General features: G+C 26.1%; 10 protein-coding genes across 17 annotated transcripts; 6 read left to right on the top strand and 4 right to left on the bottom strand.

Moving 5' to 3' along the window:
- The first annotated feature begins 5255 nt into the window (after positions 1–5255).
- LOC113554099 lies at positions 5256–8415 on the top strand. Its single transcript, XM_026957791.1, has 4 exons — positions 5256–5313; positions 5424–5651; positions 5712–5816; positions 7717–8415. Exons 2-4 carry the CDS (start codon positions 5430–5432, stop codon positions 8320–8322), a joined length of 933 nt encoding a protein of 310 aa, XP_026813592.1. The 5' UTR covers positions 5256–5313; positions 5424–5429; the 3' UTR covers positions 8323–8415.
- A 12185-nt stretch (positions 8416–20600) lies between these two features.
- On the bottom strand, positions 20601–36871 carry LOC113554286. Its single transcript, XM_026958052.1, has 4 exons — positions 36313–36871; positions 31868–31970; positions 29566–30158; positions 20601–20963 (listed from the first exon to the last, which is right to left on the bottom strand). Exons 1-4 carry the CDS (start codon positions 36379–36381, stop codon positions 20886–20888), a joined length of 843 nt encoding a protein of 280 aa, XP_026813853.1. The 5' UTR covers positions 36382–36871; the 3' UTR covers positions 20601–20885.
- Positions 36872–47856: 10985 nt separating this feature from the next.
- Positions 47857–60714, top strand: LOC113554382 (breast cancer type 2 susceptibility protein homolog). 3 transcript variants are annotated; one of them, XM_026958202.1, is made up of 17 exons: positions 47857–47958; positions 48298–48429; positions 49338–49489; positions 49728–49827; positions 49908–51639; positions 51781–52466; positions 52808–52887; positions 52950–53138; positions 53890–54040; positions 55255–55431; positions 56089–56302; positions 57208–57443; positions 57512–57658; positions 58050–58201; positions 58288–58540; positions 58602–58796; positions 60338–60714. In XM_026958202.1, the coding sequence occupies exons 2-17, from the start codon at positions 48298–48300 to the stop codon at positions 60632–60634; spliced, it is 4893 nt and encodes a 1630-aa protein (XP_026814003.1). In that variant the 5' UTR covers positions 47857–47958; the 3' UTR covers positions 60635–60714. The 3 variants fall into 3 exon arrangements, with proteins under 3 accessions (XP_026814003.1, XP_026814002.1, XP_026814000.1); XM_026958201.1 differs by having other exon boundaries at positions 49338–49477; positions 49908–52466; XM_026958199.1 differs by having other exon boundaries at positions 49908–52466.
- Positions 60715–68109: 7395 nt separating this feature from the next.
- On the top strand, positions 68110–73051 carry LOC113551703 (histone chaperone asf1). The gene is made up of 6 exons (XM_026954104.1): positions 68110–68306; positions 68400–68440; positions 69854–69976; positions 70042–70157; positions 70225–70401; positions 72691–73051. Exons 3-6 carry the CDS (start codon positions 69868–69870, stop codon positions 72901–72903), a joined length of 615 nt encoding a protein of 204 aa, XP_026809905.1. The 5' UTR covers positions 68110–68306; positions 68400–68440; positions 69854–69867; the 3' UTR covers positions 72904–73051.
- LOC113551704 (mesencephalic astrocyte-derived neurotrophic factor homolog) lies at positions 73031–74874 on the bottom strand. Of its 3 annotated transcripts, none has more exons than XM_026954106.1 (5): positions 74718–74874; positions 74510–74648; positions 74308–74429; positions 73468–73609; positions 73031–73363 (listed from the first exon to the last, which is right to left on the bottom strand). In XM_026954106.1, the coding sequence occupies exons 2-5, from the start codon at positions 74598–74600 to the stop codon at positions 73197–73199; spliced, it is 522 nt and encodes a 173-aa protein (XP_026809907.1). In that variant the 5' UTR covers positions 74601–74648; positions 74718–74874; the 3' UTR covers positions 73031–73196. The 3 variants fall into 3 exon arrangements, with proteins under 3 accessions (XP_026809907.1, XP_026809908.1, XP_026809906.1); XM_026954107.1 differs by having other exon boundaries at positions 74510–74665; positions 74718–74866; XM_026954105.1 differs by having other exon boundaries at positions 74510–74815.
- Positions 74875–75287: 413 nt separating this feature from the next.
- LOC113551702 (S-adenosylmethionine sensor upstream of mTORC1) lies at positions 75288–77762 on the top strand. 2 transcript variants are annotated; one of them, XM_026954103.1, is made up of 3 exons: positions 75288–75437; positions 76559–76724; positions 76861–77762. In XM_026954103.1, the coding sequence occupies exons 2-3, from the start codon at positions 76665–76667 to the stop codon at positions 77695–77697; spliced, it is 897 nt and encodes a 298-aa protein (XP_026809904.1). In that variant the 5' UTR covers positions 75288–75437; positions 76559–76664; the 3' UTR covers positions 77698–77762. The 2 variants fall into 2 exon arrangements, with proteins under 2 accessions (XP_026809904.1, XP_026809903.1); XM_026954102.1 differs by having other exon boundaries at positions 75291–75737.
- A 14256-nt stretch (positions 77763–92018) lies between these two features.
- LOC113552715 (neural/ectodermal development factor IMP-L2) lies at positions 92019–102649 on the top strand. Of its 2 annotated transcripts, XM_026955581.1 has the most exons (7): positions 92019–92136; positions 99742–99869; positions 101030–101060; positions 101165–101337; positions 101450–101624; positions 101888–102069; positions 102140–102649. In XM_026955581.1, the coding sequence occupies exons 2-7, from the start codon at positions 99774–99776 to the stop codon at positions 102272–102274; spliced, it is 792 nt and encodes a 263-aa protein (XP_026811382.1). In that variant the 5' UTR covers positions 92019–92136; positions 99742–99773; the 3' UTR covers positions 102275–102649. The 2 variants fall into 2 exon arrangements, with proteins under 2 accessions (XP_026811382.1, XP_026811381.1); XM_026955580.1 differs by lacking the exon at positions 92019–92136 and having other exon boundaries at positions 99451–99869.
- Positions 102650–106913: 4264 nt separating this feature from the next.
- Positions 106914–112470, top strand: LOC113553041 (phosphorylated adapter RNA export protein). Of its 2 annotated transcripts, none has more exons than XM_026956160.1 (7): positions 106914–107044; positions 107167–107375; positions 107789–107863; positions 107927–108171; positions 109001–109092; positions 109165–109366; positions 112283–112470. In XM_026956160.1, the coding sequence occupies exons 1-7, from the start codon at positions 107006–107008 to the stop codon at positions 112360–112362; spliced, it is 942 nt and encodes a 313-aa protein (XP_026811961.1). In that variant the 5' UTR covers positions 106914–107005; the 3' UTR covers positions 112363–112470. The 2 variants fall into 2 exon arrangements, with proteins under 2 accessions (XP_026811961.1, XP_026811960.1); XM_026956159.1 differs by having other exon boundaries at positions 112280–112470.
- Positions 112471–114040: 1570 nt separating this feature from the next.
- LOC113553923 (6-pyruvoyl tetrahydrobiopterin synthase) lies at positions 114041–115378 on the bottom strand. The gene is made up of 3 exons (XM_026957516.1): positions 115146–115378; positions 114643–114722; positions 114041–114327 (listed from the first exon to the last, which is right to left on the bottom strand). The coding sequence occupies exons 1-3, from the start codon at positions 115202–115204 to the stop codon at positions 114050–114052; spliced, it is 417 nt and encodes a 138-aa protein (XP_026813317.1). The 5' UTR covers positions 115205–115378; the 3' UTR covers positions 114041–114049.
- A 3967-nt stretch (positions 115379–119345) lies between these two features.
- Positions 119346–124453, bottom strand: LOC113553177 (protein decapentaplegic-like). The gene is made up of 6 exons (XM_026956361.1): positions 124029–124453; positions 121977–122078; positions 121716–121880; positions 121276–121480; positions 120948–121177; positions 119346–120354 (listed from the first exon to the last, which is right to left on the bottom strand). Exons 1-6 carry the CDS (start codon positions 124084–124086, stop codon positions 119948–119950), a joined length of 1167 nt encoding a protein of 388 aa, XP_026812162.1. The 5' UTR covers positions 124087–124453; the 3' UTR covers positions 119346–119947.
- Between the last annotated feature and the right edge of the window lie 1683 nt (positions 124454–126136).

The raw sequence follows: 126136 nt of genomic DNA, 5'->3' as shown, positions 1-126136 counted from the left end.
AAAAAAAATTAAGAATTCGACAACGTTGATTTGTAGCATCATTTCTAGGGGAGAAGTTATGACCATTTTGGTATTATTTGTTATTTAGGCATTAGAAAATTTCTATCCACCCACCTACAGATTTTTTACTTAGCGCTAGTGGACATTCTCCTCCTAGAAAATATCAAAACATATACATAATATAATAAACAATTAAAAGACTGGGTATTTACATTTAAGATTTTAATATTGTTAAAGTTAAAAAGATTAATATATTTTTTGCATCAAGTCATTGTATAAAGCTTAAGTTTATTATTTATGATTCATCTTGTTTTGCCAAGTGTCCTATAAAGAATGATTCCCATGTATGAAATATTAATGTCATTAGGTTAGGATTGCTTTTTTAAAGACATTAATAGGTTACTAAATATTTAGTTTGTACATTTATAACTTATTAACATATAAGCATGAGAAATTTTGTTCTTTTTTAGTTTTTTTCTATAAATATTGATAAAAATCTATTGGGTGGGTCAACAAAATGTATTTCATATTTAATCGATGAATAACAATGTTGATTATTTTATTATAATTTAAAAATATTATTCATGGGGTCTTAAAACTTTTATGTAGGTATGCCATGAATTTTATTTTACGCAATGGTTTAAAAATATTTAGGTTCATTTTAAGGTAGGTACCTACCATAATACTAATAGCTAATAAAATAAATGGGTACTAACTAATAGCAATTATAAAAAATATATATCAAATATACTTAGTGATATAAGTATACAATCCATGACCATCTCCGATCATAATCATTTTTTATGTAGGTACCTACAGGCTACAAATCTACAATGATAATAATGATTAGGACCTGGATTTTTATGCAAATGCTATTCTTCTACATTTGACTTAAAATAATAAATTCTGATTAAATATCAAGACGTTTCGTAATAGGTACGTAGATTCTGCTATTATTTTTTTTTCATATTTGCATTAAAATACATAATAATTGTATATTTCTGGATAATTACATAAAATCTGTATATTTTATAAATACTAAATAAAATATTTTAAATTTTACTCAAAGTTTGATATATTCCTACATGTCAATATTTCTGACAAATATAATACGACCGGATAAAACAAATAAGTATTTTATTATAGAGCTGATTTAAAATTTTGAAAATAAATTGAAGGAGAAGGGTAAGATATTGAATTTGCTTAAGTTAAACTACCAGCAATTAAGAAGTATTATCAAGAAATCACGGATTTTTCAATAAAAAAAAATATTTCTTTGAATAAACGGATTAATAAGTAACGACAATAAAGACCTTATTGTAGAGTTGTCACCAAAAGATATCTCTTGTTTTAAATACGCGCCCATTGTGTTAACAGAAGGAAGTTTTTCGAAGTACAGTAAGGCGATGCTACGTGACAATCATAGAAGTTTTCAATTTGATAATTTAAAAGCACATTCTGTTACATCATGTTATTGATACTCATTTAATAAATATAAATTTGTATGCTATGCGCACATTTTAAATATTGATATTTAAATTGTATTTTTTTTTCTTAATACCTATATTTTTTAATTTTTTTTAAATATGGTTTTTTAACACAATAAATTTTTTTTATATTTTTGAATTTTAGAGTGCATAAAAATGTGCATATTTAACATAATTTTTGCATACAAATCCAGGCCCTAATAATGATATATAATTTAATTCAAATTTAATATATACACTGTATATTATACAGCAATCCACTCAACATATCTAATATTCAACAAAGCAGTAAGTTTCCAGTTACTCAAATTTTTTTTAAATTTTAGATTCAATGAAGCAATGAATGTATTAATTTTATAGCTATGTGTGGTTTTTTTTTTAAACGTACTTTTTATTAACTAGGAATTACAAAAATCGGCAAAAAACGAGAATTTCAGTGTAAAACTAATTTTCGATTTTCTTATTTTATTGTAATTCAAAAACGAATAACTAATCGTAAATGTTATGTTGTAAACATTTTTACCAAATATAAGTACTTGTATTTTCTATGCATAATATAATTTTTTAAATATAAAGACTCCTTTTAAGCTATTTATTGATATGTGAAATTTTCAACTTATTTTTCGATTGTTGTCGATAAAAACATTGATTGAACATTTAATACAGAATACTTCATACGGTGTTGTAACTAAAATTAAACGAAAACAATTGAGCATGTAAATTTACAATGATTCTTTGTACGCGATTGAAGTTAGAACATTTTTAAATTACGTTATGGTTAAAGTAATTGGTTTTAAATTTTTAATACATGAATTACTCGTACAACTTCCTTTTTAAAGGTGTTTTTGGCATTATTTATGTACCTATTATTCTTATAGCAGTTTTGCGCAACTTATTATTTAAATAATTACTCCAGTATACCTAGTACCTGCCTACTCTTTATTAATTTACCAAATTTTATTATTTTGTATAATAATGATAAATGGATATGTACCTATTGTACCTATACATTAAGTAATTCATAATGTTTTAAAATCTTGTATAGTTTGTTTAAAATTAAATTTTAATTTATTATGATATAAATATTTATATTTATTAAGTGTCCCATACGGTCCCTCCTCCAATGGGAGCATATCTAGGGTGTATCCAAAAATTTTTCAAAATGGGATCCAAATTTTTCAACTTGTAAAAGTATTTTACAACCAGTGGTTTGCACCTTAAAAATTTTAAATTCTGTCAATCAATGGGAGAGGTCTAAACTCATACCCCTCCCTAGGTACGTTTTGATGCCCATGTATGAAATTACTATATGTAATTTACTATATTACACCTCTCCGTCTTCTTTATATAACAATATTTTCGTTTCCTATTCGGCTGTACTATTTAAATCACAGCGAACGAATTGGCCATAATAAATACAGTTTATATTTTTGTGCATTTTCTTTTAGTAAGATTAAAACTTAATCATTCACATGAATATCTATAGAAATATAAAAATAATATTAAATAATAATATTTTAAAAAAGACCCCTTTGTCCAATATACTAACTGTTTACATAAGACATGTTTACAATATTATGTATAATAATAATCATATAAATATATAATCGATCAAGTCCGGCGTAATAACGCCCCAGGCCAAAATGCCAACTGGCGCCTTTTCATACAAAAATCAAAAATACCATAATACTCAAAAAAAAATTTGTTCATGGACAGAATACCTAACCTTATATATTATGCTCAACATGTACATTATTTGTTATCGTTTAATATACATAAAAAAATATATATGTGTTATGACAAAATATAATATGTAATATAATAGCACATAATATAAATACATACTTATACTATAAATAATAAAAATAAAGATTAGAGAAATGGCAGTGGTGTATAAAGAAAATAATTTCAAGGAGGGGTTAAAAAAAATTTCCATCCTTAAATTCCAATTAATTATACAATCAAAATCAATGCCCGTACCAACCATACATTTTGGGAGGGGTTTGAACCCCTAAAACTCCCCAATATACGCTACTGAGAAATGGTATAAGTAAATATACTTAAAATATACTTATATTACTTTAATCTAGGGCTAAACGATATAACTATATAATTTATCAATATTTCAGTAATAAGTTATAGATATTATAGATAATAAATATTTTCAAAAAAATAATATTACTGTAAAAATATGTAACATTTTAAAAAACAATTTAAATTCCCACCCCTCCCCTCCCCATGAAAATGGCGCCCTAGGCGATTGATTTAATTTAAAGACTACACAATTTTTTCTGATTTATAAAAAAATAAAAATTTCTTCAGAAGTTTGTTAATTTTTATATTTTTAGTTGAGTTAATAGTTTCAATAAGGAAATTCGTTGTAAAAGGATTGGTGATGATGTCTATAATTAATTTCCATTTTGGTTTAAAATCATCATGAGCTCTATCTATTTCTTATTTATAATATATGTGTAGGTACAATTAATTTTTGTCGTTTTTTTATCATGTTAAATAATATTATATTTCTATTCCTATTTTAAGCAACGTATAGTTTAAGATTTTCATTTAATAGGCGTTTCTTTACTACCTTTACTGATAGTCGATAGGTATAAATTATTTCAATAATGAATTAATAAAATAATTGCAGCTGTAGGTATCTTTCCAAAATTTAATTTTTGATATTTTTTTCCTAAAGAATAAGTTTTTACTTCTTCTTCTTCTTATTTTTTTTTTTTTGTGAATAAATAACCTAACCTAACCTTTGTAGCATAACTTAAGTTAAAAATCATTCATTATTAATGAAACAAATTACATTATAAATGTATATATAATATAGTGTATACTGGGTAAATATTTAATTATTTAAAATCATTTGGTGACAAAAGTATATTATTTTTTTTTAATTCTAATGTAAATATTTATTTTAATGCCTATTATTTATTGTAAATAAAACATTATGAACGATTTTAACGAGGGCTTGTGTTTAATAATTTCAAAACAAAAATTGTAAAAGATACTACTCATCATTGATATAATTTTGTAAGTACTGCATATGAATAATGGAAAAGTGAAAAGCTTAAAACTTATAAGATTTATTAAGATACTGATAAATGATTATATTATATTATATAACTCCAATGTGGAAATTTGAGAGTGGGAGTTGTTGACTAAAAAGCTTTAATTTAAATTTCAGCAACATTTTTTAGATTTATTTTACACATTAATATTAAATGTTTTTCAAACTTTTATCAAATGAAAAATGACTTATTTATTTTATATTATACAAGCTAAGTATCAATAATTTATTTTTCATACATTTATTTTAACTTTTCATAATATATAAAATATAAATATATATTTACATTTAAGGAATATTGTATTATTAATTTGAAAAACAATTTTCAGGTAGTATATCACTATACGACTGTGTGTCTGTGTCTATTCGACACCTATACCTATGTCATTATAATAATCTACTTAATAGATATTATGTTGTAGTGTTGTAGATGCAAGTACATTTGCAGTCTTCGTAAAGAATAAACAATACAGTGAAATTGGAAATTGACGTGCTTTAAACTAATTAAAATATATTATATTCTTTACAATTTTAAAAATATATCATACCTTACGGTACTTATAAAAAATAATAATTGAACACCTGTCTAATTGTATCAATTATATTTATAGTCATTTAATGCTATGTTTAAATTAATAATATTACACTTAACTAATAAAACATCTGTATATAAATCAATATAATATGCCCGTCCTATAATTTAATTTCCAGTCGAATTGAATAATATAAATTTCACGCATCAAATTGAACGTAAGTCTATGATACTGAAAAATTAATATATTTATTATATACAACAGTTGGATCAATTTTTTTATGTTATTATATACTAAAATCACGGTACTTTCATGTATTTTTTCCAGTTCATAATGGAAAAATCACTATCCATAATCTTTGTGAGCTTTATATTTTCAACGAGTGTCTCACTCGGTGAAGACGCGTGCAGTCACTACGAAGATAAGGATTGCGTTCATCCAAATATACTTAAAAATGGTCACTTCATTAACCAATGGACAGTTTATTTACCTGGAATGACCAAGAGCGAAGCTAAACAACTATTAGAAGAAAATGGCTTTGACTATTTAGGACAGGTTACAATTTTCTAAGTTAATTGAGCATGAAAATATTCTTTAATATATTTTGTTGTTTAGATAATGGATGGGGTTGATTTACATCTTGTGACAAAAAAAGGTACACAAGAAAAACATGCCTTGCCCAACGAAAGAATCATAGAATTACTTAAGAAACACGAAAAAGTTGAGTAAAAATACTTATACAAACTATATTATATGTATTTTAAAGTCATTATTTTCACATTTAAAACTTTTAAAAGATAAAAAAATAACTATACAAAGAATTGAAATATTTCAATAATTTAAATAATTTAATAATTTATATTTTATAAATCCCCAAAAACTATAAAGAATATAATTTTGTCAAAAGATAACATTTTGGAGAAAAAGATGAAAATAATAAAATTATATGTTATATTTTTTTGGAGGATTTACTGTTCGCTTTTCTTTGATTCAATAAATTGTAATTTGAAATATATGAATCTCTTGCAAAGTTAATTAAACCATTGATTTGAAATTTATCTTTATGTCTTGCACATCAATATAATAGCAATTAATTCTGTACTTAAGACAGTAATATTAACCAATTAAATTTTTTTATTGATGTCTTTTTGTAAAGAAATGTGGCATTGTTTATTAATATCACTTTAGACTTTAATGGATGATATAATTTACTTTAAATGATCAAAAGAACTAAATTATTATTAAATTAAATGTATTCACAAAGTTATAATTGTATTAAAAAAAAAATAATATTCTCTAATGTTAATATTATATACTTATTATATTATAGCATATACCATTAGAAAGAATTTATGAAGAACATCTAATTATTTGACACGCATGAAAAAAATATCATTTAGATATAATATATTTTTCCTCTGTTCTTATCAGATTGAAATCAAGTATTAAATTAGTAATAATGATGTAAATTTCATTATTTCTGTTATCAAATTATATAACAAAGGGATTTTATCAACTCGTCATTATTTAGGGTAATTTCTGGTAGAATTTTTTACCTAGTTATTACTTTAAGATAAATAAAAAGATTTTCCAGTACCTAATTGTTTAATAAACTAACGAAAAACAGCAAACAGATGAGAATATTTAGTAAAAACTAGTTTTCAACATAATTATAGGTATTATAGGTTATTGTTGTATTTCAGATAGGAAAACAATAAAAAAATACTATTTGTCTAAAAAAAAATTTAGAATTTAAATTCAAATACTTACAAAGGAAGTTATGTTTTGAGCATAGAATTAATTTCAAAACATTTTTGTTAGAGAAATTTGAATTTTTGTTTTGTACATATCAATAAAATGTATTTTTCTTTGTTAAAAAGCTATTTAATGTAATTTTTATAATAATTAATGGATTCGCACTGCAAATAAAATAATAAGAAATTTTCAAGGAATAAATTGTACGGACATAATAATATTTTAACCATAAATCTCATTTTTATTTTAGTATCAAATGAATCGATATTGTCTTAGAATAAAATCAGAAAACAATAAAATAGCACAATATTTAGTACTTCCAACTTATATACCTATATTATAGATAGGTAAATGTACCTTAAAACATAAAAAAATGTTTTTATCAAAAGGTTAGGTCAGTTTAAGTTTATCTATAGAACAATATTTATATTTTTTTATTTGTTTACTCTTCTAAACAATAGTCCATACCAATCATATATGTTTTTCTGTTTTTGAAATACCTATACATTAACAAAATTGAATAAAACAGACCGTTAATAATTAATAAAAATGATAATTCTTATGTAACAAAATTTATTTTACAGAAATATATAAGTCAATAATTTGCTTTATGGATATTCTAAGTAGTACTACTATATTACAATACTACTATTCTATTTATATCTAGACTAAGTACTATATATTATGATGATTGATTGTCGATCAGTGAAAAAAATTAACTATACTATAGTGTTGATATCAATAATATTCAATTAGTAATCTTTTTTTTTTTTTATAACAAAAATATCCCTTAATACTTAATATTATTCTTATATACACAGTGCTGCTACTAAAAGTGAATAAACATTTTTGATTTTTCCTATAGGTGCATTCGGTCGCACAAAAGCACGTACTTGATAACTCGCAAGAACAGGTGATAAACATAATCAACGAGGATAGAGTCCATTTCGAATCTTTGGATCCCAATACGATCATATTGAACGACAGTTTGGATAACTTGGAAAGAATAACTGCTTTCGAGGCTGCAGAAGCCGAAGCAGAAGCCGCTGCAGTAGCGTCTGTTAGTGCAATAAAGTCTGCAGCTGATGGCGGAAATCGCAAAAAGAAACAACGCGGAAAAAACCACGCCATTGTTACGGATCCTGAGGGTTCAATGGAAATCGATTTGTCAAAAGAAAATTTGTTGATAGCGAATCTGTCAACAGAGAGATTAGCGGACGAGGAGCCATCAATTGAAGAGGTTTCGGACAAAGATGCCATCAACGAGGACGCCTTGGACGAGGATGACTTGGACGAGGATGCTTTGGACGAAGAGCCGTCGGTGGAAGAGGAGCCGTCAGTGGAAGACGAGCCATTGGTGGAAGAGGAGCCGTCGGTGGAAGAGGAGTCGTCGGCGGAAGAAGAGTCGTTGGATGAAACAAAAAAAAGAAGCCAACGGATAAGACACTACGAGGCCTACAGCTTGCAGTAAAGCTAAAGCAAAAGCTATTATAATTAATTAAAAATTGTATTATATTAATTATACTTATGATTTTTAATAAATATGGATTTTAAATGTTGATTAGTAGATTAAAAGTAATTTATTGCATAATATAATCACTGCAGGGATAGTTATGTTTCTTAGTAATGGTTTTTAATGTTTAATTCTGTCCAAACATTTAAATAATATATAGACGTCAGTTTTTTACTTTCGCGAATAATATTTATATTTTTTTGACTACTGTTCTAATTTATAATTTCTAAAACATCTCCAAAATTCTTTTTAATTTTCCTTGATTTTTTTACATGTAGAATTTTTTTTTTTCATTTTGAATTGATTTTTTCAATAAAAACCATTATTCTATATTAACTTTATAATTGCATACCCATTGACTATTATCAATATTATCATATTTAAGAAAAACATGAAAAAAAAGCCAATCAAATAGTGAACTCAATTTGAAGGTTAATAAAGGTTTTTATTTTTTAGAACATAGTTCTAAAATTGTTGTATGATCTCAATGTTTCACAATACTGTTAAAAGTTGTAAAATGTTATCGAATTCATAGATAATAAGATTTTATATTAATACAAGTCTTGGTCTGCACAACTAAATTTAACTAATTACCAAAACCAAGTAAGGTGGTTTTATGAATTGTGTTAATATATGTAACTAATAAGTGTATATATAGATTTATTACAGTAGTATAATAAATATGTCGTAGCCACTTTGTGAAATCGATCTTTTCACGAAAATATGACAAAAAAAGATAAATAAAAAATAATTATAATATTGTTAACAAATTAGTATATTATAATATAAATAAACTATTTTATTAAGCATAATAATTTAAGATAAATTTAGATGGGTAGAATAAGTTGTAGAAGTTATAAATCAGTACTCAATAAATACGAGTACTTGAAATCACTAATAATAAATCTAATTTTATTTGACGTTTGCGTTAAATGTTTGTATTTCACATTGTAAAAATAATTACACGATGTTATATTGAAGTGACCATTTAATGAAAAAGTATGAAAACCTTATGAGAAACATCCTATAGTATTTCTTTCATTGTAAAATTATGTATTCGTGATTATGTGTTTAGAGGGGAATTCATAAATAAATATGTTTTGCTTTGTAATTTTAATAATACATCAATATTACTATATGAATAGAACAATAAGTAACATAAAATTTGTCTTACTTATATTTTTGTCAATGATTTAGTTGCATTTGAGTCCGTATAACCTTGTAAAAGTTACTTCAGTGCATAGAATAAAAGCCAAACCAAAATAAATACTTTAACCAAATCCCTAATTCACAGTTCTTTATGTATTCATTTTGAAGACCTAAGCTTTGAAATTTCCAAAACCACGATTGCTCTAAATGAAATTTAAAATACAATTTTTGAATTTGGAAAATCAGCTAAAAATCCATCATGTGTTTTTTTTTTTTTTTAATCAACTATGAGTGTTGATGAAGAAAATTGTAAATTATATTTATATACTATTTCTGTATATATTTCCATATTGATTTGTAGTATTTTGAAGTTTTACTTGGTAATGAACAGTAGTCAGTAAATCATATATAAATAGCTTTAACAGCTATAAATGTGTGTCGTATATAGCTGGTAAAAAAATTTCAGACATACGTAAAATGTACTATCGGCAACTAAAAGTGAACTATTACGGCATAGGTATTGAAAATAACAACTGCAAACCGAGTAACAAATTACAACTAGATACCTGGTATCAATCACATACCTGGTAAAAACAATAAACATGGTTACAGGTTATAACCAGGTGGCAGGTAGCAACAACATACCTGGTCATAATTACAACCTCGGCTAATGGTCATAAACACAAACCTGGTAACAACTGCAAACCGAGTAACAAATTACAACCACATACCTGGTACCAACCAGTAACCACATAGCACTTCACAACTACAAACTGAGTAACAGGGTACAACCATATACCTGGTAACAACTGTAACATGGTTTTAAGGGTTACAACCAGATACACAATTATAGACCACAACCTGGTATCTGGTTACCACACAGTTATCCTATTAACTGATGAATAATATAAAATAAATATATATAATTACCAAAACAAAAAAATAAAAACCTACCTGCAAATCTGGATATGATTTTTTTTTTTTTTGTAATGAGATTTTTCTTAAAGTTGACCATAGCAATATCATGTTAATACATTTTTAGATTCTGAACGGAGTGATGGATGTATTGATTTCGCAATGATGTGTTTTTTTTATTTTTGTGTCTGTCATCACGTTTTGGAGTAATAATAATGCTTCGAATTCATCTAGTTGGTACTTTGGGTGGTCAAAAATAAAAAGTTTCCAGTAGTTTTCAAAAGCGTCGGGAAAAACCCTGAAAAATCAACGGAAAAACGGGAATTTTTACGCATAACCGCTTTTCGACAAAATCGATTTTTTTGATTTTGCTGTAACTCAAAAACGAATCATTGTAAATACTTGGAATTTTTACCAAATGTTTATATTATGGTTATCTATTTACGATTAAATTTTCAAAATATGTTGACCTTTTTTAAGCTACTTATAGATAATTGAAATTTTCGACTTTTCTAAGTTTTTTTTTCTTAAAATACCGATAAAAAATTTGGCTATCCAAAAAATCTTTTAGCTTTAATGCAAGGTTTATTATAAGTTGTACTTATCGTAGTAAAAAAAAATAAGAAACCGTTGGCCACAATTTTTGTTTATAAGCATTTAAAGTTCAAATGTTTACGAAATATATCAAAATCGCGAAAATTTGCAAGAAATTTTGAAATTGAAAATTCATAAAATTTTTGTGATTTATACTTAAGGTTCAAAAATCCAATACAAGGTTATCCATAAGTTTTCCTTCAAGTAACTGTAAAATAAAATTCCAGCGTCAATATAGAAAACATTTTATGAGCGTATGAAATTTAATTTCTTACGAAATCGCGTAAAATAACGATATATTACAATTTAAATATAGGTAATAATATAATATATCCAACTAATTATCATTGACTGACATATCATCTCCGTTCAGAATCGTTTTTCGTATACAATGATACCGGTCATTGCATTCAAATTTAACACATCCATTAAAGTGACCTACTCTCCATCTCTACTATACAGCAGAGTGATACCCACTTGCCCACTTTTTTTTTTTTAATTTTAAAATATCTGATTTATTTTTTCTGTGCAGAAATAAAAATATTAAGTTGAACGCAACGTTTATTTACATTATTTTTACTATATTCAATTCATTTTAAAGATATCTGTTAAGCTATTTCTATTGTGCATTTGAAATTTTTAAAAATGAAAAATAAACGTAATTTAAGCTAACTCTTAGATTTTAATGAATAGAACGATTTAAACTTAAACTAAGTAGGTAATAATAATTGTCCACTTTTATATTGTTTGAAATTTGAATATTTCATAAAATATTCTATATTATACAATTTAACTACAATTAAATAAGTAGCTACTTCGCTATTTTTAGATTTTAAGCGGAGCGATGAATGCATTGGTTTTAAAATAAAATGTTTAATTATGTGTATGAAGAAGTGAAAACATAATGAATTCAATTTATTTACACGACATGCTTCCGTGGCGTTTTGATTGTTGAACTGCATAAAACGTAAAAACGTAAAAAGATTTTCACTTACAACTATTATAGTCACATTTTTCTTTGCAAAAACACGTTTTATATTCTTGACCACTTCCGCTTGACATCTGTCTCGCAATTTCGCTCGATGATTTGGAGACGTGTGTCAGTGTGTGTCAGCTTATCCAGTGATATTAAAGACAACAAACAGGCATAAAACTAGATTCTAGTACCTATATACAATTGTGACAATGGAAAAGTACCATATTTATTATACCAAGTGTATAGAAACATACATATTTTCATCTTCAGACTTCACCATATTATATTTCTTGAATTCACTCGACTTCTGTCAACATAGAGTTGTTAGTCTCACACTGTCTTTAGCATTCGACGGAAGAAACTTATGGATTGGTTATTAAAACTCATTAGTTTTTGGTATTCGTAATTCATACTAACGCAATATGATACTATGTAGATTGTAGATAGTAACAAAGAGGTAAAAGAAACATGTACAATTTAAAAATTTAATACTACCCACGATACACTGACTACTGTTCCCGGACAATATTAAAATTACCTATGTAGCTATATAATGACATTAGCCAAAGTGCGTGGCGAATGTAAATATTATCCGCAGCTAATGTCAACGAATCCAATTTTGTATTGTTATTTTTAACCATAACATATGCAATATAGGTATACCAGGTGATCCATTTAACATAAGACACTCAATGAATCAAAAATTATTGACGTTCTTTAAAATCATTTTTACACAGTTTCAAGTCGTTAAAATTAGCATTTTTCTAAAATATATTTTCTGTATTTTTTTATCGTTTGAATCATTTTAATTTTTTTACTATATTCAATGGCAACGTGTGTTTTAAATTCCTTATTCTTAAGTCAGTGGCGTATTTTCAATTTTTCTGGAGGGAGGGGTCTAATAAATCCAACAAAAAATGTATTTGATTTATCAATATTGGGCGATAAAGAACATTTTTTTGTTGTATGTGGTTCAAGAATTTGTAATGTTGGAGATTCGACTGTCTGATCTGATGGACACGCAACTGGTGCAATAATAAATTATTTCAATGAACTTGAAGACATATTTATTTCAATTCCAAACAATAAATAGATATAAGTATACAACTATAAAAAAAAATAAAAAAATAAATTTGAAAGTATTTATTAAATAATTATTAAATGTTAGGTTTTGTTAAATATGTTTTTATAATATCACAAATCAGAAACCAATTTATTTAAAAATAAATATTCTATATTAACTCATTTTATATAAAAAGTTAGTTAAAAAAAAAATCATTGCATTTGACAATTTGCAAGACGATTCTATGCAATACCTATGCATTTTCTATCAGAGACATTTATGAACCGACACACATCACAGAGACATAGAGTACAGATAAAGCTACTGATAGATTTTTTAAGAATAAATAATATAATTTTGTATTTAAAAGTTACGCGCGGCGGCTAGTTTTTGAGTGTTTGACCGCGTCCATTGGCTAATTTTAAGTTATATTTTGTTAACGAGAAAAAACTGCATCGTCCGCGCTTGCCTTCATAAATTGGGGTTTGCAAATATGTAAGAATTTTTAGTTTTTTTGTTTTTTAGAGGTTCTGGAGGGGATCTAGTACCCCTGGACCCCCCTCCCCCGTAAATACGCCACTGTCCAAAGTAGAATATTTCTTGAAATATCTCGATATATAAAAATCGGATTTTAAACGAGTACTTGAATACTTGACTACCTACGAGTTGTATTATGATTTATGAGTTATAACTGTTATAAGTATTTCAAGTTTATATAAGCAGAGTGTAGTGTGGAACAGGAGTACCTACCTCAAAATGTTGGGTCACTACTACCCTTGCCTAATATTTAAATATCAATAACTAGTTACATCAAATTGTATTGTCCAAAATTCAACTTTCATAAAACGAATTACTTCAAAAAATATCTAACGTTAAATAATTCATCCCGTATAAACTGTTGCACTATGCTGTTGAATGTTACTATACAGCAATGCTGATACAGTGATACGTACTTTATATTTTTATAATGTAAACTCGATAGTTGATATAGGTTTATAGAAAATGCCACACCGTCTATCATCTATACATGGTTTGAGTATATATTATATGATATTATTACCCATAATATACAGTACAGTGTACACAGTGTAGGTACACATTATCGCGTATGACGAAATACCACCAAAGTGAATTATTCAATAACTTGTCGTTTATGTTAAAACAGAATAATAAATATATTATACGTCGTCGTGCTGGCGTGAATTTTTCGAAATCAAATACCGGTAAATAATGAATTATTGAAAGGCACCATCAGTATATATATATATATATAATACATATGTATAAATATATTCATCTATGTGCTATGTCTATACAATATTATGTATAATATGTATAATCGAAAGGAACCGTATTATTTTACTAAATACAAATAGTATATCGTGTGTAGGTTTTATAGGTATCTGATTACATAAATACATTAAGTTTATTATTTTAATACATAAACATAAAATATTCTGTTTATATTATACATTTATACATAAGTACATACTACATAGCTATACTGTTTTACATGCCGTTTAGATTTAGATTAGGATTTATTTTTATAGATACGTTTTGTCTGTACGAACACTTAAGTTGGTAGATATTACTAAAATATCAACAACAAGAAAAATCATTGATAAACCCCGCCTACGCCATACCCATACGTATTACATTTCAGTATGCAATACTATGATTCTCTTAAAAGTTAAAAACTATTATTTTATAACACCCGTATCACTTATTATGTTTTTATCGATATAATTTTTAAACTTCTTTATTTTATCAAATAAGAACATAATAGGTATACATTGTTAATTTCATATTCCAATTTTTGTTTGTATTTCAATATAATATAAAAATCGAATTTCAAACAAGTAGTTAGATGTTTTGAGTAGGTATTATTTAAAATGTTAACTACTTGTGAAAAACATTGTTTTTCAGAATACGAAATAAAAAAAAATTATGTCATTGTCATCCAAAAATATAAAAAAATCATTTTTCTTAAGAATTTCGTTTTGTAACGACTTCAAATTATATATGAAAAAAATATTTACAAAAATAATTAGTGCGAGTATTTAACATTAAAAATATTACCAGCTTATACTTATAAAATGTATAAAACATTTAAGAATATATCAATGCACGCAATGCCGCTCGTCGTACACACACAAAAATAATACATAATAATACACATAGATATGTACTTATTTATAACAATTATTATGATGTAAATAAAACATCTGCAGTTACAAGCCTAAAAAATTTTAAAACTAACATCCATTCCACAAATTATATTCCTTCAGACTTGTATATAGTTGTATATTAAATATATATGCAATAAACAGAACATTATGCAGGACAGTAAGTTGTTGTTGTTGACCTCTGTCGTTGGGGTTTTCTTTTTTTCTTTATTGCCGACAGACATGATTTCAATTTACTCAAGACAAAGCATTAATAAAATATAGTGCATCGTATATTCGTATATAATACAGTATAGGAATGTAGCTGCAGGTAGTCTCGGGGGTAGAGAAAAATCGGCAAGCACACGGAAAAAAAACGATAGGTAGATACAACGACGAAAAGGGTCAAAATAAGAAACGTATTATATTCATACGAGAAAAATAACGTATTTATTTCGAAAAGAAATTATTTGTGTGTACACAATACACATTTCATAATATAATCTTATAAGTTATAAATGTATAATGAATATAAAACTTTGAAATAAATGTATTAAATAAATTTAATAATTATAATATAGTAGGTATTTACAATGTATTAAATTATTTTATTATAAACAATAACACACATATATATATATATATATATATATTATACCTATTTATACGTATACTCTCGTTTGCGAATTGTTGTTAAGCCCATATTTATACGATGTATGATATTTTGTTGTTATAGGCATATTTATAATATAAGTAGGTACCGGTTAGGTTAGTAGCCGACTAATACACGTAGGTATTCATTATTTTAATTTACGGATAACGAAAACATTAAAGTTCATAGGTATTAAACGTGAGTTGACACGTCGTTCATATTATATATATTATATAATATAGAACAATCACTCTGCGTTACTGACTGTATCTACGTCATTCATGCTTACTGTACTTATACAATAATCTGTAATCATATTGCACATTGTGCATCATGATGTACAATAACATTATCATAATATAAATATCGTGTTTTAAACGAACTCCATAGCGTCAGAATAAAAATAAATACACTTATACCTACGTGTTACACTAACTACAAAATATTATAACAGGATATACTTTATAAGTAAATACTGTCAAAACTCGAAATATATATAATATATTATAATGTATAAGCAATGTTGGTGTGTATAATATAATATTCATAATTCATATACATTATACTATAATATATATCTATTTATACACAAGTGTATAATACATAGGGTTGGACGGGTAGGTACAATTCGGAAACACCAGTAACGTGAATAAAAGAGGTTTAAGTCTCCCACAGAAAAAAAAAAGAATATCCATTTTGTTAAAAATATTTATAGAGAAAATTTGGTAGTATTTAGACAAATATGAGTCCTACAGATGACTATACCGACCTGAAGAAAAATGTTCTACTAGCGCTACTGTAAGAAAACTCTTAAGATGCATAAATATGTACGATATAGATATATAATATAAATTATATATTTATATGTCTATGATATGTATCATGTATGTACTATGAATTATAATATACAATGTACATAATATGCGTGATCATATATAACAAGCACCCACGCACATACGAGGTAGGCAGGTATTGTTTTCTAAACTTTTTAATTAATATATACGATGTATTCAGACAACAAATTCAAATTTAAATGTATGTTCCTATAATACTTGGGTAAGCAAGGTATACACGGATACCTATATAAATGTTTTAGGATCCCGCGGGATATACGGCGCTCAAAGGCACGACACGATCAACAATATTACCTATGTATTATTATCGTTTATTATGTAATAAAACAATAATTTATTGAATCACTGCAACAATATTTTCGCGATCGACTACCATTTGGACTAACACGTAAATAGGTAACAACTACTTATAAAAAAAAAATATTTTATTAAGTCTTCGGCAAGATGGTGAAAACAATATTTTACATATTAATTAGTGCAGTAGTACTACTACATTATTTGTCTCTATCTCCCTTGAAGTATTATTAAAATCAATAGCGACACCAACACGTACCTAGAATACCCATAGGCTATCACAAAATATTTAATTTTCAAAAGGAACTATAAATACATATTTTAAGATTAGGTAGATGGGTTGACGTGATGCGGACAAACAGTTATACGTAATGGTAAGACGTAAGAGGTATAATTTTTCTTTTTGAAATCAAAAACATCTTTAGTACAATGACAATGAAGACGAAATGTATACAAATATATAATAATATAATAAAAATAACATATGTCTATATGACTATATATATATATTAAATATATATATATATATATTAAATATATTACACAAGTCGAATCAGTCAACCCGATCGGTGCCAAAACTACTACTGAAGCGAAAAAACCCTGTTTCAAAATCGTATAAATCTAAATCCGCCGTAAACAACGTGCACATATATATTATTATTATTATTATTATTATGTAAACAACGCGAAACTGCCAGTTTCAGAAATAATAATTACTCGAGAGCCGCAGCTATATATAGATACACAGTAAATGACCGATTCGACCTCACTCGTCCCCGCCAATAACCGCAATAAACGTTAATTTTTCCAATAACATAATAGGTGTGCATTGTGCACTTACAGAAACGATATTTCCGAACAAGCGGCAGCGGTGGTAGTAAACGGTACAGAATTAATTTCTATCCTTAATCAATAATATTAAACCCCTTTTACCGTTGCTTAACCAACCACATCTTATGCACAGGCAATTTTTAGTCATTGTTATTACATTTTTTTTTTTTTATTCAGCACTTAACAAGGTGTTCAAGTAGGTAATCAAGTACATCTATCATAAAGGCACTACAAATAAATCAGTACAAAAATCGATTCTTATATTATATCCCGATTGTAGAAGATTAGAAAAAATATATATTAAAGTCCGCTTTAAATTCTAGAGGCCAATTTATTTTTTGTTTGCGACTGCGCTTCCAGAAATCTGAAGAACAACGCGATAATTACACGAAAAAATTTGCCTTTAAATGTCTATCATAATCAGGGTCGACCTGGCCAAAGCCGGAGGGCCGGGATTCCTGCTTGGGCCCTTTCCGTATTATAGTTCCTGGGTCCTTGTACTGTGTTACCACAAAATACAGTATAAAATTATTGGGCCCTCAGGTACCCAGGCCGACCATGATCATAATATACCTATTATATTATATATAAATATATAATAATATAATATGGTACCATCGAAGACGTAAATTAAGGAATTAATGTTTATGACTAATCAATAACAATATTTCCAATTAAATTAAACTGTACCTATATACGATATTGACTAGAAAATTATTATAATTCTAGTCTTTTCATAACCATAATTAATAAAAAATGTTTATTGAATTAGAAACGGGTCTGCATTGTAAAATTGATTTGTCTAATCAGTAGGTACTAATAATAAAATGCTTTCGGGATCTGTAATACGTCGACGATCGTACAGTATAAAGTAAAAGATAACCGTCCATCGGATACATTTATATAGTAGCCAGTAGGTTATCCAATACATGTGTGATATAAATTGCAATAATGCGGTCAACTTATTTGTTATAATATTTGTACTAAAGCACGAATGTTACCACAATATATATAGTCAACCGATTTCTCTGTGCACTATACGGCATCATTTTTAATTTCTAAATAAATTTTAATATTTTATTTAACAAATTTATTAATATTTTAGTAGGTAGAAGAAAATATTTAAGTAATTTCTTATAATATAGTCAATAGTCATAGATATAGTTGTAAATGTATTAACAAAATATTTTATTTTTTCAATATTGTCTTATATTTTCTGTTCTTGCCTAGGCATAAACGATAGAATTTATTAATGTTAGCCGTTAGGCATTAGTAATATTGGCAAGACATTTACGTATTAGTACTTAGTTTAAATCATTGGCGATAACATATGTCATATAATATATATATATGGATCTAAATGAATGTGTAAAATAACGGAGATGATCGACCTTCACTATAGTCTTATTTATATGAAGTAAACCACGAACAACTGGGACGTCTAATTAAAGTTTACCTAGGATATGTTTAAATAATTTTTTATATAGTTATAATAAAATTAAAAAGACTTTGGCTAATACATTCAAAAAATTATGTATGGGTGAAGTATACGGGAAAAAAACGAAAAAAATACGAATTATACATAAAAACAACACAACGAAATCGCATTCTCCGCCAGAAACGATAATTACAATCTCAACAATATTGTATGTGCAATAAAAACCACATGCCAAACCGCTACACTAAAATTTTACCGCGGAGAAAGAGATAGTTTTTTATCTTTATTTCTGGCAAATTTTTGGCAACGAAGATCTGAGAAATAAAATAAAAACGTTTAATGAATTTTTTATATATATATATATATATACCTATAGCATTGTATGGTATTTAAGGTATCGTTGGTACTTGGCAACATCGTGCACGAGTTATTCTCATACATTTTAGTTATTAGTATAATAATGACCTATAACTACGGTCAACATTTAAACTCCAAACAACGATATATATTTTAAAAAAATCCCCATTGGTTGGTTATAACCATTCTATGTGTAATTTAATAGATATATAGATTATTAATTAATGATCTTTAGAGTAGCTGGTATACCTAGACTCGGTAGAAGACAAAATAAATGCATCATTATTAATCACCCTTCGCTGAAATCTGATACAGCAATCTGCAGTAATAAGACTTACATCAACAAAAGCAACATCTTTGCCATCGTATGAGATTAACACATTAAAACCAATACAATTTTACAAGTTGTAAATAAACAACAATAGGTACATAAATTATTAATGAAATCTAATTAAAGGATCGACTATATATGACTATTAAACTATTAACACAACATGATGCATCTTAAAAATGTATAACCACTAATCAATGGATGAAAATTTGAGACCAGACTTTAATTTTTAGATACACCGCTGAAATAGTTTTAAGTTTAAAAAATATACATATATAAAATATATAGTATATATAATATATAAAATATGTATATATATAATATATAGTAATATGTATAGTGAATTTCACCTAACTAAGTATCATTTAAATATTATTAATAATCGTACTTTTTAACATATTAATAATAATAATATATACATATACGTATATATGTGAATACTAAATAACAAAATAATGAATAATGATGATACAAAAATAGTTAATAAGAAATATGAGTGTATCATTTGAGGTATATACAAACACATTATAAGAATTGGTTTTCTGTTGTAGGTGAATGTTATAGACTATCAAAGCACAAAGATAAATAATAATAATAATAATAAAACATACATAAAATAATTCAATAAACTGGCTCAGTTTTATTAAAATTTTAAATTTTAATTTTAATTTCATGTTGCATAAGGCCGCCTAAAGAACCACGTACCACATTTTGAATGCTATGCAGTAAAGTATTGTTAAATTAACACGTGGCCCAGGACCGTAACACACAAATAAATTGGCCAAAAATAGTAAATTATGGCGAACTTAACGATTTAAACATTATTAATACAGCCTTTCTAGGTAAAAATAAAAATTGAAAAAGAAGGAAAAATATATAAACAACAGTTTTATCATATGGAATCACCAGCAGTACACTGACAATTCGCCACTGTGGTCTTTACTGGTATGCCTCCACGAAGTTGCTGACAACGATTTAAGCTGTAAAAAAATATAACAGTTTCAATTAAATTATATATTTAATAAACTAATAATTTTAATTTTAGATCATAAACACAAAATACATTATACAAATAAAAAATGTACACAGCTAAACTACTTTTTTTTATCGCATTCGAAAAAAATGTTCAGTAATCTCTATTCCAAACAATTGATAATTTTATCTCAATAAAATAAATATAGGTACGAAATTTTTTTTTGGATATTACAGTATTTTTAATTTTGGTCAATTAATTTTTTATGAAGTTCAAGACTATTTTAATTCTTATTTATTTAATCATCAAAAATATTCGTAAACGTTTATAATATGTACAAGTACAAGGTCAACAAGTATGAGTATTAAAATGAATTGTTTAAAAACGTATATTAAACACAATTCAAGTATACGAAATTATAGTACAATAGTATTTACCATATAATAAATATAAAATCATTTAAATGTTCATTTGTGTAAATAGTAATATTTTGAATCGTATGATTTTCTTAATCAAACAGAATAAACTAAATAAACTATACAATTATTCATTAACTACATAATACGTCATAATGTACTTTACGAAAAATTGAACCTAGATTATATAATCTCAAGTAGATAATTAACTTATTAAAAAAGTTTTATAAAAATATACAGTTATCTTCGCTTTAAGCCTTAAAGCTACAATTTATTTCTCAGTTGTATTTAAGTCCTAACCTTGGATATAAATAAAACAAAAATAAATTAACTGAAAAATGATTAAAATTATATTTAAATTGACAAAGTAAATAAAAAAGGGAAATTAATAAAAATATTATTTTACAAGATATTTTCATTAACATACCAAAGGTAAAAAAATATCATAATTCAACTACAGAATATTCTGTATTTTATTTATTTATTTTGTGATTCAACTTCAAAGTCCATAATTAATAACATTTACGTATAATATAATCACTCATTAGTATTCACAGCCATCGTTAAGACAATTCTTAATTAATAAGAACAAAAAAAATGAGTTTAGCTACAATAAAATCATACAAAATATTTTTAATATAATATTATGTAAGCTACGTAGATAAATGATAACTAATAAAAACTGAGATAGAAAGATAAATGTTTAAAAATTAATTTGTTGTATATATTAATTAAATGTTTATACAGACGATTATAAATTAATAGTGTGTACCTACCATAGGTAGTATATACTATATATGTTTATTGTTTATGTATTGTTTTAATAAAAATCAATCAAAAAGTTATTAACTCGATCAATAATAGATAGTCTACGCACAATTAGGCATATTAAATCAATTTTTTAAATGATAAAACAATGATAGGCACATAAGTTTATGTTGAATGTTGATATTTTATTTAAATTTATATTATCTACTACACAATTTAAACAGAAATCAATGATGAATAAAATTTTATATTAAAATTGCTGTAAAATGTAATATTATATTACATGGGTTTAAGGTATAAGTTATTAATATTCTTTCTACGGAAGTTATCACAGTAAAACATAACAATAAACTCTCAAAATATACCGTACATTTTTCCTGTGTATACAGTATACACACCTCATTTCACTTGTTAGATATTATATAATTCTACATTTTTCTAGCTAGTCACATTACTAGAATATTTACATGTGTTTTTATTGACTTTTGAATAATACCTATGTTAAATTAATTTATATAAATTAAAATAACACTCAATATGTATAAATAGGGCTTCAAATTTTAAGTATTTCACTTTTGATTTCAATTGAAATACATGTATTTCAAAATTGAAAATTTCACTCTTCTTGAAATATTTCAATGAAATATTGGATATTTTTTGTTCTTTTAAACATGTTCAGTTATAGATGATTAGAAAATAGAAATAATATATTTATTATGTACAGAAAATATTGATAATAAATTTGCGAAAATATGAACTACAATTGTTTGAAATTTTTTTCGTAGTGTCTGGGAAAAGATTTCTAGCTTACGCTTACTAAACAATAAATCTAATAGTCCAAAAACATGCAAACACAACAACTTCCGAGCCCTAGTACTTATCACTTATTAATTTGCTGTTATTATTATTATTACCATACATATTTTCTTTGTTTCATACAATAAACCAACTTTTAAAAATGTTCACTTGCAAGTTGACGCGACAGTAAACTTTTTTAGATCTAATAATTTCTTTTTTTATTGAAATGAAATATTTTATGAAATTTTAAAACCCTAGGTATAAACATGGTAATACACTAATACAAATATAAATTTAATGAATATCCAATAATATTTTACTTGTCATTTTTGTAAAAAATTAATTTTGCCATAAAAAATACAATTCGTTTAAGTATATATACTAAAAAGGGGTGTAAACCACGCGCGCGATAAACTTAAAAAATACTTAATGACAATAATTTTAATTAAGTATAAATATGATAATAAGTATCTAATATTAATACAAATACTTTCCTAATATATTCCTTATATATTTTATCTTATTTAACGATTCTTAAATTAATTGGTAGAAGTATAATAATAGTATCAACAAAAAATAAAATTAAACTGAATAAAAATGATTGATTTAAATTTTCACGTTCACAAACTGAAATCGATGATTAAATTAAATTTAACTGTCTATTTTCATAATTTAATATTAATTTATTTCGAATGAGAATTAATAATTATTCTTTTTAACAATATAATTGAAAACGATGTAATTACTCGTTTTTATTTTAATACATAATATAAGTGTTAAAATAATTTTATTCTTCAGTACAATACACCTACACATAATTTATGAATAGGTACATATTTACGTGTAATATAGCTTTAATAACACTAAGTGCAAACACATTTTTTATGTTAAAGACCCTATTATAAACAATATACCTAGTTAATTATTCTGCATTCCGTATAAAGTTCCACTAAAGTGTACTATCATATCAAATATCAAAAAGTATAAATACAACAAAGAATTGTTATGATAATTTAAATTACCGAAATATAAAATTATTTTTTTTAATTATGTACCATAAAAGTTATAAGTTATAATATATATATATATATGTTTAAAGTTTACTAAACCTATCATACCTAGTACAAAATATAGGTTTATAAAATGTTTAATTTACAATATTCTTAGGTAGGCACAGTGATAATATATATATATATGTGTGTGTTTATTATATAGTGACATCATAATATTTTACTTTTACCAAAAAAAGTTACTAGGGCGTATTTTATCTTTATATTTACCTAAAACATATTATTTATTACAATATATAGATTATTGTATAATATTGTATTCTATACAATCTATAACGTATGCACTGTGCATACTATATACTTGTCGTATTCTATCAACAACTCGTATAGAAATATCAAAAAGTACAATATGTAACAATATAGGCGTAAAAATAAATGCAACAGCACTCCTGAAGTACACTATACAAAACTACGCAATACATGATTGTAATGTTTTGAACTGATATTATATTATGTTTTACAAAAAATATTTAAAAAAAATCCCCCTTACTTTCCACCACTATGAAAAATATAATAATATAATATTACAATTCTACGTACAGCTATAGCTGTAGTAGTTTGAGATATTATTATATTGTTGAATGGGCGGTTGGCAATCGTGGCAGCTGCATTACAATAATGCAATAGATATATGGATAGTGTGCAGTATAATATAATAATATAGTAAGAATAACCGGGTCCTGGATCGTGGTAGTAAAATATAGTAAAGGAATGTGTGATCGTCGTCTGGCGGGTGTTAAGTAGGCGGGAAAGAGGGGGAAGAGAGGAGAAAGACGTCGACGCCGTTTGTCCGGCACCAAAAGATTCCAAGACTACTCGGACCACCGACGTAACGTTTCAAAACACAATACAAATAATTTGTGTGTGTGTGTGTGTGTGTGTGTGTGTGTGTGTGTGTGTGTGTGTGTGTGTGTGTGTGTGTGTGTGTGTGTGTGTGTGTGTATGGCTTGCAGGCGCGTGAGTATGAGTTCGGTCGAGTAAAAATAGCGGGAAAGGTGACCTTCAAAAACTTGTTTACTTCTAACACAGTCTAATTCACTTTACACAAAATACTCGGAGAGGAAATGAATAGAGTTGTAGTAACTAGTAGTATAGTAGTAGTATAGTATAGTAGTAGTATAGTATAGTAGTAATAGTAGTAGTAGTAGTAGTATCGTAGTAGCAATAATAGTAGTAGTAATAGTAGTTATACTGTTTTTAATAGCACGTAGCTAGGCGGAGGGGACAACCAAATAATAAAATACTTATACTGTTCTTTGGCTTGTAAACTAAAAAAAACAATGGTTTATACTTTTATAAAATACGCAAACACGCACTCACCCACATAATAACGATTAACAATCGATTTTCGAAGGAAAATGCAACATAAGAATGTACATAATATTCCAATATGTATATTATATATTAAATACATCTCGATTAAGCATTTGTATTTTCAAAACGCATGCAATTTTACATCTTTATTTTTTTTTTTTTTTAACAAATTTAATTAATGTTATATTATTTCAGTTGGTTTATCTTTATCGACTATCTATAAACATCCAATCTAGCAAGCGAAGTTAATAACAGAATAACTCAAGGGTGTTTCAAAAAGAAGAAGATAGTGGTAGCGAATCATTGGGAAAAATAGCCAACATTTGTATTTTTTTTTTTTATACAATTTTGTCTTGTAAAGTAGCCAGTATAAATTAAACACAACCTAACCTACATTATACTTTATTCTAAGGCAAGTTGTACACATCACAAAAAAACTATTGAGATCTTATCTAACACTCTAGCTTCAGTAATATATACCAAGTATACTGAATATTCTAAAATACTTAACCTATCATTAAAAGAAAAATTTATTTTAAAATATATCTTGCGTACTAGCTAAGATCAATATGTCTTTAACTACTATTTTTAATTACACTTAATTATAAATTAAGTAGGCTAATAAATAATAATAATAGCTAATACCTAATATAATAATTACTATAATAATAGCCAATAAATTATATAATAGTAATAAACACTAGTCACCACAAAATTGTAAAAAAAAATAAAAGACTTATTATTTTAGTATCTATAACTTAGTCATAAAAAATAGTAAATACGTGTCAACGTAATATTATGCATATGAGTCATATATTTATATAATATATCAACAATCTGGCATTTTAACTTAAACGTAACAAAATAATGACACTTGAAAAAATTTGCTATATGTATATCTATTTCAAGTCCTTTTCGAGTTCTTCGAAAATTCGTTCAAATATTAAATTATGGTATGATTGGTATGCACAACTTCTATCTACCTAGACATAAACCTACCATAATATACATATATACACAACATAATCACCAGGCCAGTAAATATTAATTTTAGTAAATTCCCGATAGTCATTTTACATTTGAAACTAGACTTAGTGGTAAATATAATATATACATCATACGAGTGGATTTTTAATATAATATTCCATAATTTGTTAATATGTACTTACATTTTTTCTTCGTCCCATTATAAACATTTCTACCTACGCTACCGTGTTACTTAATGTATGCGTGAGAGCGTGTGTAACATGATCATGAAATCATATTTATTTTTTTGTACAAACAAGTTTATATGTACAATTATTAAAATTACCAGAAAAGAAATATGTAATATTATGGCTTAAAAGAATATATATTACTACGAAGTACAATCCAATCAACTTTAATATTTTAGAGAATACAATTACTTTACACGCTAGAATTTAAATGTTCATATAAGTATGTCGTACTTGCGGTTATATAGTTAACACTAAACTCTACAAATAAAAATGGAACTCTCAGCACATTTGGTTTATTTGAATTGGGAATAATTTTTAAAATTTAAATATTATGTTAAGTTAATTTTTGCCAATTGCCAAAACATAAGGTTCTAAAATAAAAATATTATAATTGTACATTAATCAATAATGAAAAATCACGATAAGAATTTAAACATCCAGTGACCTTACATATATATATATATATTATATGCTTTATGATTATGTACTGCGTACATTTTGTAAACGTTGTAAACAACACAGGTATGAAGTATAGAAAAGTATAAAATTATAATAAATACAATTGATTAATAATATAGATATTCAAATAGGTAGTTATACTATGCTTAAAAAAATGCCTTAAATAAGAATGTAAAAATATTACATATTTCTATGGTAGTTTTAGTAGGTATACATTTATTTTTACAGACAAAAATATATTTATAGAAATACGTTTTTATTAAATACAATATATTACAAGATTAGGAATGTATAAATAACTAGTAAGAATAAACATAACTCTGGCTTCCGATCGTTCCGATCGATTTATTGTTAAAGTCCAATTCTGAGAATTTATAACAAAGTTATAAGTTATAACCTAAGCACCCTTCCATAATCTCTCTTAATTTTAAACCTAACCTATAATATATAAATGAAAACGAACACGACAAAAGTGCAATTTTATTCACACAGTCATCCATTTGTCAAATCGTCATACTTAGAGATATACCTACCTTAAGAAAAATAAATAAATGCACAATTATAACCAACAATATTATCTTATATAGTTATATCTCATTTCACTGAACTTAATAAAATAATTCCACGCGAGTTGTTCTGAAGATTTTAAGTGATAATGATAAAACTCAGAAATGACCACACAAAAATATATCACACAATTCCTTATTGTCAAAAGATGGATGACTCGATATGCACTATCTACGGGATTCGTATCAATATTAAATACATTTTAACTAAATGCAGAATACATATGGGATGATCCATTTAACGTAAGATATTTATTATATCAGAAAATACTCAAGTTTTTGATAATATTTCTTTAAAATAATTTTAAGTTATTCGTTGTGAACCCTTGGTAGTCTATACAAATGTAAGTTACACATCATGATCATGATAATATTATTATATATAGTTAGTCAAGTAAGTAAAAAAATTATGTGAACAAACACAGTCACGCGGTTCAAATGATTCGCTGAGTGGACAGTTTTAAGCCCGAGCATGCACATAGCCTGTCTCTGCACTATAGTACTGTCTAAGTACCGTGAAGAACCTCTGTTTTTAAGTCTATCAAATTCTGTTAAATTAAGTAAATATTAATTTATCTTTTAATTGATTATTTTAATAAAGTATAGTGATAACCGAAAAACACGTATAATTTAATTGCAAATAATCTGAGTTGTGGAAAAATGGAGAACACATTATTATGTATCACGTTACAAAACAACAACTTTGGAAAGAAATAATATTTTTATCGTAATAATTTATAAAAAATTATACTCTTTTTAGTTACAACATACATTTATAACTTCATATTATGAAGAAAAATATTATTTGGTATATTTTAATCAATAAAAATCAAATTTCGAACAAGTAGTAATAAAAGTATATTTAGTTACAAATATTTAAAGTTTAGATGAGCGGAGTAGTGAACCAGCATTTTGCATGGTACCTTTGAACCACTCCATTCCATTAATCATTTAAGTTTTTAAAGTTTAAAGATTAAATACTTAAAACTTAAAAACTATACATCCAAATTCGATTATTATAAATCGAAATACTTCAGAAAATTCTACTTTGGAAAATAAATTTAAAATTCGCCTTATTGTTAAAAAAAATTTAAAAATGATAACGATGGAAAATAAAAAAAAAATATCCACAAACGTTAATAGTTTTTTAAATAATGCATACGTATCTTACAATGAATGGATCAGCTGGTATACCCAGGAAAGAGAAAATTCTAAACTTTCGGGATCATTAACCGAATCGCTCAGTCGCCACCATCAAATTTAGCGGTAAGGGCAGGCCAAAGCGACCTAAATACGCCATTAATAATATGTTATCTTATCTCGATAGTCGCTATTTCCAAGGGGTATATTCGATAAAAAAAAAAAATTAAATATATTTAAATACAATGACTATCAAAATAACATAAAATAATTAACAATTTAATAAGGAAATCCAAACATAATATATCATATTTACAATATAGTACCTATTTATCATGATTCATGATGGTAATATACTTAGAAAAATAATTTTACTGACGCATAAGTGTTAATTTTTATTGCAAATTATTAAAATTGTATTTATGTACACTAGATAGTAAAAAAAAGATTTTTTTGTAGACACAACCATATGATATAACATAGTAAATGTTATTATTATAGTGAGAATTCTTCTGTTTAACAAAATATATACATCACTAATAATAATGGCTACATATTTTTTAAGACTAGCTGAATTTTCTTTGTAAATTGTAATACAAATATTTTTGATCAAAATACTTTTAATGTTTACCAATCTACCTATCTATCAAACAAAAAATAAAATTTAAAAATAATATTTTTGAAATGTTGACTTGATTATTATTTATTATAATGTTTATAAAAGTAATAAGTACCTACTTAGTTGTTTCTAAACTAAAACAAAATTGTTATTTAGTAGAAAATTAAATGTTAATACGTATTTTGTTTGTTTCAAACTCTTATAAATATACTTAGTAGCTAATAATAAATCCATATTTGTACCTGTTGCATTTTTTCGAAGTCTAAGCAAGGCCTCTGCACATTACGAGTAGGATGGTGCCTTTGTCTGTGTCGTTTACGTGGAGAAGAGTTTGGCAAAGATACAGATTGCCTAGGTGACAAATGTACTAGTTTTAAAGGTGGTGAAGAGGATATAGTACACTGTCCTGGTTTGTGCACATGAGATGGAGGTGATGCACAAAATTTTAATGGAGTTGGTCTGGTTGACATAAGTCCTTGTACTTCATCATCAGATGATCCTGACCAGCTTACAGCTATTGTGTTTCCACAACCAGCTTCACTAGCAGATCGACAACGTTTACGAGCTAATGGTGCTACAGAATTTTCAGGAACACCGCAGGAATTTGCTTCATCTGGATCAGGTGTAGGTAATTCAACTTGCAGTAATGCTTCAGGATTACTATTTATAACTTCTAATTCTTCTTCAGAACTATGTTGATCACAGTCACTAGGTAAAGCAGAATCTAAGAAATATGGGGAAGGACCAGGAGTTGCAACACTACTACGACCACTGCTTGAAGACCTTGTAGGTTCCATATCACCAACCATATCTTCACTCCCAATGTTCTCCATTACTATAATAAAAAATGTTCCTAATTTATTATAATAAAAGTAATTTCTATAAAATTGTATTTTCCCATGAAATAATTTTATTTAGTTAATAAATAACAAATTTATCAAGTTTGTTTTTTCAGTGAAATCTTTAATTGATAGCAACATAACTCCAGTTTTAAGTTTTCCAATTTACTATAATAATATGTATGTGCAATGAGTTCAATGCTTGAGCCTAATCACTTTATCTTTTATTTCTATTCAGCCTTTTTACACAAAATTAAAGGCATTTATTACAAACTAGTAAATAAGTACTCAAACTACACAAATTTTTCTTTGTTTAGTTTAAAAATGTATTTTAAAAATAAATTAATTGACATTGATCATTATTTATTATTAACAATAGTAATGCAAAATGAAAAATATAAATACACATTTAGCATAATACCTACATCCAACTATATAGTATTTTAATACATGGATAAAGCAATAGTACACTTTATGGTGTACATACATACACTTAGGTACTTGAGAGTTTAATTAAAAAAAAAGGAATAAAAAAAAATAATAATAACGGGTGTTAGCAGAGTGAATAGCGTTGAGTAGAAGTGAAATAATCATAGAGGGATGATTGAGAATGCAGAACAGTTCTTTTGTGTCAGTTAGGTCAAGTGTTGCAAAGAGTATAGGTATGGTACTCCTATGAGAGCATGGCAAATATGCAAACACACATTAAAAAAGAACCTTTCATGCTTCAACAATCTTCAAAATATGAAAGAAAAAATATATATAATATAGATATTATAGTTTATTATACATAAAAATATAAAAAATGAGGTTTTTAAAATATTATCTTCATTTAAAATTGTAACAGGTTTATTATTATTATTATAATTATATTTATTTAAAATAACTCAAATTGTGGTACCTAACTACTAGTTAACTATTTAAATAAAGTTTTAACCATTTTTAAAATATTTTAAATACGATTATTTTGTAAAATTAAAAAAAAAAATTATTTAAAATATTATTTTAATTATGTCTTAATTTAAACCATAATAGGCTTGAAACATTTATTTGAAATTACTCAATTCATTACCCCTACCTACTAACTAATTAAACATAAACTTAATGCAAATATTTTAAGAAAAAAATATTTTATGAAATATAATTATCTTGTAAAGAAAAATATCTCATTACTCATTATAAAGTTAATAATAAACGCATGTGCGCATTCATTATTTTAATTATATTTTTGCTTATTATACACTAAGTTAGATCAATAATTGAAATATTTTTATATTTTATTGTCTAGGTAATAGGTAGGATACAAAATGATAAATTTATAAAAAAAAATGTTATCAAGAATGTAAAAAAATTGCCAATAAATATATTTTTTCACTATGATGTTGGCAAATGATATATTAATAAAACAATATAGATACTAAAAATATATCAAACTGCCAGGCTACGATTTATTAGTAATTAAAATATAAAATACTGAGTGTATCACTAACATAATATTATAAGACAATATACAATTTAGTTTTTTTATAAACAATTTTTAAATCACATTCACGGTAAATAAAGTACTTAGTTACGTATTTTGTTTCATGAATTAATAGTAAATTATAAACATTATAACTAAATATAATATAATATAATATTCTAAAATAAAAGGTAAAAATAAATTATCAAATTTAATCAGTAATTTAAACTTTTTTAAACTTACATCGAGTAGATTCAGGTACTCCTTGTTTTGTACTTTTAGGTTCTCTGTCAGGACTGTGTTCGTCGTCAGACTCTGTGCCAGAATCGTGGTCAACAGTTTTTAACTAAAAAGAAGAAGTAAAATATTATAGTTATTAACAAAACATTAATATCTAAATATAAAATAATTTGTACAGATAAAAAAATTTTTTAAAAGGATTAAAATACAAATAATTTATTTTATTAAGCTATAAGCTGATAATATAGATGATATTAATAATAATAATAATGTTGTTTGATAAAGCCATAAAGGCATGTTATGAAGAATGAAAAAATATGGTAAAAACACTAAAAAAATAATATCATATCATATCACAGTAAATCATGACTTAATATGTGGCTATATAAATAATTTAAATTATCTAGTTAAAAATGTTGGTAAAAAGTAAAAAACATAATATTTACATTTTATGAATACAATAAAATAACAGCAATGCCAATTACTATATATAGTATTATATATTTATACACTACTATTAGATATAACACAATAAATAGTAATAAAATACAATGGACAATAAGAAAAAGTCAAATAGCTAATAATAGTTCCCATTTCATCAATAAGAAAAACTAATAATACTTATTACAGATCAATTATCTAAAAATAAGTATTTTATTATTTACATTTTACATTTATATAGCATTTATAGGAATAAAAAACTCATTTATTTCATTTGTTGGTTAACTAACACAAGTTTAATGACTACCTAGTACCTATGAGTAAACATTTATATATCTTAAAATCCCAAATAAATGTCATATTGTGAAAATTTATAATAATTAAATTTCAAAAATAATCAATTTACCAAGCAAATATTTAACAATTTGTTTGTATTAATAATAAGTTATTTTATTCTAAATATACTGAAATAAGCTACATAAAATAATATTTTTAGTAATAAATGTACCTAAATTGTTAACATAAGTTTTATGTTAAAACAAAGTATAAAATTACAATATAAATTATAGTAGATAATATGACAAAACTATTAACCTTTAAAGTAGTAGTAAACAAGTATTAAAAATAAAATGTTTAACTAAGTACTAAATCTTAAATATGTAATTATTAAGAACATTTTTTACGAGATACCTTGGTAATTACTAATTAGTATTATCAATTTATTTAAATATTAATAATTAGATAGGTACACAAAACAGTTAATTCTTGTTTTTTATAAATACCTTCCTAAAGAATAGTTCAATATATTATAAATGTATGGTTCATTAAAATATAAATACTTAACACTAATTTATGAATTACTATGCAAAGAAATTAATTACTGAAACATTAATTCAATGTATTGTTGATCAAAATGATAATAATATGTAATATTGTGAATAACTAATAGTAATCATTGAAACTCAAATGCATTTTTATTAGGTTCATGTCTAATATGGTATTAAAAATAATGATGACAGTAAATTATGGTTTACATTTTTCCAACTGATATTAAATTGGTTAGAAACATTATTATTTTTTATATTATTAATTATCATATAATTTGTTATGAATTTATGATATCACTACATCAGTATTATAAATAACAGTAACTATTTTGTTATATTTTTTAATACCTATTTAAATTGTAATACCTACATGTTTTGTTAATATTGTTCTGATAATAGCTGATAACTAGATTTTTTTAAGTTTGAGTATAATATCTGGTTTTTTAAAATTTCAGAATTGTGATGTTTTTAAACTTAGTTTTTAAAATAATAAATAATAATAAAATATGTAATATTAGAACACAGCACAAAACATTAAATCGTAAACCTCTAATAAGATCTAAGGATAAACTAAGAAGTACAGAAAAATAGTGTTTTAAAACAAGTTGGGCACTCAAATAGTGTACTTGAACAAAAGTGAATTATAATAAAATAAAAACATCTACAAAAATATTCTCCAATGATATCAAACAAATATAAGTAGCACTAAAGTATAGCATTAAAATATATTAACACAATGGTCACAATACTTACAGAATATTTCTGTAATAAAAAATCAGTATGTCCTAATATAATTATAATATCATACAGACTTTAATAATAACAAGAAGCCAAAGTATTTTATTTATTTTTAAATAAAAATACATAATTACTTGCCATAGAACAAAAAATTGAACATCAAAATTCGATAAGCACAAAAACAATACTATTCAATAACCTGGTCTAGATATAAGATAGGTAATAAAATCTTGGGACTTGAAGGAATAAATGTAAAATAATTTTAAAAAAACAACACATTTAGAACATAAAACTATAGATAAGATATTATGATGTACAGTAATTTAATAGTAGATATTATGATAGACATTATGTAAGTAATATTTTCATTTAGATAGGTAAAGTCTGTGATTAAAACAGCAATATCATTATCAAAAAAATATAGACGATAAGGCAACGAAATAAAATGGATTTAAAAATGAGATAAATTATTTAGTTAATCGTTCACGCGATTTCAATGCTCTGAAAACCGACTGCAAAAAACGTTGCAAACATACAGTTATCAATAAAACAATTCCTAGTATTTGCGAATTGATTGTCGATCGATGATCTACCATCGACGAAACTTGTGTACACAAACACGTAGGTAGGTACTCTGTAATATCACATCAAGAGCACGTCGTTGCACTATTTAATTTCTCTTTCGGGCCAACGCTCGACGATGCAAATTTGAGGTTTACCGTTTGCATGACGTCAGGACTCAATTTTGTGTTATTATAATTTTAATAACAAAGTGAATTGACCAAGTATTATAATATTATATTTAAAATAACAAGCAAGCCACGAGCATGTAAGACATAACAAATAACAAATACTCACTGAACAATTGAAATATCGTATAAAATCTAACTTAAAAACACAGATAATAGGCGAATTTATTCGAACACGAAAGCCATAACACAGATTTGTGATGTCACGACTGGGACAGAAAGCGAAAACAAATTGCTGCCGACGTCCTCTTGACCGTTATGTGTAATAGTCGCGGGAACAATTCAGACGGAAAAAAAAACCGTTGGTGGATCGATGTAACAGTGTAAGTATTGAAAGTCGTGAAGACTTAGACCAATTCTCGGTCTGTATGATGTAAGTTATGTTATAGGTACCGGTTGTGTCGCAGTACGAACGGCGTCCAATAAAAGGCTTTACGGACTTTCGACGAACGTATTGAAGGACCACCGCGGCGCGACGACAAAAAGCGCGCACTACGTCCGACGACGACGAAACCGAACGCGATTCGCGTAAGTGCTCAGCCGCTGGCCACCGGACGAATCGCGTATTCGCGTGTGCGACGGGACAACCGGCGGCGACGAGTACTTCGGTGATCGGTTGGAGGGGAAAAGGCGACAATAATATTATATTGTTAAATATTAATTATTGTCATAACACTCGACAGGGAAAAAAAAGTAATAACATTACGACAAGCGTAGGCGAGCGAAGCGATAACCGGATATGCCGCGTCGCCACGACCATATATCATGTATTGCGGTATTATTATTCTATATTTACCTATCGTACATTGTTTTTTCATGATTAAATGTGTTTATTATTACACATTTTTATGTATATCGGTGTCGTGTTATCACACAGAAGACCGAACGACGGCGATATCGTCGGGGAAGGACTGCGTGTGAAACGCGAGAGACGTCATGTGCACGACGGACGGAATCGAAATACGCCGCGTCCGTACGCCGTAAGCGGATAAAATCAAATACTGTACACAATATAATATCGTATAGAATATTTGATAAAATACGCTGCGGACCGGGCGGCTGTTATCGCGACGAGTACTCGGTTACCGGTTATCGTAACGTAACGTAGAGCACGCACGCAATAATAATAATAATATAGTATTTGATTAAAAATAGACAGTGCGCCGCCGCGGCAGCGGTCACATACTATCAGTGAGGTACCTACGCGCGCGATCAGCTGATGGATACGCGCAAACACACACAAGCGCGCGCGCGCGTACAATGAAAGAGAATCAACGGTGGCGGTGGCCGAGGTGGAGAGAAAATGTCACGCACACGAACGCGCGCGTTCCTTTGTTCACGGTGGGGATGACCGACCGAGTGGTAGGTGGGGGGCTGTCCGAAGGGGAAGGGATAACCTTTGTGCGAGCGTTATCAAAATAAAAAATAACAATATAGGTACTAATAACTCGATAATATTTAATATATTATTATCATTATTAGTGTTTACTACTACAACAACTACTACTACTAATACTATTACTACACTACTACAACTACTACTACTACTACTACTACTACTACTACTATTACTACTACTACTGCTAATAATAATAATAATAATAATAATAATAATACTACAACTACGGTCGACGGTCGTTGCTACTGGTGTGTCGTAAACGCAGACAGCCGATGCTGTCGGAATATTATTTACCTTGGAGGGTCTTCGGTGATCTTCGAGGCTGTGAGTCTTCAGTTTGTGCGTGACAAATTTGAGCATCATTCGCCTCCCGTCGTCGACCAACCCCTCCCGGGTCGCGCGCGCCCGCTACTTCCGGTTTCCGACAAAGTCGTGCTGCGCCACGGATATTAGCCGTCCGCCGGCGACGGGATCGTTGCGACGATGACAACCATAACAATATGATAACGCGACCGCCGACGACCGGCGCAGATATTCGTGTGATTATTGTGACGAAAACTTATTGCACCGGGACCGGTTGACACGATAATAATGGGTACGAAGCGGGAGAAACGCGTGACAACAAAATTATTATTATTATTATTATTAACGAGATAGTATTTAATAATTAAACCGCCGGCCCAATTAGAACACCACCAAATGCAGCAACAGAAGTTGCGCAGCGCAATCCTGTGCGATGCGGTTCGAACGCTGTGCTCGTACTGTGTCACGTCGGCCGTCATCCGCGCCGGGAAGATGTGTGAAAAACCAAGCAGCGGCGGCGGCGGCGGCAGATCGTGCGCCGTGAGCCAGTCGAGACCACCCGCCCGCCGACTTCGTTCCCCTGTCCTACACACCCGCCGACCATTAAGTCGCGCACAAAGGACTACTCGCGCACGCCCCGTGTACACCTTCCGCATAATAACACACACATGCACACGCGCGCGCGCACTATAATGATGATGATGATGATGATGATGATGATGATAATAATAATAGTATGTATAGAATATACACTTTGTAGTAAATCCCGTTGTTGTATACATTTTACTACGCCCGGCTCTCCCCGACCCCCGACGACCCGAGCCGAACCGTCATCACCACCGCCGCCACCGCCGCTTCGTTCGTCGGTCACGGCCTCGTCGCCGCCACCGTACGAACGCGCGTGTTTACGCGACGACTGCGTGCAGTGTGCACGCGTGCGCTGGCCGAGCCAGCTGACCGCGCGCGCGCCCCGGCCCCGGGGACCGATCACCAGACGACTAGACGAGCTACAGCCGACCCGTCGTACGCGTAAATATCTTCGTTTTATCGGAAAATTAAATTCTTCGAACGAATTTTTGAGATTTCTGAAACACCGCTGTACCTTAGGGGTTAGCATGAAAGGTTCAAAAAAATAATAATATGCTAGTCAAGCCATCGATTTACGGGGTTATTTGAGTGTGGGGTGTACACCTTAATCGCATTCGTGTCGGTCAACGACGACGGTACTCTTTGGCAATTTTTTCGTGGTCTGTGACACGTCCGATACGCATACCATCACCATCGTCGTACGAACATTGAAATATATTTAACAGCGACTAGCGGGCACTGAACAGTGAACAGTCAGTGCCACAGTGGTCGCCGCAGCCGCGCACAGCGCCTCCTCACAATACGCTCATCATGACTGGTAGGGAGGGGGGAAGCGGTAGAGTTGTTGTTGTTGTTTAGTGAATGAATGCGCGAGAATACGCGCGCATACAAAAAGGAGGATTGCCGTGAAAGGGCGCGTGGGCCAGCCCCCTGACACTGTATATTATACTAGACGGCGCTACAGACCGACGCGCGCATATAATATAGATTATAACATTACATTATTATTATTATTATACCGCGTTTTTAAATACCAATATATACGTCATCCGTAGTGCAATACATGAAACATTGAAACGTCTGCGTTAAGATACTTTTAATAATCATAATTACAATAATATTATGTTTTACCTAGTATACATTGTACACATCATCACAAAATCGTATAATTCGTAAGTGAAGTGCTGAAAGTGGGGGTCACTAGAGTCTCCCCACCTCTGAAACCGATTAAAACCCATCCTTTTAAACATAATCTACCCTAAAAAGTATGTTCATAGTGTATACGATCAAACATGACGACTTCTAATAATTATTACCATTATTGAAAATATCTATTTATTATTCTGCCAACATATTATATTATATTTTATTATTTCGAAAATTTTTAAGCACTGTCCATCGACGATATAATAATAGTTAAAATAAAAATGTACGTCCATAGAATTCATAACGTTGTTTAAACTTTGAACTCGTTAGTATATCATTTTATGTATGCTATAGGTCAATTTTATATTATAAGAATATAAATACCTACACAGACGACCCCCGTTTTCTGTTTGTACCTGTGAGACGCTGTCCTAAAACACTCGTGGTACTCATGGTAGATTATGTTTTGTAGCCTATACAGCTACACAGCTGGCCTGTCGGAATCGCGGACGAAAAGTCCGCTTTAAAAAAAGTTGGACAAAATGTCCGGATTCAATTTTTATAGTCGGACAAAAAATCCGAGCACATTTTTGGTGTCGGAAAAAAAGTCCAAAAATACAAAATATTTTATATATACCTAATTGATATTTATATAAAAAATTTAAAAATTTACAAATATTATTATATTTTTGTATAACTAACAAAAATATAACGGAAATCCACTAGATTATGATATATTATTATTTTTTTTTTAGTTTTAGTCATCGGCGTAACTAGGGTTAGCCCCCCTATAAGATTTTACATTTTAGCCTCAACTTGAGCCTGTAGCTAAAACCCAAATCAGAAAAAATAAGAAAAAGAATGTTTAAAATAACTCATAATTAATAAATATTTTATGTATATGATTGATATTGTTTTATTGTGAATGTACCAAAAACAAATTTATAAATAATTGGTTATAGTTATCGCAGAAGAAATTTTATTGTATTTAGTCAATCAATACTAATGACCAGGGCTCGGAAGTTCTAGCAAATGCATATTTTTCTTGGTTCGTCCTAGAACATCCAAAGTAAGATATAAATATGTTTCAAACTTTTAACTGATAAATCATAATAATAAGTCTCATACACTTGTCATACATTCATACCAATATACCATTTTATACTTATGTAAACCAATACCTAATAATTTATATATTGTGATATCATTACTGCAGGGCTCGGAAGTTATAGCACTAAAAAAATTAATTTTTAGCGCTTAAATATGCTTATAAAAAACATTAATATCAACTCTATAAATAGCACTAAAAATTGGAAAATATACAAAATAAAATTTTTAACAAATTTTTTTAATCATGAAATTTAAGATACACATTTAATTTTACAGATTTTTAATTTTTTTTCATAGAATATGATGGTATTACATAGTATCGACAGGAATTTATACGACTGCAAACACGTTTAATACAACGAAATCAATGATAGTGCGATAGTATTATGTGACTGGCACGCTTTTAAAAATAAACAATTATTGGAAATGAACGGAATTGTCCGGTTTAATTGACGATAACATCGGTCTAAGGCCGTTTATTACGGATGCGTTCCATCTTAAAATAAAACAATTTGTTTTCATTCACTTATTCGTTTGCGGCTGTTTGGTAGGTAATTTACTAAATTTAGTTTTTAAAAATATGCCCATCAACAGCATTTATAACTACAAATTAACAAAATAGCTCCTATAAAATGTATTTATGTGAAAATATACCTAAAAATATCACTAAAAACCTTAAATTAGCAAAATAGCAGTAAAAACCGTAAGTATGCAAAAAATAGCAAAATAAAATTTCGTGTATGACATCAGGGCAGTGTGAAACATATTTGTATCTCACTTTGGATGTTCTAGGACGAACCAAAAAAAATATGCATTTGTAGAACTTCCGAGCCCTGGTGATAAACGATGATGATATTTTAAAACTATTTTCATCAAAATATAGACATGTACAGTTATAAATTATAATGTAAATTAATTTTTATTGACTAGGTTATACTTTGATTCTATGGTTTATTTTTAATTTTGATTTTAGAGGACTTTTTTGATTACTAAATGCTAGTGATGCTTACATGGGGGGGACATTGCCCCCATGAGTTATTTTGAACTTTGGTTTTCTAGGACTCTAGCCCCTGTAACTATTAAATCCTAGTTACGCCCATGGTTTTAGTTTAGATTGATGTGTTTATAAATAAAAAAAAATTCATTGTTTGTTAAAATGTATTTAGTTACAAATAAATATTGATATTGTTGTTCTAATATGTTGTAATAAATTATATAACTATAAATGAAAATAAGAAAATAGAAAAAATATAATAATATAATGTATATAATATATAATGTCTACAAACATTTTTAAATTTTTAAAATAAATATTAATTATATAAAATATTTTGTATTTTTGGACTTTTTTCCGACATTAAAAATGTGCTCCGACCATAAAAACTGAATCCGGACATTTTGTCCAACTTTTTTTAAAACAAACTTTTTATCCCAAGACTTGACCGATTACCGGCCTGTCGCCTGTGTGCCTAAGAAGTAAGAAGTAATATTAAAAATGTATAAAATAGTTAGATATGTAATGTATAACTGTATAAGTATTATCTACAACCTACAACCCCTCTGTAGTCTGCAGTCAACAAAATGTATATATAAATGTATAAAACATAACTTTAGTCTTTATTGTTTAATACATAGGTTAATCTACTTTATGTCTACTCTATATTTTTATATCAAAATTCAATACGCCATCCTTGTCTGTGTAACATATACACTGTTTTACTACTTGAAGTTTTTCTGTTAAACCGGTATAGATGTAAAGTGCTTATTTACAAGATGCATTGGTTCAGACGAATCAGGAGTTCAGGTCGTTCGGGACAAACGGAATACGTGGTGGTTAACCATTTTAACATGTAGTTTATTACGTTGTTTCTTTACAGTTGAAAGCCTATTGAGTAAAAGTAATTTTTTTTTGACCTTGATTTGAATGCTCAAAAATGTTTTGAATAGTTGAATATTAGAATATATGTAGTCTACAGTCTACACATAACTTCGTTAACATTCACCTTATAAAAAATTGTTATTAACAATATATATTATTTATATTAAAAATAAATATTAAATAATTTTATATTATTCGTAAATTAGACCATTTTAGTATAGCAGCATAACTCAAATTCGGTGTTTGTATGGCGTTTAGATTTAGAAGTATAACATTTTTCTAATGAGTCCTATAACGTCTCAAAAACTTTATTATTTACAAATCATAATTAATTATTACATATTGTATAATATGTTATATCATTGATTATAAATAGTATTTATAATCAATGATTATATGTATACCTAATGTTATTTAATGATTAATAAATAGTTTGAGATTTGGTTAGCTTAAGTTTTAATAATTTTTTTGGGGATATAAGTTCTTCGAAATAAGTAATTAACAATTATTGATTATACTTGGTGGATTAAACACCCAACATAGGCGCAAATAGGATAGGGCCTGGGGGGCTAAGCCCCCTCTAGAATTGTTATAGCTCCCCCAAAAAAAACTAATGATTTAACTACTTATATTGGAAATTCAGTATAGCCCCCCCCCAAACTTCAAACATTATTTTCGCCTATGGGCTTTGGCACCCTGCAAGCTCTAATACATTGGTACGCGTTTTATACTCTATAATATGGTCAAATAACTAATGAGTGTATTATAACATTGGATTTGAAATTTTAGAGAAACGTAATTAATAAAATATTTATTTATATTTATCTATAGATATATCTTGACATATTATTATTACATTTATGTATACAAATAAAATATTTTTAATTTAAATTATTTAGTTTATAATAATATAAACATATTTAAATACATTATACAGTAAAAAGTAAAGTACACTATAAATATTAAAGTAATAATATATTTTTATTAAATAAAAAATAATTCCTTTATTTAACAAACGTTGAAGTATACCTGTGTCTAATAATGTAATAGTTTATTGTTGCTCAATACTTTATTTAAGATTTTGTTTTGCCTTGAAAAATTAATTTAAAATTTGAACTAATTTATATAAAAATTAACAATTATTATTCCTCAAATTTCCTCAATGATTCTACTAATATACTAATTTTCATATATTTTATCATGCTCGCATATAAGTAACCTATATAAGCTATTATTTTAGAATGATAAAACAATATTGTATTATACTATCAATAAGTATTAAAATTTGTGCCTATAGATAACTTATATGGTTCTTATTAGAATGGTCAATAATTGATCCTCATAAATAAAATAATAATACATTTATTTATTGTAACATTACAAGTTTTTACATCAAATTTTACAATTATAAATACAATATTGCAGCACCCCCGGTAAGCAAAATTTGTGCTGAGGAAGTAATTCTTAAAAATAAACAATACATTATAGAATTTCGTCTTGTACATGATACTTACCGATTTGTCATTTAAAAAATGAATAACAATTAATTTAGTGCTCAAATTGTTTACACTACCAGGGTCAAAAATTGTAGTAGGTTTTGCCTTCTTACACGGGTAATAACTATATCGAATATCCTTATTTCTCATCATATATATGTTTCAAAACTTAATGTCTGCATATTATATTGAAATAGATTATTACGGATATTCGTATTTAAAACTTTACTTTTATTTGTTATACCAGGTATCTAACTATACTATTTAAAAATTATAAAGTATAAGCCTTAATTTAATATCAACGTGAAATTGAAAAGTTAGTAGTTCAGTGGCGGCACCAGGGACGTGCAAGGTAGGGCCATGGCCCTACTTGAAAATGCCAGGCCCTACCAGTGGCCATACCACTGGCCTAACCTTAGACATTATAATATACTCATTTTTAAATTTTTGTGGCCTTACCTTATAATGTTGGCCTCCCATTGACCCTACCTAGAAAAAAATCCTGGCGCCCTTACCGTAGTAGTTACAATAGTTACATAATTCACTATTTCATATTTATTTTATCAGCTAATTGGCTAATAATACGAATAGCCAATAATGGGAAAGAACGCGTTCATGTTGTGTGCACTTGACCTGAACGAGTTCAATTTTATGTTTATATAACACTATAGTCGCTTATAAATAATACAAAAAATATAAGACAACCCGTGGATTGATAGATTATACATTTATACCATTGATTATAGAATAGTCTAGCCAGTCTAGGTATATTATATTATAATCAATACTTATATAGTAAAGTTAGAATGTCTATGAGTTTATGGACAAATCCAAGGGCGCACCCAGGAAATTTTTTTTTTTTGGGGGGGGGCTAAATTCAAATCATTCTTAAATATTAATAGTATTTATAATAATATAAACAGAGGGCCCGGGATGACAGGTATAAATATATAATATTATGTTATATCAAATGTTTCAATTTCGTTAGTTGATAATTTTTTTATATAATAATTTAAAGTCAATATACCTAATCAAATTATCAAAATGTTTGGATTTGGGGGTGGGGGGCTAAAGCCCGTTAGCCATCCCCTTGAGTGCGCCCTTGGCAGTGGCGGCTCTAGAGTTTGATTCTAGGGAGGGGGGCATAAACATCACACAACTTTTTTAAAAATATTTTATAATATATTTATTAAAATTAGTGCTATATATTACTCACGTTAATCATTAGTGCAAAATATTATACAAAATAAATATACATATAATAATTACATTTTATAAAACGAATTCTAATTTTCGATTTTTATTTTTAGCAAATCTATCTATAACTTTATCTATATCTATAGATTGTCTCGATGAATTTTTTACCTAAGCCTTAAGGTAGTTCAAATAACACTTTATTCTTATGTTTTTTTTTTAAATTTTCATATTCACTTATACGGGTATAAACATGTTTCCAATCGATAAACCCTTCGGAAAGTGGACCGGTTCACCATAACAGATACAAATACAACAAAATTAAGCTTTATGTTTGAAACTATAAGGTACCCATTTACGATTCTCATCATCATTTCGATTAAAAGCTTTTGTTGGTGCAAAAGGAACATTAATCTTCGATTGAATATGATGGAATGACAAAAATTTTGAATAATTTGCCAGTGTTGGTTTTTTAAAATAGTTTTCAGATAATGCTAAAAAAAAATAAGAAACTTAATAACATTTGTTACAATATTAATTATTATCATTAAGTTATTGTGTATAAAAAACTGTACCACTATTAAGTTTATTCAATTGATTTTCAGCTCATTTAAAATGTGAATCATCACCATCATTTTCTATGTCTATGGTTAATATATCTAAGAAAATAAAATAGGAAGATTGGATAACTGTTATTTGATTTAGCAAAAATCTAATTAAACGATGTTTACTACTTTGATTAATTATTATTTGAGATTCAAATATTGAATCATCATGAAATATATGCACCTGATTTTTAGATGCTTTTGAAAGTTAAAAATTGTCCAAGTATTATACATAATTTGTGTAGGTAAAAATGTTTTATATCTTACTGTTTATAATAGGGTGTTTAATTTCTACAATAATTGTTCCACTATTGAGTTCATTCAATTGATTTTCAGCTGATTTAAAATGTAATTGACCATTGTCATGTTCTTTGTATGTGATTAAAATTTCTATCATAAAACTTTTTATGAACAAAGTTGTAAAAAAGTAAATACACACTAAAATAGTAGTTACATTTAACAGTACCTAAAGGTTATATTTGTAATTTGCATAAAGTAGTATATCATGAGACTGAAGTCATGGAGGAGCCTCAACGTTAAACATAGGCGAGGCCCTACCGGAAAAATCCCGATTTCCCAGTGGGCCTATCTGCCCATGTAGAAAACCTGAGAGTCTCTATTGGAAAACCTTTTTCATACTACAATACTACATATTAGTTTATTACGCGAAAATATAATAAATAACGACTAACGAGAATTTACAATTAAATGATATCTAGTAAACTAATATAATATAATATTATAAACTGTAATAATATAAGCGTATCATATTATACATATTATATTATTATTAAATTCGCCTGGTTTTTTTTTGGATTTTGGGGGGGACATGGCTCCCTGGGCCCTGGGCCCCTCCTCTAGAGCCGCCACTGGCCCTTGGACAAATCATACATAAATTATAAGTACCTAATATTATGTATAACTATTATTAATAAAAAATAAAACTGACAAAATGATAATAACATCACAACGAAAAAAAGACCAATAAGTAATTTAATCAATTCATCAGCTTATTAGTTATTTTCATAGCTAAATAATTATTTACCCAAGGTCATTTTTATTTTCACATCTATAAATATTTAAATAATTCATTTTAAAAATTATGAACTAGAATTTAAACTAGTTTATATTTGATATCTTGAACTTGAACTAGCTCATTTTTAAAAAGAACTTTCCTATTACTGCTTATAGCGGAAGAAATCATCCAATGTAGATTGCAAATATGTAGCCAATAACGAGTCTTGGACATCCAAACTTTTCTTGTTAGTACCTACGATATATTTGTATTACGTTGGGAAATCTGTTTATCTGTTTTTGTTTCAAACCGTAAGTGATAAAACCATAAAATACATGTGACTACTCGACCGAGAAACTTTATTGATTACTCCGTTACTCATAGTTTATAAAAAAAAAGTAAATAAAAGCTGTGTATATACACCAGACCATAGTAGGTACCATAGACCATGGTCGGGACTTATAAAAGACATCTGACCAAGGTCAGATGCCTATATTATAATATTAATATGAAAAGTTTAACAAATGGGTACCCACTTGCCACTCTGCGTCTCTGCTGTAAATTAGATGACGAATGCGTTACTATTATGACTTATGGGTGTGCTAAATTTGAATTCAATGATACATCATTGTTTACTAAAACCTATTCTGGGCGGAGATGGTCTGTCATTCTGTATTAAAAATCTACTGTACCGCCTGTATTACAAAGTATATTTCTTAGTATGTTTTTTTATATAGTTATTAAAGTTATTTGTTTTACTTCAAGTATTACTTTTTTTCGGAAATTTATTATATCATTAGTATTTAACTATTAAAATAATATTTATTTATATACCACATACCACATTAATAAACATATGTAACTCGAATTGTATCTTTCTATAAATGCATTAAAACAGTAAAAATAAGTACATAGTGGGTATAAATAAATAATATTATCTTAATTTTTTTTAACATTTATTTTAAAATTATACAATCTGTAAAGGTATTTTTACAATAATCATATTATGTGATGCTGATATATATTTTGTACACGAATGAATTGATTTTAAGAAACTACCCAACTAGGGTAAGAATTAATTTTACACTTATGATGTGAATGCCTTTTCACGAAGAAAAAAAGAGTATCGCATAGGTATACCTACTAAAATTCATAAAAATATTATATACGTAATTAAATAAAACTTTTAAGATCCTATGAAATAATGTTTTTAAATTATAACAAAACAATGAATATACCTATAGTCATTTATCGTTTAAATAAGTAATTTTGTCCAAATTTGAAATTAATTTTGAATGAAAAATAATTTTATTTTAGATTTTATAGTTATCATATGAATTACTAATGGAGAATATTGTATTCAATTTTTAAAAAACTTAATTATAAAAATCAATATTTTTAGAATTTCTGACAACAAAATAATTTGTTAATTTCTGTGGGTCTTACAAAATAAATGTTGTCAACATTCGAAGTATAAACACTTATAAAAAAATATTTGTGACAATAGATTTTCGATATTTTTTATTTGAGAAATAAATAACTTATGAAGAGCTTTATTGTATATTTGTATTACATTTCCAAGCATTTTTATCTTGCGATTAATTGTTAATCGGTATTTATAGAAAAACAACTATTATATGTATCATATATTTATATATATTTTTATTAAATCAAACAATTAAATTTGACAAAAAGAATTACATGTAGGTATACATTATGATTTATCTGTCTCCAATAAGCATTGCTTGTGTCGCAGACAAAGAGTTATAGTAGACACTGTCTACTAGACAGTAGTTACTAGTTAAATTATATTATATTACATTTTACCTAGATATACCTTTAATATAACTATTATAACTACTTACATATATTATTATACTGCAATTATTGAATTAAATACAAATAATGAAATACACAATACAATATATAAAAAATAATATAGTAGGTATACACTTTCTTAACTAATAATAACATGTTTAAAATACAAACAGAATTATAATTTTTAAATATTGTTAATTTTAAGATAAAAATCTTAAATCTCATAATTTTCATCAAACTACAATTATGAAATAGCCAATAGGTATTACATATTAATAATTGTATTATGTATATTATTTATAGCCACATGTAAATATAAAGATTTCAGATTATAATATAAGATATAGTTGATAGTGCGTGAACAATATCAATGATATCTACTATCTATACTATACAATTTGTTATCATTGTTTAAAATAAGCAAATGCATATTGCATATTATAGTGTAGTTATTTAGATATTCTCTATTCGAGACATTCGAGTTAATACTTCTAAATAGTAAATACGAAATTCTAATATTAATAAAAATATAAAGACTAAAGTCAAATGTCAGTACTCAATTTTCATTTTTTATTAATCAGAAGTCTATCTAGTTCACAATATTTTATTGCAAAATTAATAAATGTTACATAAATATTTATTGTGAATAATGTTTGAGAGTAAAATGACAAATAATTTTTAAATGTTTTATTTATAGTCCCAAATACTTAAATAAATATATATTATAAAATTATAGCTGTTTTATAATTTGCTTATAAGTTATCATTCTTAAATAAGGACAATAAGGTAGGTTTTTGTTTTTAATAAAATTCTTTATAGGTAGGTACTACTATCTTATGTATATATTATATTTATAATTAGTTCCTATATAAATAAAAAATGTCCTTTAGAAATGTGTTTGGTACTTAGAGACAGAGACGTAAGTGATGGTCAAATTATTTGATTAATAATCAATTGTGAATGGTTACAAGTTACACCAAAATGATGTATCTAATGAACTCAATTTTCATTTCTTATTACCCAGAAGTCTATTTATATCTCAATGTTTCATTACAAAATTTGTAAATTTTATTTATATATAAATATTGTTATTTTTTTCATAAGTTTTAACATTTTATTTTACAGATGGAAAAGCAAAAAAAAAGTGATGAAATTAAACAAAATTTAAAAGCTAAAAGTCCTACAATTAAATCATCTTTACAGGATTGTAGTATACAAGATATTTCTAATCCTCATGGCTCAAATCCAATAAAAAAGGTATATAATAGTAATGATAATTATATTACATGTATCCATCATAATAATCATGTGTAATTGTTATAGTAGAGTATTCCAAAAAATATTGGTGCAATATCGTTAAGTTAGTTTATCATTATTTAAATTTTAAATGTTTGCTGTATTGGCTATGTAAAATATATTATATATTTAAACATCAAATAATCAAAAAAAAAAAAAAATATATTTATATGAAAAATTACTCTGATTAAGCAAATACATAAATGTAAACTTTATATTATAAAAAAAATTACTGTGGGAAAAAAGCCTAGAGTAAAAATGTTGTGGAAAATATACAAAAAATAAAAATACTCCGATAAAATAGCTTACAGAAAAAACTCACCGAAATAAAAGCGAGTTTCACCCAATATATTTATTACCCAATTATTAATAACAGTTTTAACATTATGACTAGTTCAAATAAATTACAGTTAACTACTTCATTTATATTGTTGGGTGCATACTGATTTGTATCTAAGCCATTATATATAATTAAACTTGAACAATTAAAAAGAAACTAATTTAGAATAGAAAAGAAACAAAAAGCTCTTATAATTTAAATTTTGAAGTCAATATTGAGGATGAAATGGAAAATTATCATTTTAATATTTTGTTACAGTTTGTTAAGTTTATCAGCGGTTTTTTCTAGGTACATTTCTTGTGAGGTTTTCCTTGGGATTTTTTTATGTGGGTGTTTTTAATTCAAAATAAAAAAATATGTAGCTTGAGTATTGAATAATGCACAAATAACCTTTGATTGTAAAAAAGAAATAATGACATTAAATACAGAAAAACACTGGGTGGAAGTCTCACATTTAGAAGACCTTTATGGGTCATTAATTAAAATTATTTATAATTATGTTTATATAATTGTATAATGTATAATTCAGGAAAATCATGGCATGGAAGTATTAAAAGTATCTACTCCAATTATTCACCAATCAAAAGCATTAAAAAAATTGAATTTATTAAGTAATTTACAATCAACACCAAATACTCGGAATTTTAACAAACCAGAAATGGATTCAAGGTTAATTATGAAGTAATATTTTTTATTTACAATTTTTTATAAAATTTCTATACTCCGTCTCATAAGAAAATTCTAATTCTACGTATCTTTGTGCAATACCCTGCCATCAATATCTGGCAGTACAAAGTACAAAGAAGAACCAATTTTTGTTGTGCTGCAGCATGTTTTCTCGTTGGACAGAGTATAGTTCTTAATTTTTTTCTAAATTAATTTTGTAAATGATGATCAACATTTAATAATTATTTTTCAGCCTCAGTCCAATTATGTCTACATCAACTTTAAAACAAAACTTATATAACCATAAAGATATTTATCAACATAAATTACATGCAGACATTGATTTTTCATTAGTAAATATACATTTATGCCTTTATTTATATTTTTACTTTGAAATATTAATAATAATCTATATTACATTTTTCTCCAATAGAATCCATTGAAATACCAGAATTCATCAAATCTTTGTAAAAACCATGAATTAAACAAATGGAAAAAAAATAAAACTTTGATTGAACAAACTCATAAAAGTAATATTAATGATTCAACAATTTTACCTGAAATTACAAGACAAACAAACGAAGATAATATTAATGAAAAAGCTAAAAGGTGCTTATTTGAAAAAGATACAAATAGTATGTCTAATTTGGATACAGATCAAGATTCACTTAATATTTCTTTAGATATATTAGAACAAGTGTGTCAAATGTCAGAAATTATAGATGATAGTTTAACTGAGGAAGTAAAAATAAGTGTTGATACTGATAAAAAGAATAAAAAATTAGCATTTTTTCTTTATGGCAATAGCACATCTAAACTTGATGATACGGAAGAAGAAAACAAATTATTACAATTGGCATTAAGTATGGAAGATAATGTATTAACTGAATCTAGATCGAAGAATAAATTATGCTTTGAAGGAGAATTTACCTCTCTAAATCAATTGAAAAATAAAGAAACTAACTTATCTAAAAATGGAAGTGAACAATCTATAAGTAATAAGTTTAACACATATATATGTGACTCCAAGTGTAACTTTTTAGATACTGAAGATATGAATGATATTGGAAATACACAGATGTGTGAAATAGCTGATATAACAGAACCATTAGAATCATTTGATGACCAATGGTCACAACAGTATTCTAGTAATGTATCTTATTTAAGCAATAATGTAAAAGAAAATAATTTTCAAAAAGATGTTAATCCAGTAATAAGTACATCAATAGATTTAATTGATCATAAAGTAAATATGAAAAAAAACAATTTATTAGATAATACAAATGAAAGGCTAAAAATATTTCCATCAATTGTTAGAGATGAACTTAATGAATTTCCAATTGTGACTAAGGACGATACCACAAGAAATGATAATATATATAAAGGTTTTTCAACTGCTGGAGGTAAATCTATTAAAATATCAGATACAGCCTTACAAAAAGTTCAAACCATGTTAAAAGATGAATTAAATGAATCATCAACAGTTATTAAAGATGTAGCCAATACAAAAACTAATGCCTGTAAAGGTTTCTCAACTGCTGGAGGTAAATCTATTAAAATATCAGACACAGCCTTACAAAAAGTTCAAACCATGTTAAAAGATGAATTAAATAAATCATCAACAGTTATTAAAGATGTAGCCAATACAAAAACTAATACCTGTAAAGGTTTCTCAACTGCTGGAGGTAAATCTATTAAAATATCAGACACAGCCTTACAAAAAGTTCAAACCATGTTAAAAGATGAATTAAATGAATCATCAACAGTTATTAAAGATGTAGCCAATACAAAAACTAATGCCTGTAAAGGTTTCTCAACTGCTGGAGGTAAATCTATTAAAATATCAGACACAGCCTTACAAAAAGTTCAAACCATGTTAAAAGATGAATTAAATGAATCATCAACAGTTATTAAAGATGTAGCCAATACAAAAACTAATACCTGTAAAGGTTTCTCAACTGCTGGAGGTAAATCTATTAAAATATCAGACACAGCCTTACAAAAAGTTCAAACCATGTTAAAAGATGAATTAAATGAATCATCAACAGTTATTAAAGATGTAGCCAATACAAAAACTAATGCCTGTAAAGGTTTCTCAACTGCTGGAGGTAAATCTATTAAAATATCAGACACAGCCTTACAAAAAGTTCAAACCATGTTAAAAGATGAATTAAATGAATCATCAACAGTTATTAAAGATGTAGCCAATACAAAAACTAATACCTGTAAAGGTTTCTCAACTGCTGGAGGTAAATCTATTAAAATATCAGACACAGCCTTACAAAAAGTTCAAACCATGTTAAAAGATGAATTAAATGAATCTTTATCTGTAACTCACAACAATATTGTTATAAATTCTAGTATGTCTAAAGGTTTTTCTACTGCTGGTGGTAAATATATTAAAGTATCAGACGAGGCTTTAACAAAAGTTCAAACAATATTAAAAGATGAATGTTTATTATCAGTTACAAAGGATAATACTAATACAAACTCTAACATTTATACACAATTATTGAATGCTGAAGATAAATCTATTAGAGAATTAGACAAATCATTACAAAAACATCAAGTAACATATAAAAATGATACACAATTATTTGATACTTCACTAAAAACAATGGCCATTTCAAGTGATTATAATAATTCTAACAAAGTTTTAAAATCAAATACTAAATCAAACTGTTGTGAAAATTTTAAACACGAAGAAGAAAGTATATTTGAAGATGATTTGTCTTTAATTAACACAGTTGAAAAGTTTGAAAGAGATCAAATTGTTAGTAAACCAATACTGAGAAATAAACGTCCAGGAAGTCCTATAAATAAATATGAAATTGGTAATAAGGTTAAAAAAATCGTACATAATGAACAATGGGAAATCGATGAGTTAAATACTTCATTTAGTGTTTACTTATCAAAAAAATTGAATGGACCCAAAGTATCATTACCAGAAGTTGTTGATTGGGTCTTACCAAAAATATTTACTACTAAAAAGGTATATATTAATGTATTAGTGTTTTAAGTAATATATATTTTATTACCTAAATATTTGTATATTTATATTTTATATAAGTATAATAGTTATGTATATCATATATTCATGAAACATCTTGTTGTTGTTATCATAGAATTAGCATATAATGTGAGGTATTTGATTAAATATAGGTTTATTATGTTACTACACAGGTTATATAATATTTATTAGGAACTTTGTTTGATATTATATTAAAACCATTAAGTCCATAGTTAAACCTATTTTGTTATTATAATTAAATATATAATTAAAAAAAAATATATTATTAAATATTATTATTTTATATTATATTATTATTTCAGTTTCCTGAAAATGGTATAGCAAAAGAACTAATCAGAATGAATATTGATAATGCTATAAATTTGAAGTTATATTGGGAAAAGTATATTTTGATTTTCCCTAGTTCTAAATTAATTATATTCTGATAACATATTTCTTTTACAGAAATTATAAATTATCTGATGGCCATAAGAATAAAATGTACAATTTTCAAGATATAAAATCCTTTTTTTTATCGCATAATTTTGTTGATGACAAACTCGTTCCTAATGGATGGATTGAAAACCATTTTCGTTTTATAGTGTGGAAATTAGCTGCTACTGAAATTTGTTTTCCTGGTCATTTTGGAAACAAGTAAATATGTACATATAGATATAACACATTATATTATGTTCAAATTTCTATTACCATAAATGTATAGTCTAATTCTCTCCTCATCTAAACTTTAAATACTTAAAATATTTTTTGTTGAATACTCAATATTTAAGTTTTAAAATTTTTAAGAAATTATTTAACTTCTGGTTATTAAATAATAAATTTAAAGTTTATAAAAAAACCTACTGTCTTTCCGAAAAAGCACTTAGTCCATAATTCTACCTTATTTTCTTATCTTCTTGTCTATTTCTTGAAAATATTAAGACTAAATATTATTTTATTCATAGCAAATTTGCATTTAGCATATTATTTTATTGCACTCAGTGACTTGTTTTGGGTTGTTTAAAATATCCGTTAATGATTCAGTAAATTTGAATATTTCTAAAAAAACTGTAAACTTCACTTGAATATATTTTGAAACATGTCATTGGATCTAATAAAAGTAAATATTAAAACATTTAATATAAACATTTCTGATTTTTTTTTTATTCTCATAACTTCAAGAGAATTTGTGTATCAGAATAATTAATTATGAATTATTGTAGTTGAAAGTATTGAAACTTTCAATACATATAAATTTATTGCCATATATATTTTTATCTCCATATTGATGTTCATTGTTCATTTGATAATTGTATAACTAGTATTACAACAATGTGTTATTATGATAACAGCTATTTTTATTACTTTATTATTTAAATAAAATATTTATTGGTTTGAATTTGTTTAGGTTATTAACTGCAAAAAACATAATACACCAACTATTATATAGATATTATAGAGAAATAGAAAAATGTCAAAGATCTGCATTAAAAAAGATATTAGAAAAAGATGAGACTACATCAAAAAGGATAGTTTTATGTGTTTCAAAAGTTAATAAAGTAAGGATTCTTAGTATTGTATAGTATTTCATTGAACATATTTTTATGGAAACAACAGAATTTTTAATATTGAATAGATCTTGATAGTTTTATCTTTTAAGACATTTTAGTAATATATATTATCCTACGATCAATATAATTAATTAAATATAATAGTTTCGTAAAACTCGAAAATTTTCAAATTATTCTTAAAAATATTTCTTTTTATATTAAAGATTTGAAAATCAAATAAAAGGTAGAAGGCTCCTTATAAGTTTTTAAACATTTATTAAAATATATTTCTACTAGAAAATAAATTTATTTTTTTACATTATTGCATATTTATAATAATTAATAAGTAATAAGTAATAACTATTTATCCTCAAACAATTTTTGTTATGAGTTATAATTCAAATAACCAAAGATACATCAAATGTTTATATAATAATTTTTATGTGTGATAAACTTTTCAAAATATTTTAATTTATTTTTTTTTTTTAAGTTACTCATAGATGTCTGAAATTTGAAAATTTTTTTGTTTTATAAAAAATTATATAAACATAAGATTTTTTTATAGATACATTAGACTAATTAAGTTCAAATTTGGACGAAATTACATATTTAAACTATGAATAATAATATTCATTAATTTGTAGTTTTAAAACATTATTCACAGGGAAAAACAACTTGTATGTTTATTATTATATTTTATACATATAATGCTATTTTCTAATGCCAAAAATTGACAAAAATTACTTATCTATCAACCGTATTTCTACTTGTTAATAGTAAAATAAATTACTTAACCTAATAGTAATATCAAAAAACATAATATAAAATTTACTTAGTGATATAGGCTTTTATTGATCACATTTATAGTGATCCCAGTCAATAACATCTGTATAGCAAAGTGACATCCACTTGCCCACTGTTTTAAATGTAATACTATTATGTGCAAGGCCATAACTGGGGGGAGGGTCTAGGAGTCTGGACCCTCCTCAAAAAAATTTTTTAAAAGTAGAAATATTTTAGTGGTGAATATTGTTTATTGACTATACATTTTCAACATTTATATTTTTAAAAAAACGTTGGAACCCCCTTCCCAAAATTTTTTTTCAGTTACGGCCTTGATTATGTGTAATTGGCTTTTTAAATAAATAAATACATTCTTTAACATTTTAAAATATATGTATTTCTTATAACTTAAACTTATTATGTATTTTTAAATATTTTAGACAAATTTAGCTGAAACGTATACTATTGAGCTAACTGATGGCTGGTATAGTGTTCAAGGACTTATTGATCATGAGATGAATATGCTTTTACATAAAGGCATTGTAAAAGTTGGTACTAAACTTATAATATACAATGCAGAACTTATTGGTGCTGGAGAAGGAATTGATCCATTAGATGTAAATATTTTATTTTTACAAATAAATAATAATACATATTTTTTTTCAATAAACTTATTAACAGTGAAATTATATTTTCTGTAATACTTAAATACAGTCCTTACTATTTTACCTATAATTTTTGTGGATAATACATTTTTTTTTGTGTTATACAATTGCATTTTATTAAAATGTAATTATTAATTTACCAGTATTTAATCAACAATTGCTTAAATAGTCAATAATTATAGTACTGTTTTAGTATTGCATCATGTTATATTGATAAACTGAAATATATTTAACTATAAGGATATTAAACTATTATCAAATTAGTACTGATAATATGTAGTATACTAGTATACATAGGCACAATTTGAGGGGCGCCTTAGATGCGTTTAACACCTTCAATCTTGAAATTAACACCCCCAAATTGTTTCATGTTAATTATGATTTTAATAGTAAAAAATATCCACAACCATAAGATAACATCATGAAAAAAATTGTACTGTTAGCAGTTAATTGGTATTACAAAATATTTATATTATGGTATATAATCTTGAATAATGACATGCTAATACATTTTATATAACAGTATTAAATAATAATTTTAATACTGTTATATTTTTAGCTCTTTAAATTAAAAAAAAAATTGTAATGTTTCATGTTTGTGTGTATTAGGTTCACAATGATGTAAAACTTAAGATATCAACAAACAGTACACGAAGAGTACGTTGGCATGTCAAGTTAGGGTTTTATAAAAATTCTACAGCACCCATACCTATTACATTGGAATCAGTTCTACCACACGGTGGAATAATTGGATCTCTTTCACTTGTAATACTGAGAAAGTACCCAAAAATGTTTCTTGAAAAAAAAACAAATTCAAAATCTAGTATGTATTCTATTTCTAAAATAAATATGTATAGTGATGCCAGTGGTGCCAATTTATTGTGCATTAAATGATTTTTGGATTTTTACAACCTCTTACCCTCAATTAATTAATATAATAAAGACAAAATTAATTATTTGGTTAATTAAAAAGTTTTATTGTTTATTTAAAATAATGACAAGCTAATAAAAATGCATAAATTATCATCTTTAAGACCACAACATAGTTTTAGAAGTTCAGCATTTAAACATTTTAAACATGATATTTTAAAAATTAGAGAAGTCAAAACAGGATTTTTTTTTTTATAAAAAGTGCATTCTAATGAAATAAAGTATACTGAATTTTTTAAATAATGATTTTATCCATGTTTCAACATAATTACATAAGTGTCTCATTCAATACAAATTTTACATTCCTTTAGTATGTTCAAATTTTGCTATATGGTTTCCTGTAATTCTTATTATGTCTCATGTTGATTTACTAAATGTTAATCCTATAATTTCTAATGATCATTATATGTTTAAAAAATCTATATCAATAATTTAATATTAATTTAGACTTATTATGTTAATATCATATTATTCCATGTCTTTAAACTTATCATCTTTATATCTTATATAAAATCATATTTTTACAGTATAATATAACTATTACTGTTATAAAATTAATTAAAATATTATGTAATTAGACATTTTCTTGATTATTTCAAAAAATAAATATATATTATACATTTATATTTAGAACAAATACAATTCCCTAGCAAATACTTGTATATAATTATGTGTATGTGAAATGTATGGGACAGAAGTTAGACTTGAGAGTGTGATGGATTGTCTTGGACTGCCACTGAATATATATATATTATATTAATAATTATAATTAAGAACTGTATTAATTAATATATTTAGTTTTTAGGAACGAGAAAATGGAAATTATTGAAGCAGAAAAATATAAAGCACACCAACAAAAGTCATTAGAAATAATTTCAAATAAGATAAAAACTGAGTTAATTGCTGAAATAGCCTCTAAAACTAGTATATCAAGAAAATACATTACGAGTATGAAAAAAGAAAATTTAGATAAATTAAATATAGATGAATTGAACAATATTTTAGAAAATTCCACTGATCCTTTGGAAATCCAAGTAATTTACTTAGCTTTAAATTATAATATTAAAATGTGTATAATATTATACTTAAAAATTATTTATAGTCATTGCTCAGTTATGAAAAATTGGAAGCTCTTAAAGATTTTAAAAAATCAGAGCAAGAAAGATTCTATAATGAACTTCAAAATAGGGTCAATAGAGTATTTAATGAACAATTTAAAGACGCTCGCAAAGTAATACCTATGATTAAGGCAAGTAACATTTATGTTTATTTTTTGTTTTATTGAATTTTAGAAACTAATGTGTTACTTATTACTAAATAAATTACTTACACTTAAAAATATAAATTGATTAGTGTTAGCCACTTTTAGGTAATAAATCTTTAAAATTTAATGAAGTTTATATATATATATAATGTAAATTTGAAATTTATGGTATTTTGAATTATAATTTTACCATTTTCTCAAAAATGTTTTTAAATGTAGTAAAAATGTACCGATATTACTTACAATTATGTGTTAAATGTTTGATTTATATCTTTACTTTTTATTCATGTTATATTTTGTACATATAATTATTGTCAGTTATAGAATACTTTATATCACTTTTAATATTTACATAATTTTATTTTTTAAATTATAGTTACGTGTCGTTGATAAAAAATATGTTTCTTCTGGCTTTAAAGCAGCTTTACTTACAATTTGGAGTCCGTCAGAGGATGTCACTGATATCTTAAACAAATCTACTGAAGGTCAATGTTGTACATTCCACCATATTTCTACTAATGGATTTATGTATGAAAACTTATAATTTTTAAATAAATCAATATTGTATGACAGTATTCATTGAACTTAAATAATTTTAATAATGCTTTGTTTAGAAATGGTGAACTACAATTATCAGCCAACAAAAATACTCGTTTTGATTTTCAAGGGTATAATAATGAATATGCAAAACGTGATGTTGTAAACTTTAAAAGTATTTTGTCTGGTACATTTTTACCACTATTTGGTGAATTAGATTTTGTTGGTATTGTAGTATCAAATGTTAATAAAAACAATGCTTATAATGAAATCTATGTATCAGACAAAGAAATGAATATAATCAGTATTTTGTTCCGAGGCAATATTAAGGTAAGCATATTAATACTAAAAATTATGTTTCTGAATTATAATTTATTTTAATATTATTTAGGAATATGGTTATGATGACATGATGTATCCAGGCAGTATAATATCGGGAGTTAATATTCAATTTAAAGGATTCAATAATTTATCTTCTATGCCTAAGTTATATAATACAGAGCAATCTTTATTTACAACAAATCCTAAGACTGATTATATTTTAAAAAAATTTGATGAATATAAAATGTTTATGAAAAAGCCTGAAGTAAGTAGTATAAGATATATAATTTTTTATTTCATTGAATTATAATATTATATAGCTATATAGAGGTATTTACATATGTTTAAATTGTTAAAAATTATTCCATGAACACTTTCTACAAAAACGATGAACTGTATATTTTTTCAAGCGTGATGCTGGGGGTAGAGTGTTTTGCGTGTGTCCAGCACAAAATAATTGGATAGGCCAGTTTTGTTGAATCTAGGAAAAAAAAGCCCCGTGCCACCTAAATATGTTATTTGTTATTTTATTATGATTTACATTATTAAATATAATCATTAGTAATTACATATTTACATTTATCTATGTAACACTTCTTTAACATATTTATAAGTTTATAGCTGCAATCTGCATTTTACATTGTCGATAATTATCATTTATAATTTGTATCATAAAACTAAATAAATTAAAAAATGATTATTAATAATAAATTATTTAAATTGTTATCCTTAAACATTTTTTAAATTATTTAGGTACAAATGACAAATGACAATTATCGATAATGTTAAATGCAGATTTCAGCTATATTTTTAGATATATTAAAGAAATGTTACATTGATAAATGTAATGATTATATTTAATTATGTAAATCATAATAAAATAACAAATAATATATTTAGTAGGTACGGGGCTTTTTTCCTAGTACCGTTTTGTTCTGTAGTGTGTGTGTGTGTTTATAACTATTTAGGAAGATTTGTCCTATCACACGGGATATGGGTATGATAACAATATTCAATAATAAATATTAATAATATTAATAGTAACATTTTTATTTTTGATAAAAAAAACCAAACAATCAAATAAAAATTGGGTAAGTCTGGACCTACCCTGAAAACATACCACTGGTATTTTGGGCGTTAAAACGATATAAATATATAGACCAAAAATATATTATAACACAATTATCATTCATCCCAGTTTTAATGGCATGTCCTGCCGTCCTGGTGTCCCAGCCCATAGGTTTTAAAAAAATGAATTACACTGCATGTATTCTATCTTACTCAATATTTCTATCTTTTATTTGTAAATAGCATGCAAACCGTTAAGAAATTGTTGAACACATTAGCTGCATATCATATTTGAGTATAGTTGTGACGCTGAATTAGGGTTTTAAAAAACAAAATTAAAATATCAATGAGCAACAAACATATTATGAAATAATACTTGTTAAAGACGCTAACATAAAACCAATAATTTAATAGTAATGCTGATCAAATTGTAGTGCATTTAATAACATAGTGGATGATGCAAATTAGCTTCATTTAGTGCATGCATACATTGTTAATTGATTCCATTTGGTGTCATCCGCAATAAATGTGTTAATAGCTTTCACTTCATAGCTGTTAATTCAATGACTTAAATAAAAATAAAAAATAAATAATAAATTTGTAAATTTTTAGCTATTTAATAAAAACTGGCTTTAAACTTTGAATTTATATATTGTCCAAAAATGCAGGATTATTTTATATATAATATGGATTAATATTGAGCATAAATATGTATTCATTAAAGTAATTAATTTACAGAATCAAGATTTTTTGGTAAGCTGCCAAACTAAACTTAATGAAATTTGTAATGGACATGGAGAAACAACAACAATAAATAATTTAAATAAATCAAAAAATGCATTGCATAGATCTTATGGTGAATTACCTGTTACCGTTGTGAGAACTTCTAATACATCTCAATCTGAATTTTCTCCTGCTCAAAAAAGAATAAAAAGGCTAAATTCTTATGGAAAAACACCACCATTAAATATTGTTCACACTAAACCACCAGATAAAAAACTGATGGGTCAATTTAAAACACCAACCCGATTATAAATGTATATATTTTATAAGTTCAACTATTAATTTAAGTTAAAATAGGTTGTTTGTATGATAAATCTGTTGTTTATTTTATTAAAAAGTAGAAATTAATTAAATTATTATTTGAAGTCATTATTATATTATATTATGTGTTGTACTAATTGAAATAGTTATTTAAAAATTAAATTCTTAATATAAATGAAACTTTATTTAAATTATTGTAAAAAAAATACCTATAATATAATACTTATAGATTTTTTTGAAATTCCATCCATTCAAAGATTTAAAAATGTTCTTCTGTAAATTATAAGAATATGTATGTTAAGAAAATGAAAGGGTAAAGTACTTTACTTGATTTGATTTCTAATTTCAAAAGTATCAATCACATAAATGGTTTTCTATTTTAGGTAGTCACCCTTTTGTACGGCATTCACATTTTCAGTGCCAGCTATTTTTTGTATAAAAAGTTTTTTTCTATTTAAAAAATTGACCAAGTTAGAGAAGTCACCATTTCAGTTAATAGATAGTTGGTGTTTAATGAAATTTTCACTTATAACCTAACCTAACCACCGGAAATAACAAAATAAATGTTCACTTAACCTTATCTGTATACAAATAATAATTTATTAATATCGTATGTCGTCTGGATAGATATCTTTAGTATGTGATAATTTTTGTTTTGTTAACTGCTATAATACAATTACAATTTTAACTATTTTTATAGTGAAATTCTATTTTATTTTTCAATAGTTTTAATAACGGTAAGATAATTAGGTACATAATGTAATTATTAGGGTATTTAGTTTGATGAAAAAGATCATTTTGCTTTTATTTTTTGACTCGACCCGTGTTAAAGTTTGTGCGTTATTAAGTGTTCCTATAATTTTTTAAATATGAATAACGCTGAAGAAGTTGAGTTGATTTTAATGTATAGCGAATGCCAATGTTCGCCTAGCTGCTAGGACGTGTGCCAAACGATACCCAGAAAGATACCACCCACCTCATAATTATGTTTTACGACTTTTACAAGGGTTAAGTCAAGAAGGAAGATTTCCTGGCAGACAAATCAACCAACAAAGGCGCAGAGCAAATATTTTTGATAAAGTCACAGAATTATAGGTACTAGCGTACACACGAGCTAACCCACGTTCGTCACTTAGGCATATTGCTCTCAAGATTTGAATTTCATATGGTTATGCCCAAAAAATTAAAAAAAAAAACACAAAATGCACCCGTATAAAATCGATTTAGTCCAACATTTGCGTGCAGGAGATTCTACTCGTAGGTTATAATTTATAGCTTGGTTCAATATTCAATTTCACAATAACCCTCTAATTGTCAATCACATTCTTTGGAGTGATGAATCAAAATCTACCAATAATGGCATTATGAATAAACAAAATCATCGATACTGGGATGATAAAAACCTACATTGGTCACATGAAACTAATTTTCAAACGGTCTAGGAAATTAATGTATGGTGTGGGTTAGTTGGTGGAAAGCTTATAGGACCGTACTTTTATGATGGAACACTTAATGGCAAACGATATTTACATTTTTTAACCAACGAACTACCAAGACTGTTGGAAGATCTTTCATTAGACACACGAGAACATATGTTTTTTCAACAAGATGGAGCACCACTGCACCAGTCCATAGTGAAATTATTGTTAGACAAAAATTAAATCAAATATTTCCGAACCACTAAATTGGTACTTATAGCGTCGTTCTTGGCCGGCACGGTCTCCAGATTTAACACCATTGGATTTTTTTTTATGGGGACATTTGAAGACTGTGATTTACGCAAATCCACCTGTTAATCTTCAAGAATTAAAAAATAAAATACAGGCAGCATGTTCACATTTAAGTGAAGACCAAATCAAGACGGCATCTACAACTGAATTTTTGAGGTAACTCGAATCATGTTAAGAACATTATGGTGAAAAATTTGAACAATTTATAAGATAAATTTATTTAATACATTTTATTTTATTTTGTATTATAATATTAATATTACTATTATTAATAGTTTTTTGTCATAAGTTTTTAATTGTTACAGTTTACAAAAAAAAAAGTATTGTACACTAAAAATCATATTTAATTACTTCAAACTTATTTTATTATTTCTTAATAATTACATTATCTGATTATCTTATCTTTATTAAATCTATTGAAAAACAAAATAGAATTCCACTATAAAAATAGTTAAAATTGTAATTGTATTATTATAGCAGTCAACTAAACAAAAAATATCACATACAAAGGATATCTATCCGGACGACATACGATATTATTAAACTACCTATTATTTCTAAACAGATTAAGTAAATTGAACATTTTGTAAAACACCAACTATTATGCATTAACTGAAATGGTGACTTCTCTAACTTGGTCAATTTTTTAAATAGAAAAAACTTTTTATACGAAAAATGTTTAAAAAAAAAAATAGTGTTTCCTTTAAAAAAACGTAAGTTGTATTGCGCATGCGCACACCAAAAGTATAAAAAAATTGAAAATCATAAATAAATGTTTATTTAAGTACCCCCTAGGGCCTAGGCCCTCTAAAATATTTATTTCGATACAAGGTCATCCAGCTGAGATATTTAGTGATACCTACCTTAAATCGTGATCAGTTATAAGTTATAATTTGGTCATGTAATATCATAGAATACTATTATTTATACTAGTATTCTATGGTAATATTAAGTAATATGATGAAGTAGAGGCTGAAAACACTTCTTCGGTCTCATTTATTGGTCTTAATCTCCAAGTATTATACGATCATAATTTTATTTTAACAGATATCGATTCTCTGAAAACCAATAAAATCTCTAAATAGTATACCTCTTTCAATCCAACTATAAAGATAAATTATAACAGTTTAAATTCACTTTTAAACAGCGAAGATTAGAACAAACATTTTAATAGTCGGTCTATTAATGATCGATGGATTAATGAATTCGTGTGGGATTTGCCTCAATAAGGCATTAAGGCATTCACTCGAAGAGAAAAACTCAGTACCTACCCACATTTTCATAGTAAGTTCATTAAATATTCGCTTTAACTCTGAGTTACTTATTATTTTTAAAATAGTGGTCGCTAAAAATACTGTGTGCGTCCACTATATATATTCGAATATTTCGAATTTGCACCCAGTATGCATTGAATATTTGAATGTATAATGTATAAAGTATAGCTGACGCCATCGTTCAAGTCACCGTGATCGTTTATTATTATTATTAGCGTCTTACTGGCAGTGGTGTGATTATTATAAATGATTTATGGGAGGGGATATGAATATTTTGTAACCATAGACCCGTGGGGGGGGGGCTTTAAATATTAAACAAATCATTTTCTTTGTTTCTTTTTTTTTAGTAATTTGTAATTTCTATCCCCATATCCTCCCCATAATTACGCCCCTGCTTACTGGATGGAGGTCGAATGCTAACTGATTAATACATTTGCAATTATTTTTTCACTAATAATTATTTCAACATTCGACTGCGGGCTAAGGCAGCTTTCAAATATTAAATATTTTAGTGTATAATCTCTATACAAGTTCTATATAGGCAGTGATTTTAATACTATTTTTTAAAAATGTATCAACTGCCGACGCAAAAGCTGATTTTAGATGCATTATTTTAATTTCATTCACTCGAGCCCGACATAAAGATACAAGATTTTTTTTATAATTTAACTCGATTAAATTAGTTTGAAAACTAAAAAACGTGAAAAGAGAACATGACGGCAGATGAGGCCCAGCAGATGAAACCACCAATTTACTGTTAATTAAACCATTTTTTTTTTATTTTACAAAATGCCCTTGCATCAATCTAATTGTTTCAATATATATTCTATAAAATATAATATTTTTTTACAAATCTTTAATACACTTTATTACTTTATTATCTCTAATACTGTATTATTTATTGTTATATTTATATATTTTTATACAAAAATTATAAGCTTTATTTTTGTTCAAAATTTTAAATATGAAAATATAGTGAATTTTGTTTTAAAAAATGTATAAATTGTTTTGCAATTGTACTATTTTATAAGTATAACTTAAAGAATAACAACTATTATAAAAACATCTTCAATTAATAATTTTCATAAGTGTTCTTGATCATCATTAAAAAACGGATTTAAATGCAAAATACATTTTTTTCTGAATGTCCAAAATTTCATTTCATACATACATCATTTTGCATTTTTTTTGACATTTTTAATGCGTTCCAAGTCATTTTTATGTAGGAATTGATAAAATTCGATAAAAATAAAGCAACACCTGATTATACAGTTATATTATGAAACATAAGATAAAAGTATAATGAATGTATATATCTATCTAAATTGTATATTCATCTTTTGGAAATAATTAAAGCAAAAAGAAAATAGGAGAACTATATATAGAAGATGATGAAAATTCAACGAATAATTGATATTTAAGAATAACAATTTGTATAATTAAACAAGTTTTTTCAATGTTAAAAATAATTTTAAGAGCATTTAAAAAAAAAATTCTGTTTCGAGTGCATTAAATCTTATTTTTTTAATGCAATTTTCTTGTTTTTTAGAGCATATAAATCCGTTACCTGGTTACTTAATCATTATACATTTAAACAAATTAAAAAAGTCGACCAAAGCCACTGCACTACCCTTGCTCCCACCTCATAACTATACTTTTCCTACCTATACCAACACCCCATCCTACTACCCACCAATACATCATCACTCTGCTTCATCATTCTTACGCCACCTACGACATAACCTCCCCGCCGTCACCTAACAGCGTCACACTACTCTCACCGTTCCGCCACCTTCCACCAATATTACGTCACCAGTCCTCACCGTGAGACACCCCTTCTGCAAAGTCAAAACTATTAATTTATCATTATAGTTTATACTGTTTAAAGTTTTGAATTTTTTTCTTAATTTTCAATATACATATGGGTACTTGTATATTTTTTTAAAGATAAAATTATTTTTAAAACTATAATAAAATTAAATTATGTATTATAAATACCGGGGAAGTCGCTCTTTTATATTGTATAATAATTATAGATTTCGAATGTACCTCGTTATTAGTGTTCTTGATCATGATAATTTTAAACAATTCAAAAGTGTAGTATGAAATAGCCGGTTCTGCGTATTGAAAACGTAAATAATGCGTTGTAGCAGTTAACCAGTTAACGTGTGTAAGTATACTCCAAGCCTATGTGATCGTCCATCAGTATTCAGTAGGTAACTGCCAACTGTATATCACTGTGCGGTGACATATCGTCACCACAGTCCATATACCTAAGTTTTTAGGTCTATGTAAGTCACAGTCAGGGTATATAATCTAATATGTATGGATCTCGTTCAGTACTGTCGAGCCACCACTGTCATAGCAATTAGACATTGTCAGTTGTCACTGCGGTCAAAGACATACTGTCACGGACATCATGCGACGATTCTACTACAACGAAGAGTGGCCGAGACAGGTGCGCCCTTGGGGGAAAATAACGTAGAATTTGGGGGCCCTGAAAAGCGCGATTTTATGTCTTCCCCGTGATAGAGCACCGGATCGGGATTAACCATCCGGCAGTGAAGAGAATTGTCGTTCATCGACGTCCATTAAGTCGCGTAGCGTGATGTCGCGGACGTCTGCAGCACTGCAGCGTACCTAACCCTACGCGACGGCACTTAGAGAACTTTCTGAACACGTACGGTATAGACTAGACCCTCTCTATATTACTCTATGGTCGGGCGTCAAAGGTACTACTATATCGTCTATATCTATATAAGACAAGACGATTAGATCTGAACGGTACACGTCGATATAACCGTGGTCGGTCGTACAATGTTGACACACCGACAACATGGGTTACTGAAATCCGCGGTGATTGACTGTCAGCTAATTCTGTACTAGTTCACGACGTTTGGTGGTTTGGTCGACAATTTTGTCGTTAATCGTTATAGTATCCTCTGGTTTGAGCGTACTGCTGCGATCCGGCATATTCGAAGGGGTTCGTCCAGTGATTATCGATTGGTATCTGCTACTGCTAACCGCAAGCTTCGTCCAGTCGCTTTTCTCTTCTTCTTTTTCTTCGGCGGGTTTTCTTAGTTCTTGACAGTTAGAAGGTTGAGAGTAGACTGAAGATATTCGGTAAACGCACCCGTATTTATACCCATTGGCGTCACTTTTTAGGACATTGATTAATCTAGCGTTGTTGCTATGACGATGAATTATTGCATTATTCCTTATTATATTTTTGATCCTATTTGGTGTAGGATTGTATGTTTTTTATTAGATTTTCTACAACTATATAAATATAATTAATAAAATAATAATATGTTTATAGTATACGTTTACTATATACAAATCTTTCTTAATTTCTGAAATACTCAAAATTATTTAAATATTCTAGGTAAATTTGTTAATTAGAGCAACAATTAAAAATAGAAATTAATTAATAATACCCAAGTTTGTAAGTAAGTTATAAATTTTTCTTAAAATTTAGTTGTGACTAATGTGTCTTATTATCTCTTATAATTATATTAAATTTTGGTATTAAAATATAATATAAATAAGGTAAATCGGGAGCGCAGCGAGCGACTTTGTAATACATAGTTGGTTAAATCTTCTAAACAGTGGCCTTTCGTAAGTGAGGCAGACCCACAGTATTAAAATCTTGAGTTCTTGTCTACTAAGGCTCTGTAATAAAATAGCTCTCTATTGTCTACCGACGTGTTAGATCCTATGTAATATATGATCTGAGGATTTTTTGGTTTTTGCATACATTACCCAATTACTAAAAATAAATAGTTAATAATAATTATTTATCCTACATATAATTTATCTTATCAGTAAAATAAAAACTTCTTTGAAAATGTTACCGTTTTTTGCTTAAATTTATGTCAGTTTATAGTGTTTATACCTATAGCTACCGATGCGATAGCGTGAGTTTGGTGATTGTGGCCTGTTCTTGCTCGAGTGATAATTGTACTTGGAGATGTATTAAATATTATGTATTGAATGTGTATAACTGCTTAATACATGTACACTGATTAATGGCATATAAATTATAAGTATAATTAGTAATTAGCATAGATGAACTATTATAAGTATTAACTCAATCGGTAATAATGATAATAATTGATAAAATATCATAATATACAAGTATTGTTTCAAATTTTAGATCACGAACACTAGAGAATACTGTTTATCTCTGCTTTCTAGAGTACAAGTAAATACTGTAATATCATGGTTCAGTTCGAAGTTCAACAATTTATAAAATGTACAGATTTAAATTTCCTCATATTTTGGCGTCAAATTTCATATCAGTGCTTAAAGTTTAAACCACAGAATATTTAATAATATGTTTACTATACCATGACATTTAACTAGAATAAATACAATGTCCTTGATATTTATTAAGAAAAACAGCTGTCTTGATTGATAAAAAAAAATGGCTGATTGGAGGGAAAAACTATTTTGCTTATTGTTAACAGAATGGATTATGGGCAATATAATGCTCTAATGCCGTAAAGAAGTTAATGAACACAGAACACTATTGGTTAAATATTATTGATAGCTTTTTCGGTTATTAGTTTCTATGTGCTTTTAGTGTTTTGTGTCTTCCGTTGCAACTTGAAAATACGCGTAAAGTGTTTTTCCGCAGTACAAATTTAAACTTTTTATGTTAGTGTATTATAATTCTATACTCGCATTGGATAGACATTTTTTAAATCATTATTATTTAATTTTACTTATACATCATATCAACATTTACAGATAAACTGCATTCCAGTATCTATTCATATTAGTGTTTAAGGGTAAGCAGCATTTGCGTCAAATTTACTTACCATAAGTATATTAATCTAAGATAATGATTTTGCAAATTAATTGGTTAATTGTTTTGTACTCATTTTATTTCCCTTATGTAGTAGATAGGTAGCTTAAAATATGTGGGTATAATCATATATGTACAATTATTTATCTCTAATTCACCTATAAATACTATTTTAAGCTTTGAGATTTGTCAATAGTTTTCAATGTTCAGAGTTAATTTTTTACGTGGTAAGTATTTATATATATTTTTAATCAATCTAATTATAAATAATTTCAAAGGGCTCTATGCTTAAAATTGTTGATGGCTTTATTCTTTTAACTATTGATTATATTTATTATTTATTACTATCCATATAAGTAATATTAATGAAGATATCATTTACATTAAACATAATATTTATATTGTGTATGTTACTGCACCAAAATTTCTTTTTATTATTTTATTATGTTTTTACATTATAATTTTTAAATGTATCTATTATATAGATTTTAGATTTCTGTATGATATTTTTATGTATAAATTTATTACATATATATATTATGGTATACGCATAACATATATATGGCATAGGTATATTTTTATATGATTAAAATCATACTTTTGCATTCCAAACAAAATTGAAAATTGCTGAAAAGAATTGTATAAACATCACTACTAAACTTTTAACATATACCTAATTAAATAATCTGCACATATTGCCATAAATTAAGGCAATGCAAAAAAATCTAGTCATTCATAACATTGTACTCAGAAAATTAATTTATGGCTTTTTATATATTAAATTACAGTATTTAGTACTATTCAAGTTGTAAATTAAACACTATATAGGTGCCATGATATAATTGTATGAAAAAGCTCAAAAAAAAAAAAAAAATTCTATATCCAAATAATTTTTCATTGGCATCCTTAAGTTTGTTTTTACTCTTTTCTATAAGAGAACAAAACTGGTCGTTGCCGCAAATCCGTACGTAGATCTATGTATCTCTAAATATCTAAAAATCCTCATGTATACTTTAACTGTAAATCACTAAATTAAATTCCTAATATCTATTTTTACGAGTTATGTAAAAAAACAAGATTAAAATGAAAGATTCATCTAAAAGTGTATTTTCCATCAATACTGCCTGTATATTTAGTTCTCTTCATCATTTTTGTTGTTCTATGTATGTAATAATAATGAATTTAACCAATCGCTAAAAATAGGTACCTAGGTATCTAGTTTCAATAAGAAGATGTACAAAATAGTCTGCAATTAGCCTACTAAATACTTGTTTAAACTTAAATTACCTATTAATAATTAACTATTGGATCAAGATTGGTATTATTTAATATTTTCAATAAATAAAAAAAATCACTATATAGTTATAATATTATATTTGTTTTTTTTCTTATGCAGAAATCAATAACAATATGGCTAAAGTACAACTGTCAAATGTGGTTGTCTTAGACAATCCGTCTCCATTTTTAAACCCTTTTCAATTTGAACTTACATTTGAGTGTATTGAAGATTTAAATGAAGGTATTTTTAATAAATAAATACACTTATTTATTTCAAATTAATTTTTCATATGTTATGTATTTTAGATTTGGAATGGAAAATGATTTATGTTGGATCTGCTGAAAGCGAAGAACATGATCAAATATTAGATACTATTTATGTTGGTCCCGTTCCCGAAGGAAGACATATGTTTGTTTTTGAGGTATTATACATATATTTATATTTAATTTTCTAGATCTATGATCTAACGTAAACATTTATATTTTTAGGCAAATCCTCCAGATGTTTCTAAAATTCCTGTAGAAGATGCTGTTGGTGTAACTGTTGTACTATTAACTTGTTGTTATCGTAATCAAGAGTTTGTTAGAGTTGGATATTTCATTAACAATGAATATACAGATCCAGAGCTGCAAGAAAATCCTCCAGCTACACCTCAATTTGATAAGGTATTATAAAATATATAAATATATATACTATATACCGAAAAAAGAAATTTAATAAATGTAAAAACTATGTATATTAGTGAGATTATAATTTAATATATTAGGTACAGTAGAGTCTCGTTAATTCGGACAATTTATATTTCATACTTAAGTACTCATTTCTTTAATTTTCTATACATTTGTATTGATATATGTACATATGTAATACATATATCACAATAATAACAATAATAATGTGTAATGTAAAATTGTTGATCAATAAATTTTGAATTTGTTTAAACACATAAGGTATTGTATTTTGAAAAATATTTATTAGTTAGTTAAAAAAAATAGTCATTTCATTTAATCCTGATAGGTCCGGTCCCATCTAGTTCGGATTAGCGAGACTCTACTTTATATTTTAATGAAATACCCATTAAATATTATATAAAATTATAAATCACATTATTTTGTTATCTAATAATTATATAGAAAAATTAAAATTAAACCATTTTCATTTTAAAACCGATCAAAACAACTACAGGAAGAAACAATGATTACCAGAGTAGTCTGTTTTTTATTTTTATAAAGACAGGAAAACTATTAAGGACCAAAATTTTAGGTTATATTGAATTCTGAATTAATTTTAAATAATGCTAGAAAAATACTATTGGTTATTTTTCTAGTGATTTAGATTTTTTTTTAAATCTCTGAAAATTGATTTTTTTAAATTGGAGTCTAATATGAATTTTTAAGTAAAATAAATATTATTGAAATTTAACTACATTTTCATGGTACTCTGTTCTTTCTTCCTATAGGGCAAGTTTGTGTGTACAGTACAATTTTAAATGTGATTGCTTTTACCTATTTTATTATTATATTCTTTCAGCTAAACTACATTTTCTTTCTTATCTTCTATCCTTTTTATTATATTTATGATAATATCTTTCTTATTGAACACTTGATTATGTTCTGATTTCTTTCTTTGTACAAATGCTGATTCTTTAAGCATGCTAACTCCCATTTTTTTTTTTTTTTTAATAATGAATTTATTCAAATTTATATTGTTAGAACTGTTAAATATACTTAACGACTATTTTAAAACACTTTAAATGTTTTAACTATAAAGAATGCATAATGACAATACAAATTTCTTTTTTATAAATGCCGTAAAACTTTATTATTTAAATGACCAAAATGTGATTAAAAAGTTTAGATATTTTACATACAAGATATAAATAATATATATAATATTATAATACACATCAATGGAGGCACACTTCCAATAAAGTAACTTCTGTTCCCTTAATCTAAATCCTTATAGTCCTTTATTATTAGAATTTTAATGAATATTAAATTAATAAATATAGAGATGAGCATGTTTGGCAAATAAACCTATTTATGTGTATTTGGAAATATTTAAATGTTTCTATTAAACTATTATAATTTAATAGTATTTTAAAAATGACTACTTATTTTAAATGATTAATAAATAACATAATGTAGTGTTTGATATTTTTAACTAACAATATTTTACATATTTTTAACTTATTATTAATTCCATCATTATACTGATTTTAAAATTTAAAATAAAATACAATTACAATTTCACTTAAATTTATTTTCAAATAGAAAATAAAAATGTTTTAGGTAGTTAATAAATAATTATTAGTTAAATAGATTTAAATATATCATTTTTAATATTTATGCAAATTTAGTTTTTAACATTTAAAACATGTCTTATACTTGAATAATTTAAATTATCTTATCAAATTAATTGTTGGATTAAAGGTTATTTATGAATAAATTGATTTATCTACATTAATGATAGTAAAAAAAATAAACACTACACTGTTATGTTGCTAATTACTTACATTTTAGTCTGTAATAATTAATGTATTTCAACTAATTATGCATGGAATTAATATGTTTTAAATAATTTTATCAATTTACAATGAATGAATATATATATTTACAAATATAAATTAATAACAATTCATAAGTGTAAATAGTTGGTACATTATTTACTCATTAATTTAATATTTAAATTGTTCTTAAAAAATTACTGAGCCTTAATAATGTGGATGGATTCAGTCGTTTACATAATTTTAATCACTACCAGATACTTATGAAGTCATGTAGGACGACTTTGGTCTTTTATTTGATTTTAGAGAATTGTCTAACCATTTTTGTTATCTACTATTTGAAAATATTTTTAATTTTTGTTAAGTGATGCTATTTATAATATATATTATGTATTTTTCAAATCTAAAAATCTTGTAAAAAACTAAAAAGCTATTTTATCCTCTTTAGATGACAAGAAATATACTGGGTACTGAACCTAGAGTAACGAGGTTTAAGATTAATTGGGACGACTCTGAACAACCTACTACTAGTAATGGAATACAAACTACCTGTCACGAAAATGAAGATTCAAATCTACAAGAAATGGATGAAGAAGTGTCTTCTTTATTATCTTCCCATGCAGACAATAGCCTTAGTCAAAGTCCAATGGAAGTATTGTAAATTGACTGATCCAATATCTCATCTATTTTAATATCAATATTTTTTCTAAGTAATGAATTTTATAAGAAAAATAAATAAAAGAAATGTTAATCGTGTAATAATAAATATAAAAGCAATTAATTTAAAGTTGAAATAAAATAAAGACGTTTTTTATTCAATTTGTTTGGTTTTGTTAAATAACTTCAACCCTTTATTTTATACCTTAAATAAATTATGGAACACAATATAAAAACAATATTGTTTTAAAAAAATTATAAAATTTATACAGTGCGTGGGATAATAAATTTCATTATTTATAATTCTTCTTTGACGTAAGAGGGTTTTAATTCTTCAACTCGTTTGATATAATCTGTCTTTTCTAAGCAACCATCACAAATTTCTCCCCAGTTATCCAGTATCTTCTTCAAATCTTTCACTTTCATTTTCTTTAAGTTGACTGTCTTCCAATCGATTTCTTTGTCTAAAATTAAATAAAATTTGTATTTAATGCTAATTTATTATATATTTACCAGTAACTGAGGTTTTTGATTTATAAATATAAAAACTAAATTTTTTTCAACATACCATATTTAATATCGCACACTTGAGCATCCATTTTTTTCAAGCGTTCACAGATTTTAAGTGCAGGCATGGACCATGATAAGGGTTTAGACATTTCACTTAATATACCAGTTGCAGAATCTTCTAATCCGCCCAAATAGTAACACTACAAAAAATAAAATAAAAATAGAATGTTGATTAATATAACATAAAATAATGTAAATTAAGTATTTTAAAGAATTATTAGATAATTTTTTGTTGATAAATTTTTATATGTAATCATGATAAAAAGAATCAATCATTACGCATTAATGACCTTTTACTATTAATGCCAATAGTTTTCTTTTAAGAAGACTGGGGGGTTTATTGTCGCTAACACTATTTAATATTTACAATCAAATTTTGGAACAAAATTTAAGGAGTCTTAGTGGTATTAGTATATTACTCTCATATTATACAGTTTGCATTTAGAGATCAGAAAAGTAAGTATGGCTTTTAAACTTTGTACTACATTATATATTTTATTAAGGTTGTTGGTAGTAAGTACTACCAGTGGCGTACTAATGGGGGGGAGCAATTTTGGATTTTAATTTATTATGAGAAAACTAAAATTTCTAGTACCTGTAACCCCTTAACCCCCCTCCCTCAAATTCAGGTCTAAGTACACTACACCACTGAGTACTACTTTAGTTTTCCACCACTGCTATACTCAAAATGTATTTCCCAGAAAAAAAAAATACTACCAAGAGATAAATAACTCGTTTTGCTTAAAAAATATGATTTCAAACCAATTATTCTACATCTAAAATTTTTGACTCATTCATAAGGTAAACATATATTTTATTTGAATACCTAGGTACCTACCAATCTTTTTTCCTTATCAATTTTTGTAGTCAAACAATATTTCTTGAATTGTTCTTCGATATTTTTTGGATTTGTTTCCCCTTCAAGTGATTTTGAAAACTTATCAATTGTACTGACACAAACTATAAATATAAATACAATTATAAATTGTTATTTATTATCTAATATTAATATATTAAAAATAACATTGATCATTACTAACCAGGACAATCTTCTTCGGTAAATGTTCGGCATTGTGCTTGAAATACATTAACAATGAAAAACACACATACAAACCATATGTGTTTATCCATTGTTAAACAGGATTTTGTTATACAATATTCAGAATTATGTTATGTTACCTAATTTTATAAATAAACTAAATATATTAGTAAGTAAATAGATGGATAAAGATATGAAGTTCTAATTACTTGATTAATTTAGTACTTCTAAAAAAGTCGTGAACGACAAATACTCAAACTTGGTTAGTAGTGAAGCGGTAACACATTTAAAAGACACATCACAAATAATAAATTTTGAACTTATCAAATGACAAATACATGTATAATAGTATCCTACTGTTTTAGCATATTATCCAAACACGACTTGGCGAAATCTCATTGGACAACATTCCGGTATGGTTGAAGTATGGAACGCGCACATTGTGTTGTTCCATTCATACCACGATTAAAGATACATTCATACCAATATCACAGAGTACTTAGCACAGTACATAGATATTTCAAAATTTTTTTTGCTTGTTAATGATCATTTTTTATTTTGTTTTATGAACTGTATCCGCGTACCACAATAAAAAGACCTTTGTCGTATGCATTAGGCACAAGGGTTTTATGGTATTATACTTGTATGCTAAAACTTGAAGTTAAAAACTGAGCTTTCAACCATATTCCCCTCAATGAACTGGTTATCACTTATCACTTGAATTATATCATGCGTCATACTTATCAGTTATCAACGCTTGATAACTGTCAATGGATAAAAAATAATAATTATATGACAATTTTGAAAATTGGATTTATTTAATATTTTAAATTTTACAATTCCTTTAATCTTGAATCTCTATTCGGTTAATGAGTTAATCCTTAATTCTTCAGAACCTCGATCCTTCTGTGTTCTGTCCGTAATTCAAGGTAATCTTAAATCTTAAATTGTGGTTTTGTCTTCCCGTTTCCTCAGTATTTTTATGATATATCGATTATCAAAATAGATTTGTAGTTTATACGAAAGATCAAAAATGTGTTAAACCAAAGTGAAATCTTTGTACTTATTAGTTATTACACGTTTATCTTATTTTTATTTAATATGATATTTTAATTCTTTAAAATATGTGTAAACTAGTTTTTCTTGGATAAGTCAAGATAAATTAATTTTTTTTTTATCTTTTTAATGATAAATATTAGTAAATAACGTATTATTGAGATGTCTGTTCTGTAAGTATACATATCATGACAAATATTTGTCATACACAATAATTTTGTCTATGTCCATTATATTTTGATCTATGATGCCTATCCAGTACCCACGTATATAAAATATCAATTAAACTGTATATATGTGACAAACTGACAAACATATTTTAAAAATTTTATCTTTATTTTAATATTATAGTTCTGCCATTGGTTATAGAATAGACTATTTTATAGCCAATGGTTCTAATCAGGGAGCCTTGGTTAAATTATTATATTATGATATTATCAAAGCTTCCTAGTTCTACCTTGTGATATGTGCTCATCTGGTTCTAACACATCATAAATTAAATATATTTCGTATATTCTGTGATTCTACTTTTATGCAAATTGTTTTATAATCTTTATATAATAATAGTATCGTGAAATGAATATTATGTCTTAAATTAATTAAAAATTTGGCCCCAATCTTAGTTGGTATGCCTCAAGGTGCCATCTTATCACCCGTCATGTTTAACATATATACAGCCGATCAACCAACCACTCTTTATACTTCTGTGGTCGTCTTGGTCGACGACAAAGTCATATACATTTCAAAAAAAATTATAAAATGATTGTAATAGTGATTTTAAATTGTAGACTACATTAAACAGTTTAAACAAAAAATATGTTGATAGTTAAATAAATGATCAGTCAGCAGTTTGTATTGTTAGATAATATATAGTGAAAATAAAGCCAATTAGGTGGTAAATTCATTCAAACACCTAAACCCTCTCACCTCTTATATATATCTACCACTAACTTAAAAATCAAACTTATTATTAATATTTGAATAAATGTTTTAGGGTTGACAAGAAACAAAAAAAAAATACTCGTAAGCCAGTAGATAATGAGCATATTCAACATGCAGAGTTCATAAAAAATTGTCATCTAAAATTAAGATTAAATTCTATGAAAATAGGTGCTGAAGAAGCATGGCAAAATCACTGCTCAGATGATTCACTTCTAAAAGTAAGTCAATTGTTTTGTATGCTTCATATTAATACCTACTTGATTGATATTTTTGTTTTTTATTACTCGATCTAACGATTATTTAACACATTTAAAATTTTTTTGTGATAATGTTTATTCATATTATTTATTTCAGAATTATTCAAATACAATGCACAAGCTTGCATCACAGTTTTGGGATAGAAATAATAAAAACGATCCTTCAAGTTGTAGAATCTCGTGGATTTCAAACAATATATTAAAATATTTTCAAGAAGATTATTTACATGAAATAATCCGAGAAAAATCTTTAGCTCAAAAATATAATGTACTTTGGAACATTGATGATACAACCTGTATACCTAAAAATCCTTTTTATCTACTTGATGTAGGAAGCTGTTATAATCCTTTTCAAAAGTATTTATCATATAAAGTGTTACCTATCGATATAGCACCAGCTATAGAAAACGTTGTTAAATGTGATTTTCTTACAGTACCTCTAGATATACAGTTAAATATTTTTGATAATGTTTGTCAAACATTACCAATGTCCAATTTTGATATAGTTGTATTTTCTTTATTTCTTGAATATTTTCCATTGCCAAAACAAAGATATATATGTTGTGAAAAAGCTTATAATGTTCTTAAACCAGGTGGTTTGTTAGTTATTGCAACGCCTGATTCTAGTCATGCATCATATAATTCCATTATAATGAAAAATTGGAAAATATCATTAAGTAATTTAGGATTCTGGCGTATCAAATATGAAAAACTTACTCATATACATTGTATGGTATTTAGAAAATGTTTATTAAAAGAAATTCCTAGAAATTGGTTGCACTCTCTGAATATTATAAATAATGTTGAAGATTTAATAACTATCCCACAAGACTCAAGAAATTACAACAAAACTAATGAAACATCAAAAACTATAATACAGCGTGAAGATGATGATGTAGTTGCTAACTTATTTTGCGAACTAGTTAATGTATAAGTAATAAGTATTGTTAAACACAATTTTAAATTTGTAAAATAATTAAATTTTGTAAATTTGTTAAATTTGCATAACCTTGTTATATACTTCATTATTTAATATTAGTTTTAAGCTTAATACTGTTTACTTAAAATTTCCAATTGGTAATTAATTTATTAATATATAGCCTCGTAACTGTAAGTTTTATTCCCTACAGCCAGCACTTCCAACTTTTATAGTCCTGGATCCTTACTCCCAATTTCTTAAGGTCTTGCTGTATGCCATCAATCTATAAATTGTATGGGTTCTATCCTTCTGGTTGCCATCGAATAATTGCTCTAGTTTTGTCTGTGGCCTCCTTTCACTTTATGTATCCAAAACTAATACCACTATTGGTTATTAGTTTATTACTTATTATTATATATTTGTATTCAATTTGTTTTCTAAATTGAATAAGTAAATTAGAAAAATAAATACCTATTTCTTTTCTGAACTAATAAAAACCATCTATTCTGACTTAGAGGACATTACACTCAAAGTCTAAAGTTAAGCATATACAAATATATTGTATACAACAAAATATGGTTCAGAGATTGTGTTATGCACTTGTCTTGTATTCTGTACTTTGGAGGTATTACCTACTATCACAGTGGTGCTACGTGTAATCTGTATAAATAAAATTACAATCTTAATTAGTTTCCTTATTGGAAGTAGAAAATCCATGATATCTGAAACTTAGATGAAAACCCACAAACTACGGCCAACTGTGAAAAATGATATTATCATCCCAATGCCAGTTAAATTATTATTGACATTGAGGGGGGAGCAAACCGGGGCACTTGGTCGGGAGGTGCCAAAGTACCAACTAACAGTGGAATAATAAAGTGGGGTCATTTTATACTTTGTTTTGGGTAAAATATTAGCTGAATCCAGCCCTGGTCTGTGGTCACACCATATAAATAGGCATAGGCAGACCAAGAGTTTTATATTTGACTATTTGAGTGTGCACTTGTTTACTAACCAATACTACCTATATAGTCTATAACCAATTGTATAATATTTACCTAAATACAATGTACTATATTGCTATGTATTATAAAGTAGTATTGATTAAAATAATTTATTTAAATTTATATTAATATTTAAACATCCGTCGATGTACACAAAGATAAAGTTAACGATAATATTTTATAGCTACTTAGTGGCTAGTCCTAGTGTCTTGTGAGTTGCTTGAATCATGACATCACAGTAAATGAAATCAGAAATACTAAAAGTATTATTATGTTGGTCATCGCTATCAGAACGGTGTTTTCGAAAAAAGGCGTTTTTTCGCTAAAAATTGTTACCACCACTATTAGACCAACATTTTCGTGTTGACGATGCAATAACATTAAATATTATTTATTTATCAATAATGATAATTAATTCCGTGTACCTAAACCATGTAGATTTAGTGATTTAAATTCTAATTCTAAACATCCAGGTTTCGTTAACAATGTAAAATAACGATTGCTAAAAAATACATCATTTAATTATTATTTTGGACTTATTCTGAACACTTGCAGAAATGCAGACTTGCAGTTTTACTTAAGAGGACGTCGCATCCGCATGTGTTGCTCAGTCTCCGTCTTTCACACGTACGGCATGGACAAAACACGTTTACGCATTCTGAGTATCACTCGATCAATTTTGGCTCTAGAGTAAATATACTATACGTATCATAAAATTAAAATATGATAATATTTTGGAGAGCAAGATGCTGAGTTTTTTCCATTATTCCCTATATAATGTTCATTATAATCGTTTAGAATTAGCGAAAATTTCATAATTCTTAAATAACCTTTAACTTTTCAAAATTTTAATTTTTTAATAAAACCTCCGCGTCTTGCCCTCTGAAATATTGTCATCTTTTAATTTTATAATAGGTTTATTTTCTCTAGAACCAAAATTGAGCGAGTCATACTCGGACTGCACAAACGCGTTTTGTCTATATTGTCGTACCTACGGGTGTAAGACGGTTAAACACATGTGGGTGCGACGTCCTCTTAAAAAAACTAAAATTTAGACGTAATTCAGCCAATCGTATTTTATTAGTACCTCCTAGAGCCTAGGCCAGGGGTGTCCAACCCGCGGCCCTCACTTCAATTTAAAAACTATGAATTAATTGTATATAATATATTAATATTACGAGAACAAATTTATTTTAAGAATATAAAATTATAAAACATCAAATAAACTGTAAGGGTCAATGCACACGTCCGTGTTTTTACCGTTGCGCCATTTTATGTATTTCCTTGTGTTGGCCAAATACAACCCTAAGAATAGCGAGAAATATGCTTCTTTGATTTTAATTTTAATTAATGAATTTGAAACCAGTTTTCAAGATTTTCGTAAAAATAGTCAACTCTTTGCTATTTTCGCAACACCATTTTCGGTTGATATTACAGCTGTGGAAACTAAATTTTAAATGGAATGCATTGAGTTGCAATCAGTTATTCAACTCAAAGAAAAATTCAATCAGTCATCTTTATTAGATTTTCATAAATTATATCTACCCAAAGAAACATATCCAGTCCTCCATGACCATGCCTTATTCATGTTCTCGTTTTTCGATAGTATCTACATTTGCGAACAATTGTTTTCAAGAATGAAAAACACAAAGAGTAAGAATCGGTCCACTATATCAGACAAGCACCTTGAAAGTTGTTTAAGGATTGCCACAACTTCGATCGATCCAGGTATTGATTCATTACTTTCACAATAAAAGCAATTTCAAATTTCATATTAAATAACTTTTTTAAACTAAAACTTTTTTTTTATTATAAATAAATATATTTTTCTGTGTACTTATAATTAAATATTAATATTTGTAAAAATATTTCTGCTTATTATTCGCTATTGTAAAATTTAAAAAAAATGTATTGTTGTATTATAAAATATAATTTAATCATTAAATTTGAATGTATTATTATTAAAAAAAAGTATGTGGCCCACAACAACTTCTACTTATATGATGTGGCCCAGTCTTCACAAAAGGTTGGTCATCCCTGGCCTAGGCCATTTAAAATATATAATATAAGATCATTCAGCTTAGATATTTAATGGTACTTTAAATCCTGACCATATCTGTATAGTGTAGGGGTGGCCAACATGACTATGTACGCGAGCCACATATATTAATGCAATTATATCAAGAGCCAAATTATCTAATCTGCATAGGCGCAAATAGGGGGGGGGTGCTTAGGGGGTATTAGCACCCTCAATTTTAAATATAGCACCTTTGCACCCTCAAATACCTAAACTATATTATAATTAATAATTAATAATTACATTTCTCACGTAACAGACACACATATTTCTTACACAAAATCTTAAATAGTTACATGCTGGACACGTGTCTACATATTCAAACCATAGAACACTATGTTCAAACTAAAAACTATAAATATTAATTATTATCGTGAGAATAATTTCGTAGTACCTAAAAACTCAATACCTTTCTATTAAATATTCCCGAAATTAAAATAACCTGTAGTTATATTTTTCCATCAAAAACCTGTCTAGTGCTGATTTTTTAAATTAGAAAGGTGGGCATTTACTTGTTTGTCTCCCCCGTCAAATTATACCATTGTTTAAGTACAATTATAGATGATAATATTAGGTATACAAAACTAAATTACTTTATTTTAGCTTATAATATTGTAATATAATATTACATATATTTATATATTAATATTATGTTTAATCATTATATTATTCATATCATAGAACAATCATCCGTTTTGACCGGAACGAACATGTAATTTCATGTTTCGTACTAAACTATATAAGTAAATAAAGGTGTTTCTAACGTCTGGTCTTTAACATGAACCAGATTGCATGTCTACGTTAATCTAGCTATTTATTAATTATAGTTTAGTGAAAGGGCAAAGTTCACTTATTCTAATCTTTGACTATAATTATTTTATCGATAATTTATATAAAAATATATCCGTAAGGTTTAAATTGCTATATTTTTAATAATAATTAGTTTAATTATTAATATATAATATAATGTATTTATATTTATATATAATATATTTATAGTAATTCTGAGGCTACTTAAATATATAAAAATATTAATATATACAACTATACTAGAGAACAACATGATAACTATAGTATAAGATAACATTAGACGATCACTATAAATTAGTAATTACAATCACCAAATACTACTAATACTAGACACTACCTATAAATTTCTTTTTCTTTTTTTAGTTGAAAAGACAATGTTAATGTCTATACTTGAATTTTTAAACTTTTCGGCACTATTAAAATACAGTGTTGAATCCTTCTATAGTTGTATCATTAGATAATTAGCTAATAAATATTTCTACAAAAATAAAACATTTTTTCAGAATTTTTTTTACCACCAACATGATTATTAGGCGTGTTGTACTGTAATACATAATATACTTCAAAGAAAATGTATTTTCCTACCATGTTTGATTATTACTTAAATTAGTAATAATAAATATTTACATTATAATATTATACCATAGGTACATATTGTACTTAAATTTGTTGTTTTAATAAAATTATTAATGTTTTCTCTTGGTTAGAGTCGAAGGATTAGCTGTTTATGTTCAATGACGTGCGTGAGGAGTGAATTTAGATGCAACTTTTTATAAATCGATAAATGTTTGATTGTTGGTTTTATAACAGTCCATTTAATTGTTTAAATGAATTATCAAGTGGTTGAATAAACGAAAGAGATATCAAGCTGTGTCTCAACTATCGGAATTAAATTTATAGACTTATGAAATTGGAAATAATATATTTTATTTAGTGACCCAAGTATGACAAACGAATAATAACATAAATAATTATTTATTGAACGTGACACGTGTCACGACTGCGTTGAAACTGTAGATACTCTCGAATTTTTAAGTAGGAACTAAAAACAAACATTTATATAGCCATATAGGTACTTATACTATAGGTACTTGTATGAACCTTCAAATTTCAATACAATATTCAATTCATATAGTCTTTAACTATATCAAACTCCATATTGGGCATAAGTACACGTAAGTGTAATCAAGTGCGCGAACGTGTGGAGATATAACTCCGATAATAGTTTAAATTTTATTGACGAGCGATGACTTATGAAGAGGCCCAAGAAGAAAGAATAATTTAAAAAATTTCTTTTCTTTTTTTTCTATGCTAAGCAACAAATATATTGCTATTATAATGAATAATAATATTATATATTTATATAGGTAGATTGTTTTATTTTATCTGATATCATTTTTTCTAATATGAGTGCGCTTCAATAGTTTCAATTGATTATTTGACCCTACAATATATTATAGTATACCAATCATTTGGAAATGTTATCTAAAACTAGTTGGTACTTTAGGAAGGTGACTTTGATTTTCCTATTATATTAAGTAGGCTTGAGCAACCTGTATTTTTCATGTATTTAGAGTTAATACTTTAGACCAGAAAAATAAATTAACTTCCAGTTGCTCAATTTTAATTTTAAAAACTAGATTTAGTTTGTGTAATATGCCTCTTTTATATGTTTGCTCGGAAATTTTATTTTATTTTTTCATTCCGCGACTATTTAAAATATTTAAAATATTAGTCAGTATTAATATAAAATATTTAACTAAATATGCGTTAAACCAGATACTTACTATATGTTAATTAAAAATAAAATAGGAAATCTATTTCCAAGAAAACCTAAAAAACGAACTCAAATAAGTTTTTGAAATTAATAAATTGTTTTAGTTAATTGTAACAGTGATATTTTCTTTTTTTTTCGGTACTAACTGTCTAAGTAGAATTGGAGCAAAAATATTTTTGTATGTGTACTTACCTATACTTTGACGAATATGTGTCTGTATGTGTAAATACAATATTTATAATATTCGTTTACTATAACTATGAAAACTAAAATAAGAACTGAAATTATTAGAAAGGGCAGTACCTAAATAAAAAAAAAATATAAAAATGAGATTTTCATTAAATATTGATAATTAAATCATTATACGTATTTAATTAAGGTTAATAATAAAAAATAACAACTTCTAGTTCCTAAAAATTAAATTATAACATATCGTAACTACATTTACAGAAATCGTACGTTTCCGGGAGGAAAGAATAGTTACTGCGTTTACGGTTAGGACTCTAAATGTTTAATGCTTTTAATGAATTTTCTATTAGCAATGCTAAATTATATTAATGATACTGCATTTCACGATTGTATGTTAATATCAATAAGTGGGCGATGCTAAAGACTATATACAGAGTAATTTTTTATTATGAGAAAAATTTCAAAGATTATTTATTATTTATTCCAAAATTAACAGCTTTTTTAATTATTTGTATAATTTTCCATCGATTTTAATAGTGCTTAAAATTTTTAGTTCATTTAGAAAAAACAAAAACTTTATTTTTCAAAAAAATGTTGTAGTTATTTTTGTAGTTATTGCTTTTACCGATAGCACTGATAGCAGGGCACGCAGTACCTTTTAGATGATATAATAATTGCCTATATAATTCTCCTTGGAAATGGAATATTTTGTAAATCATGATTAGAAATTATAGATAAATAATTGCAATAAATTTAGAAAGTTAATTAATTTAAGTTAGCTTTAAAAAATATCAATTGTCGTTAATTTATTGTGGTTCAAAAACTAATAACTCAAAAAATAACTAAACACTGGAAATATAATTATTTAAGCAACTTAAAATAAAAATATATGATGAGTTTTAGGTAAAGAAAATAACATTTAAGATTCTGAGCTGATCATTATATGTAGCTTTTACAATTATGTATATGTATTTTATTTTTATCAGAATCCTTGGAGAATTAAAAATACTTAAGTATATTATTAATTTTAAGGGTGATTTCTGGTAACAATAATTTTCGACTTATGTATAATACAATTGTAAATTCAACTAAAAAAGCTTTAAAAATACAAAATAATACTGTACATTTTATTACAAGGTATTATATTACTCCTTGACATAATAAGAAATAATTAGTTTCTTTTAAAAAACTTTAGATTTAAATATATATTATATTATGAAATGTTAATTAAAAATAATAACGAATAAAAATTAGTAATCTATTAAAGTTTACAATATGTTTTATTTGATTCAGGTCATCAAATTTGTTTATTTAAAAATTAAAACTACCACTTCAAAATGCAGGTCTTACTACGCCACTGGCAAGGTTCTTTGTTAGTTGCTTTTATTACAAATAAAAAATACATAGACAACATTTATTTTTACAAGTATTTACAAAATTCATAAAAATCATAAAAATGTACAATTTAATTTGTAGTTAAAAACCTCAAAAATAAATATTATATATACAATTTTATTTAATAGATATTTTAAGTCCAAAATTTGACATAATTGTATATTTGAACAAATAATAAGGATTTTAGTTATTTTGTTGTAATTTAAAAAATATAATTTGTAGTTTATATGTACCTAGTTGAAACTGTTTTCACCTTTTCATATATTATCATTTAATATACACAATGTAAATTATACCAAAATATTTAGATGTTCGTTTAGAACCTTTTTTTATCGTATTCAATGTATACAATGGTTGAATTCAAATTCAAATTTTAAAAATCCAATTTAGTGACCTTCTTGATGAAGAGAAACACTTGACAAATAATATGCAGCAGACAGAGTTCCCCAGACAGGGTTTTTTTTTTTAATTTAATGTTTTGTCTCCGTGTCAAAATTTTAAATAAGTGCGTGTTTGTTACTTTGGTTTAAGGCTTTAAAAAACTCATAATTTATTATACTCCTAAATCCTCTTCTTGTTTTATTCGTTAAAAAATAATTAAAAACATAAAATTTAAATAAATTACTATACCTTTTATATTTAAATAATAACTTTTGAGTTTTAAAATTGTATTAGTTAGTCTTTCTTGAGATTATTTTTTTAGGTGATGCTGTAGCGTTAAGATAAATTTGTTTAATTATTTATATGATGTAAATTTAAACATTTTATACAGCTGTAGTGACGTATTTCTATTATAATTTATAAATTATAAATTTTAAACATTTTTAGTTTTGAAGATTTTTATATTTATTTTAGTAAAAATCTAAAATTTCTGTATGCTATATCGTTAAAAACGGATATTCACCCGTAAATTATTAAACTGTTATTTTTTATAATTTTTTTTTTTAGTATTCTAGAAACTATACTAGAAAAATTCGTAGTAAAACTTCTATAAATTAATGTTTCACTAATGATATTATATAATTTTAACTTACAATTCGACATTCGTTAAAGTACCTGTGGAGTTCTATAATCTATACCACCTACGTATGTACGTAAAATAGAAAAATTAATTGTTTCCTTACTATAGTCACGGATTTAAGTTACCAATAGTTCTTCTTTATAGTATATTCTATATATCCCATTACTAATTTTATATTATTTTTCCCCTACACTTCTAAAAGTAATCATTTTGTCTTAAATATATTGCTTTACAGTTTATATAATATTTTAAACAACTAAATAATTCTTCTACGATCTACTATTATTTCGTTAAATTATATATATTTTTTTAATAGTAGCCCGTGTCCATCACGTGTAGGCTATATATAATTATTTCACATTTCATTATCTTATACAATATATTATAGTTCTTCGAAATTTTCTCGAAAATTACCGGGAAATTCGAATGTCAAAAGTGGCAACGCGTTTAACTTCTAATAACAGGAAAGGTGTTACGTAATGCTTTTTAAACTCACAAGTTACAACTTAATCAGATAATAGAAAAAGCTCAAAAGATTACGAACAACAATTTCAAATTAATAATTATTGTAAGACTCAGAAAGTTATGAGTTATAACTAATAACTTCTTTACTCTGATAAGAATTTTTCAAATCAAGAAATACGACTAATAATAATTGAGAAATAAATTGGAGTTTTTGTAATCGTAACAATTATAGGTGTTACTTGTACCATGAAATATGTCGTAGGTAGTAGGTACTATATATATTTAAAATCTAATATAAAATACAAATTCTACTTCTAATTTTTGAATCATATACACCGAGTTGCATAAAAAATTGATTCATTTAATAATTCAAAAATATTTAATGGATTAATCATGTTTAAGCAGGGGTTATGGATATTACTTATATTGATTCATTACATTTTGAATGGTTATTTATGGAATCCGGCATCAGACAATAGTTTGTCATTTTGGTCATCACGGTAAAAACTAATGATATATCATTATAATCCATAGGTTTATGTTATAATTTATTTTAGTTGTTATTATTTCTCCTAAGCAATCAATATTTTTACTAGTTTATTGAAAGAAAATTTGGTACAAGTGTGTACTTATATCTATAGAAGATATTTGTAAAAGGTCAAAAGAGACAAAAGAAACCAATTTATAATGTATTCGTAGTATATATATTGATTGAATAATATTAGTATGTGCTAAAAGTCTAAAACTAAACTTTAAAAGACTTTTAATAATTTTATAAATATTAAATATTTTATAAACGATACATGTTGAAGAACTATAGTTAACTTTAGATTATTACGGTTTTTATAATTTCTTAAAATTATTTTAATATGCATAATCGAATAATCAGTTATAAATATTTCATATTACATATTACATATAAATTAACTAATACAGGTGTTAAATTTGTGTTGAAATATAATATCATATACTATATCCTACACTCCTATCTCTTTGAAGTTGGAAGTTAAAATATCGCTAAAATCGGTAAACGTATAGGTATAAAAAGGTGTTTAAATAATTAAACAGATTAATGTTCTATATTCATATTTATATTTTATATATTTAATCATAATTCTATTTACCTAGTACTTTATTATTATCATTTACTTATTTAATAAATTGGTTCTTGTTAACTGGTAATAGGTATACTAGTACACAGCACATGGTATAAGTATTCCTTCCTGTATGACTGTACACATTATTACCTTCAAAATACCCATTTAACAATGTTAATAATTATATTATTTGTTCATTAAAACATTTTAAACTATACTAATTTATTTATTCTATACGGCAGTAACAATACATAATATATCGACGAATAATTAATAACAGTAACTTTAATTATTATGTTGTAACGTATTGGAGTAATACATTTGAAAATGTAGATAAAATATTATCGAAAACGTTTAAATACAGGTGCTTTATAAGAAACTACAACACAATTCACAATCATTCAATCATGATACAGTATCCATATAGACGAACAGTAATTTCGATTTACGCGGTTTATCATATCATAATTATACACTTACCTATAAACATCATATAATATCGTTGTAATAATATAATATTGATTATAAGGGTCATTTAATAAATATAATAATTCAAGCTATAGATAAAGTAACTGAGATTTTAATTTTTCACGTGGAAGAATATGATGCATTAAGATCCAAATTCAAATTGTGAATTGTGTATTCATCGTGTCATCGTAAATCACATACACGATATTAATTTTTTTTTTTAGAATATATAAATATAAAAATACATTTCTTAAATTATACGTATAATACATTATAAACAAATATTTTTGTCTTTTAACTTTTAAAATATTATAGAGAATGGACCACTATACATAGCGATGTGTTTTAATCATTTTCTAGTGGATGTTGATCCTTAATCCACGCGCCTTTGTTTTGATGTATTCATTTTAGTTATATGAATATGTATGAATGTATATAATATTATTGATGTAGGTAGGTATACCACATTTGAATTTTTCTTAAATCATAAGAGACGAGGCCATCATAATCGACAAATAAAATGTATGCTGTATAATATTAAAATTATTAGACATTAGTATAGCTATAATTTATTACTTCTCAACAATAGTGGTATAATATAATAGTTTATACAAATGGCCTCTCAAAAATAAAATGTAGGTCAAATGTTTTATTAAGTCAAAAGAACGTTAAAACGCTATATTATAAAGCGTTACTGTATCTATATTCTAAATACGTATGAGTAAAGTGTATAATATCATTAATATCCATTAAAAATTATAATGTAATAAACAATTTACATAAAGTAAATTTAAATTGAAAACATTTACTTTTTATTTTTACTAAAATGGTTAATATTAATGTTTCTAATACTATTGATTTAAATATCCATGATAATATCATCAAAAGATATTATAGATATTTAATGTGGGTAACCAAATACTACAATATTAAAACATTATAAACTAAATTAAGTTTAGAAGTTTTTAACTGACCATTTTTGAATGATTAGAGTAAACTGCAGATAATAGATACCTTGAGTGTTTAATTTTAATTGACCGTTTGTAAATTATTATTATTATTTAATTAAAATGGAGTATTGAACTAGATTTAAACTTTAAATTGAGTTAATGGATGACCTATTGATAAAACATATTATTAAATAAACCACACATGATGCCACTATTGAATGATTTATTTCAAAATAAATTTAATGTAATATTATCAATAATAATGGGTTTCTAATTACTTGAGATCAATCAAGGTCAATTATAATTATAAAAAATACAGACGATAATAATACAGCATCAAACAAATATTTAATGAATTAAAAATAATTACGAACATTTTTAATTTGTATAGTAATATTAATGTATATGAATCATGTTTAGTCATAGTTTTCACTGAATAATTGCAATAATATAATTGTTTAATAAATTATATAATATTAAGCGTAATTAAACGTTTTAAAAACATAAATCTATATTTTAGATTATTAACTAACTAATTAATAAATGTCGGGAAATTTATTGCATGATTGTATACCTATGCATAATTATATCAATGTATGAATATTACACACACACACACACATATAATGTATAAATTGGTAATATAAAAAATAAATATGTTTCCATTTATTTATTTATATTATGTATTTATAAAGTAAATATATATATATTTATACATTTCATGTCAGCCTTGCACATCAAAAACCCTTGAAGTATTATTATTTTTAAGAACCATAATATGGTATATATTATATACTCAACAAATTCAGAGGCCTTAAAAAACTTATCTAAACATAATAATATAAAAAAATAATAAAATGTAATTATTAAAATTAAAATACATTTGTATTTTTATTATTATTAAAAAAACAGTACATAGGTAATAACTATTACTATATAAGTATATGCATGTAATATCTATGTATTCAATTTACAAACGTATGATAAAATAAAATAGTTAAATATATTATATTTTTCGTATATTATTTATATTAGATTATCTTTTTTTAATTTATTCGAATCTTTGACTATTACGACGATCAGTTTTTGTATGTCAGTGATATATATATATATATACAATATGTTTCTCATCTTGCAAATCAAATAGACAGTTTTTTTTAGCATTTTTATTTTACATGATAATAGAATTGAAAATAGAAAATATATGAATTGTAAAGAAAACTTTTTTGAAAATAGTAATGATTTATTATAAATAGGCATTATAGACGCACAACGTACCTGATAAAGTATTTAAAATACCTTGTCCAAGTACTTTTTCATAATATTTTAAAAGACTAATTTTAGGTAACATTAATGTAACGTTGAATGAAGTTAAAATAAAAATACTCGTTTGTTAATGGTTTGTGTTGATGGTAGCTATTATAATACTAACTTATAAAAGACAAATAAATTAAATTGGTATAAATATACACATTTTAGTTTTCATTAAAAAAATTAACTCGGTACTCACGCATATTAATAACTATATATTGATCACAATACTATTTTTTATTATTTTACCACAGTTTGCAATAGTCAACTAAACAATAGTACTTATAATTAATGTATGGTTAAATAGTAAATAGGAACACAAGCTTAAAATATAGTAGTTACATGATAGTATTTTATACATTTTGGGCCTTCCTTCACACAGACACGGCTAAGTTAGTTGATCTGACATTGTTCCAGGCATTAATTTAAGACTTAAGTACAATATAAATTTGGTTGCAAAGTAATTTTATTTTAAATAGGAATTCATAATATAAATTATAAGCATAATATTTTTAAGCCCATTATTATTAATGATTAAGCATAATTTTACATCACTTATTAGGTATTATTATTAATTTTTGTAGTTGAGTTTAAGTAAATAAATAGGTAATAGGTTTACTTTTTGTTTGTTTATAATATAACAGTTTTTAAAATAATAAATCTTGAAAATCTATTTTAGTTAAAATAATAACTAAAACCTTATATTACATACTGTATACATATCTATAACGGATATAAAATATCGGTATTTATTGTCTAACTAAATATATAATTATATTTTAAAATAAATATTAGGTATATGTCTTTGGACAACTTCCCTCCTCGTGTTATTCATGTAAAACCAAAAATATGCTCTTTGACAACAAATTTGCTTACTGTGCCTGTATTAGTAATTGTACCTAATATATTCGAATAATAATAATAATAAATATAAGTGGTTTTCATATTTCATTAATTCAATAAGGTACCTTATAAAAATATAAGCTATCTATTATATTTCCTATATATTGAACTACAGATTACAACCCTTTTTAATATATTTTGATGTTATAGTATTAATAAATTTAAGTCTGATCAAATTGACAATAATTCTATTTGATTTTATTTTATACTTATCTAATATATTGTAAAAATTAAATACTTACGTGCTATATTGAAGAGGTTTAATTAATATAACTATTGTTTATTACGATTATACATTTCAAGTACCTACCTATATACTTGCATACGCGAATGTGATAATTTTAATTTATAACGAGAAACAGGTCAGAGATTTTGCAAGAACAATTAAAATAATATTTTATTAACTAAAAATAATGTGATTGTAAAATAAAATAAACGTAACAATTATTATACATAAGTAATTTGGATAAAAATATGATGGTAGGCAGTGTTTGAGTATAACCAATTAAAGATAAAATAAACAATTATTAATAAATAATAATTTATCCGTTCAATTAAATATATATCAACATATCCGTCGCTACATTTTTATATAGAAATTTATCTGAACAGATAAATTACAACTTATTAATTGTTTTCTATCTTCAATTGATTAAATATTGATTGTTATTAAATAATAAAATTCTCAAATACATTAATGGAACAAGTATAGGGTATTATGTACCACCCGTGAAGTATATAATAGCTATTAATGTTGATTTAATATCCTGTTAAGGGTCGACGGGGGTTACTATCAGTTTACTAATTGAAATGTACACACTAAGATAATTAATATTGAATTTGTGTTTCCTGATCCGACGCTTGCGTCACGTAACAGCTGCGACTATCGTTTATAAAGCCTAGAGGGACCAATAGTCAGATCATTACGACTTGTTGCATCAAATCCAGTACACGGCGCACCGACTTTCGTAAAGACTGCGTGACTACGTGAGTACTAGCATGTACGTTATTGTAAGAAAAACATTGATAGCTAAAATCAAGTTTTAGTTTTAATCTAAATTATTATGTTTAGGTACTCTGTTCGTACATAACTGTTCTTCATAAATACCAAAAATAATAAGAGTTTAATCATAAGGACATAATTTAGTTGTAAAAATCGTTTTATTTTATTCTTTATTATTTACTATATTTTATAGCGTGTACTCGTATATTATCGTTAATTTCAAAATAATTTATTACATTTGTTTTTTAAATTTAAAGACAAACCGTGACATTTTCATCAGTTTCGTACATAGTTCGGTAATTTATATTATTTATTTATTTATTTTTGCTTATTCTTAATTTTAGTATTTTTATAAGTCTTAGTCTTTATTAATAAAATGCATTTTTTGTAAATATATTATACGGTCTTGAATAATGAATTAAATATCTACATTTTGTTCTATGATAAAATGAAATATAAATAAATTGTCTAAAATTAAAACTAAATTTAAAAAAAACCATATTTTATTTAGTAAGATGGTTTTTTAACATTTCCATTCTGTTCAAATAGTCCCTTTACTGTAGTTCTTATTACTGTTTTGTGATGTTATATGTTAATTATGTTATACGAGTAGAGTACTATTAGCACTATTTTCGAAAATGAAGATAACAATTAATTTTAATTACCTCCTAAAGATAAATATGTTTTACTAACATCATTTAATAATAAAATGATTAGTTATTTCTATATAATAAACATTGGTGATTGTAATTTATGATAAAAATTATAAACGTACTTTTTATTTTATTTTAATATATTTTGTATGAGTTATGATAAGTAATTATTGATAACCATGAGTATCTTTTATGTGAAAATATTATAATTAAAAAATTTAAAAAAATAGTAGTTTGTTCATTTTTAAACATATCGAAATATTTTAAATAGATGCATTTTATGCGATAAAAATTATTTATAGATAATGGAAGTTTTTATAAATTACATATATATGTATTGATATATAATCAAGTCTTGAAATCCTTTATGATTCATTTTGTAGTTATCGGTTTTTTTCAAACCTACCTAAGTAATCAATAAAATTGTAAAAAATATATTTTTTATATTAGGTACAATAATTATGCTGTAATACAATTTTTTTAAATCATATAATTTCCAGTTTTAAATATTATCTAAATAAAGCACAATGCTTAATTAAAAAACAGTACTTTCAATAATTGCATATTTAGTTAGATATTTAGCCTGATTTTTCTATAACATTATCTTTATGTTTTTACAAAATAATCTATACTATATATTCGATTAATTTTTTTCCTTGATACCTATATTCTTATAATTATTTAAAATGTTAAGATAAAGTATTAAACTTTAAAAGTTAAATAAAACATGAAATGTAACATTATCTTTTATAATGGTGATATTTTACTAATATACGTAGGTATTCTATAATTATCTTACAAATCACGCATTTATAATTTTATTTATTGTGGGTAGTACATAATATCAATATTATTATTTTCTTTATAAATTAAAAATTATTATAATATACCTACTAACAATATATAAGATATTACCTAAGATAAAGTATTAGAGTTATTAGAGATATTATAATCTCAATTTTTAATCGTTAAAAAATTATAAATTATAGTGTCCACGTTTCTGTCTAGTGAAACGAAAATAGTACACGAAGATTTCTATTTAGGTATGTCTATGCAAATATATATTATTAAACTACCAACTTGCCAACTAAAATTGATAGAGAGGGTATCAGCTATATAGTATAGTTACATTCTCTAAATATCGTACTCTGGCCTCTTTGTGTATAAGATTTTACTATATAATTTAATTGTTCAAGTTGACAATATTACAGGATTGTTTCCAAAGATGTAAAACAGTATTAACAGAGTTGAATATTTTGTTTCCAATTCGTAATGTATTTAACTATATAAATGTTGGTTAGGATTAATTGAGAAAACACATAAATTCATCATTAGTAATTGTTTAATTCCATTATTATTAAAGCGATCGTGATTTTAATACGTACCGACAATAAGATTCTTAGTAATTTATAATTTTATCTATATAATGGTCTTCCATATAGCTTAAGGTTACCTACTTATAATTATAATAATTAAATTGTGAGTTCTTTTCACGTGAATATCTTATGTTTATAACACATAAAATAATATTAGTCATCTTATACAATTAAAAATAAAAATACATTTTTTCTATAGAATAACTAATGATATATGTACAAGATTTCAATTTGAACGTAAATATTAAAAGATCGATACATTTACTTGAAAAATTACTTGTATAAACTGTCAAATTGTTAAATATTTAAAATATTAGAAGTGATATCAGTTAATATATATTTTTCGAAAATACACTAAATACCTAAATTGTATGCTACCTATAACCTAAAACCTAATTTTAAATAAAATATTTATACCACAGTAAGTTATAGTGTGCTGTAATCATTGGAACCAACTACAATATTGTTATATACGTATAGGGTATAGATAATATCGCTTATATAAGAATAAGATAATAATCCTCACGAATGAATAATAATACGTATACTTATAGATGGCAAAGGTCTTCTATTAACAGTTAGGTTTTGCGATGTACAAACTATCAGCATTCGATATTACAGAATAATGTATTAATGTGAGATCTATAAATTTATATGATGTCATAGTTTTTATTCCGAACTGTAATAATTAGGATCACTAAACTCTAAAAACATGTGATATAGCTAATGGAAATAGGAAAATTAAATATTTATTGTATTCGATTTTATATACTTAATATACATTTTAATGTATTTATAGATTATTAATATAAATTACTCGAGGAAAATAATTTTAGGTTCAATGTTTTATACAGCTTTATAAATTAAATACGTGCGCATTTTACTATAATAATATTATTCAATATAATATTATTATTACTTCAGTCTTTAAATATAACTGGTTGATCATAAAATAATATATAAGATATAATATTATATAAGCATTTTAAAGTCGTAATACAGTATGCCGAATGCCGATAATTATTTTATTGCGTATAAGGCACTAGGGTAAAAATCAAATATTTATATTTATTCACTGTGTAATAGCATCTACTACAAAGTACTGACGTATAAAAAGATATAGCTTTTTATATATTAATATTTTGTATTTTATCGATTCTCTCTGGTTTCTACTTTAGACACGTCTGTCTTAGTTAATTAACCAACCTATGTTATTATATTATCATTACACTTTTATATACATTTTAGGACTGTATATTCAATATGAAATATACTAAAAGTATCAACTCTGAACTGAGTCTGGAGTAAATTTTATAACACATGTCTCTGCTTGTACAATAGTGCCTGGTATCTATTTAATGTTAAGTTTTATAAGTCCTTAGAATTTTAATAGTAGTCGATTATTTTTCAATACATAGATATTTGATACGTTTAATTTTTAAAAACTTCAAATTGTTTATTAAGTTTTGAATCATTTCTAGATACTGAACATGAAAATACATATTTAAAACCTAAGTAGTATAAGCCTTAAAGTTTTATTGGGTAAGTTAGGTTGTATATAATATACATAGTATACTACAATAGAAAAAAGTTTAGCAATAGGAATGCTTGTGTTACGACGAGACACTTTATAATTGTATATTATATACTGTACTTTGGACCTAATACCTATAATATTATAAGAAAAAGGATATTTTTATTTTACGATTTAAAGGTGTAGATAATTTATTATGCATAATTCACAGAAAATATACACATATATTTTTGGGTGTATGCCAAAGTCGTGCTTTTAAAATTACGGCTTACAGTGTTACAACATTAAATTAATTCAACTACGATATACTAGTTAAATATAATCAAAAGTCATAATTACTTCCTGTCCATATAATGGTGCCACGATTGTATCACGTTAATTGCCATATTTCAGATAAAATACATTAATAAATTAATAAGGCCACTTTTAATAGTATAACTGTTGCACGTGAAATATTATCGATACAAGTATTAGGTAGGCACTATGACTATATAATATTACGGTAATCAATTAATTTACAACTCAATGTAATAAGTTGATTGTTGATACTGTTGATAGTATATTATTTAGTTCAATGGTTTTTATAGATTAAACTCAACATTTGTAGTAAAATTTCTATAGTGGGTTTTTAATATATGTACACATGACATACCTATCCAAATAAATTAAATATGAAAGATTTTTTGTAAATACATAGTATAACCTTTATGAGTTTAATTATTGTTTTTTTTATTAAGTAAGTACCTATAACTTATTAGTATACTATTTACGTTTGATAATAATAACAATTTATCATAAATAAATAGTGTTAAAAAAATAAAAAGTAATAATGAAATATAAAGTCTGTGACCTGTGTGTATGTAATCTTTAAAAAAAAAAAATGCTCAAAAGGGGTTTCTAGAATCAATATTTGATTTTGATTGGTACATTGATTGGGTCAAAAGTTAAAGATTCCTAGTACTTCTCAATTAATTGGGAAAACAGGAATTTTGACGTGAAACTAGTTTTTGAGAAAATCAAATATGTTTTTTGTTAGTAATTAAAAAATAAATAAAAATCCAGGAATTTAACATTTTCATTAAATATTCATATAAGTATGTCTTAGCATGATTTAATTTTTTAAGTATTTTGGATCTTTTTGCGCTATTTAAGGATATTTGAAATTTTTTATTGTTTTAGTTAATTGTTTAAGTTGAAATGTATGATACACATTTTTGAATAAAAAAAACTATATAAGAGACTTATTGACATTTTCAAAATAATTAAATTAATTTTAAGCTATATATACCATAAACCTATTCGTGCCTTTCTACGGTACGTGAGTATTCACTTATAGGTTAAAATATTAATAATATTATTTAATATATTATGTGATTCGTTTTTTTCTAAAAAATAGTTCAACGTACCGTATTACTAATGAAAAATAAAATACCAATTAGGTACAATACAAATATATAATAAAATAATTTTAGAAATATAGGCTGATATATCGTTTTCGTTCTGTATCATTTTTAATTGTATACAAATAAACAAATATAATATGATTTAGCATTAAATTAGCACATTTATTATAGTCTTAATCAGTGTCCAAAAACATTCGAAATTGATGCTATATTTATTATACAGGAGAATGACCTCTCCTATTTTTTTTCGTTGTATTGTAATTAATTTAAACACCTTTTTAAATGTATAATTATTATACATATATTTAAAAAAAAAACGAGAAATATTATGTACACACAATAAAATTGTGTTAATATTTTTTAGTATAATTCCATTAATCATAAAATATTATCTGATGCGATAATTTTTAGCAAACTTCAAATATTTAATCAGCTATATCTACTAAGAAATAGACATAATATCATACACCGCTCAGAATCATTTTTAATCGTAAACAATATGATTTATCATTAAATTCAAATTTAGCACATTCATTACAGAGCCCTAATCAGTGTCCAGGTACACCTGAACTGAATACTATATTATATAGGAAAGTGATTTCCCCGAATTTTTTTTTCATCGTATTGTATTTGTATTGTATTTAATCTGTACACCTTTTAAATGTATTATTGTTATGTATTTTTAAAAAATACGAAAAATATAATGTACACACTAATTGTGTTATTATTATTTAGTCTAATTTCATTAAACATTAAATATTATCTGATGCGATAATTTTTAGCAAACTTCAAATATTTAATCAACTATATCTACCAAGAAATACACATATCATACATATATTGTAAATAATGGCCATTCTGTGTCTCTGTGATAACTATTTTTATTATGTTTATATTAGCATTATTTGTATAATTTTTAACATTACATCATATTATGTTATAATTTTTGATAGTAAAGTGACTAAACACGTAATAGTTTATGATAAGAAACACTAAAAGTAAGTACATACTTCTATATAAAATGGTTATTACTATTTAATGTTTATGTACTTAGATTAGACTGAAGTCTAATTATTTGTGAGTAAAAAAAGCTTGAAAATTGTATACAAGGTTCCTCATAAATTTTTCTGATCACAATTAAAGACCCGGAGAATATAATATAGTCATAACATTTTTTAAGTGTTTAAAATATGTCATTATTTTATACTTAAGAAATAATACAATTTTTAAGTTAAGCACTTACAACTAAAAAATTTAATACAAGATTTCTCGTAAGTTTTTTATTGGAAATCAAATAATAACTTAAACGTAAATCTATATATATTTTTTATGAGTAATATTAATCAAATTTTGACAATATTCATTATAATTTTATGTAAAATAACGATTTCTCATCAAGTGATTTTTTTGATAAATTATATTTTTGTTTAAATTACTATTTAAATAATATTTAGAATGATATTTTAATATTATTATTTTTTTTGTCTATACATGTTAATAAACTCAAACTATGCTCGATAAAAATATTTTAAAATATAAAATAGGGTTCTTTATAAATCAAACTTGAATTAATTGAAAAAAAATAGAAAATATATAGGCAACATTTTTTTACAAACTTTTGAAATTTAAATGTTGATAAAATACAACAAAAACAAAAAAAATGTACATATTATAATTTTGTAATTAAAAAGTATAAGATTTATTTATTTTTTTGATACGCAAGGCTTAAATATTTAATAAAAGGTTCCTCATACATTTTTTTATAAAAACCTAAAAATACACGCGAATGACTTTAAAAACATTTCAAGTTAAAAATTTGAAGAAACTGAATAATTAATAGAAAAACATCGTTTTTAGTTTTTTTGACATAATTCAAGTATTATAAAAAAGTATTATTCATAAGGACTTGAAATTAATAGACTGGTTAAATTTTGATATTATTTTTAGTTTTATTGTTTATTATTTTATATTTTTTAAACGACTATTATTTGGAAATTGATTAAATAATACCTTCCTCGAAGTCAGCAAAATGTTATGTCAAAATATTGATACTATAATAATTATTTACTGTTCTAAAGCGGATTTTATGTCAATATTTAAATAATTTTAACTAATAATATATATTAGGTAAATCAAGTCAAATAAAATATTGTTTTTTTTTTCATTTCAATAAACGTACACTAAAATATTCATTTATCTAAATTAGATTTAAGAAACATGACCTTTGTTATAAATAAAAATTTCATCTAGTTGCATTGGCTGATGCAATATTTCAGAATTCTTAGATAATATTCAGAGTATATAAAGCACGACTGGACGCCGCAGTATTCATTCCTTTCTAAGACACCATACTAAATATACACATAACAATTTCTGCTTAACCAGCACAATCCAAATTCTTGAAACATGACGTCTTCAACTACATCGCATATCCAATTCTCAAAACCATCCCATTACAAAGAATCCAAATCAAGGATCTATTCTTTTGTCCTTTTAATAACTTAAAAAATTAACTTTTTAGTATAGTAATTTCATTAGTGTTCAATTGTTTTTAAAAACATTTTAATAGTTATAAATTGTAATAATTTCGTTTTAAATTTCAATATTCAATTATAACTTACAGTTAATTTCAAAAGTACACCAACAGACGCCAATATGGGATTCTCAGCATTACTACTAGGATTTTCCTGGTTAGTTATCATCAACAGTTTTGGATTTGCTGCGGTATTACCGATGAATCACATAATGGAGGTAAATAATTCATTAATAATTTTATTAAAAATACATACTCGTATAAATTATATACAATATAAATATATAGTAATAGTATTATATATATATATCCGCATTATACGCGTGTATATAGTAAGAATATTGTTATTTAAAAACGACTATGAATCATAATTATTTGATATGAATGTAACTACGTGCCTAATTTTTTACTAAACAAATATTTATCTTTTATGTACCTAAGATTACTATTCTGAAGTGGTATTAATATATTATATACTTTTAAATAATTTCTCCGTGTTTATATTTATATACTAATAGGCATAATAGGTAGGCAGTCTTATTAAAGAGATGTATTTAATAAGTTCATTGATAAATTTAACAATGAATTGGTATGAAAATTATAAAAACCTGTTTAATAACCCACCTGAGTGATAAGCTAATATAATTTAATACCTCCGGTTTTCTTTTACGATTTTTATAGTAAGAGTTTAAATTAAACATACAATTATTATTTTACGTGTCATCGAAGTTATAGTATATTATAATATATGGTAGTACTATTTTGTATTACACTAATACAATTAACAACTTACTTTAAATATTTGAATCAATATTCATAAATATATAAATTCTAAATGTATTACAACACATAAAATTGTCTATTCTCATATACGTTATACTACTGATTAGTACTTCCTACTTTATGAAACATTTCTTATTTATTCAATATTTATTATGTAAGCTTGTATAGTATAAATAATATGTAATATAAATTACATAATGTGTATTAATAATTATTCAGTTGATACAAAATATTGTTAAATAGGTACATAAAATAAAGTTACAGTTATTAAATAATAATTACTTTTCAGTTTTTGATTGTCTGCATCATTCATAAATAGTTGAAAAGTATACAGAATGTAGTATGTGCTATAAATATATAACGTTGCCTATGTTTATTAATAAGCCTTTTCTTGTTTCATACAAAAATACGCAATAGATCTTGATAGAAAAAATTAATTAAATATTATAAAATAAAACATTTTTACTGTATAATTAATTGGAAAAATTGAACCATAAATTATTAAGAATTTTCTTTTTTTCACTTAACATAAAACTAATCCATACAATTAAAATAATATTTATTAAATTAAACATTTGAAATTTTGTTTTTACAGAATTCACTTACTGATGATACGACATTCAGAGGTTAGTTGATACATTTTCTTAATATATTTTAACGCCATTTTACATATTGAATAATATTACGGTTTCGATTTTATACTTATTAATATTTTTTGCTTAACCAACAGGCAATGAAAAAAATACAGCAAATAAATATGAACTTAAAGATTGGGTAATGGTAAAAGCTGCGCCTTCAGACCCCATTAGAGTTCCTCCTGGTGGCAGGGTTGAACTCGAATGTACGGTTTTCGGTAGCCCTGTGCCTCAAGCACAATGGAATCGTGGAATACAACTTAACCAGGTATATCTATTTATTTTCTAAGAGTATTTATAGGTTAATATGTTATAAATATCAAATAATATTTGATTATGCATTATTATTATTAATATGTATATTATACCTATGTTTATAGATTACATTAGGTCCAAACGAATTTGAAGATTCTGGAGATTTCCAAAGTGTTGGTAAAGTAACAGTAAGGCATGTAATTGACTGTGTTCAACCACATCACCAAGGTGTTTATACATGCAGTGGTCAAGCCAGAGAACAAACCATGGCCAGTGATCCAGTGGCAATTTCGGTTGAAGGTATATAATATTATTATTTAAACAAATAAAACAAAATAAGGTTGTATTAAACTATTTTTCAATCCATTTATTAGACTTGTTCTATCTTCTACATTCATATCTATCTAAAAATTAAAAAACAGCATTTTATATATTTATTTAAAACAATTAAATTATTTTGTCCAGATATTTCACCTTTGTTAAATTACCTAATTCGTCAGTTATTTACAATTTACACAATGATATTTAGTTTTTGTAAATAATTATTTATTATTATTATTCAGGCCGTCCAGTTCAGTGTTCCAGTGGTAAAACTAGAATAGTTAAGTGGAGTCCGATCATTACACAGATGATAGGTTCAACCGTAGTGATACCTTGCGTAGTAACAGACAGTGCACCGTACAGACAATATTGGAAAGATAATTTTGGTAACATCATAGATACCGACATCGATTCAAGACGCAAAGTAAATAATTCCCTTAAATTGTTTTATAGCACATTAGACTAATTACGGTATTATTGTGTTTATTTTACAGTTGGGCCCTGAAGGAGAACTAATCTTGAACAATTTAAGCTGGTCAGACATGGGTGAATATACTTGCGTTGCGGAAAATTCTATTAGCCGAGATAATACATCAACGTTCCTGTATCCAATGCTACCTAATGTTTAGAATATTTACACGTAGATATAAACCATAGGAAATGATCTATAATCTCTATACACAATTCGCTCTTAATGTTCAAATATTATAGTATTGTAATCTGAAATAATTTATTCAATTATATAAAATATTAAATAGCCGCTTATTATATAGGAACATTGATAGCTGACCAATAGAAAAATGACATTAAGTTACATCGATTAGTCAAACCGGACTAGCTGCTTTAATAGTTGAATGCTTATACTATGTATCGTAAACCATTGAGTATTTATCGTTTATTTTGTTATTTTTAAGTATATTGCTTGCCCCTGCTATGAGTCTCGTATTGTTTTATGGTTTGTGCAATAAATTTAGATAGAGTGTTAAAAAACTCAACCTTAAGTATTTTATTATTGTTTTTTTATTTATTTTTATTTATCTATGCGTATGAATATATTATATATTTATATTTAAGTTCAATAATAAAGCTCGAAAATATTAATTGAAAAATTGTTTTCTGATTTTCTGAAACGGTTAATCTTTACGTGTAGCCAACAATCAACATACAATAAACAATATATTATATGTAAATTTAAAATAGGTTTACCTATGTTAATATTTATGTTAGCAATTTCTATAGACATGATAGACATGAAATAGTTTTCAAAATATTTTGACTGTTTTATGTATTTGAAATTTTCGACTTATGATTTATGATGAAATTACATGACAGTTATTCTTAAAACAATTTAAAAATATCAAAAATACGTAAGCAATTTTTTTTCTCGATATTCTAAGTTAATTAAAAAAAATATATATAATCTATGCGAGAAAAATGAATTATTACTTTCAATAAAATATTTCTCTGGTTTTTAATTAATAATTTAGTTGTGTACAAGTCACTTATGAAATGTAATATATATTTATATATATATGTGATATAATATGTTGAAAGACTGTTTATTAAATTTGTCTATTCTCTATATGATTATATTAAAAGATATATATATATATTATATAACAAATTACTATAGAATGATGATATATTGGTTTTACCTATATATAGTTTAAAATATAGAAAAATAAATAAAAATACATTTAGTAGGTTAGCAGTCTGCTGTACAATATATGAGTCAACTGGTCCAATCTCGCTATTACCATAGATTAAATATACTATACCTAATAAATATTACGGACCAGCTCACTGTAACGGATTTGTTAAACTTGAATTCAATGATAAATCGGCTATAATACACGATCAAGAACGTTTATGAACGAAGACGGTCTAACTTTTTAACAATCTTGTTTAATAATTAATTATTTTAAAAATAATATTAACATTTGTCATTTAAACAAATTTTAGTATTTTTAGATTCTTAGCGGAGCAAAGAATGTATTGATTTTACTATATGTGTTCTTCATTTATTTATTATTTCTGTGTTTGATGACACAACTGTAGCAGAAAAATTGATCTAATCATCAACTTGTCAAATTTGTTAAGATAATTTGGTCATAACAATAATAAGTAATAACTAATAAGTTACAAATTAGTTACCAAAAAATTTAAATCTTTTTGCTCAGAATCGTTTTTCCAATGATTTACTATTGAATTAAAATTTAACACATCCATCACAGTGCCTATTCAATGATAGACACATTAGATACTTATACTAGTTATACTATATATAGTAGAGCGGCTACCTATTTGACGCCTTTTTTATTATGATTTTCAAAGTATGATCAAAGTACAAACTAGATTAAATTTACTTCAAGGAACTATTCAATAAGTTGAAAATAAAAGCATTTTTTTCTACTATATAAGTGTTTTAAAAACACACATTATTCTTTCCATTTAGAATCTAAAGTAAAATTACAATTTCTTAATTATTGCGAGGTAAAATTAAAATAGAATCCATTAGCTTTACAAAATATTAAACGAATATCCAATACATTTCCATTAATTATTATTGATTTAACAATCATTTTATAGAGTTCTTTTTTTATTGATAGTTTAATAATCATAATTTATGACTGTAGATTTAATGCACTAAAAAACCTTAAGAAATGCATTTAAAATGTCAAAAATTATAGTAAAAAATGCACTTACTCGTAAAATGGTTTTTATTTAGTTTCTAGTTATATATGCATAAAAAATGTTGATTTAATTTGAATTTTGATTTTGAAGTTTATTGATTCTTTAATAATGCCATTTGCTTGAAACATTTTTTTTAATTTTTTGAAAGGTTTTCAAAGATTTTAATTAATAAAATTTAATTAAAAATAACAAAAAAAATGTTTCGTACATGGATTTGTTGTTACATACTTCAAATTATTTACATACTTATGTCTTTTAAAGCTATGTTTCACAACCACCCAAAAAACGCACTTTTCTACAAATTCACAGCCCTAGTCATAAATCATTATTAATATTCTATACAACTAATAATTTTATATAAATTTGACAAAACCGTGTAAAAATTTAAATCAGCGCTTAATAAAATATAACTATCTATTTATAACATATTATGTGAATAGAAACATAGAAATTTACCATTTTCGAACACTTTATAAATAAAAACTGAAAAGTAACTTTAAAGTTAAAATCGTATTTTGTATGATATATTAAATAATAGTCGAGATACTTTCAAAATCGTTATGATTTGGTTGATATAATGAGTGTTGTGAAGCTATTATTTACTTCGCTTACACTGGTTGGGAAACTTGATAATTATGACCACGCGGCGTCATAGTTAGGCTATTTCACTGCACCACTGCTTTTAGCTTATATCAAAGTCCTATGTTATAAGAAACATGTATGACGTATAAGTAAGGTGACATTATATATGTATTATATATAACATTGTTTTGAAAAGCAAAGTGTTTCTAAATACTGTATAGTATGTATTTTTGGACACACAAAGTTACGTAATTACAAGCAATTTTTGATAAAGATCAAAGAAGACATAATTGTGTCTCTATGTCTAATTATAAATATAACTTTTAATTTAATTTGATAAATATTTAATAGTTTGTTTTTTTTTATGATATATTATTTAATCTCTAAACTATTCGAACACTATTTTAGTGATTAGTAATGATTTTTGTTACACGTTTAACGAAATTTTAAATGACGATAATTTACGATCATAGGAAACAATTAAATCTCCAACTAAAATTAATTAATTAATCGTAACAACATTTAAACTTGTTTACACCAAATATGCTTTTACACTTTTAACATAAAAAATATTTCCTTAAATCCCTTTTTTAGGGTTTACAGTAAAAAATTGAAAATATATTTTAATTATGAGATCTAATACACATTTTTTACTCACAAAATAACCCGTGGTTTCCTAAAAAATTAAATATTAGGTGTTAACAATATACATTCCATAATATGACCAATTTTGGTCACCAGACTTCTCCTTCTGACTTATTAGTGATTACCATTCTTGTGCCTCGGACCTCCGTTGCCTATATTCCACGGGAGCAGTTCTCTACGTGGTTACTCTACCACCCGTCAATCAAATCCTTTACTCCGTTAGTCGTTAGAGCCATCCCCAGATGAATATATTTATTATATACTATACTGTAGAAACATATTAGGACTATAAAAGTCGGGAAAAAAATTATTTGAATAAATTATATTAATTATTAATTATTCATTTATCATTACAAAATTACTTAGTTAAAATTTGTTTGTGAAAATTATTAAAAAAAATATTTTATTCATAAATAATCATTTTTTTAATTATGTTCTAACCACTCGCTAGGTATACTTTAATTTACATAATAATATCTCGATTAAGGTTATTTTCATACAAAACTAACAATAAGCATCTAGGTAACATTAGTACTTACGAGTTACGATATATAGCACTAATGGTCGCTATACTCAATCGCATATCATAGCAGTGTTAAAAGTAATACTGTTTTTGTATAACAATGTATATAAGTAGTGTAAAATTAATACAAATAAATAATTAAAAAAATATTCATGGTTGATTCACATTAATTACAATCCAGCATAAACTAATAATAAATAGCCTGTTAATATGTAAATGTTCCCAGAATCCCAGAAGTCGATAATGGTAAATTACATATTTACATGTAGTAATTAATTTGTATATACTCACTTAGTTATAATAATAATAAATTATAAAATATTAATTTTATTAATTTTAATATAATAATTTAATATTTGAGTAATAATAGTTATGATAATTAATAATTATATACCTACAATTTTTTCTCAGACTTTTTTGCGTATATCGTGTATATCTAAGTTGATAAGTTGTACTTGGTAATTTGTTCCTTAGGCGCAACTAGACCTCTAAAACGTGGGATGCTAAAACTGTTGAAAGTTTACCAATTGATGGTATTTTACTGAAATAATAATAGTAAGATATAAAAAACAAAGGGTGCTTGGGTTGCGCACTTGCGCCACTAAAGTGTTAAAGACTTGTCTTATAAAATACAGTCGAAGCGATATTTCTCTATAGTATTGTTGTTATTATTATAAAATATATTTTTATTGGTAAACGCAGTTTGAACACTTGATAATATTTATTACTCCATTGAGTACACACTACACATGGAAAGACCGATTTATCCATTTGTTTGATAGCAGATGTGATAACTACTCTATGCTTCTATTCATAATACAGTATGCTCTATCAGTGATGGTCGAATATTGTCATTATTGAACGATTTTATTCGTTATAATTGTTGTATGATATTTAAATTTCTATTTCTCTTATAATGGATTTAAGATCTCCTGTTCATCACTCAGATAATGAGGTAATGTACCTACAGTAAACTTAGATATTTTTTTACAATTAAGATGAACCACACAGCAAATATTTTTATAATTATGTTTAAAGTATTGACTGTTATAGTTCAAAGAATTGTTTGTTATTTAGTCTATTTCAGATGTATTGGAATTGGATACAGACTATGATTTTGACAAGATTGAAGAAGAGCCAACTAATACAACTGTTAATCATAAAATGGGGTCGATTTGGAGAGATATTGTTGTTGGAGAACAGATGGAGGGATGCCTAACCCGTCTTGAAGTAACCACTAAGGCAGCTGCTTATACTGATATGGATGATCCAAACTATGAGCATAAGTAAGATTAAAATTATTTTATTTGCTAATTATTATGTTATGTTTAAGACAGAGAGGATTTCAAAATTCCAAAAAGTGAATAAAAAACATTCTATTTTACCTATGAAAATACAAAACAATTCATTTTTATAGGTACTAATTTTAACTTTAATTGTGAATCACACATTAATGTTATACCATGTGCACAATGCAATACTGATTACCTTTAAAAGTAGAAAAAATTATTAAATTGATCTTATAATTTTTATTAATATTTAAAGTTTTGATTTTATCACACTCAATTATACACGCGTTATAAATATATTATAAAATTTTCTTTAACTTATAATAAGCTCAAATATCTCATTACTTATTTATATAATAATAATAAATAATAATTAATATTTAGTTAAAACAAAAATTAATTCAATTCAGGAACAGTGGCCCAAAACGAAAACGAGATTTTTTATCAACTAAGTCAAATAAAAAGACTGAAAATATACTAGAAAGGTAAGTTTATTTATCATAAATGAAACATTAATTTGATGATATTAATATATAGTTTTATTTTAGCGGAGAATATGATTTGGAGTCTGATCATGTTGTAAAAAAAAGATATTCACATGGTAATGGAGATTTTAAGAAATGCAATTATAAATATGGAAATACAAAAGGATTTGTGGAAAAAAGAACTTATAATGACAATACATCTAGGTGTAGAATATTGCCTGATATTTGTGATCCTGAAGAAAAGACTAATGATCAGTTTTTAGATGAATTGTGCACAAATCTTCATGAGCACAACAAGATTTTAATGTGTAAGTTAGGTTAAAAATATTTAGGTCTATTATCCTCTTAGTATAATTAACTAATCAAAATTAAATCTTAAACACAAAGTTTTTTTTTCGATAATTTTATCTAGTATTATATAAACAGTCCTAAACAATTTGAATATTAACATTAACCCTATTTTATGAAATTATGTGTTGATTGTCGCTAAATTTGCATTTTTAACACAAACGCCTAATTTCAAATTAAGATCTCACGGCTTTAATAACTAAATATCAGCCTCAGTCCCATCAATCAAATAATAAATATAATCCATTTTTATTCTTGTTTAAACCTTATAATATTGACCACATAGGCTTAATAATATTAGTCATTAAGTCACTGTTAAGAAATAATATCTCAATTGATTAATTATACATATTATGCACATTTAATCAATGATTTTACCTACTATAGTCCGTGTTAGTATATTATTTTTTAGTATATTTATTAATATATTAATTTTATTTTAACAATAACATAAAATATCCACTTTTAAGAAATATACAAATTTTTTATAATTTTATTCACATCACATTAATATTTTCAATAAAATAAATGTTAAAATTTGAGTAAGACAAAATATCAATGTAAATATTACCCAAATATATTTATTTATATTTATTAAACTTTATAAGAAATTATCCTTAAATTGTTAAAATAATACATGTATAATATTATTTACAACATTTTATCATACTTGGTTAAAATATTAAATGATAAAAAGTATATTAATTTATGTTAATATTATAGTATTCTGTAATCTATACTAATGGTCTAACAATGTTTTATATTAAATGTATTGCAATTTTTTTATAGTATCTGTGTTATCCAAAATTGATAGGAAAATCATTCTTGAAAAATATAAGAAAACCTGTTTAATAGAAGCTAATGGTGGCCAAATGATAAAGGTTAAACAACCATTAAATTAATAAATAATATTATATTTGAATTATTTTTTAAGAATTATAGTTTTGTTTTAGAATGGTAATCGTAGACGAACATCTGGAGGAATATTTTTTAATTTAATTAAAGAAGATAAGTCAATTCCAAATTCAGCAAAAAAAGATTTATTTAGCTGCCCTCAAAATGAAGAGATAAAAAAGAAGAAAAAGCGCGAGAAAATGAAACGTAAAAAAGAAAAATTAAGAAAATTACTTGCCAAAGATTTAACTAAGAAAGAAGGTATTTACTTTAAGATAATTAACCAATAATTTTTATTAAAACAGTATTATTATGTATGATAATAATACCTAATTTTATTCTTTCTCCTTATTAATTATATAGGTATTTTAAATCAGCAGTTTTTAAACTGTGGTCCACAAATAGTTCTGGCTTATACACTTAACATGAGATATTTTGTAAAAATAAATTTTTTTGAGGAAAAATAGAAATCATAAACTTCCCTCACCAAAATCTTTTTTACAAAATTTTTTAGTAACATTACTTAAAATAATTTTTCTTTATATTGATAAACTTAATAAAAAGTAAACAAGTTACTAATTTATTTACTTTTTATGTGAATATTTTAGGCTATCTATTTATTTAATAAGCAATATTACTACCTATAGATCTTTGGAAGAGTACACTTTGTAGGGTGGGGGTCCTTAAATTTAACATGATTGTTCGGTAGTCAATATTATTTTGTAATCAACGTTTTTACCATATAATTTATATGTGTATATATTTTTTTGTATACAATTTTATTTTATGTAATAATGTATATTATGTAGTAATAGGGCAATTATCAGGACTCATAGGTTTATAATAATAAAGAGCTCTTAAAAACTTAATGGTATCCTAATTTTTTAAATTTCAATCTCGAATGAATATATACATTCTTTGGTTCAGACGTTTGTTTATAATAATTTTTATTAGACTTAATTCATAAACTAACATAGACTTACAAGTCCTTCTAATAACCCTATTGTTATTAATTTAATGCACATTGTTGAATAAAATGAAAATAAAACTGCTACACAAAATAATAAATATGTATTATGTTATATAATATGTAAAAAGCATTGACTACAAAGTCATATTAAAACACTTTGACTGCCATACAGCCGCCGGCAGCCATAAGAATATTTATCATGGTTACGCCAAGAAAATTTTTCAGTGTCAATATAAATTTGTATATTATTTACTATCAAATTTAAAAAAAACTTATAATAAAAAAAAAAAAAATGTTAAAATTATATTTATTATATCAAAAAAATTACAATTATTCCCACTACGCCACAGCCCATTTTCTAGATCATTATTGTAGCGCCACGGAAAAGTTAATAATATAAATCTAAATTAATTTCTATGAATAATATGGTGCGGCAGCCGGCAGTCTAAAAATTATCAATACCTAATTAATTGTATACGGACGTTGGCGGCCGCATGGCAATCAACGTGTTAAAAAAAACAACGATAATATTAAATTATACAATGCACAAAATAAAAATAAAAATAATTTTCAATGTTATCTACATGTGATGATAAGACCAACTAAAAAGTACATTAATATTTAGTAAACAGAAAATTTTGAAAAAAAAAATAGTATCTAACTGATTTACTTTACAAAAATTTGTTCTTACTAAAATAATGTAAAAGTATTGTCGTATATCATTTTTATTAAGGAGAAAGAATACAGTTAGGTATTATTACTACAAATAAAAATTAGTTAACAATAATTTCAAAAATTACAAAAAAAAATTTTAACACTCAATAAATAAAAAGATAGTAGATATGGAAAGTAGGTCACTAGTCACTATAATGGATGTGTTAAATTTGAATGCAATGACGGGTATCATTGTATACGAAAAACGATTCTGAACGGAGATGATTTGTCAGTTAATGATAATTCGTAGGATATATTATTATCTATATTTAAATTGTAATATATCATTATTTTATATGATTTCGAAAAAATTTTTATTTCATACGCTCATAACATTTTTTCTATATTGACGCTGGAAATTTTTTTTACAGTTACTTGAAGGAAAACTTATGGATAACCTTTTATTGAATTTTTGAACCTTAAGTATAAATCACAAAAATTTTATGAATTTTCAACTTCAAAATTCCTTGCAAATTTTCGTGGTTTTGATATATTTCGTAAACATTTTAATTTTAAATGCTTATATACAAAAATTGTGACTAACGATTTTTGATTTTTTTAACTACTATAAGTAAAACTTATAATAAACCTTATATTAAATTTTAAAGATTTTTTTGAATAGCCAAATTTTTTTTATCGGCATTTTCAGAAAAAAATCTTAGAAAAGTCGAAAATTTCAATTGTCTATAAGTAACTTTAAAAAGGTCAAAATATTTTGAAAATTTTATCGTAAATAGATAACCATAATATGAACATTTGGTGAATATTTCAAGTATTTACAATGATTCGTTTTTGAGTTACAGCAAAATCAAAAAATCGATTTTGTCAAAAAGTGGTTATGCGTAAAAATTCCGGTTTTTCAGTTATTTTTTCAGGGTTTTTCCCAACGCTTTTGAAAACTACTGGAAATTTTTTACTTTTGACCACTCAAATTACCAACTAGATGAATTCTCCTATTCATAGGGGGACTGAAGTCAAAAATCGAAGAATTATTAGTACTCCACAACGTGATGTCAGACAAAAAAAAAAAACACACATCATTGTAAAATCAATATATTCATCACTCCGTTAGAATCTAAAATCAATATTATACTAAATATGCTGAAAAACTTGAAATATTCATTTACATGCAAAATAAAATTTTATAAGCCCAGTGAACTCTGTCACTTTAATAATAATTTTTGTTGGCTAACATTTAATGTGACTGAGGAAGATTGATAGAAAAATGTATGAACTTACTATAGTTGGGCTCACGAAAAGTGAGTTTTCTAGTTGTTTTGATTGGTGATTATTAAATACAGTTGAGGTTGCCGGCGCACCATAATCATACAACAATACCACCACAAAACTGGGAGCCCCTGGTTCCTACAATATTTGAATTCTGCCCATCGGCCACCAGTGCTCACTTTTCGTACATACATATAAGCTTAATAATTAGTATAAAAAATGAATTCTTCTTTCTTTTTATTAAAACTTAATTATATTTTCAGCAGATGTTTTGAAAACACTGAATGAAGAATTAGAAACATTACCATCAAATTGTACAATAGAAAATGAGGAATTATCTGATTAATTAGTTTTAAATATATTTGTCATAGTGAAAAACAACTTAGTTTTTTTTTTATGGGCATAATATGTAAACTATCAATTTTTTTCAAAAATTAAATTGTAAAAAAATGTATTGCATGTATTTTAATTAGATTTAATTGATTAAATTTGTTTATTAAATAATATATTCATTAATTATTGTAAAATAATTTTTTAAAAGAATATATAATCCTAAAATATAGGTTTCTGTAGATTTCAGCATGTTATGAACTAAGATACCTAAATAAGATTGATAATATCATATTGTAATCAAATTTAAGTTTTGAGTTAAAAGATATCAAGTAAAGCGTCTATGTAAATTACATGGTCAAAATAAGCATTTTAACTTAAACACATCGGCGGTAATCGGGGAAGAGGGCTTAAGGAGACTAAGCCCTCCCAGAAGTTTAAAGTACAGGTCTTAGCATTATATAGGTGTAATGAGCATAAATTGCTCAGCCCCCCCTAGTATTTCACCAAATTTTCGCTTATGCTTAAACATCATTAATTAAAAAGCCAGCTTAATTTTTATTATAATTTAAATTTGTTTTTGAGAAATTACAATAATGTCCTGGATAAGTGGCTAATGATAGTAAATAATAGATTATTATTATTCATTATTCTCTTTTATAAATGGAAACTTATAAGAAAATTTGAATTACAATAACAATATTAATCTCATCACTTTTTAATAATAATTATTATATTGTTTAACAACTAACCAATATTGTTGACCAGTGTTTTTAATTTTTTTTAAATTACTTTGAACTAGCAGCTGCAGTATTTTCATAATAATTTATAAATCATTAAAAGTACTTTTTTAATATTAATTAATTGGCTACAAAAAGGCTATTATGTTAAATTTATTTTAAAATGAAATAGAAACAATATATTAGTTTTTTAATATTTTTTTTTTGTTTCAATAAAAACACTGAAAGCATTCACCAGTCATATGAGCATGTAGGCTATATGTTTGATACAATGATAACATTATCATATTAAAAAATTCGTAGTTTTTTTCAAAACTCAGGAGATTAATGAAATTAAAATGGCTACCTTCATTTTTTAAACTTTTTTACCAAAACATTAAAATAAATTAAAACATGAAATATTTGTAGTTCTTATCCTTGTGAATCTTATTAAAAACCCAGCATTATGATATCTCCATTCAGAAGATATAGCAATGGGTAAATCCTCACGGAACAACCTATATATTATATAAAAATTAATATAGTTTACATTTGGATTTATTAAATAACTAGATAATTTCCTTTTAATGATTGTTAAGATAATGTGGATCAACTGCAATTATGCAGTATTCATTTAAAGGGTCTTGAAAATACCATAGAGACTATTAACTGATCTAAAAAAGATTAATAAAAAAAGTTATATAATGGTTATTCCAATATATTAGTGACCTTATTTGTTATTTGTAGTAAAATATAATTTTGTTTATTTGTTGAACATAATATTTTATTTGGATATTAATCTTATATGTAAATCATATTAAATGATATATATATATTTAATTGTACACAATATAAAAAAAATTGACTATGGAAATAGATTTTTTTTTATATAATAAAATAAAAATAAATTTTTCTTTATTAAACTACAAAAACTTAAATTTTATGAATAAACAATAATTATTATTATGACTCAAAAATAATAAATTATTCACCTTTATAAACAACAATATTTTTATCCGTTTCAAATAATTTTACTTTATATAATAGATTAGGATTATGCATGACATTTTTCAAACTTTGCCATATAAAAATTGCTACATTCTCCGTTGTACTAACATGATCTTTAAAGTAAGGTACATCCATATCTAGATTTTTATGATCCAATGGCTCCATTACAGCAACGTTAATATACTTTTTTAAGTCAGCCACATTCATGACCATGCCGGTATTTTCATCAATTAGACCCTTAACTGTCACTTCAACTATAAAAATAACAATTAACAATAAAGCTATAAGTAATAATATTACAAATAATAATTTCATAACTAATGTTAGTTAGATAATAATTAAAATATTAATTACTATAACGTTGGGTTTAATGAAAAAAATATAGATTGTAAATATACAATAATAAAATGGTAGGTAGGTACATCAACTGTATATCTAGGTAACTTATTAGTTATTAATAATTTATTTAAAGAAAATATGTTTCAATATTTAAAAATTGTTATTGTAATAGGAAATTATTTTGAAAATATAGAGAATAGTTTTTATAGAAAAAATAACATTTTAAATACCTTTATAATTATGTCCATGACCATTTTTATTGTTACATTTACCAAAAATTTTTACATTTTCCTCATTGCTTAAATTGTTGCTGAAATATATAATAATTATCTTATAATTAAATAATAATTCATATCGACTTCTGGATGCATTCAACAAGACATATATATTTCTATACTAATTTTAAATATTTTTATTAGGTACTTAATTAGTAGGTAGGTTTGATATTATAATATTTAGGACTAGGAGAGACTATTGTGATTAAATAAATATCAATAAACACTTAAATTAATATAAAACATAGAAATATAAAATAGGTACTTTTAATATTGCTATTAAAAATATAACAATATTATTAGAGTAGGAATGAATTAAAATTGAGTAAATCTGTATAAATATCAATGCATTGGAATGCAAATAGATCAATTCTATCTGCAATTATAAAAGACTCGTCATAAATTTCGTGCCTACATTATTATACAAGGAATTTATTATGAACATGAATACCACCCACCTGTGGAGCCGATGACAAGAGCTAAACTTCTCAACGCGAGTTATGTTGGCCAAAGGCATTGTTTTAGAAAAGCTGTTGATACAGATACAGTAGATTGCAGATAACTGTGTAGATATGAAGTACTAACTATCTGCTGAGTAGCCACTGAGGGTACTGACTACTGACTGGCAACTTGCTGCTAAAATGCTAACTACTGACCAGTTTACAGTTATCGCCACGCCTGCCCTGACGAAAAAAACGACCAGACGAAATCGGAAATTTAATATTTATCAAGAATCGATAGAATGTAATCCAACGAAACAACACTGCCATCTAGTTGATCAGTTTATGTCACAAATGTACAGTAATGAGAGGATTTTACATCCCAGCACCCTTGACCCAGGTCCCATAATATAAACTACTATCTAACATTTATTTTATATAGGTCTACACAGAATTATTTTAAAGGTAAATAAAATAAAATTATATGTTTAAAAAAAACAATTAAAGTAAAAGCCTCATCAGGAGGTATTTACCTAGTACCTAGAAGTATTTAAATAAATTTAAATGGACATATCAGTTGAGTTCTCGATATTATTTATGATATCGCAATCCTCTATAACAATATTATCCCAATAAGTATGGTTCTATATGGTAAGTAATAGTCACTGGGTATTAGGTGTGTAAGTACCCAAAATCCGACTTTAATTTTCGTATAGTTACGCGACGTCAGCATGACACACTTACGATTTGTTTTAGTTTTAATTTATATTTCATGTTCATAATGACATAATATTATATCATATAAAAGTTATAAATTTACAATGGACTTACATAATAAGGTATTAAAATACATACATAATGTTATATTTTCATAAATACTAGAATAGGTACACATGTAAGATGTAACAGACATAACATATTTTACTATATAGACTATATTGCCCAAACGTATTACTTACCTGTGGTTTTGTCTTTTGTGTCCAAACGTGTTGCGTAAATTGCGTTGGAAAAAATACACAAACGTGTTGTACCCATATTATATGTATAGGTATTTACTCGGTAGTAAACTTAAAATATTTTTGAATATTTAAAATAATAAAAACGCCTTTTTTATCGATTTTCACGAGATATGACTAATAACTAATAAGTAGGTACTCAAAACACCCATACACGGATACGGGCATATGGCCATACTAAGCTTTGCTAAACTTAACATTTTTTATACAAAAAACACTTCAAACAAACACCGAACACCGGAACATTGTGCAAACATCACCAAAGTTGGATTGCCTGCGTAAGTGCCTAGTATTAACATGTAGTGACTAGATTTACCTATTGCACTGGAACTGTATCCAATCTTCTGTAGATAAATTTCAAAAACTGAAATCGATTTTCACTAAAAATACCTGATAATTTGAAATTCAAAATTCGCTTTCAACTTTAGACTTTTTGACTGTCAAAAACCACTAGACAAGTGCCAGGAAATCGTATACCTGGGCTGGATAAGGGCATCCAAGTTAGGTTAATTAACTTTTCAGTTTTCATCGTTACATATTATATTATTATCTTCTATACACAAAGATGTTTACAAAATATTTAAACTAATTTAAACTTAATCAATAGCCATAAATGCCGACTTTGTATTTATTTTTTACAGAGATCAATAAACAAAAAAATTGTAATTGTGTTTACTACAATATGACACGAGTCTACGAACCTATGTAATATTTACATTTTATACCGTTTGATAACGGTACGCGTATTGATTTAGGCATAAGTAAGTAACTAGTAAGTTATTAAGTTAATATTAATTAATGGTAACAACTATAATAATTATTATTTCATAATATGTAATGTTTTTGGAAAAACTAATTCAACATACCGTATTTCTAATAACAATATGAATTGCTAAATGATAATAGTATCTAATTATACATAAGTTATACAATATCTTTAGAAATGTCTCCTCTCAGGATCGTTTTTTGTACATACATTATTATATTGACCCCCTTGGTTTCTTTTTTTATTAGTCCGGTAAATTCGCAATCGATGCTGACATTTTTGGGATAATACCTAAATACCACGTACGTATTAAGTATTTAGTTGTTAGTAGTATCACATTAATTTTGAACATGTATATGATATCTAATACCCTGAGACCAGGGTAGTATTGAGCCATTTTTTATCCCAAGGCAGAACTCTAGTAATGTGCCCCTAGGTGGTGGGAGTGACACATTTGCAGATTTTAATATTTCTTATGAGTCAGAAAAATCTGAAAATTTGTAATTAGGTTTTGAGTAAAATAAGAAATTTGGTTTGGATTGGTAAAAATATTATACTGTCAAAAATAGTTTTTTTTTAAGTTAATCATTTAATATTTTTACGTCCAAGGTAAGTGCCTAGTTACGGCTCTACCTAAGACAACTATACCTACTCTGTGTTTATATATATATATATATATCATAAGTTATATTAGAAACTGTATACTAGAAAATATTGAAATTCTTTTAAGTTTTTTCAAAGTCGAATATCTGTCTGGATTTTTTTTTAAATTACGTAATAGGTAAGCAATCGAAAAATGGTAATCTATACGCGAGTCTTGTTCTAGAATATCACGTTTATATGGTTTCGAGAAAAACGTAATATATGTGTAGGACATTGCCTTTAAACGGCTTTAACTGTACCTACTGACTATACTGTATTATATTCATAGATAGTGAAAACGAATTGCTGAAAGTATTAAATGACAAACTAAAGATTTTTATTATTACGCCCAAACTAATAGTTTAAAAACAAGCATTATAATATTTTTCCTTTGATATATTTTTTTAATTTATTAAGTTATTGTTAGTTATTTGAATAATTCCTTTTTAAATAAAAGTTACGTATGTACTAGATAACTAAACTAATTCAACACATTAATAATATGTATTATGTTGTTATGTAATATAATATGCAATGTGCTGTACTACAACTAAATGTATACAAGTATACAACATAAGATATTACTCGTGTAATTTTTCGTTGTAGGTTTATAATACGTGAAATATACATATATTTATATGACTATATGGGTATAGGCCATTGGGTGATATCACTCATGTGTATATTTATTATACAATAATAATAGTAGCATTAGAAATATAATAAAATATCTCATAGAAATCTATCGATTCTTTTTTTTTATATTATAGGTATTTAAGTTATTTAAACTAATATGCAATATTAATAAATTGTATACACCTAATGTTTCTTCAATTATTTTGCATTTTCTATTACGTTGATTATTTTCTTTCACTGCTTTTTAAAGTGTATTTTCCCGATAGTTATCTTAGACATAGTATTAAAACGGCGATTGCTAATTGTTTTACTTAAATATTTAATCAACATCTCATTAAAATAGAACTTTTATGCGATAGGTATACGGGTATAGAATTTTTCCAGTTATACAATTTATAACGATTGATAGTTGAAGATAATGGATACAATTTAAAAATTAAAAACGTAAAATATGAATATTTCCTATTTGATCGTTTTAAAATATTACACGACTTAAAGTAGCAACTGATGCAAGCATAGTGCCATTCTTTTCTTTCCTGGAGGTTTTTAGGAGCAGAATTTGTCTCTTTATTCTAGACTGCTTACTTCTACATTACTATTTACTACATTGATAACATTAAATCTAAGAACATCAAATGAACTTTTTTCGATATTAATATTATTATTTGTATATAATCCTATTGATCAAATTATTTTATAATATGTATATTAATATTTTATATTAAATGAATACTTTATAAACACAAAATACTTAAATTCCTAATACTTTCTCAGTAACTATTTATTATGTACATATTTTAGCTTCAAGCCAATTATTTCATAATGACTTTTTCACACTTCCACTGTAATACGCATTATATTATCCACAGAAAAACTAAATGGTATAAACGGTTATAAATATCTGCGAAATACCTAACCTCGAATAAAGAATTTATTATCTACTACGTTTGTGGATCATGGCACTTAGGACTTGGCTATAATTCATGAATCAAAATTATAAAACAAATAAACCATAATTTACAATGCAATTACATTTTTTATTTTAATATATTATACATGGTTATATTTATTCAAATATAGTATGCTCCATGCATTACCATTTAATAAAACAACAACGAAAACAAATGATAAATAAATAATTTAAATAATAGTAGGAAATAGTAACAACAATTCATGTTAGGATTTTTTATTTTATAAACGTAATATGTCTAAGGCACAATCGTCGTGAATCATGATTCATGATTATTCAACATTAAAATTGAATTGTATTTTTTTGGACTAGACTAATAATTTATTTTTTTACAATCATGCCCATTTTCAGGTATTTACACTTATTTTTCTATTTACATTATTATTTACATGGTATTGACAAAAAAAAAAAAAAAGTTGTCTATTTATTTATATCGATTTCGGTGGGTAGAACAGAAAAAATAGGTGTTTTTTTTTTAAACGTTCGGCGCAGTCACCGCTATAGAGCGACTTTGACTTTGAGGAAGAGCACACGCACTCGCACACTGCAAATATTATACACGGCATCGTGTACATTACATATTATTGCATATATATCGACCGTTTCCTGGTCAAAAACGAGACACGGTTTTACATTACGTAATAACAGAACAACATACTATGACGTATACACACCCGAGGGTTTATTGCACACACGGCCGGCAAACTGTAGCATCACGCGGTGCGATGTCGTCGAATCGGAAAGTAAAAAACACCTATCATAATATTATTATTGTATCCGACGGCCGGTCTCATCTGCATCCGCATTCTTTCACGATCATTTCCGGGTAGTTCTTCACCACCAACTTGCCGTCGTCGTCCACGTAGAGCAGCGTCTGCGAACTGAGCTCGGTCGGCACGCAGCACGCCCGCGGAACCGCCGCCGGGTTGTACGAGTTCATCAGCGTCTGCATGACCGCGTGGTTGGACGCGTTGATGTGATTGGCCAACGGGAACGTGCACTCCCCGTGGCAGTAGAACGCTTCGTAGCCCGGCGGCGCCTGAATCCAATCGCTAAACCCGACATCCTTGAAGTCCACGTACATCGAGTACCGCTGGCAGATCTTCTTCTTTTTCGATCTCTTCGGCGGCCCTGCTGCCGGCTCGTCGGTCGACCGTTTGCTCCGCCGCATCATCCGTTCCAGCGTGCTTTTCTCGCCTGAAAACAAACCGTTAAAAACCATGTGTTATTATACTATTATTTATTGATATAGCATACAAATATAATTAATAATTATGTAATATGTCCAACAATATTTTTGTTATACGCGTATATGCTTCGTAATATGTCTATTTACTGATATTGTATTTTCGAAGGACGGTCGGAACGAGCGTTGAAGTTATTATAGCACGGGCGCGGAGGCGTATTCAGAAATGTTTCCCTAATTGAATGTCGGTGGGGGGGTTGTAGGGGTACTAGTCGCAATCGCCATTTACCATTAAAAAGATTATAGTCGCAAAGGAAATAGTTGTGGCGGCAAAATATAATATATTTTTGATAATACGGACCTTAATAGTTAATAAACATTGACGACTACCCTTCGGCCGACTTTATTATATGAGTTTATAGTAGTGGCAGTAGTACTGAATGATTTTATGTTAGGATTTATTAAATTGTGTTTAAAAGTATTGATTAACTCTCGCGCTTATATCGCATATGTCTAAACTGTTTTTTGTTTACTTATTGTCTAGCTACGCAACAAATATCAATATCGAGTTAACCGTATATAGTTAGAAGAGCATTGTTCTTACTTGTTCCGTCATCGGTGTAGACCAACAGCAATGTCTTTTCAGGTGATACGAAATCAAACACGCTGAGCAAATGTGTGTGACTACCAGACTCCGTGACGCATTGTACTAGCATACCGTGATTTTCTTTGAAATTGTTCCTCGACAGTCTCTCTATAGCAGGTGTTACGTCAAAACTGATAACTTCTGACTTTGATACTTTTGACATATTGATTGATTTCGAATCGATAATTCTACATGAATACAAATATTGAACGAATAATGATTATTAAAAAATAAATGTATGTATAATATATATTATCTATGCAATAATTTGTCCGTTTATAATTACCTGAGAATAGGTTTTGACAGGCCCTTCGTGCCGGGTTGGACTATATCATGTATAAGCACATGAATAAATTCTTCATTTCGAAGTTCTGTATCGTATATCATTGTAAAACGGACTTCAGCAGCTTTAACCTGATCTCGTTCTGGTATAGAATCTATATCGAACTGTAGCCTATATTTTTTAGATTTAACATTATTTGGAGCTGATCCTATAAAAAATATAATCGTAATAATTATTCTCATAATGTATTAAATATATTCTACTAAAATATATTAGCTCAGGATAATGTAATATTCAATATAAATTAGTGTCAAACTTTTTTATTTTAATAAAATGTTTAAAGATACAAAACATAAATTATAACTTGTTTGTAATATAGGCATAATTGTTTTTATAAATAAATAAAATGTAAATATATATATATATATAAATCTCTTAATTACCTTTGTTGGAATAAGTCCTAGCAGTATTAGCAGACGTTGTGTGCAAACCAGGAAGAGGAAAATGAGTGGTCATTGCATTGTTTTCTTCTAATATTGATTTATACAGTTCCATTGTGACAGACGGTATCTTCATATTTTTTTCTACTACAGGTCTTCGGGTTAAACCTTTGTAATAAAACAGGAATTTAATACAGTGATTTCATTCGAGCATGCTTGAATTAATTATTACAATAATACATTTATTGTAAAAATAGTACCTACCTAATTTTGTAATTAGATTATTTTCTACTTCTTCGTATCCGGCGATGGCTGCCAATCCGGTATGTAGCATAGCCAACAACATTAGTAAAATAATCATTGTATCTAAATTAAAAATATTTGATAAGTATACTTTTATTAATGGTGCACAAAATACGCATACGCAATACATTATTTAAAATTTAAATATATAACCACTAACCACTGATTTTAAATAACATATGAATTATATTTATGTATAATAAAACACTTTATACATTTCATATTAATTATTATACATTTCGTCCATTTCGACTAAATTATAAGTACATTTACTTTGAATAATAAGAAATTTTACGGATCAGTGATAAGATTGTGTAGAATGGTTCTACTATTATTTATTTATTTTACGTACCAATCGTACCATGAATATATTAATTCTATATTGGAATGTAAGAATTTTAATGGGAGGTATAGAAGCTAATTACTAATATATATATTTATGTGAGTGGTTATTTGTTTTTCGTTTATTTAAAAAGACGCAGAGTTCCACAGGATTCGCGTTCTTTATAATCATGTTCGACAAAAATCTATCATATTTAAATTATGTATTATATAATTAGTTATCATTGTCATCGGTTGCTGTTTTTTGAATTTTATTCTACATAATACCTGTATAATAGAGGTAAAATAAATTTCGCTTTCGAATTTAGTGATTTTATTTTATGTATTTTGTTAGTATACCTCGTAAGTTTAACTTTTTGGTTATTAGTTGCGTGGCTTAGGTGTTCTGTATTTGTATAATTGTGTTGTCTACTTACAAATATAGCTTAAAAGCGTATTAAAATGTATGTTAATTTCCGATTATTAGTTCAATTTCTTTGTTAATGGTTGTGGTGATTTTGATGCGGGAACTCCTTCTCATCTGAACTTGGTTAATTTAAAATAAAAATATTACAAAATAATAATTTAAGGCAATTATTAAACAACTCTTAAAATATTATAAAAATATAATAAAACGTAAATATTCTTAAGCACGCTTCAGCTATACGAGTATGGTGATGAATATAATTTTTTTTGTATATTATTTTAATGTCTTATGTTACTATATTCTTTCCTTCCCTGTTTAAAGTATTATCAATCCACTACTGGTTATTAGTGATATGTTGTATTGTATTTGTATTATTCAATTATTTTAAAGTTGTATTTTATGGTGTTGTACTGTAGGTAATAAGGGGGGGGGGTTACATTTATGTAAATTTATCTTCATTTATCAAAATTGTTTCTATAATTTTTTAATTGAATACACTTATTGGGTTAGGTTATTATGGAAGTAATGGTTATAAAGTATTTGAATTTTAGTTTCAAGTATTATATAAATTCTCCAGTTGATCTTGGCATTTGTCAACCGTTACGACTAAAAAACACAGTGGGTCGAAAACTATATGATATTAAAAAAAAATATTATAATCCCGTGGACTAAAATAGAAAGTCAGTTTATGATATGATTGTATATTTGTATATTGTATGTAAAAAAACCGGAGTTTTTTTTAAATTGTTACGGTTACTGAATGCCAATAGATGAACTAGACAGATTATATAGATGATATTATTGTAATTAATTACTAAACATATATTATGTATCATTATCTTCTGATAACGCGTAGGTACCTATTATCCATTTGTACGTCTTTATTTATTTTTTAAATAATAAAATAATGTTAAATACCTATAGATGCGTACGTCAACAGAAAAAAATATTCTTAAATCTAGCTAGTGAAACAGTACAGGCAAAACCAATTAGCATAGTGTTTCAAAAAGTTAACCACTATTATTCCTGTACCGGCTGTACCTATCTATATTCTATTCAATTGGTTATAAACTAATAAATAATAACTTATAATAAAATTTCTAGTTGGCACCTCTATAGCATTGATCAAATAATATATTAAGTGTCTATAGGTACATACTACATACTATGTACCATCATGTAATATTATGCGGTGTATACCGTTGTGCTACATGTCACATGATATTGCACATTATTATGACAAATAAAGAATGATGGTGGCTTACCTGTTGTGGCGATGGACGATGTCGATGGATCCGATGACGTCGTTTCAGAAAAAACCATGTGCGAACGAATCGAGTCGACGATACAGATATTACATGATTATTTACAACATAAAAAAAAAACGAACGAACAGACGTCGTGTGACACACGCACTACTTTACCGTTTAGCGCACCAGCTACTGCTCTATAATATTATTATCGTACGTAGATGTGCAACCTCGTCACGTAAAATATTTTATTGTCGTGTGTAGAAGAGTCTCGAAACGAAATTATATATGAAAACACGTATGGCGTACAAGAAGCGCGCGACGTTGCTGCCGCACAAATAGCAATATACGCACGACCGAGCCGAACAGGAGATGATAGTGAAATGATGACCGCAGGGTCTTCGGAGGGTATTGCCGGTCCATTGTGTACGTTGATAAACATAATAAAATAACACATATATACCTAAGCCGTCACACGTGTGACCGACCGACCGGCTGGCCGCCGCCGCCACTGGAAATCGGCAGACAAACGGGCGTCCGAATGCATCGGGCGGGGTGGGGGATCGTCCGCGGGGTGTGCGAGTGCGTGTGTGCTCAGCAGTTTTGGGGGTGGGGGTGGGGGATTCGATGGACATTAGGGCGTGGTTTTCTTATTTCTGGAAACCAGATTTCTCGGCGGCAGCGATATATAATAATAATATGATATAGGTATACGAGGTATAGGTACCTATAATAATATATTATTATGTAGTATACTACAATGTATATCATACCTAAATAGTTATACGCACACACGCGCACACATAGATTCACGCTCGACGTGCCGACAACAAGAGTCTTGTATTTTATCCCCCGAATTTGAAAAACATCCCTACACGGTTTTGCCGCTGTTTTTGGACAATTGTTTTTACACTCGTTCGTACGTGTGCGTATACGTTTACCGCCGCGTAGATATAATAATTATATTCCGCACGGATTCCCGCGACGGTATAACACGCGTCTAATATTTACGCAGTGAGTTACGTATAACGTATAACTGTATGAGTACGTGTGAATGTGTGATAAGGTCGAGTCGGAAAAAAATAAAGTAATAGAGAGGTACGCAAAAATGTGATCAACGCGCCTACACTTCACATGCACTCCCGCGATGACTCACAGCGATGACCAAAACGTCACTCTCTTCTTCAAATTAAACGTTTATCATTTATCATTTTTAATACCTTCGGCAACACGACCATCGCATTAGGGACGATTCCCCGTAGATATTAAAATAATACTAATTGTGTGACGACTGCAATGAAAATACATTAAGTGCTACATTATAATATTGATGAAAATTGAAAGTATATACCGTATGGTTAATACACGTGTATTTATTTTACGTACGTTATTAAGACTTCAGAGTTGTAATTTAAACGTGTAGTACGTATTATCGTTTTGAATTTTTATATTAAATATATTTTTGTATTTTGGCGGTTCTGATTTTTTACTAGGTTCTAATTTGGCTAGGGTCGTGCATTTCTTAAAATAGGTACTTATGAATATTATTACGATGATACTGTTGTATTACGGTAAATTTAAAACGTATTATGATATAATATTCTCTATAGGGCTATAGACGCTAATTTGAGTTATCAATAATAATAATAATAATAATAATAATAATAATATTACTGAGATGAATCACTACAATAATACTGAGGTATTATTATTAGAATATTTATGAAAAACGTTATTTGCTGTAATACACCGTTCCGTTAAGTGTCTTAGACACTAGACTGCTCGACGCCAATGTACAGCTGCTTCTAAGTAAAAACAGATGTGTATAGATCAGCGGGCGGTCAGGGTGGTATTTTTTTTTGATCTTTTTTATTATGAAGTACTACGAATGGCGGCAAAGGTCAATTTGTTAAGTCACCGATAAATGTTGGTGCCACGCAGTCTGTAGCTATAGGATATAGTTGGCGGCAAACATTTGACAACTGTGACCCTGACCCTAATATAATATATGTATATAAATATAAGTATGCATAGTGTGTATATATGTATTACCTATTAGGAATAAGAAAACATAGAATACATGAAGATTTATAATATTATTATGTAGTACTTAAATAATATAA

This window comes from Rhopalosiphum maidis, chromosome 2 (assembly GCF_003676215.2).
Source record: "Rhopalosiphum maidis isolate BTI-1 chromosome 2, ASM367621v3, whole genome shotgun sequence".
Taxonomy (NCBI): Eukaryota; Metazoa; Arthropoda; class Insecta; order Hemiptera; family Aphididae; genus Rhopalosiphum; species Rhopalosiphum maidis.
This window is presented reverse-complemented; position numbering and strand designations above follow the sequence as displayed.

Bases quoted from the DNA above. Each gene is read 5' to 3' on its own strand.
- LOC113552715 (XM_026955581.1), top strand. From the start codon at position 99,774: ATGGGATTCTCAGCATTACTACTAGGATTTTCCTGGTTAGTTATCATC. The intron at 101,625-101,887 runs GTATATAATATT...ATTATTATTCAG, and splicing joins AGTGGCAATTTCGGTTGAAG to GCCGTCCAGTTCAGTGTTCC. The intron at 102,070-102,139 runs GTAAATAATTCC...TTTATTTTACAG, and splicing joins ACATCGATTCAAGACGCAAA to TTGGGCCCTGAAGGAGAACT.
- LOC113554382 (XM_026958199.1), top strand. From the start codon at position 48,298: ATGGAAAAGCAAAAAAAAAGTGATGAAATTAAACAAAATTTAAAAGCT. The intron at 49,828-49,907 runs GTAAATATACAT...TTTCTCCAATAG, and splicing joins CAGACATTGATTTTTCATTA to AATCCATTGAAATACCAGAA. The intron at 56,303-57,207 runs GTATGTATTCTA...TAATATATTTAG, and splicing joins AAAAACAAATTCAAAATCTA to TTTTTAGGAACGAGAAAATG.
- LOC113553177 (XM_026956361.1), bottom strand. From the start codon at position 124,086: ATGGTTTTTTCTGAAACGACGTCATCGGATCCATCGACATCGTCCATC. The intron at 121,481-121,715 runs GTAATTAAGAGA...TATTTTTTATAG, and splicing joins TAGGACTTATTCCAACAAAG to GATCAGCTCCAAATAATGTT. The intron at 120,355-120,947 runs GTAAGAACAATG...GTTTGTTTTCAG, and splicing joins CTACACCGATGACGGAACAA to GCGAGAAAAGCACGCTGGAA.
- LOC113551704 (XM_026954106.1), bottom strand. From the start codon at position 74,600: ATGGATAAACACATATGGTTTGTATGTGTGTTTTTCATTGTTAATGTA. The intron at 74,430-74,509 runs GTTAGTAATGAT...TTATATTTATAG, and splicing joins TACCGAAGAAGATTGTCCTG to TTTGTGTCAGTACAATTGAT. The intron at 73,610-74,307 runs GTAGGTACCTAG...TATTTTTTGTAG, and splicing joins TTGATAAGGAAAAAAGATTG to TGTTACTATTTGGGCGGATT.
- LOC113551702 (XM_026954102.1), top strand. The intron at 76,725-76,860 runs GTAAGTCAATTG...TATTTATTTCAG, and splicing joins CAGATGATTCACTTCTAAAA to AATTATTCAAATACAATGCA.
- LOC113553041 (XM_026956159.1), top strand. From the start codon at position 107,006: ATGGATTTAAGATCTCCTGTTCATCACTCAGATAATGAG. The intron at 107,864-107,926 runs GTAAGTTTATTT...GTTTTATTTTAG, and splicing joins ACTGAAAATATACTAGAAAG to CGGAGAATATGATTTGGAGT. The intron at 109,367-112,279 runs GTATTTACTTTA...TTATATTTTCAG, and splicing joins AGATTTAACTAAGAAAGAAG to CAGATGTTTTGAAAACACTG.
- LOC113551703 (XM_026954104.1), top strand. From the start codon at position 69,868: ATGGCTAAAGTACAACTGTCAAATGTGGTTGTCTTAGACAATCCGTCT. The intron at 69,977-70,041 runs GTATTTTTAATA...TATGTATTTTAG, and splicing joins TATTGAAGATTTAAATGAAG to ATTTGGAATGGAAAATGATT. The intron at 70,158-70,224 runs GTATTATACATA...TTATATTTTTAG, and splicing joins GACATATGTTTGTTTTTGAG to GCAAATCCTCCAGATGTTTC.
- LOC113554099 (XM_026957791.1), top strand. From the start codon at position 5,430: ATGGAAAAATCACTATCCATAATCTTTGTGAGCTTTATATTTTCAACG. The intron at 5,652-5,711 runs GTTACAATTTTC...TTTGTTGTTTAG, and splicing joins GCTTTGACTATTTAGGACAG to ATAATGGATGGGGTTGATTT. The intron at 5,817-7,716 runs GTTGAGTAAAAA...TTTTTCCTATAG, and splicing joins TACTTAAGAAACACGAAAAA to GTGCATTCGGTCGCACAAAA.
- LOC113553923 (XM_026957516.1), bottom strand. From the start codon at position 115,204: ATGCCTTTGGCCAACATAACTCGCGTTGAGAAGTTTAGCTCTTGTCAT. The intron at 114,723-115,145 runs GTGGGTGGTATT...TATATATTTCAG, and splicing joins TCTTGTCATCGGCTCCACAG to CAACAATTTAAGCAATGAGG. The intron at 114,328-114,642 runs GTATTTAAAATG...TTATTTTTATAG, and splicing joins TCATGGACATAATTATAAAG to TTGAAGTGACAGTTAAGGGT.
- LOC113554286 (XM_026958052.1), bottom strand. From the start codon at position 36,381: ATGATGCTCAAATTTGTCACGCACAAACTGAAGACTCACAGCCTCGAA. The intron at 30,159-31,867 runs GTAAGTTTAAAA...TTTTTATTATAG, and splicing joins AGTACCTGAATCTACTCGAT to TAATGGAGAACATTGGGAGT. The intron at 20,964-29,565 runs GTACAAATATGG...ATTTTTTTACAG, and splicing joins ACTTCGAAAAAATGCAACAG to CTTAAATCGTTGTCAGCAAC.